Raw genomic sequence first — 144,179 nt, 5'->3', positions numbered from 1 at the left:
CACAGCTGGGTCACGCGAGTTGTGTATCGTGTTATTTTTTAAAAGTTGACCCAGTATTTGTAAAAATATTGCAAGACATATACATTTCCAGAAAGGAAATTTATTTCTGCGTTGAATAAGACCAAGATCGTGAAAATCGCTGCAAAATTGATGAAGTAATGGCTGTTTAAAACGATGCATCCCGTTTTCGGATGATTTCGAGTTGGATACCTTGTTGAATATATATTTAACTTATTTTTTTTTTAAAAAGTTGATTTTTCGTTATAATATGATTACTTATCATTCCAAAATATGTTTTCACTAACTAGTATTATAGCCACACGCTAACCACCTGTAGCTGGACACTTTTAAAAAACACTATACAAATTCAAGTACTTATGCACTTAATTGATTGTAAACAATGACGGTTGAAATCCGTGCGTGGGAATTTTTCTGGTAACCAAGAGCGACGTCAACGTTCATGACAAACCTGTTTATATGACATTTATTTATTGATTTTTTCCAACTTGATTGAAAATTATGTTTTATGATATTTTAATACATGTAGATGAAGTAGTTGTTTTCTCAACGAGGAGTACAATAGTTGTACAGTACTAGACACGAGTACTTGTAACTTTCAGGTTTCTCTGTATACCACAGACATTATATAGTCATAAAATGATAAATATGTGTTTATAGAAATTGTAATTATAGCATGGTTAACAGACTAGAGAAATCTGAGAGTTTCACGCACAGGTCTGTGGCAATGGGGGTTTGGGCTACTTTATAAATATGAGGTCGATATGCAATGCACATCGGTAGATTACGTCTACTGTAATTATTTGGACTAGGGAAGGGCCACAATTCCAACACATCAGCCCCGTTATGTTCTGAATAAAATACATGTATAATTTCTTGAGTGCCAATTGCATCTTACAAATATCAAAAACATTCACGGCAGTCAATTCATTGTGTAAACTTACTGGTCTTCATGGCAATAATGAACGTATTTAGTTTAATGGAGATTATATAACGAAGGGAACTAATTCAGCTTATTCAGTTTACTAGTCAAAATGATTCGGATGTTTTCGCTTTTTTTTCCGAAAAGTAATTTATTCAACATACGGAAAATAAACGCGCGCCACCTGATGTCATAGTTTAGTAACTTGCATTCTGCTTACTGCCTGTTGCTAACTGCCGTTGTTAATGACGCTTAGTGGCAAAACCGATTATGACTGGTTTCAGGAATAATGAACACACAAACATTGGATAGTCACCAAGCATGTTGAAACAATCATCAAGTATAACCGATAGAGAACAAGCATGTTGGAACTGTCATGAAGCATGTTAGAATAAACATCACGCATAATGTAAATATTATTCATGAATGATGTAATGTTGCAGCAATCATCAAGTATAAACGAATAGACAGCAAGCATGTTGGAATTGTCATAAAGCAAATTAGAATAAGCATCAGTCATAATGTAAATATTCACCACGAATGATGTAACTTTTACCTAAATATCCTTCCATAGACATGTGTTGTTACTAAAATAGACATAGAGATTTGAGCATTGGGAGTGACCTAATCATACTGTGCTTTAGCAGTATTACGGAATACCGTTAGTGCCATCGTGGTTACACATTAAAATCCAGAGGGCGAGAACGCGAGAACGCGATAGTACGATGGCGACAATGTGACAATACGATGATGACAGGGTGACAATACGATGGCGACAATGCGATAGTACGATGGCGACAATGCGAGAACGCGATAATACGATGAGGACAATCAGACAGTTTGATGACGACAGTGCGACAATACGATGGCGACAGTGAGATAGTACGATGGCGACAATACTACAGTTCGATAGTGCGATAATACGATGACGACAGTGCGAAAATACGATGACGACAGTGCGACAATACGATGGCGATAGCCGACAGTGCGATAGTACGATGGTGCCAATGCGATAACGCGAAAGTATGATGGCGACAGTGCGACAATACGATGGCGACAATGCGATAGAACGATGGCGACATTGCGATGATACCACGGCGACAGTACGATATAACTATCGCATTGTCGCCCCCGTACTATCGCACTGCCGCCATTGTATTGTCGCACTGTCGCATTGTCGGCATCGTACTAGCGCGTTTTCGCAATCGTACGAACGCATTGTCGCCATCGTATTGTCGCACTGTCGTCATCGTACTTTCGCGTTCTCGCATTATCGCCCTCTGGATTTTAATGAGTAACCACGGTGGCCCTAACGGTATTTTGTACAGTAAAGTGCGTAAAATCTGGTTTGGAATAACAATTTTTATGCCGAAAACAGATGTTGAAAACCCGACTTTGTTTTATAAGTAGTAGTCTAAATATATAATGAGTTTTCCGAGCATTAAATAAACATATTAAAATAAAATTCATGTTCGTATCAGTTGAAGTTCTTGTTAATAGTAGAAGCAAAGAACACAATAAAACGCTGATTGGGCTTACTAATTTGAGGCAAGAAAAAACACATCGCGCTATTATATATAACATATAACGCGCATCCGCAAAGTTCGAGCGCCCGTCTCGGTGCCGTCGTTTCCGGTGAAAGTTTCGCACAGGAGCGCACCAACTTCGGCCGCATATGACATAAGACCCATTTTCGCATGACGCGGGTCATCTGACCTTTATAATGTGTATATAGCTTTGAATGGAATTTGCACATGGTTTTTGGCATGAACTTATTGTTATGTTAATGTGTTGCACGCTTTCAAAAGCAGAGGGCATATATAAGATCAATTATACTACGGAGTTCATTTTCTGTTGCAAAATGAAATGCAATAAAGATTGTTACTCAGCGGTGTGTACAGTATGACAGCGTTGTCTGTCTGCGATGCATTTATACTGGTTCAAAGCTGGCATACTCACCAATTGGACTCAACCATCTGCTCGAACAAGAAATGATAAGTTCTACTAGCATAAACCTTTAATTGTAACTCATTTTAAAAATATTCATGTTATTTATATTATTCAATTTATTATTCAAAATTATAATTATTATTTCCTTTATTGTCTGTTTCGCATTAAGAAACTTATTCGGCTTACGAAACTGAAAAATCCCATTGGAAAAAAATCCCATGGGAGAAAAAATCCCATGGGATAAAAAATCCCATGGGATTTAAAAATCCCATGGGATTTTTTGTTTTTTTTAAACACGACTAAACGCATTAAAATATCGTAGTTGTTCATCATTTCATAAAATATGATGTTTCTGAAAGTTTCATGAATAAATCTCCCAAAATAAGAAAAAAATCCCATGGGATTTTTTTCTCCCATTTTAAAATGGGATTTTTTTATTACTAAATATTTTTATATATAATTGGCATAAAACCAATATACAGTCCTTAAATAACGTTAAAATACTTGCAAACGCAAATAAAACACGTTTTTTAAAATGTTCAAAATCCCATGGGATTTTTCTCCCATTTGCAAATTATGGGAGAAAAAAAATCCCATGGGAGAAAAAATCCCATGGGAAAATCGAAAATCCCATGGGAAAAGGCAAAAATCCCATGGGAACCCCAACTTTGCTTATAAATTTCATAGTGAAGAAAACGCGTTTTTTGAGTGAAAATTACCAATTATTAATCAACGATAAGACTTTTATCGCATACTATGTCTCAAAGTAGCAAATCTTTAAGAAAAAGGGTACTTAAGTTTGCGAAATTTCGGTTTCGCAAAGTTTTTCCGGTGGCCGTTTCTATTGCAGAAATGTTGCAACATTATTTATAAACTGAAAAACTTCACTAATATGCCTCTTCTCCACGACCGTACATCCCAGTGGTTTAAAGTCGCCTAACACATCCACTTGTTTATTTCCTAATTGTCCTTAATGCTGGACAAAGTATGACACATTTTAGCCGCGCTCTGTGAAAAGGGGGTTTAATTCATCAGGGACGACACTTTACGCCTAGACTGGATTTTTGCTAAGAAGAGACTTTTTTTTCGACGAAAAATATCATAAAAGTAGAATAAGTCTATGACACTTTACGCACATGCATTCATAACCCATTTTACAGAGCGCGGCCCATTATAAATCAAATGTCCCGGTACATGTAAAAGGGATCACTAGGCTGCAACTCAGGAGCTGAACATTTGTTTGCAAATAAACCTCGTTTGTCGTATTGTAATGGTATGAACTTTGTTGGTTTAATAGTCAACATCATCATCTGTATATTTTGCGTATTTCGTTTGCGTATTTCGTTCGCAGTTCAGATGTACGCCTGGGTCGTTGTGTTCATTCTATCTCTGAATTCCGGCATATATGTTTTTAAAATATCTCTGTTGTCCGAGTATAATTGTCTTATCTTTATTGATAATATAGTCATCTATCTCATCTTCATTGTTAGTATAGTCATCCGTATTTTGTTCCCGATGCATGTGTACACCCGGGTGGCCGTGTTCATTCTTCCCCTGAACTCCGCCGTGTATCCCGTCTTGTACACAATCTCAACGGCGCCCTTTCTACGTCATTTCGGGAAACGTGCCAACTACTTCCGAAAGTCTTTCAATTCTCCACTAAAGTTGATACTAAGCAGCGTTTCCTCGGTAATTTATGATTTTGTGAATTCATTCTAGATAGGTATCCAGGGATAGCTCTTAAAGCTTTGAATCTCACTTTTACGTAGTGCATCGGTTCTTTAAAATTGAGCGCATTTTGCGTTCTACGAAATTACAATTCTGAGTATTTACAACACAGTTTTTACTTATTAAAATATAAAAATACAAAATATATTTGATTAAAGTTTAGCTGAAACTATTTATGCAAATGTTCATGCTTTCGGTTTTACTTACTTCATTCTTTCAAGCAAATTTGATTTGATGCGCATGCGCAGTATGAACAATACGCCGTTGACGAGAGATTCGAGTCACAGCCGTTCCACTACTCGTTCACATTCGGATCACTTATGAATTCCCAGCACATGGCTTGTTATCGTAGAATGGGAACATTTTACATCGCATGTTACAAACATTGGGCTCAGCAGGCCCAGTTGGTAAACTTTTGGATGCCAATGAACTTCAGTTCGATCTCCAGAGCGGTCACATTAGATCTGTGAGAATTGACAAATTATATTATTTGTACGACCATATATTACTTACATTAATCATGTTGGCAAAGCAGCTGCAAGTTACTGCCAGTATGTGCATTAATACTTCTAGATAAGCGTCACGATCGGCTTAAAGCTTGGCTTGGAAAAGTACAAATACGTTAACTGACCGCCTTGTAAAGATTAAAATAATTTCAAATTGAAAAAAACATCCACACAAAATAACAAACACGTACTTGCAAGTGTTAATTGCGGACGTTGTTTTCTGTTTTAGATATCTTCAAACAGTTTTGGCGTTTCACTTTGTCTTTAAATGATTTCGGGATGTATTTTTGACTGACTAATATGTGTGTGTATGGTCGTCTGTATTGCTTTCAGTGTAGTATGATAATTAGGGATTAATGCATTTAAAACATTAATGTATGGACTAAGGAAACACTTGAAATACAGGTTTAGTTTCGTAGGGATTTCTTAAATGTGATGAGTAATTATGCCGACCGCGGAACAGAGCTCCGATTAAATGCTTACTAACACTAGACTGGCATATTTAGCAAAATGCAAATCAACCATGTTGTATGTATACGTTTGATACAAATGAGCATATTTTGTTATATAAGTTATATTGCTTTTTCTGGCTTCAATTTTTATCCATATGATTTTGTTGCATAGAATTTCATACAGGTTGCTTACTCAAATCATGTACACATCACATTGATTATAAGAATATATGTATTGTTCTTTTTCATTGAAGGACAAGATAACGAGTGTAATGCAGTTTGTCCCTTTTTGTATATTCGAAAATATGTTTGCTTGTTTTTTTTTGTTTTGTTTTTATATGGCCGGTGTATTAATTAAAATAAAGAAACTTTGCAATGATCAGTTAAGTAAATGTTGTTGCTTTGAAACTAAATATAAACCTTCCTTTTGAGTAATGTATTCAAAGCAAATATGACTGCAACTTATGCGAAAACAATGCAACGCACGAGTAACTTTATGGGGAAAACCTCTGTTGATGGAATATGTTGCTTACTTTTACTATGAATATATGTCATTACATTATTAACAGCGGTTTAATTTCCAATATATAAACATCATGAGTAAAAAGCACGCCTTATAAACTAATCCTTCTTAATAGTTTGACGACAATATGGCCCAAGCAGGTTGCAAGAAGGTCATCATTAAAATGTCACCACGACAATAATATAATTAATCGTTATTGTTAATTCGTACTCCGCAAAAAATTATCACGATAAAAACTCCTTTAACAATAGTTCATTTGGTTCATGTGATTCTGTCAGGTGTATGTTTAAACATATTTTCAATGAGCCATCAACAAATTTAACACGCTAATTGAATCTGATGTACTTATTTTAATTAATCACTGTAATGAAAATACCTATTCTTATCAAGCATGCAGTAAAAAGCCTTATTATGTTTGCATGAATTGCATGACTGGTGCATATTAATGAAGCTGAAGGATTCAGATGTTATACTACTCATAAAGCTCGTTTATCAAAAGACTGTAGTCATCAGACAAACCAGACACGCTTATTGGCAGAATGAAACCAATCTTCTATCCATTACAATCTATTAACGGCTTAATGGTGTTGCAAGATACAATTACTGACACTTCACGCATGTTTTATGGACCAAATTAGTTCAACTGTGTGATATTCGTCTTTCGAACTAGGACTTGTACCCAGAAATACTCAAAAATGACTTTACATCATTCATTTCTCGGAAAAAAACCTTTTAACCAAAATGTTGAATGTTCGTCTCTTTGTGCTTGTTTTCAAAAGCCATTTCAACGTTAAGACGAGGGTTGTAAATTGAAATAATTTGCATGAAATAAATATATAATCTTAAAAAAGGTTTTTGCCTGTTATATCCCCACGCGTTTTAAAGCGTGGGGATATTGTATTGATCTCCGATTTATGTCCGTCCGTCCTGGCCACTATCTCCTCTTACACGATTAGCACTAGAACGTTGAAACTTACACACATGGCAGCTTTGAGCATATGTGCGACGGTGCACTTTTTGGAATTTTGATCTGACCCCTGGGTCAAAAGTTATGGGAAAATCAATGGGTAAAATTGGTAAAAAAAACTCATTTTGGTAACAACATGCGACGCACATGGTAATAACTTTTGACTCAGGGGTCAGATCGAAATTCCGAATAGTGCCCCGTCGCACATATGCTCATAGCTACAATGTGTGTAAGTTCCAAAGTTTTAGTGCTTATAGTGTAGGAGAAGATAGTGGCCGATGGGGTGGGGCACGTGTCGACAATCCATGTCCACATTACCCACCCAAGGGCCGTTGATAAAGGTAAACCCAGCTTGGTTCCCGTACTCTTGAACATTTATCGAGAGGTCCAAGGTTATTACTTCCCCGTACCCCCAACTTTTTTTTCGTTCCCAAAATTGTTCGTACCAATTAATTTTTCGTACCCACTTTTTTACGTCTTCAAATTTGTTTCGTACCCAAATTTTGTTTGTACCCCAATTTTCCCGTTCCCCGAATTTTTTTTTCGTACCCCAAATTTTTTTATCGTAGCCAATTTTGTTCGTACCCAATTATTTTTTCCGTACCCACATTTTTTTTCCAAATTAATTTTCGTACCCAAATTGTGTTCGTACCCAAATTTGTTTGTAACCAATTTTTTTTCATGCCCATTTTTTTTGTACCCAATTTTTGTGTACCCAATTTTTTCGAACCCAAATTGTGTTCGTAGCCAACTTTTTTTTCGTACCCAATTTTATTTTCGTACCCAAATTTGTTTTGGCATATTTTGTTGTACCCAAAATTTCCGTACCCACATTTTTTTCATACCCAAATGTTCGTACCCACATAAACAATTGTGGTGATGTAATTAAACTTACATTTATGCTTTTATATCCATCCTATTCAAAAGCATCGTAACACCAGAACTGTCAGTACTTTCATACTTATTTGTCATTGAGTATGTGGTTATCTCCGTCCGCCGTCTGTCCGTCCGTCTGTCCGTACGTCTGTCCGTCCTGGCCACTATTTCCCCCTACACTATTAACACTAGAACCTTGAAACTTTAACACATGGTGGCTATGAGGATATGTGCGACAGTGCACTATTTGGAATTTTGATCTGACCCCTGGGTCAAAAGTTATGGGAGTTGGGGGAGAGATTTTCACTCATTGTTTTAGGTTATTTTACAATAACTTCTTCATTTCTACACCGATTCACTTTTAATTGATACTGAACTTCTCTTATGACAATACGGTCAATCTCGACTATACATAGCCCCATTGCCAACCCTAGGGCGCCCCGCCCACAAAGACCACGTTACCTAAAATTTTGTTTTAACATAACTTCTTCATTTATTCACCAATTGACTTTAAATTAATACTGAACATCTCTTATGACAACACGGTCCATCTCGACCATCCATGTCAACATTACCCAACCCGGGGCCCCACCAACATATGCCTTGCCACCCCACAATTGCCTTTTAATATAACATCTATGCGGCGTGGGGATTCGCGTCGGCCTCTGCCGCGCCATTTCTAGTTTATTATTAGGTTCTACAAAAAATTACGAGAAGAATCATACCGACTTATTGAATGATATATATTTATAAAGAATATATGCATTATTGTGATTACATTATTACTAATGTATGGGCCGGTCAATATTTTTATTTTTAAACACGCGTGCAACCTCCGCTCAGGGTTAGACTGGAACAAGCAAAGCTTAAATAAATTCATGCCTTCATAAGCTACCACGTGATGATAGCCGAGCCACGTGTTACAATAATGTTCAAGGTGTTATTTTTACTTATTTTAATATTGGTAATTTATCTTTTTATTATGGCCCTTGCATTATACACTTTTTTTCAAGATATACAAGAAAATGATAATACTTTTAGAATATAATAATTAAACAAACAAAACAAACTACCAAATCTGCATGGAGTTTGACACGCGTGATGAATATTGACGTTTGAACTCACCTTATTGGCCACACACAACTAATTCGCACTGATCGATAAAGCTTTGTTATATTTTTATGTTGCCACTGGTGATCGTTTTAAGCTGAATATAATAAATTTAAAATATAATTATTTATCGATAACTCAAACATTTAATGATTTATATGAATAAAACATTTGAATGTTTGAATGCTTTCTTGAATTAAACTTATTAAAGTTGTAATGGTTTGTAATTGATTTAACATTATTGAGTATACTAGTGTTTACACTCATAATGAACATTACCGATACAATCGAAGAAATATAAACTCCCACTTTGGACTTAATGACTGGAAAGCGTTTTTGGTGGGGATGGGGGTTGGTGGCGGGCTATGGATATGTATATACGCATATATTACCTGTATGTAGACTTGCAATAAATCATATCTGCCAGTATTCATCGACATTTTGAGTAGAGCAAACTCTTTAGAATTATTTACTATTCACACAGCAAATCACTGTTTCTGACACAGACGACTTTACTGGACATGTGTACAATTCTTGCTCGAGTTCACATTGCTTGAAAAACAGCCTCCGTTTCTCAATGAGTCTTAGTTACTTGATTAACATAAGGATTTTCTAAGTTTATGTTTTAACTAAACTGTTATTGGATATGATGCTATCACTCATCGTTTTCTCGAGCTTGAAATAACATGGGGAACGACGATGGTCTTCAGAAACGTCCGTAATAAGCTTAATATGCAACAACGATAGTTTCTTTAAATAAGTGTTCATACTTAACACGAATGCGGTTACGTTTAGGACTTTAATATAACATAAAATTATAGGAATAATTTACACCAGAGACAAAATCAACGAGAACATCGTATCACCACCTTTTGTCTGTTATTGGAGACCAATTATCTGCACAGAACAATACAACATAAAAAAATTACCATGATTCAGAAGGTTATCAATGCCTAGCTGCTGTTAGTAGACAAAAATATAGGAAATTCTATACATATCAAGAAAATTGCTTATAAATGGATTGTAGGTCTTTCACCAAGCCAGAAATGGGTACACTAAATCCTTAGTTATGCCATGACATACTGACTGATGTGTTTCCAAATATATATCACCATTGTTGGCAGTTGGACGTTAGGAAATGTGCAAACAGTTTTTCAAGCCATTCATCATCTCGGGTTTTATGGTAATTTTGATGTACTTTGGCTACATACGTTTACGTGTTAAATGATATACTAGTATTGGTTTAAGCAACTTCACTTGCAACAATGTCTTAACTTTGTAACTTTATGTTATATGATTATTATGCACTTGAGTTGTTAGTCCTTTTATCAGATTTAATTATAATATAGAATAAATAATTTCAGGGTACTCGTATACAAAAAGGTCACGAGTAATTATAATATATTCTAACACGGCACGTGCCAAATTTCATATAAACAAAGAAGAAAATCGTCCATGGGTTATTCTGCAACACATTATGGGCGGAGCTTATAAACTGAAAGCACGCGCTGTAGCTAAACAAAACATGCCGATACATTTTCCACCAGCGTGATAATCCGGTATTTTATGAATGAAAGCGGATCTGATAGACAGAACAGCCGCAAGTTATTTTTATGGGCGGAACTTCACATAAAATAGTACACAAGAAAAATAAGATGCATTGTATAAATCTTTAGTAAAAACCGTGTTAAAATCGAAATAATTCGTGTACGTTATAGTTTGTTGTCGAATAACCCACGGCCGGAAGTTTAGATGCGTGGTCTCAAATCACTCGTGCTTCGCACTCGTGATTTAATCCCTACGCATCTAAACTTCCGGCCGTGGGTTATTTCGTTCATTTTGTTTACGTTGTATCGTTCTTTAAATTGATAATACGACCAAGTCGGCACGTATAGTGGAACTCTATGTCTGTTATTGAAAACCCTATACACATTAAAGTACATATCTCAGTGGAATTTAAGACTCAAGGACTGTGTCTTTGATTGTTTTTGCACCGCAGCTGTAACCTTTGGTGAACAGAACGCAAGTACGATGATCAGATAAATATAAATAAATTGAAGAATGATCATTGCATTATTTAATGTAGTTGATATGAAAATCCAACGACATTATCAAAATGTAAAATGTGTAGTACCGTTAGCAACAATTGTAATTTTAGTAATTAAATAAAACATACTATTTAATTTATACTAATTATATAGCTAGCTATCAATAAATGCACCTTAGAACAAACTCATTTTTCATTTAATTGATGTGCACTATTGAAACCAGCAGTTTTATTTTTTTGTCAGATGTTGGAATTTAGATGAGGTTTGTGGATACACGGAGATAAATTTCTGAATCAAATCCATAAAAATGTATTATTATGTATGTTTCCACTCGCTTAACACATACAGTTAATTTGATTCGTTAATGATAACACAAATTGTATCTGTTTTTCCCACAATTCATAGACCTTGATTTGCAACCTCGCATTACATAATCTTAATTTCTTAATTGAACATTTATTGTAAATACTGGTAATTGTCAATATGACTTCGTTTGTTATGAAACGTTAATGACCTTAAACTATCAGATAAACATATACTTTCTTAAGATGCCATTTACATACAATAATCTAGTTTTTGCTTTTGTGATTGTATCATTCCCAATATATTTAACCACAGAGGAAATATCTAGCTATAAGCAACAAAAATAAATTATGACAATTAGCAATTATTTATCGTAATATTTTGATACAGCGGTCTACATGAAACAAAAGAATGTTAGAAGATATGTTAACAGTTGCAAAATGATTATTTAACTTCAAAGAATCGAATAGTTAAATTGAACTATGCAGACGCGCATCTAATCCTATTTCTCTTATGTTGAATCATATTTTTAATTACACCTTTTTAATTTATATGGCATTTCATATCTATACAATTCTTTTAAAAACGTCCCAATTGGGTCCTTTTACGAAAAAACAATCATCCTCTTAAAATATGAATATACATATTTAGTAAAGTTTCATTTAACCCGCCGCTATCGATTTTCAATTATGTTATTATTAATTTATCCATTATGTTAAACATGTAAACAATAATGATCTTGATAAACATATGTTTAATATATTTAAGATCTAGCCAAGAGCAGATCTTGTTTCCGCGTTTATGATATTTTTCGTTCATGAAAGTCTCTTGTTTGCTTAATTTCAGTTTAAACGGATGGCAAATGCTAATCTGGGACGACACTTTACGCACATGCATTAAACCGCCTTTTCACAGAGCACGGCCCTTGTAAGACTTTCGGAAATAGCAGAAAAGGATTTCTGAGATTAAAAGAAGGGATTGTAGTGTCATGAAAAGTGTATCATCATGTTATGTAAACTTGGTTCGTTTAAAATGTTTGTTTAAAGTGTATTTCAATATGTATACACGTGTAAATATGTGTTTATATGTGCTACACGTGTATGTTTGTTAGAACAGTTAGCTCTTGGAGTAATCAGCCACTGCGTTATGGTGATTTATACTACATTTAATAAATTATGAACCAATTTAATGGTATTAAACCATTAAAGACAAAAAACTTATAATGCTTACAACTGTGACATCAAAACAATGAACAAAAACATTTGCAATTACGTTTTCCAATATTCAAGGTGCATTTAGACGTTTAATTCCGGATTGTAAATTCACAAAAAATTACCTCCAAGCCTTAAATGCTGACAAACATATATATGACTGTTTTTAAAATAATTGTTGTTCGTTAATAAACATGGCCCCGGGACACATTTTATGGGGGCGTGGAAACAAAAAGTAGTGATCAAAGTGTTAAGAACGAAATCGTGTTGAAGTGTATGAAAATACTTTGGGCTTTGCATTGATAACCTGTATGTACTAAACACAAATTATAATGGAATCGCGTTGTTTGTGGGAGTTAGTTTAATCACAATTGGATCGTCGAATTGACTGAATATGTGTTTCTACTTATTAATTGTTCATTTCGATTTCATCAATCCAAAAACAATAATCACAAATTCAAAAGTGATATAATGTTCGAAGAACTCGTAAAGTGCATGCACTGTTTGATTTACCAGTGATTTAAATTCCTTACATAAATATAATTTCTATACATTGTTTTGTTGAGAGGACTCTCGTGCCATTCACGTACACTGACATGTTAGAGCAAAATTTGAATATACACGAGACCTATTGACAAATAAAATAAATTCAGGGACACAATCGAGAAAATGTGATTTGACTGAGTATATTTTTATAATTCTTTACTAATGGCTTGGTCGTCGTCTGTCTGAAAGGAACTTTTCTTGATTCCGGCAAAAACAATATACCATGTCGTGCTACTAAGAAATTTATATAACTTTATGTAAATCATAAAGCCGTAAACATGATAACGATACTCAAGTCATCTGCATTTGATTTGGATAATTCGGTAAACTCGCATTACACATGTTCTGCAAAAATGTTAATGCAATGGATCAGTATTTCGTTTGGATACAAGCAATGTTCTAACAATTAATTACAATAATATTACTCACATGGGTGTGTGCTTGCCAACAAGGAAATGGTCAATATTGTTATGGATTATATATCCACTATTAATAATATCATAGGAATACTTAAGCGAGTATTAAGCTCAAGAAGTCAACGTGATCCCATTTTATTTAAACAATATTAAATCAAATATACAAATACGTAATCAATATGGTATTATTATTATGGCAGCCTTTTACGTTCATTATTATAAAAGTATGCACAGGACACTTTTTAAAGCAGTTTAAACTCAAAGACGTTCAAAACAAACTATTCGAATGATCATATGATAGAGAATATTATGTGACTTTTGGATAAAGATCAAGTTTATCATGCGAGGCGTAGAACCATGTTAGCGAGAGGCTTGCCGAGCGCTACCATGGTTCGAGCCGAGCATGATAAACTTGATCTGTATCATAAACTCACATAATATTCTATTTATCCTATTATTTCCTCTCTTTTACCGTTAACTTTTATTAAATATCGCATTTTTTGACGTTTTTATCTTCCCATAGTTGACATAAACATATTCTTCAATTTTTGGAAAAACCCAAATCTGACCTAAAAATAGCGATAGTAAAAACTAAATTTTATAAGATCGTTGTTATACTATCGATTTTCATCTGGTAATAGAATAAAAGAAAATCTGTAGATAAACGGAAGTATTACGAGTCTCGGAGCAACCACGTGAGATTTGTAATACCGATGAATGTATAAAAACAAAAAACAAAACGATGTCGAATGACGATTTACGTAAAAGTATTTTTAATACATTTAAACCATCGTTTTCATCATTATGGTAGATTTGTGTATCAGTGATAGCATTACTATTCTCACTTGAGACTAGTACACCAAACGAATCGTCATGAGAAAGTGAATACACTACCACTACCAGCATCAAAGATTTAGGTAGCTCAATAGTATGACCTTATACCGGCAATTATAATTAATTGCAAGCGAGAACTATTTTATATCACCGGCATCAGTATTTACCTTAACATGTGACGACAGTAACGCCACAACTACCACAAGCATATGTATTAAAGTTAATATATTGACATTGCACTCCTAAAATGAGAATATATTATTACCAACATAATCAGAAAGAAGGAATACATCTCACACGGTCAATTAGAAACAGTTATCATCGGAGGTAAAAATGACATGGCATAGGTGTAGGCAAACAGATAACACTCGCCGTCAAGCTTTCGCAATAATGCTGCTTCTCTTAACAACCGACCACATGGCAAAATATAATTTTAAAATTGAAAAATAAAAGTCATGCGCTTGTTTTTAATACAACAGCTATTATTTATTTATTTTTTAAATCAACACTTTTAGGACAGGATACACAGTTTGATTAACACATGAATTATTTTAAAATAAAGTAAGAATCGCAACATTGTACACGATGATTTGCAGCTTTAGACATGCAGCACAACTTCGAACAGGATCCTGCGTTTGTTTAAATCATCAGTCAATAAAAACTAAGAAGTAATCACAGCATTTTCAAGACCATTTTTAGAAAACATTTTTGCTTTAACATCATATATGGCTAAAGACAGAGCTGACAGCTTGTATGAAGAGGTTTTGGCAATTCTTGAGAAAGTTCACATCTTGGGACTTGGTATAATGCATAAACACTTTAAATAAAGAAGAATTCACTATGCTAGTCATGAATGACATACTAAGACATAAATCAAAGGTTAAAAAGGTAAAAGCGATGCTCATATAGACTTGGAAAGTAATATTGACATGGTTATGAACTATGATATAATGATACGTGTCCTTGTCTTTATTAAGTACAACATATATTTGTACATCGTTTACCAAAATAGATTAAACAGCGTTATGATTTTCGAGATATTTTTTCGGCGCAATGAAGATGCAACATAACTGTTAATGTCGATCAAGTAAATTTATCGTATATTGTTTGCTTATGTTCTCTCTCCTGCAAATGGAATTTGTAATTAAATTGTTAACATCTGATATTAATAGCATCTGCTCCATTAATAAGGCATTACGTAAATAGTTCATGAACAATATCGGTTTTTATAAATTACTTTTTCGTTGCACATTACACATTTTCGTTGCAAAAAACTGTTTAATTTACAAACAGCTCACAACTTTTTTAAAGATTACACCTGATGGCAATTCATTTTATTTCTCGAATATTGTAGAATTGAAACCGTATGTATGTTTTGATACATTGAAAACGTTTATGTTTGCAACAAACGAACTTTCAAACAGTGATTTCAGTAAAACTTTTTTTCCTTTCTTCTTAAAAAGGAGTTGCATATTTTATTTAAATCCATTCAATCATAAAAAACGGATATGCGTTTATAAAGTGATAACAATTTCGAATAGTTTTCCGCCGTTGACTGTTTAATTATTATTCGATTCGAATTATGATAAATGGCGTCAATGTTTATTTCAAATATAAATTTCCCATACTCGGTCTGAACCAAAATGCATCACCATTTCTATAACTATGTATCATTTATGTCTGCTTGAGTTTTGTGTTTTTCCGAATCAAATTATTAGACAATCAGTTGTAAATATGATATGTTATCGAAAAATTATCGTACAGTTTGGACGAATACTTATAATGGCTAGCGTATAATAATTCCGTGACAGAAATGTCAGACCCACTAATTGACTGAAATATATATGCTTTCGGTAAATGTGTCTTATAATGCTAATGAGTACTATGTAATTAATAATTTCCCACGAAGGGTGCAAAACTAACTAATTGGCTGAGGCATTTATTCATTAACAATAGCAAGTTCAAATCTGGCACAATGACATGATAATGGCCAGTCCAAACGGTATCTAGAATGCAGCATTCGACTTCAGTCAATACACAACTTGGAATTGCATGGCATATTGAATGTGAATAGGTTTTTAAGCATGTAACAGTATCAATGCAAAATACTATATCGGCAAGTATGTGTGGTTGTCGCAATAAGGGGAATTGCAAATTCCTCATAACATCAACATATTAAAACCATACAACTATTACTCAAACATAATACTGTACTGGGCGCGTGTACCATGCTGGTGAAACTGCCTCTTTGATTTAATACCCCGTATCTCAATGCGTATTGCTTCGCGGCGGTATTGGTTAACATAAGACTGTGCGAATGGTATGTTTAAAGTAAACCGTTATAGATGTTGTGGATATTGGTTGTTGGCCTTCATGACGTCAGTTACGAGCATTTGTTGCTTTCGTTATTTCAGCGTAAGCCTAAACAAGAATGCAACTTAAAATGCAATATAACGGGGTTGCAAAATGAAATGAATTTATTCAATTCTAAGTCAACTGTGCTTTAAAATAATCAGAAATTGATATGAAAGCTATTGATTATTGTACATAGTTTGTGTACCAAATTTTAAGAATGAAACTACTTGACCGACTTTACAATTCTGTAGAATAGGATTTAATTTAATGAAACGAAAACGAGAATATCTATTTTCTGTCTATAAAATAAAATTTCCAATATCAATAAAAGGAAAAGTTCACTGAGCTGTTTACTTATAGATAAAATTAAATAGGGGCTATTGTACATATCCTTGCCAACGATCTAAATGATAATAATGTATAATCTATGTGTTCAATTTTAAAACAAATATTGCTTTTTTATAATAGCACATCGTAAAATCGACATTTTGAGTGTATATTTGTTGTTTTAATTTCACCTTACAAATTCTATGCACGTGTTTGATTTTTGTGGTACGAAAAAACACAAATGCTGACATTGACGTGTATATTATATATTCAAAGAGATGCTTGTAATTCAGTAATTTAATTGAGGAAATGTATATTTTAACAATCGCAAATATCAAACTGATGATATTAGTGCATATATAAGTAAAAGCGACAAATAAAATAACTTTGCAAAAATTATAAATCCACTTTCAAAGCAAATCAAACATTATGAATCTTTGTTGGAACACGCAAATGAGGTCGGAAATTTCTCACAGACGACGATGTCGGGTATGACGCGGTTCGTATTAAATGTTAAATGTTCACAATTAAAGCCAATCTAAAATTTAAAACATTCATAACGTGTTTTGAAAAGTAGTGTTGTTTAATCAGTGTATTAAACATATATATCGGAATCTAAGTATCCCAAATTAAAGTGTGCTTCATGTTTGCTTCATGATAGGAATAAAAAAACTTTTATATTCAAATATTAAACAAAATAACATGTATTTAAGTAATGAAACAACACATTTCTCTAGGACAGAAACATCGATCTTATTCTAACTGGTAAGTTGTATTAACGATCATTAAAAAAGTTACAAATTGCACACTTAATCACTGTTATGCTGTTAATAAAAACCTCGATATCTCTAGATCTGCAAACATCTTGTGCATTATAGTGCAACAACATTAAACCACGAATGGAATATATTAAATTGATTGTGCAAAAAGCCGGAGAAAATGTGTTCAAGCTAACGGCGGAATGAGGGGTTGAATGTCCCCAACATTAAATTGCTTGTAATAATGTTGACGGAAAAATATAATCACGTTATATAAATTGACTATTGGTTCTATTGAATAATGTAGGATAGAAACAATATGCTCGAAACATTGAACATAAATGATGTTTATTAATTTCGTAAATCTCAGTGTTGGACTTTATAAATCAATTTATATTTCGTCTTCGATATAGGAATGATTTACACCAGCGACATAGAAAAATCGTATTACCCCAATTTTTCATTTAAAGAGGCAAAGTATCTATACAGGACAAAAATATACAAAGCACAAGAATGATTCACACTTTGGTAACTTCCTAACTTATGCATACATACCAAGAAATATACACAGTAAATGTTTATACATATTAAGAGAAATGCGTTCCTATGTCTGGTAAAACTGTCGCACAGCAACTTGCGTTGAGTAATAAATGAACAATTTCATCTGTTATGGCATGACAAAACTTGACTGACGTGTTTCCAGACGTGTGTCAGTATTGTTGGCTATTGTGCATAGAAAAATATACAATACGACATGCAAGCCATTCCTGCGGAACTCATTTTTGGTTTGATAGTTATTTGATGTGTTTGGGCAAAATTCTGTTGGTTCGCTTGTTTCATGATTAATAGATTTTTAGCAAATACCCTTGCAACCATGATCAGCCAAATTTGTAACATCTGCGTAACATTGAAACCAGCTTTTTGTTATTGTTTGGTGTCATCTGTTGGAGTACGAACTAGGGGTTATACTACTACTAATAATAAGAAGAAGAAGAACAAAAAAATCTTTATTAAAAGAAGATAGAATTGTTAAGAAATACATCAGATGAAATTACATAATATGCAATTTATATAATGCATTTCTTATTTTCAACAAGGTCTTCTAACATAATACAATTTTCAACAAATACATAATATTTCATCTTGAGCAATAAGAACAAAACATAAATAATCATATATGCATGCACACTTATAATTATATATATCATAATTAAAAACAAATGACAGACATAAAACTACAATAACCATTTATGCAAGAACAGTTTTCAAACATTAAACAAGGATAATTACTAAAAAAAAACATGAAGCATGTTCAGTTTATTTCATAAAGTGTGGTAGAAAGATAATCTTTTATTTTTTTCTTAAATGTCATAAAATTATTTGTTTGACATAGAGATTGGGGTAACGATTCCAAATGTTTGTGCTAGAAAATTCAAACGATCGTTTGAAATAGTTTGTTTTGGGTATTTGCATAAGCTTTAAATCCCCCTTTTCGCAAGATCGCAAGTTATAGTGATTTTGAGAAGGTGTCAAAAGGTCACGTATGTATGTTGGGGTTTGATTGTGAACTGCTTCAAATAGAATAAATGACGTGAAATAGTGATGACGCTCACAGCCCACCATTTTAGATCTTTAAATAGGGTTTTTGAATTGGGGTTGTACTTTTTATTTAACATATGTGCACCACAACGCTTTTGTATTTTGACTATTCTATTAATTTCCGTTTTGGCCGCTGAAATCCATGTAACGCATGCGTAGTCGGCTATAGGTGAGATATTACCATTTTAGAAGAGCTTACGCATTTCAAGGGTTAAATATGGTTTTATTTTTTTGCAGAAGAAACATTGGAGACGACATTTTTGGACAAACTCTGTTAATGTATAGTTTCAAAGATAGAGTATTGTCAATATAAAGGCCAAGAAGTATTGACAATTAACTGTTTTGATCACCGTATCTGAAATGTTAAGTTTCAGATTTGTTAATTTTTAATCTTTCCTTTTCGACCCTAAAACCATACAAGTAGATTTTAGTGGTTTAATAATCATGTTATTAGTTTGGCACCATTCATTAACAATCGAAAGATATGTTTGTAACTTATTTTGAACTGTTTGAATATTTGTTTACAAAGTTTGCAATGTTGTATCATCAGCATACATTTCAGAAATACATGGGTAATTTAGCGAAAGATCATTAACGTAAATACCAAATAGAAATCGTCCCAAAATAAATCATTGGGGAACACCAGAAATGATGCTTTTACAAGTAGAGGTAGTGTTTTCTGATTTGATATACTGAAATCGATTGCGGAAATATGAAGAAAATAGGTCGCATGACATATCATTACAATGATTAAGTTTTAAATTGTATAAAAGAACCCTATGGTCCACAAGATCAAATGCTTTTTTAAAATCCAAGTATATTTTAATTAGCATATTTCCATTATCAATTTGTTTAAGCCATGCATCAACTTTATTAACCAGTGCTGTTTGACATGAATGATATTTGCGAAAATCCCGACTGCGTTTTGTTTAATAGACCTGTAGATTCTAGATAAATATGCAATTGTTAAGCTATATTCTTTTCAAATATTTTAGATATTGTAGGTAAAAGTTATATTGGTTCCATAATTATTTGGATCTTCTACCGACCCCCCCCCCCTTGTATACAGGTATAACGTTTGCAATTTATGCATATCTGGAAAGGTTCCATGTGACATACAGTTATTTATAAGAGCATGGAATGGTTGTATTATATATTCTTTGCAAAATTTAATAATGTAAGGCCCTATACCATCAGGCCCAGCAGATGTGTTTGAATGTAGTTGATAAGTACTAACTTCTAATGAAGTTATAAACTGAACAGATAAATTCTTAGAATCTAGCTTAGCATCTAGATATGTTTTCAGTGAGTTGAAATCGTGTTCAGTAAATTCAGTCGTTTTAATAAGTTTCGAGATGTCAACAAAGCGGTCATAAAGTGCATTAGCTACATTTGATTTACCTGATATTATCTGATCATCCTTCCTTATTACGTTTGGCAAAATACAGGATACTTCGTGTTCATTCGATGCTAATTTAATAGTTTTCCAGAGCGATTTCGCACTTGGTTTTGTACCGCATTCGAAAAATATTCTTTTTTAGCAATTTTGATTGCACTGTTACATTTATTACGCCACAACTTATATTGTGGCAAATTAGATTCACCTTTATAGTTATCCCTTAAAGACCTGGGAGCCGTTTCATCAACGATTTACGACTAGTTGTAAATTACGATTTACATAAATTACGATGTTTCAATGAAATCGCGTTTCATCAAGCAAATCGTAAATTAAAATTACATAAATTTCATACATAAATATACGACTGGGTAAGGGCACCCGTAAATTAACGTAATGGCGGTCGTTTTTGTCATCCACGATGGCAGGAGACGAACAATTACCAATGCCAAGGCTTTTAAGGGAGAGAATTGTTTTCGAAAACCTAAGAGATGAGAACATTGCTTCGATATATCGTCTAAGTAAGGGCGGAATAGAGCGATTGTTGGTTTTGATCGGGGAAGACATAGCACCAACTTGCCGGCGAGCTCATCCCTTTCATTCCGTCGCTTAGGTATGTAAATAAGGCGAAGAAATCATTGATTTAAACAAGTATAATTATAAAATTGTATTTATTTTCAAATAGCAAATAAGTAGCATTTAACCCAAAAACTTTAGAGTAGTTGCCCTTTGTTTACTTAGCATTTGACAACTCGGATTTTGCAAAATGGTGGAAGAATAAGTAATTGTTGTATCTTTTCTTAATAAAAGCATTCGATGATTACCGTTATTAGTTTAAGCATTTATTGTTGTGTTTCTTTACAAATGACTTTATGTTAAACTCATTCCATTTTGTGTCGACGTGTACTTATCGATGACTTTAAGTGCAGACTGATTTACCCCACCCGCTAATGTTGAACTTGTAGTTGTTCTACTTCCAAATGTTATGATTGAACAATACTTTACCTCGATATTGTTGATTATAACATCGTGATCATGAAAATGAATATGACATCATGATATTGTTTGTGTTTGCTATTTTTAAACAAGTTATTGTATTGGTGAGTTAAGTAGATGCTGAGTAATGGTACCTTATGTATTTAATAATTGTAGAAAAATCACCTTAATTGTTTCTATATTGTTCTCATTTGATTACAATGTTGTTCGATTGGTCATTGTCAGCTCGGATACTACTTACCTGTACCCCGGGTACTCTTTAAGTATACTTACATGTAGAGCTAACCCTGTTACAGTTAATATAGACCAGTTGAATGTTATTGTTTACATTCGGGATTTTCTGCGCATGCGCACTCACTGGTTGGCAAAAACACTGGTTACAGTAACGTAAAACATGTATAAAAAGCTCTTGTTTAGTCAATAAATTGGTAATAAGACCGAAATAAACATTAAAATATAGTGCAAATGTATCATATTTATTACCAAATAGATGTATATACACAAATCAAATTTCCTCGTCATAAAAATACGAAGTAGTTATAAGCATAGAGTAAACGTGATCGGAAGACTAAATACTGACAATTCCACAAAACAAAACAATAGATTACCCGTATTCTTTCTGATAGTAAGCATTAAATAACTTATATTTCAACAATATTACAAATGTATTAATACATTTATAAAAATGTATTAATACATTATAATTGTAAGTGGTGTGGATATTGTGTTATTTTTCATCAGCGATCTATAGTGTCAGAGGTGCATTTAATATAAAACAAAGCCCTAAAAAGCGTTATACATTACAATTTTAAAATATTGTGGTGATTTTCTTTTACATTAAATGACAATATTAATACAATTTAGCATGCAAACGGAAAAACCCTGCATATTATGCAAATTGAACTGCCTTTGCATGTATATTGAAATCTCTTTACTATATAGGTCTTTTGGTAATAGGGAGTGATAAAAATATAGCATTTTATGATAAATGCATATATTTAATTAATTTAACGCAATTATGTTTTACCTTATTGTGATTGCTTTTGTTCATGATGGTGTTTTTTACACTGCAGTAATGTGCAAGCTTTACACGTAGTAGTTGAGTATACTTTTTATACCCGTCATATACCTTACTTGCGTAGCAGTAAAATTGCACAATATTTTAAAGGTATAGTTGTTAAACAATGTATTATTATGATTAAAATGCCTAATATATATAGAGAGACAGCCTGTTAATCCATTTTCGACAAATGTCTTCATTTTTTTAAATGTTAAAATATTTTATTGAAGCAACTGTTCAGTATTTTAGCTTTAAAATTTGGCTTAAATGACTGCTCAATATGCCAAGAGATGACATGGAGGTATTGTAACTTGTGTTTAATGACCAGACACTCGTCAACCACATGTGGTTTATTCAGGGGACCCAAGTTTTACTGGGTTTTACTTTATGACACCATGTTTTCTTTGTAATTGTCTGGACAGTATCCGATCATAACGAGATAATCGGTTTGTGATGAACAGAGGTGCAATAAAACACCGGGATATAAAGCTGCAACTAAGGGCGTCAAAATTAGTGTGAACAATTAAATAAAACGATTACATTAATCAAGGGAATTATTTAATGCGTAACAAGGTAAGTTTTTTCAGACATAAAGATTCAAGTCAGTAACCCTATGTTGCGTACAGAAAAAAGACCTATTTGTTGTTTGTTTTCATCCTTATTTGTTTTCGTTCATTAAATTTCATTTATTCTGAAAGAATTTCATTTTCTGAGATTTTTTAAAACTCAAAATGGTCATGAAGAAGTGCCAAGTAGAGATTTTTGTGGTAACCACATATCGAGCTCTTAGATTGTGTTCAACTCCCAAGTTCGTTGTGAGTAAAAACGAATAATAACAACAATATAACCGTTCCAATGATGCATTCCCTTGCACGCTAATGTTTTATTTAGACATAATTAGTAAAATTGAATTCGATATGTGCATGATTATCATTAAAAACGGTGATTTTGTCAACCTTCTCTATATGCGCTTATATGAATTCCACCTCTTTTTTCCAACCAGTGGGCGGAGTCTAAACTTTGCAGGTGCGCGTGACGTCACTCGTCAACTGGTCTATACTTTAATATAGCCGGAAATTTAATGCTAAATGGGTTGTTGTAGGCTTAATTTGTTTAATTATGTTCACATTAATGTCATTTTTGTTTCTCAAATAGTCTTTATATCATCGAAATTTATACTCAAAAAGCATATTGATGCAGTTTTTTCAAAAGGTAAGTTTAATTTAGATAAACAATATGGCTTTACATTTATCTGTAGTGCACTGTACCACATCGAATTTTGGGCAGGAATACAACTCGGGTACAGTCTAATAAGGACCGGGTACGTTTAAGTATATTAACCTTACTCGAGGTACATGCAAGTATGCTTAATGATACCAGGGGTACATGTAAGTAGTACCCAAGCTGTGAATAACCAATCGAGCGTGAGTAAAGTAGAGTGTACCTTATGTCTTTAATAATTGCAGAACAATTACCTTAATTATTTCTATATTGTTTCCATTTGATTACAATTTATTTATTTGTCAAATTCAATTCTGCAGTGCTATAAATATGCACCCCCCCCCCATCCAAAAAATTTATTTCGTGCATATTGATGGGGCTTTTTTATTTATTTACTCCTTTTCTGCATTCCTCCCTTTTGTGTTGGTAATGTGAACATGAAATGATGAGCACTTTCATGTTAATGAATAACTTTTATTTTTTTATAGATTTTGGCATATTGCATATTGCCAAGGGAGATGTTTACTGAGGATTCCATGCCATTAATGTGCAGGCTGTTGCTGACGCCAGCATGAGGTAAATGTAAATACAGTATTATGAGTCATTACCTTATCATTACATTTGGTATAAAAGCAGATAAATACCATAAAAGGTTGAAATAAGCGTAATGCTTATCATCTTTGACATCTAATAATCATTAGTTACGTACATGCGCAAAAATCATTAACTACCACAATAAGCACCATTAGCACTGTGTGATCAAGTTTTTGTTCTTTTATGTGTTAGCCAATGCAGCTATCAGTATTTTCTTTAAATATTGTCTTAAGTTACATTATTTCATCTAGGTAACTAAAATATAGTGATTTGATAATACTTAAGCTAGTTTTGTGAAAATTATTGAGATGCTTTCCTACCTTAATCTAACAATATTAACTGTGGACTGCTGTTTTATCAAAGACAAAGCAACTGCCCAATAAAAGATTTCAATTTACAGCAATATCTGAGCACCAATGATGAGGGTCATCTGCTGGGAGATAGTGGGTATCCGTTAAGGACTAACCTGATGACCCCTTAACCTCATCCCTCCCATGCTGCGGAACAGGCCTACAATGACCATCTATGTAGAGGGTGGGTAGTAGAAAGGGCATTTGGAGTGTTGAAATCACGAGATTGGTAACATATTATATAGGTTGTGACATATAAGTCTTATTAGTGCGAGATCAACTTACCACACAGTATTTAAATGAAGTATTAGTGCCAATCTCTTTCTCACAGTGTATTAAATCAAACGTAACTTCTAAAGCTTGATAACGTACAACTTTAATAATCAAATTTTAGAATTTATATGTAAATTAACTTTTATAATAACTGAGGGTTGTTTGCATGTGTGAATATGATGTTTCATAAAAAAATGTCTGTTTAAATAAACTGATGATTTATTCATTTTATTTTAAATCTTAAAAATTCATTTTGCTTATCCTCAGACTCTATGTATGAAATATTGTTTACTAGTGCATTTAAATGATATTGTGCATTAATAGTGAATACAGGCACAAATAAAGTGTTTTGTAGGCTATATATTGTATATAATTTATATTGAAATTAAATTAATGTCAATGGTATCAGGACAATTTAGTCACTTAGACAAATGTCTATGTTTAAGAAATACTTTTGATATTTGTTTAGATATCTGCATGCCACTGGTGGATGTTGGCCTTTCAAGTCCAATAAGTGCTGTGAAATATCAACTGTGTACATGCCCCTGCATAACCTGTGTCTGGATTCAAACGTTCCACTGATAGAGGAATTGGTTGGAAATGTGATGGAACCGGAAGTTATGAACAACACACCAGTACATCGAGCAGCATGTGATAAGAGGCAGCAGCTGATCAAACTGTTTCATAAAATGTGTTAAAAACTTATAGTTATACATGTTATAAAGTGATAGATGTCTTGAGTCTTCTCTGAATAGGCAGAGCTACACTACTCAGCCAAATGGCGTAAAGTTGTGTCATAGCTGATTTGGAACGATTGGTATTCCTGGTCGTCTAGACACAATAGTTACAACAGCTGATGTTTGCATGTTTTATAATAGTGTATGCATAATTTGTCTAATATTTACTTCAAGGTTATAGGTTTGTGAAAGAAAAAAATGTCAATGTTCTGAGGACCAATAAAAAAAGTTATGTTAGGTATTACCAAGTGCTTGATTTAATATTTATTTTAAAGGGAACTTTTCCTAAATTTTGGCAGATATTCAAGTTTTTCATTAAACGCTTTTATATTGATACATGTAAACACTGGATCTAAAAAGCTCCAGTAAAAAAAGAATACAATTAAAGAAAGATAAAAAGTAACTCCTACAGGGCTCAAACCACTGACCCCTGAAGTAAAAGCCTCACACTAAGACCACTTGTCCGTCCATGTTGATACAATGAGTGATGTATTTTACACTTTATATAAGCAATCCTCATCGTGTCACAAAATATTACGACAACAACAGAACTCTACAAATTATTCAATCGTCGAGTGTTGCAGCAGATAGTTGCAACGCTTTAAAATTTTCAAGTTTTTATATAGTCAAAAGTTGCATATAATGGATATTTTAGAGCATGGTAAATGTTCAGTATTACTGTTTCCTCACAAATATCATAACTACAACAAAAGTTTGCGAATCTTAAACTTATTTTTTTTAATTTAGTCAATTTACCAAAACTGGAAAAGGTCCCTTGAATATTGAACAGTTATCTGAGCTCCAGAAAAGATCATATACTCAAGGTGCTTTTCCCCATTAACAATTATTCAAGTGATATTTTACCCACTGACTTTTGCTCTAAAAGGTGTTCTCTGTAATGAACATTCTCAAAGCCACATTAAAACAAGGGCTGTTAGTAAAACATGCATGCCCCCCATTTGGGCTGTCAGTTGTAGTGGCAGTCATTGTGTGAATACGTTTTTTGTCACTGTGAACTTGACCTTTGACTTAGTGACCTGAAAATCAATAGGAGTCATCTGCCAGACATGATCAATGTACCTATGAAGTTTCATAATCCTAGCTGTTGGCATTCTTGAGTTACCATCCGGAAACCATTTTACTATTTTGAGTCACCGTTACCTTGACATTTGACCTAGTGACCTGAAAATCAATAGGGGTCATCTGCAAGTCATGATCAATGTACCTATGAAGTTTCATGATCCTAGGCGTAAGCATTCTTAATTCATCATCTGGAAATCATTTTACTGTTTCAACTCACTGTGACCTTGACCTTTGACTTAGTGACCTGACAATCAATAGGGGTCATCTGCCAGTCATGATTAATCTACCTATGAAGTTTCATGATCCTAGGCCTAAGATTTCTTGAGTAATCTATCATCCGGAAACCATCTGGTGGACAGACCGACCAAGCAAAACAATATACCCCCTCTTCTTTGAAGGGGGGGCATAAAAAGTGGGCTTGTAAATGTAACGGTACTTTATAATAATAAGTGTGCTGTCTATAAATATGGATATTATTGTCATAAAAAAATAGAAGTTTTTCAGTATATTAGATTGTTTCCGAATGTATTTACTAAACTTTACCCCTTTATGATTCTCTGTTCAATTATTTAGTCATCTACCGTTAAAAAATGTTGTTTACCTGTGCATTTTTTTTGTATTTTTATTGAAATGTTTATGATAATAATGTTTATGGTATTTGATAACAGTTGCTATGACACTAGTTTTCAATGAATAAAACACAAAGAACATTCACAAATATTTATTATTAATCAGGAAGTACAATATATTAACTGGGCATGGTATTAAAATTCATATGACAATTTATATCTTACATGATAGTATGTGTAATAATAAGTTTCATAGACTCACTGAACACCATCACATGTAAAATCAATAACAAGTTCCAGAAACAATTGAGCAATTTAGAATTTCATTTTTTTTAAAGATGATTATTGCTTATGTCCCTCTGAATGGCATATCTTTCCCTTGACGCCATCAACATCTCCTCCCGAGTTTTATTACGCTGTTGCTTCATTCTTCACATGTTGCTGCAAGCAGATAAATTTCCTAGTTTATACATTTAACAGAACTAAATATTAAATACACAACATATGACACTATGGTCATAATAAGTTAGCATGCCTACATGACCTGGTTTTGTTTCGGAAAGTTGGTTTTTGTATTGCAAAATTAACCTAGCTTTCTGAACTTAAACTCAACATTTGTGTGTGACACTAATGCTCTACATTCCAATTTCTTTTTTAAGTACATGGATGTCGAAAGAATTAAATAAAAAATACCTTGACACACAAGTTCATACCCTAGTAAATAGGTAACCGGTAATAAAGTTAAATGAAAAAATGCAGCAATACTTTATCCCCATAAAACAGAGTACAATGAAAAACAAGAGCACCGCATAACAGGTGTGAACGCTCGGCTACGGGTGCATTTTTTAACGAATAAAAGCTTGTCAGAATTATTTTAAGGTCCTTCACCTTTGACCTAGTGGCCCAAATATGGGTGAGGCGTGTAGAACTCGTAAAGATGGAGCTGCGTATGAAGTTTCAAAGTTATAGGTGGAAGCAATTTGATTTTATGGCCAAAGTTCAATACATTGACAAAATGTTAAGGTTCGGGCATGACACGGACGACACGACACGCTGGCTATGACAATACCTTGGGTTTTCTCCGAAAACAGCCCAGCTTTAAATTGAAAACATAAATTGTTACATTTTCATTGTAGGAAATAATTAGCAGTCAGCTTTACTATAATCTATAGAAAAAATAAATAATTACTATTTGTTGCTTCTGCCTTCAGTTTTATGTTTTAATGTAGCTGAGTGACACAACTTCTGTTTGAGTTTTGTCAACCGTGTTCTCTGTCCATTCAATTTTGGTCCTTCAGCCAGTAATAACATTTTCTTTTCTGGAAAAACAAAGAAATGAAAACTGCATTTGTGATCTTTACATGTAACACAGTTTTGCAGAGAAAGCAATATAAATCAATGTTGATTATTTACATCTTGTGAATCAACACTATAATAAATTATTGTGGACAATGATATTTCATTAATGCTTTCCGGTGGTTTATAGAGAAATATCGGTGGATTAAAACGGATAATTTCACTATTTCAAACAATGAAAATTATCAGTGAGAATTATCGATAATTTTCATTGCTTAATGTGAAATGACGTCATTTATTTGACAAAATGACGACATAATCCCAACGACATTCTTAAGTAAAACTCTTTAACAATGTATATAAACTGCGAAAAAAGCATAAAATAAAAAGAAAATTTGTTGGATTCGGTGAAATATTGATTTTAATTCACTCGTGATCATAGAAAATATATATTTTCACTCGTGGCTGCGCCACTTGTGAAAATATCATTGTCTATGATCACTCGTGAATTAAAAACGATGATCCACCGAATCCAACAAATATCCCCTATATAATAGACAAACAAATAGCATTCTCAATGATATGACATTTGTGATTACTAAACATGTTGTGTCATGTGAATCTAATACCTTATTGAAATAAAATATTTGATAATTGAACACAAAAATGCTGACATGACAAACTTTCAATCCATGATGTCTTGTTATTGTCAGCCTGAATTCCGATTGGTCTCTATTAAATTATATTATTAAACTGTTAATTGATCTACACCACAGTCACATTTCTGCATAGAAATAACAAAACAATTAATCTTACCAATACATTTTTATTTATGGATAAAGAAAATAAGCAAAAAATAATCTTCATTCTTGTCAATATCAATTGCCGCCTTAGAGTCTTTTGGTGATTTTTGCTTTGGCAGACACTTGGCTGAAATAATTCGCGTTCAGATTTATCCTGAACGCGAATTATTTCAGCTGTCTTCATTCATGACCAACAAGTTCTCAACTCACATTTCAACCGTCTCCATCCAAAATAACTTCTTTTTGCGTTTAGTAACGGAAGGAGAGTGTCGGCCAAACAGCAATCGGTAAACTTCCACACCGGTCTACACGTCGTTTTCCAGTGTTTGGTTTTGTTTCGATTCACAACTAGCATTGTTTTTGTTAGTCCAAATAATTAGACGTAAATCGGCCTCATATTTATAGGAGTATGTTTTTTTGTGCGGTGTTTGCCTTAGCTGACAGAACGCGCGAAAATTACGTCATGCAATTTTTCAGACTGTGTCACTATTTTTTTCGGTTACAAAATACGTATATTTAAGTAGTCGTATTTTATGTATGTTGCATTTACGATTTCGTTGATGAAACGGAGTTTATGTAAAATCGTAAACGACTACATTAATCTCGATACATAATGTACGATCGTATAAAAATACGTAATTATTGATGAAACGTGTTCTTTGTACCAACCAGGTTGTTGTAATCTCATCACTTATTTATATTTGATAGGGGCATTCTTATTAAGAACTGAGTTTAATATGTTATAAAATACTTCAAATGCCTCATTAGTATCCTCAATTGTTTCAACTATATCAAAATTAGCATTTGCCAAGTCGTTTTGAAAATTGATTTCATTAAATTGGTTAAAACATATGTACTTAATAATTTTAAGATAATCTGTTTTAACAATTTTACCTTTGACGCTTAATGTAACAACTACTGGGTAATGGTCAATTATGCCTATTTTTGGTATTATAATATCAGAAATGTTGTCATATTTTGAATACAAATGGTTTAATATTGATGATGAAGGTTCCGAAACTCTTGTTGGAAAAGACACATGTTGTTTTAAATTAAAATCAGTGATACGTTTTCCCATTTCTTATTGTTAAAAATGTTTTAGCTTAATCATTGAAAATTAAAATCCCCGGTCGAATACAAATTACAATCTTCCTTGTCTGCCTTATTTATCTGTAAATCTAATGAGTCAATCCAAGATAGAGGGCTATTTGGTGGGGGATAAACAAAGTTAATTAGATATGGTTTGTACTTTAAATTGATTTGTAGCCTAATAGATTCAATATTGTCACTTTCTAAATCATGTCTACGTACAAAAGAGATGGTATCTTTAATATAAACTAGTATACCGCCTCCAGCAGAAATAGCCCTATCACGTCTTACAATGCTGTAACCAGAAATGGATATTGTAATAATCTTCGTTTTATCATTTATAAATGTTTCACAAAAGCCTACTATATCTTAAGAACTATTGTCGTGTAAGTAATCACGAATTTCATCCAATTTAGGAAATACATGTTGGATAGTCAAATGCATAATATGCAAACCTTTATATGTAAATGGAATATAACAATCATTATTTATATTACATTTTAAAGTAGATTGTATGTGAGATTCCATAAGAACGTTACTATCCAGAGATGATATATCAGTATCTAAGTTATTTATTGTGCTACATCTAACATTATTCATTCTTAAACAATGTGGCTTATGTTGATTTGTATCATCATTAGCAATAATTAAACTACACTTACATGTGTGCGAGTCACATTCGTTACATACCGACGAAAGAATGTCAAATTTATTTGTGTTATATAACGATGTAGTACGTCTGTCATCAGTAACCTATTGTCTTTTGGGTAGTTTGCAGTCACGTGTAACATGATTTTGACGTCCAAAGTTCGTGCAGTGTCGACTGTTTTCATGATCGACATATCGACGAACGTACCGGAAGTCACAATTTTCATTCTGAAAATCATGCTGCTCACTCCGGGTGTCCAGGTGTGCGTTCCTTAGATCATTTGTGGCGTGATGTTCGATATATGCTTGCCTTTATTGGTTTCTTCTTTAAAATGCCCTGTACTCTCTTGAATATCGAAGATAGCTTGTGGGCTGGGCTCAAATGTCACTTGTACGGTTTCTCGTATTGCGTCATTTTCTACGGGATTATCGGACATCCGTCAACGTGTTGCTTCTACACAGTCATTCGTATTACCTTTTTAAAGAACACTTGTTAGGGAGTTTGCTTTAAGTATATCTCCGAGCGATTGTATCTTTTTCTGTACATATATCTTTAATTGGTCGAGTGTTTGCTTCAGGCCTTGAACGTTTTCATACAAGCAATCGCATTTTTCGTTAGTACCTCGGGAATTCGTTGTACCAGTTACTTTTATACGATGGAGAATGTCTTATATCTCATTAAATTTGCGATTGGTGTTTAAGATGTGCTCACATACATCTTTGCGCACATCACTTACAGACTTTTGAATTGTTTGAATCAAACAAAAAAGTGCTTCAAAATCATATTAATTCCCGGTGCATCCGTTTGAGTACTTGCGTTAATTTTCACGTGTTTAACATCGATTCAAAGTTTTTAAGTTGCTTGGTATTTACCGTGAAATTGATATCATTTATTTCCGGTCTCAAGCAACATACATCTTTTACTGCAGTTTGTTTAATCGTTAACAACAGCATGCATTCCAGAAGAATTTCTTGAAATTTTGCATTAACTTTAAGTTTGATGATATTTTTATTTTTTTTGTAGTGAGTTGTATGATTTCTAATAAGTCATTTTCCGCAAACTTATTCGACATTGTCCCGTTAACCAGACATGAACATTTTGTGTGATATAAGTTTATGGTATACACACTATTTCTTCCGGAAGATAGCCTGTAATTAGTTTCCACTAATCTACCAATATTATCATACACTAGTGTTTTTGACATTTAAATTTCAAAGTTTCAAACAGGTAAAACGCATCAACACAGCTTTTGAAAAGTTCATACAAACCAGTACTAAATTAGATTTTCAGCCCACCACTAGTCACTTTGACAATCGCGTGGTCCCTTGTGGTCGCATAGAGTTTCTTTTTCATTGCCTTTTCACTATTTAACTCGTAGTATCTTGTTGCCACTGGTCCACTTGCCTTTTCACTATTTAACTCGTAGTATCTTGTTGCCATTGGTCCACTTGTTGTTTCCAGTCCTAAGTATTTTGTAGCGATCAACTTGCATTCTGTATCCGTTCACAGAGACAGACTATCATTGTTTATACGAGATGACTATTGGTATAAACTCATCTCTAAACCGAATCATCTTTAAATTTCACTTTAGTTATATCTTGTTATCAAACCAAGAATGCCGGTTTATAGGATACGTTAGTATTAACATTATTTGTATTTGGCTGTTCGTACTAGTTTTATTCCATATTATGTCTAAATGAGCATCTACTTTCAGATAAATTATTCTTTATCGAAGGGTTATAGCATATATTTACATGTTTTCAAAAACTATAGGCGAATAGCGTGTTGCATTCGCGTATATACCGAATTTATATATAGTTTTCCTCCATAATTTATTCCGTTGTTTGATCAAATGTATATTATCTATTGGAATATATAGAACAAAAATAACAGCCCCTATTTCCGTATGAAATGTTAAGTAACAGTATACGTTAGAATACCGGATTCATTGAATACTAATTAAATTCGTCTTAAATTGCATACCAACTATTCTCATTTACAAGTTTATGGTTTCAATGTGAATTTAAACACACAAAAATACAACAGTTCTGCAAATAAGTGTTTCGGAGAGTCAATTGTTTTATATCTTTTCCACCAAACTAACCAGCATTTTGATATTCCTAACACGAAAAATAAACCATCAGTTTCTTTCCAATTATTACTTAAATACATATATTGTAAATGTATAGCATACTGTATCAAATAATTTTTCCATATTATCGTTTTAGTATGTGATGTTTTTAACTGATGACCGAAGCAATTGATTATGGTTGATTACATAAAATGAACCAAAGCAGTATGCAAGAATTTTCAAATCATTTTTCACCCAGTTGTCTGACATATTACAATACAGCCACATTACCGTAACAATTTGTATTATAGTAAAATACATATACCTCATGCTTCCTCGCTTGATTTCCAATTAATAGCTTGTTCTGATACTCAATTCACCATTATACATACTTTGAAGCGATTATAATGTGGTTAGCAAGAAATAATTCTTGCATTTAAAGACGACTATAAGCTGCTATACACAGTTATCCTCTGACAAATGATTTTAATTACATTCATTAAATAGTTCCAAGACTTGCATCTCGGCTGTCGTTATCAGCTTTTAACACGTTCATGACGTATTACTTTCAGACGTGCGTATACAATTTAAGACGAATTTATTTAATATTCAATGAATTCGTTTTTATAACGTAATACTGTTACGTCACATTTCATAAGGAAATAGGGGCTGTTATTTTTTTCCATATATTCCAATACAAAATATACAATAGAATAAACAACGTAATTATTTGAGGAGGAAAAATATAACTAAATTGGGAATGAAATCGTATATATGCGATTGCAATACGCTATTCGCCTATAGTTGTCAATACATCTACATATGTTATAAAACCCAACGATATAGAATAATTTATCTGAAAGACAATGCTCATTTATATACATAATACGGAATAAACAAAGTACGAACAGCCAAATACAAATAATATTTATATTAACGTATCCTATCAACCGGCATTCTTGGTTTGATAACAAGATATTACTTAAGTGAAATTAAGAGATGATTCGGTTTAGAGATTAGTCTGTACCAATTGTCATTTCTTATAAACATTAAGAGTCTGTCTCTGTGAACCCCTAGTTCGTATTCCAAAAGATGACACGAATCAATAACAAAAAGCTGGTTTCAATGTTACGCAGATGTTACAAATTTGGCTGGTCATGGTTGCATGAGTATTTGCTAAAAATCTATTAATCATGAAACATGCAAACCAAACGACTTTTGCCAAAACACATCAAAATATAAACCCAAAATGAGTTCCGCAGGAATGGCTTGAATGCCTTATTGTATATTTTCATATGCACAACAGCCAACAATACTGACACCTATTAAGAAACACGTCAGTCAAGATTTGCCATGCCATAACGGATAACATTGTTTATATATTACTCAACGCAAGTTGCTGGGCGACAGTTTTACCAGACATAGGAACGCATTCCTCTAAATATGTATAAACATTTACTGTTTATGTTTCTTGGTATGTATGCATAAGTTAGGCTGTTACCAAAGTGTGAATCATGCTTTTGCTTTGTATATTTTGTTCTGTATAGATACTTGGCCTCAATAAATGAAAAAAATGGGGAAATACGATATTTTTACTGGTTATATCGCTGGTGTTCATTATTCCTATTTCGAAGACGAAATATAAAACAACGAGATTGCCGAAATTAATAAACATAATTTATTTCCAACTTTTCTAGCATATTGTTTCTTTCATGCATTATGCGTTAGCACTTTAACAATAGTCAATTTATATGAAATGATTACATTTTTCCGTCAACATTATTACAAGAAATCTAATGTATGGGACATTCAACTCCTCAAACCGCCGTAAGCTTAAACAAATTTTCTCCGGCTTTATACGCAATTAATTTGATATCTTCCATTCTTGGATTAATTTTGTTGCAGAATGATGCTAAAGATGTAGAGATATCTAGAGATATCAAGGCTTTTATTAACAATATTGCAGTGATTAAGTGTGCAATTTGTAACTTGATTAGAGATCGTCAATAAAACTTTCCAGTTAGAATAAGATCGATGTTTCTTTCCTTGAAAAAAGTGTAGAGTTTCATTACTTTAATACATGTTATTTTGTTAAATATTTCGATATAAAAGTTTTCAAATTCATATCATTAAGTAAACTTGAAACACGCTTTAATTTGGGATACTTCGATTCCGATATATATGTTTGTCTATCACACTGATTAATATATTGTTCAAAACAGATAAATGCGTTGTTTTTAAACATGCCATATCACCTGTACGTCTGTATGAAGTGAAACAGACAACATTGCTTTTAAAACACGTTATGAATGTTTAGAATTTTAGATCGGCTTTGATTGTGAACATTTAATCATATCCGACACCATTGTCTTTGTGGATATGCCGACATCATTTGCTTGTTCCAGAAAAAGATTAATTATTTTTGGTTTGCTTTGAAAGTGGAATTATAATTTTAGCACTGTTTGTCGCGTTTACTGGTATATGCACTTAGATTCATCAATTTAATATTTGCGATTGCTCAAAGATACATTTCCTCAATCAAATTACTGACTCACATGCATCTCTTTGATTATATAATATACACCTTATTGTCAGTATTTGTGTTTTCGCTAAGTACCAAAATATCCATAACGTGTATAGTTTTATGTTAGTTGTCCGTATTTGTAAGGTGAAATAAAAACAGTAATATCAGGATACTGTCAGTGTCATATTGTCTAATCGTCTGATTTAGGGTGGCATCAATGACCGTTCTGACGGGCAGGAAATCATATCAGGATAATGTTAGTGCCATAGGGTCTAATCGTCTGATGATGGTAGCATCAATGACCGTTCTTATGGGCCGGCAGTCATATCAGGATTCTGTCAGTGCTATAGTGTCTAATCGTCTTATGATGGTGGCATCAATGACCGTTCTGATGGGCCGCCAGTCATATCAGGATAATGTCAGTGCCATAGTGTCTGATCGTCTGATTAGGGTGGCATCAATAACCGTTCTGATTTGTCGGCGGTCATATCAGGATACTGTAAGTGCAATAGTGTCTAATCGTCTGCTGAGGGTGGCATTAATGGCCGTTCAGATGGGCCGACAGTCATATCAGGATATTGTCAGTACCATAGTGTCTAATCGTCTGATGATGGTGGCATCAATGACCGTTCTAATGGGCTGGCAGTCATATCAGGATACTGTCAGTGCCATAGGGTCTAATCGTGTGCTGAGGGTGGCATCAATGACCGTTCTGATGGGCCGGCAGTCATATCAGGATACTGTCAGTGCCATATTGTCTAATCTTGTGCTAAGGGTGGCATCAATTACCGTTCTAATGGGCCGGTAGTAATATCAGGATAATGTCAGTACCATAGTGTCTAATCGTCTGCTGAGGGTGGCATCAATGACCGTTCTGATGGGCCGGCAGTCATATCAGGATACTGTCAGTGCCATAGTGTCTAATCGTCTGATGAGGGTGGCATCACTGACCGTGCTGATGGGCCGGCATTCATATCAGGATACTGTCAGTGCCATAGTGTCTAATCGTCTGCTAAGGTTGGCATCAATGACCTTTCTGATGGGCCGGCAATCATATCAGGATACTGTCAGTGCCATAGTGTCAAAATCGTCTGATGATAGTGGCATCAATGACCGTTCTGACGGGCAGGCAGTCATATCAGGATAATGTCAGTGCCAAAAATGTCTTATCGTCTGATGAGGTTGGCATCAATGACCTTTTCTGATGGGCCGGCAGTCATATCAGAATAATGTCAGTGCCAATAGTAACATAACTTATCGTCTGATGAGGGTGGCATCAATTACCGTTCTGATGGGCCGGCAGTCATATCAGGATAATGGCAGTGCCAATAGCGTATGTACGTCTGATGAGGTTGGCATAAATGACCGTTCTGATGGGCCGGCAGTCATATTAGGATAATGTCAGTGCCAATATTGTCTAATCGCCTGATGAGGGTGGCATCAATGACCGTTCTAAAGGGCCGGCAGTCATATCAGGATTCTGTCAGTGCCAATAGTGTCTAATCGTCTGATGAGGGTGTCATCAATGACCGTTCAGTTGGGCCAACAGTCATATCAGGATAATGACAGTGCTTATTGTGTCTGATCGTCTTCTGAGGATGGCATCAATGACCGTGCAGATGGGCCAGCAGTCATATCAGGATAATGGAAGTGCCAAACGTGTCTTATCGGCTGCTGAGATAGGCATTACTGACCGCTCAGATGGGCCGGCATTCATATCAGGCTAATGGTAGTGCAAATAGCATCTGATCGGCTGCTGAGGTTTGCATCAATGACCGTTCAGATGGAATGACAGTCATATCAGGATAATGGCAGTGCCAATAGTGTCTTATCTTTTGATTAGGTAGCCATTAATGACCGTTCAGATGGGATTGCAGTCATATCAGGATAATGGCAGTGCCAACAGCGTCTAATCGTCTGATGAAGGTGGCATCAATGACCGTTCAAATAGGTTGGCAGTCATAGCAATTCTTGTTGAGATATTTTTTCTGCACTTTGAATTGCTTTTATAAAGATATTTTGTTTACGACGCGCGTCCTCATGCGGCGTTACGATTCCCTGTTGCTTGCATGTTGTTTAATTTGCTTCACAGATCATTTATTCACTGCTTCTCGTTATTCTGACATTATTTCAAAACTCACACTAAGTTGTATTCATCTTTTTGATAATTGTTTTTGTTCTCATTCATATAAACACAATGTATCGGTTTTGTTTGTGCGAATCAACAAATGACAATTCTTTATCATGAACCCATATTAATACATATATATTTCACATCTAATAATCATTGGGTGTATCACCACGCTAGAGCCACGCCTGCTTGTAAAAGCATATTTAACATAATAAACATTTGATTAAATAACTTAATAAACATCTTTTTTTCAAAATATAAACAAATGTGTTTATGGGATCTGATTGAAAGAGAGGTGAATTGCGACTGACACGTAGGTTTTGCTGAAGCACTATTTACATTCAATGTATACCGCCGGCAAAGTGATTTGCAAAACGAATAATAAAACAAGGGAATTGCTGAAATTCCTTTACGGGAAGTATTGCAAAAATTACATTCATCTCAAAGCCTCTAAGAATAATAACTTTACGTTCAATACAAGAACCTGTATTGCAACGAAACGGTACAAGTAACATTTTAAGAGACCTCTTAGCAAAATTATATTAAAATATGGTAGGTTTTTAACACAGCTTAAAAATCACTGTCATCATGATTACAATACCGTTTTAAAACAAAATATCCATCTATGGGTTAGCGTTTAAAGCTGCCTCTGTGTGCATTGCATCATTCACATATGCCTTATTAGTTTTAGACTAGTAGTCATAATTAAAAAAGTTTTATTTTCTAAAATAGTGTGAACGAAAAAATCCGACCACTTAAATTGTTGTATTGTAAACCATTTATTAAGTATCAATGTGATATTATTAACCGTGGATATATTATACAAAAAGATTAACAGTTTCTTGCTTGCCAAGCATTAATCCAGTTAAGTATCATTTGTGCAATTATTTGATGTAATTTTACATTCAAAGAAACAACAACAAAATAAAAACTGTTTCGAAACAGGTGATATGCAACTTTCCCGAACAACCCTCATATCATGAAGATGGTATCGTATTCATCTTATAGGATTTATGTAATGTCTTGAAAAGTGTTAAATGGATAAGTGATATTGAAAAAGTTTGTAGAAAGTATGCTATGAATGCATATTTGTAACAACAGTGCGAACCTCGTGAGGTCAACAACTGCATTATGGTGTTCTATAACTTGTTTAATTCCTTAAATACAGAGTATGTGCCCTAACCCATAAAATACTAGGAAACTTACCACGCTTACCATTTTAACAACGAAACAAAACACATTTTTTTTTATCTTACAAGTGCATACTCGACGATTTGGGAGTTTAAATTACAAATACTGTCTTTTACACCGTATGTATGAATATATAAACGTATTTATTAAATATATACTTATATTAATTAAATTAAAATTACCTGTTAAAACCGCTCTGTAAAGAAGTAGTTTTTATAATAATCAAAAGATGGAAAAGAGACACTTGTAATTTGCGCGGGAAAATGCGGAGTAGTAGTAAAATAGTTATGAACGAAATGTACAAGCAGCACGTGAAGTATAACACTGAGCATTCGCATAGTGACATTGATAACGTTAATTAAATGATTAAAAATTCTCATTTAAACGCGCGATTTTAGTCCAGACATTCACGTAAGTGACATCTCAGAGCAAAATTTGAATATACACGATAACTATTGATAAATCAAACAAATTCAGGGACACAGTCAAGAAAATGTATTTTGACTGAATATGTATATATTTCTTAACTAAAGGCTTTGTCATTTTCGGTCTTGAAAGAAGTTTCCTGATTCCGTCCGAAACAATATACCTTTTCTTACTAGCTAGGCATTGATATAACGATATACTTGCCATAAATCGTAACATGTACTCTACTCATCTGCGTGACATAAGGGATTTTCGAGAAAGTTGCATATCTTTTTTTATTAACAGTATAAATGTTGTTTTTTCCTTGCAACGTTCCATCAATAGCACGAATCATTCTCAACTGGATTTATGCTTGGCAACAATATAACTGTTATTCCTTTATTACATATCCAAGGTAAATAATATCACAGTGATATTTAAAAAACCATTTAAAATTAACAATTCAAGTGGTCTCATTTTGAGTTAACAATATTTTAGAAAGTGCATTTTCAATTCTTACAAGTTTAAAACAAATAGGGCATATGCAAATGATGCAATGTACTCAACGGCAGCTTGAAACGCTAACCCAAAGGTAATGTCGTCATGGACACTGTGATTTTTGAGCTTTGTTAAATACCTACCCTACTTTTATATAATTTGTCTTAGAGTTCTTAAATGAACCATTTCGTTATAAAAACATGTTTTTGTTTTGAACATGAAGTTATTATTCTTGAAGACTTATAGATTAAAAGTTAATTTTGCAATACTTCACATTAAGAACTTTCAGCAATTGCGTTGTTTTAAACAATCTCCGTTTTGCAAATCACTCTGCCGGCGGTATACATTGCATTTAATAGAGCTGCAGCAAAACCTGCATGCCAGTCGCAATTCATATTTCTTTCAATCAGATCCCATAAACACATTTTTTTATTTAGAAAAAAAAGAGGACTGTTCATTACTTTTTTTTAAATTAAATGTTACTTATTTTAAGCAATTTTTTTAAAATATAAAAAAATCAGGCGTGTCTCTTTTGCGTTGAAACACCTAATGAGTATTAGATGTGAAAAAAAGTATTGTTCTTTTTTTATGATAGGTAATTGTTATCAGTTGTTGATCAGCAAACACAAGACGAAAATTACTTGTTAATTATATCATTTGGCACTAAAGTAATTATCGACAAAGATGGAAATGTGTTATTGTGTGTTTTATCATGATGTCAGAATTACATGTTGAAAGAACATAAATGAATGTATACGAAGCAAAATTAAAAACATATATGAAGACAACAAGGCATTTGAATGCCGCATGAGGATGTGCGTCGTTGAGAAAGGATAATGGAATATATCCAAATATTGTTATTTTATGAAAGAAATTCAAAGTGCAGCCGATATCTGGAAGCACGACTATGACTGCCAGCCCATCAGAACGGTCATTAATGCCACCCTAATCATTATCCTGATATGACTGCTACCCCATCTGAACGGTCATTTATTCCACCCTTATCAGAAGTTAAGACACTATTTGCACTGCCATTTTCCTGATATGACTGCCGGACCATCTGAGAGGTCATTGATGCCACCCTCATCAGACGATCAGACACTATTGGCACTGCCATTATCCTGATATAACTGCCAGACAATCTGAGCAGTCATTGATGCCACCCTCATCAGACGATCACACACGATTGGCACTGACAGTATCATGAAATCATGTTCAACAGAGACAATGTCCTATTTTTTATTTGACGATTTATATACGTTTACAATATTAAGTCAATGTATAAGTTAAACACACAATTTCGGTCAATATATTGAATATTATTTTTACTCTAATTCACAACTCTCAAGTTTGCTCTATACACTATTATTACATCCCATTATTTTAACTGTCATAGTAACATTAATTGTATTCACCTTGTTTGCAAACGATTCTTTATATTATCTACAATAATTTTGAATGCTTTTCATACATAAAGTATGTACACATGAGCAGACATCAAACAATGACATGTAAACGACGTTGAATATCAACTCTGAAAAGAGACAAATGAATAAAAATCGAAAAAAAAATTGTCCGCGCATCAAACAAAATACATACATAAACTATGTAGATCTAGTTTTGTGATTAGTTTACAGAATTAATTCGGTCCATTTCCTTAACAAAGAATACTTGCGAAGATTGCTCGACATTTGTATTCTGCTTCCAGTGAGTGTACTGTTATGTAATGATTGCTTTTCCGTACTTGATTGCGAGTTATATTCCAATCAGGGAGACAGCTAAGGTGAAGGTTGTTGGTGTTGTATTTGCGATTCTTGATTGTATTATTAAGGCATGACCAAACTAGCAAACGATTTATTCGTGGACAGTGTCCATTATTTCAATTGCCAAAACTTTAAGCTACTCAAAATGTTAAAAGTTCCCGAATGTTGTAATCATATGTTTGTAATATCCAAGCTTTGTCGTGAACCAAAGAATCTGTAATTAACGACATTGGTTTAAACTAAATTAAAAATATGAATATTGATGTTAAAAACAATTTTTAACACGTATTTATCCAAACCAGTTATAAACAAATCACTCAATAAGCAGAATGTGTTTATTTCATTCTGTTTTATGTATGTGTATTTTTTAATATAAAGATATTTCCTTATCAATTCATGTGTCATGTTTTGTTCGCGAGAAATGTTCTGGCATTCATGCAAGTGGCATTTCAGCGAGTGATTTGAATATAAATTAGAAATATTGATAAACAATATTATTCAAAAACATAATTCTACGAAACGTTTTGTCTGATTACGTTTCTATTCTGAACTGATGGCTTTATCATTGCATGTCTGAAAATAATGTTTTTTATTCTGTCAGAAAACAAATCATTCGCACCATATAGACATTTTAATGAATTTATATGCACCAACAAATTCATAATGTTGATCTCATTACCAAACTGGTTTGCGCTTCATGGGGGTCCTTTGGGAGTCATTCGTAATGACAAAGGCAAATAAAAAAAGAAATAGTTCCTGCTTTGCACCAATTTCAATCCTTTTTTGTCGAAGTTGCGAATTTTTCATGGAAGGTTCCAACAATATTCTGTACCATTCATCTAGTGTTGCGATATATAACTATATATCATCACATTTGTTAATAATAGAACACAGTCTCGCAACCGTTACGTGTCCGTTTATTTGGTAATTAACCGACTTCTATGGATACGTTGTAAAATATCCATATATAATCGTGTACATATAACGTTATCATATTATTTCTACATATAACAAGTGTATGTGTGTAACTATAAACGTTCTCTGAAAAGATATAGCATGTACGCCCCTTTCGTACGCCCCAAAAATGTTTCTTTTGACTGTTTCACGTTTAGTGTTTCAACTGTGCCATAAAGTATCAACAATTGTGCAGTTTGTTAGTAACAACTGTATCGACTGTATCGATATTTTTGTTTAAAATGTGCTTCCAGCACTAAATCAGTTTCAAACATTTAGTAGAAATAAGGTACAATTTAACCTATGGTTTCTTAATACTCGTACGTCGTAAGTTATAATTATTTCAAATATTTCAATTGATATACATCATTTGACGATTTATAAAGACTCTATGGGCAAAATGTTTAAAACGCTCGCGTATTGTGTTAATATGAGTGAGAACACATGTATTGTTTTACGAATGCGTGCATTAAACATGTGTTAGAACATGTTTGTTTGACTTATAATGTCACTTACACGAACATGCTTTTAAATTAATATAAATTCATGTTTAAAATTAGCATATTTGTAACCGTAATGCATAATGATGCATTTCGTAGTATAAAAATCCGAATATTAATATTTGATGCTATGGTTTTATTCGGTATTCGGTATCGGCCACTACATTAGAACATCCATGTTCAACACTTGCGCCATCTTCCAATGTACGCTGCCATCACCCTCATAATCTTGGCTCAAAGGTTTTTTTGTAATTCAATGTCATGTGTAACCCTAAAACAGTGATTTGGCTATTTATGTATGTCGTTGAATGTTGAGAAAAGCAACGTTAAGAGAGCACGTTGGTTTTTGTCGTGAAAGGAATCGATTTAACGTATAATAATAATTATATAAAACATTCACGGTCCGTCCTAATGTGACTAAAATAGTGTTAAATGGTGGAAGATAGAACAGCAAAAACAACATTATCAACAACAACAACAACACATTAACTATTATTTAGTCGAAATGCTGATCTACGTAGATTATTAATAGCATTTCAATTACCTCAATCTGTTTCGAATAGGAAATATATTGTTTTAAGTGTATAGCATCGATTATGGAATCAGCGAATCTAAATAAATGACCCCAAAGTAATTCTACGAGTGTGTCCTAACTGATGGCACTATTTTTTTGTATTATTTATTAACAAGTATCAGTAAGTTATGTTAAAGTTGTTTTGTTACTTTTTTCCGTTAATAGTTACTTAACATTCGGAAGTATCGATGAGTACAGGCGGGTATAGTTGATCGATTCACGTGAGCATTGAACAATGCGCCGAAAGAGGCAGGCCTCTTTATTGCATGAATGGTATCAATCACCTATAACGGATGATGCCTGAGATACGATTTGCTGTACATATCTTTGTTTTATTTGACTGACAAGAAGTAATAAAGCGAAAAAACAAAGGCGGCGAAAATTATTATTATTTTATATCCTATGGGTTTATCCCCAAAAAAACAGTGTATTAATTTAGGTTTACTTATTTCCGCTGTAAGGGAATGGCAAATCATGTATGTAAATAAACTGACAACTTATTTCATGTGCACATTAAAGGTGCATTCTGATCGGATAATTCACGGTACCTGTTTTTCATTTTTTTGATGAACCCATCGCATATTCAAATTAATAAATTAATTATTTTATATTCACACCCGTACCACTCTTTCAGAAACATATGACGAAATGACGATATCCGTCTGCGCGAAACACAACATTGTTGATTTTCATTAGCAAAACTACGTCATATTGACGCCAATGTTAACCAAATCTTCACATGTATTGTTGATTTGATTTTGCCTTTTCAATCTTAATAATAGTGCTTATAATAGTGTTATAATTAGAAGTATTGGATGGTATTTTTCTTGCAAATTTATTCATAATCGCCGTCAGTGTGTATGGACACTAGTCACAGTTTCGAAACAGTTCATACAACGATGAAATGCAGCAAAATGCTTACGTCAATGTTCATTATAACAAGATCAATATACTCGGATGAAAATTTACACGAAGGCAAAGGAAACTTCTTGAAAGTTATATTACGAAGAAAACTGACTATTGTATTGTGAAATACTTTAAAATAAATATCCCACAAGTAAATTGGTCAACACGGAATAGTCTCATTCTAAACGAATTCTTTTTCAACAACCACACTCGAACATGTATAAGAATTTTAGAAGTATCGAATATTAAGACATCTATAAAAAGTATGTATTTAAATAAATATTTATTCATTCCTAATGTAATACATTTTATACCGCCTGTCATCGAGTTTCACATATCAGCTGTACTTGCGGGAAAATGAAACAAATGGAAAACAAACAAGATATGCAATAATACTTGTCACATTGCATTATCTTCTGACACTAAAAACATAAACTAAATGGAAGACAGACATGTTATGCTATCATAAATGCTAGGTTGCTTAAATTGTTCTTTAAACATAACACAGACTTACTCAATGCACAATTGTTATCCGTTTTCCCGAAAAAATCAGTCAAAAAGGCTGTCATTTCTTATCATAAAATACGTGTCCACATCGCGTGATAGATATTATTGCTTCCGATGTGTTTACTGTTATGTAATAATCGACAGTCCGTACTTGATTGCGCTTTATATTCGAATCAGGGATAAATTTGAGATGCGTGCGATGAATTTCATGTTCAATTTGCCAAAAGTGATTGCGTTATTTATGAAGGAAAGAATGTAACTACGTAGCGATAGATAAATTGGCATCATGCTTTGGCAAACCTTAACAGTTACCCGATGTCTTGTCAGTTTGATGCATACAACAGACATTGAATTTACTACACTTTACTGAATTATAAGACGCGTATTCATAATCTACAAACCAAGGAATCAAATCCCCGTCTTTAAAACAATTTGACCGTTTTGATCGATACACATTTCCTAAATAAATAAAACGTGTGAGTGTTATATTGCGAAATAAGCAATTGGTTAACAGACAGTTCATCTTTTAATATCATAAGTTATTAATGTATGTTGTTATCAGCAGATCCCTATCACTTACATTGTTCTGAATTATAACAGTATCATACTCACTTCTGAGTTCTAAACATATTAAATAATACATTATATCTGTTTAAATAAATACATCATTGAACGTAAATACACTTACTTTCACTCACATAGCCTTATATATTATATTTAAATGTTCTTGCATTATATGGTATCGTACAGCGTATGTAGATCGATCTCGAACAATAGTTTGGAGAGGCTTATTACTTTGTATAAACTAGACATGCCAATACCACACACATACAATTTCAACGAAATCAATCACTGGTAATTACTTTGAATTGGAAACATTTGAAAACCTAGTCCGAATGGAAAATGTGTGTATATCACGCCTATAGAAGGTTTAATATCGCCGCATTCGTAGTCCTTATTTCCCTATCGAAAATCGTTTCGAAAGTCATTGCTGGTAAACAGTGTTCTGTTTTTCTCTCTGATTGATTGATTCGGTTATAATGTCTCTGTATTATTTGACGTTTTAAACAACACGATTTCCTTAAATCATCGCTGACTTAAACACGTTCATGCCTTATTCCATTTATTGCAAATAAATCACATTATTCTAGTAATGCAATGTTGTAATAAGTGATATGATTTTTGCTAAATATACACGACTGGTGCTATAACGGTTCGATAATACCATGTTCCACGACAAACAGGCTAATACGTTAACATACTTAAAGTAGTGTCAGGAAAATAGTCTTCTTACATGTTTTTAACTACTCTTATACTGTACTGCAAGATTAAATGTTGGCATGAACGCACATTTGTAAGAAAGAAATAATTGGACTGAAAACCTAACAAAAACCTAACAACCAATTATTTCAACCTATAGTTTCATTATTCGTCTTGTTAAGTGCTTTTGATAAGTAGTTATCTACTTGAAGACGTGCATTGCAACTGACATTAACAGGCATGAACTTTAAACATGTGCCTCTAACAGAAATAATTGGTTTGCGCTGTAAAGGGAATAATTAATACAAATATTGATGGTTACAGTTTATAATCGTCTTAGCAGGTTCATTTGTACATATTAAGTTTATTAACCATTTCATTTCAATTAATTAGCTGTATAAATTGATAAATAACTTTACTAAAAAGAGTACTACTTGTTTGCGTACATGGGTAACTCACGATGATTTGGTAAATCGTAGGGGATCAAGCAAGCTGCTCTTGAAACACGCTATCCACAGTAGTTGTTCTAAAGCAAACTTATCAATCGCTCGTGGAAGAGTTGACTACCTGCACCGTAATGTATGTCATAAACTACGTCAAATCGTGTTGCCAGATGTATATAAGCTATATTACAAGGTGTTCTTCTTTCCACTTAAAACATATGCCAAGAAAGGTTTAATTCTGAAACCGGCAATTATAATTATTTGAAGCTGTAAAGATAGTGATTTCGTCATTGAGTCTAAGATAAAATTAGCTGAAATACATATTCACTGAAAGGCAAATGATTAGAAATGATTCAATTGCATTTCTTTAAGATCAGAGTGACATTATCCATATTTCAAAGTCAAAAGAATATAATCGACTTTAAATAAGCACTTTTAGACAGACAGTATTAAGTTATATCGTAGATATTAAAACATCCAAAGCAGTGTATCATACATATGTTATATTAAGACGTCTAATTCGTTAAAACCGCTTACAGAAAGTGTACATCAAATGTATTTTGTCTGAGAAGTTCGCGGTAGACGAAATGAGCTCCAAATATTAGTCACATCAAGCGTGTAGCTCCATGGAACGATAAAAACGTAATGGTCTGAGTTATTTACGACTTTTATTGACTTCAAAAATAAATTAACAATAACGTCTTTAATTATTACTGTACACTTATTTATACACCATTTGACATAAGACGCTATTTAACATATAAGTAGTTGACTAGAATAAACACGTTTTTCTGAAACGCCATAAAACACATGGTACAAGTAATGCCGGGAACTATAAAATTGTGGTGGATATTTAAAACAGGTGCAGCTGGCATTTTCCATTTTAACCTACCAATCTTGTCTAAATTTAGGTCTTCAAACATACTTTTTGCATTGCATATGGTGCGGCATAGGTAAATCAATTATATAAAACGTTTTTCACTCGTGCTTAAACAAGTAAGTAAGATAATTTAAGGGAATTAAAACAACACACATGCTATATATGCAGATGCTTAAAATACAAAGAAATCGATTCATAAGATTCACATGCAGATAAAAATATTTAAATTAATATTCATGCAAATACGCAATAGACAGAACTCAAAACGAAGAGCATACGTAAATTTCATCAATTTACTCTATCTGCATTTGGACTTTCTTACATCTACAAATGTACATAGCAATTCATCATTCATGTTTTATTTCACCAACGACTGTCTTGACATTCAAGACAAATGGCATATCTGAGCAGGATTTGAATATAAATGTGAAATATTGATACGCCTTTGCTATTCAGGGACTTTCATTAAACACAATGTGATTTTGTCAGTCTGAGCAAAAGCACGAACACATATATTCAATTATGGATTATTTGTTTTTCCAGTCAATGTATGTCTTACCTTATTCTGTCCGAAATAATAAATTATATAATACTAGCCAGACATCTATATATATCTTGATATTTGCTATGAATGCATACTGATGATTGCAAATACCAAAGGAAAAACATACCTTGAATTGTGATAGTGCCTATCACAACGTCTCTTAGTTCACATGCGGCTGGTATCTGATAGGTGTTTTTAGAGCTTTCCGCGTCGGCGCGTCTGCGACAACAGAAATATTTATGAAGATATTTGTCAAAGTTGCGATTTAAAATGTCAACGAAAAAAGGGTAGCAAGTTCGGAAGCTTCGCTTTATTTAAAAGATGTTAAATATTTACGCTTAAACCAAACTTTTTATTATTGCAATTATGGATATATTCATAATATAGGCATTTGAAGCGATGTATAACGTATTTTTTAGACGAACTTAATAACACAATTTTGAAAACAAACACATTCAACATCATAAAGGGACCGTTGCGAAGACCGATGCATTGCATTTAACTGATTCATCAAAGGCATTCAAATGCTAAAATTTGCTCATTTATTGCAATTATATGTAGAATTATTAACCAGATGTTTGCAAGATATATTTGGCTGAATATTGATATTTAATAAATTTATTTAAATAATACTTTAACACTTAAAACAAATTATACTTAAGTTCGTTTTGAAAAAATTGACTATTTTTATTTCCTTAATCAAAACAACGTATAAATAATCGTGTTCTAGCATTGTAATCTGATCTGTGCGAATGTCACATTTTCATACGGAACTATTTACAAATAGAAAAGTTTCTTGCCGACAGCAAGACAGAATTGTCTATGATTTGGTATATTTTACTCTGATCAAATTCTTTTTTAAATTTACATTAACATATTGGTCTAGTATAGTACAGAAGTGAATAGAGGATATTTGTTGGATTCGATGGAATATCGATTTTATTTCACGAGTGAAAATATGTATTTTTTATGATCACGATTGAATTAAAATCGATTTTCCATCAAATCCAACAACTTTTCTTTTTATTTTATGCTTTTTTCACCGCTTATTTACATTGTTGAAGAGTCGAAAAAAATGACGTCATTTCACAGTAAAACAGTGAAAAATATCGATATTTTTCACTGTTATTTCTCATTGTTTAAAACAGTGAAATACGACTTTTATTTCACTGGGCAGGATTTGAATATAAATGTGAAATATTGATACACCATCGCTATTCAGGGAATTTTATTAAACACAATGTGATTTTGTCTGTCTGAGCAAAAGCACGAACACATATATTCAATTATGGATTATTTGTTTTTCCAGTCAATGTATGTCTTACCTTATTCTGTCCGAAACAATAAATTATATAATACTAGCCAGACATCTATATATATCTTGATATTTGCTATGAATGCATACTGATGATTGCAAACACCAAATCATCTTTAACGCATTAGGGTGTTAGAAAAAAAACTAACAATAAAAAAAAATCCTTGATACTTTTTTTTTAAACATTATTTATCCGGTTCGTCAGAAAAGACTTCGTTCTGATACAGTTAAATCAGTAAATACCTGCTTATATAATATAAAATTCGCATGATATCACAGAGTTGCATTGTCACATGGAGGAAGTTCAAATCTACTCTGACAAACAACCTTGAACACTCAATACGGCGGAATCAATATGTTTGACTGGTAATACATCAAAACTGCGATCAGCGGTCAGCCAATGGAAATGGCCAAAGTGACCGTTATCGACAGGTGATCGTTTTGCTCGAATCACCACTTTTTAAATGGTTTGTCAGTTGGTAGCATTGCTGGGTCATTACCCCACCCTGTGGTTTGCACTAAGTGTAAAACAAAGGCCCATTGCCGATAACTAAGCATATTTACATAAATTACATTTTTTTAAATACAGAATAATATCTTATAAACTGATTTAATTTCATACATATTATTAATCTAAATATATGGCTTTATCAACAATAGTATTGTTGTTTACTCATGCATCTCGTTCAATCAGTAAATCCGATAGTCGTATTACATTAAACGGGAGATATTTTGAAATAAAGTTTTTCACATATTATTGACGTCACGTCCGGACAAATATCAAAAGCGGAATCGCTGTCATACACTGACAAAAGGGTAAAACTGTAGTGTTCTCAATCAAAGAAAAAGACGCCTCCATCTTTAATTTTTTTAATTAGTTTGTAATAAAAGTTGCAATTCAAGGTATGTTTTTCCTTTATAGACGATCACTTATCCTTTTATCGCTTTCTTAAAACAACACTCGCCAGCTAAGTGTTGTTTTATCACCTTATCAGCGATAAAGATCTATTGACTTTGTCACGCGCTCATGCATTGTCTATGACTGCAGCCGTTAATTGCCGACCGCTAGGTCAGTTTTCACTGTATATACTGAATCTGTACAATATTAAACCCGATTCGCAAATAAACGCATACCTATCGAAAGATAAACGTTAGCAGTGAGAATTCATCTAAACTATTTTAAGTTATCTTGTAACTGTCAGAAAGTTGGATTGGCAATTAGAGCCTCGCTCTGTGAAAAGGGGTAGTTTATTCGATTTAAGGACGACTCTTCTTGCCGAAAATCCAGTTTAGGCGGAGAGTGTCGTCCCTGCTTATCTTGGCTGACACTTTAAGCATATGCATTTAGCCCCGTTTTCACATAGTATGGATTATTGATAGTGCCAATCAAATTTGAAGTCACCTTGTAACTGTTAGAGAGTTTTATTGACTATTGATAGTGCCTATCACAACGTCTCTTAGTTCACATGCGGCTGGTATCTGATAGGTGTTTTTAGAGCTTTCCGCGTCGGCGTGTCTGCGACAACAGAAATATTTATGAAGATATTTGTCAAAGTTGCGATTTAAAATGTCAACGAAAAAAGGGTAGCAAGTTCGGAAGCTTCGCTTTATTTAAAAGATGTTAAATATTTACGCTTAAACCAAACTTTTTATTATTGCAATTATGGGTATATTCATAATATAGGCATTTTAAGCGATGTAAAACGTATTTTTTAGACGATCTAAATAACAAATTTTTGAAAACAAACACATTCAACATCATAAAGGGACCGTTGCGAATGATCGATGCATTGCATTTAACTGATTCATCAAAGGCATTCAAATGCTAAAATTTGCTCATTTATTGCAATTATATGTATAATTATTAACCAGATGTTTGCAAGATATATTTGGCTGAATATTGATATTTAATAAATTTATTTAAATAATACTTTAACACTTAAAACAAATTATACTTAAGTTCGTTTTGAAAAAATTGACTATTTTTATTTCCTTAATCAAAACAACGTATAAATAATTGTGTTCTAGCATTGTAATCTGATCTGTGCGAATGTCACATTTTCATATGGAACTATTTACAAATAGAAAAGTTTCTTGCCGACAGCAAGACAGAATTGTGTATGATTTGGTATATTTTACTCTGATTAAATTCTTTTTCAAATTTACATTAACATATTGGTCTAGTATAGTACAGAAGTGAATAGAGGATATTTGTTGGATTCGATGGAATATCGATTTTATTTCACGAGTGAAAATATGTATTTTTATGATCACGATTGAATTAAAATCGATTTTCCATCAAATCCAACAACTTTTCTTTTTATTTTATGCTTTTTTCACCGCTTATTTACATTGTTGAAGAGTCGAAAAAATGACGTCATTTCACAGTAAAACAGTGAAAAATATCGATATTTTTCACTGTTATTTCTCACTGTTTAACTGTGAAATACGACTTTTATTTCACTGATATTTGTCTATAAACCACCGGAAAGCATAAAATAAACAGGCTTATTTAAGTTAAGTAACCTTAAAACAGTAAATATATGTAACATCAATAAAAACGTGGAAACTAAAAAGGAAAACGTTTTCATCTTTATCTTTGTTTTAAATGTACTTCACACAACGCAATTTGTTATGACTGCAGCGTGGTGTTACACACTATTATGTTCATGTTTTACAGAACAAGCATCGTCTGTGCTTTATTAAAATAATTAGCCATAAATGGTGGATTATCAGACATAAAAACTTAAACAATGATTCATACACAAGTACCTGCATGTGTAAATGAGAGAGCGCGTTACATCAAAAGGCGCAAAACGTTACTTGTTCACAGATTGTTGGGTACTCTTTTTTTAACAAATATATTCAAAGGAGGATGAAGTCATAAATGCAAATACAAACTATCGTTATAGCATCACGATTCAAATTTAATCAAAAGAGAATACAAGTTCATATAATTATCATTTAACCACCAATGGTTGTATGCAGACCAGAGAGACGGAACCTTATTTTTCTGAGGTACGATAAAAATAACACTTCAACAGAACATTGTTCTTTTCACCGTAAAATAAGTTCTGTTTCTTTTATACCTTATGATAAAATATGACATTTCTGCAGTGAAATAAAAGCAGTGAAAATAAACTAATTGTTTTTTTCACCGGTGAAAATATCACATTTTCGGTACTACTTTTTCTAGTTTTGGTTATCATATCAAGATTTTTATGATAACGAGTGAATTAAAGCGGTATTCTATCGAATCAAACAAATTTTCTTTTTATTTTATGCTTTTTCACCGTTTACTTACATTGTAAACAAGTTTAACTGGAGAATTTTGCTGGAATAGTGACGTCATTTCGTCGAAAAAAATGACGTCATTTTATGTATTGAAATGCATTGAAGCACGCCACGGGAGAAAGGGTAACTTTTCAGCAAAAGGGAAACAGCTGTTAATTATTTTCTTAAAAAGGGGCAAAAAATAAACAGAAAATTTGTTATGTCAGTGTAAGATCGTTTGTTATTTCACTCGTGATCATAAAATAGAATATTTTCTATGATCACTCGTGAAATAACAAAGGATCTTACACTGACATGAACTATATCCTCTATTTATATTGTGTATGTTACTAAATGCTCAGAAAAGCTGATTACAAACCATCCATGTTATATACTTACACCGCTATTGGTTTATGTGGAATAATATCTTGAATTTCTGTACGCCTCTGTTTCGACGTACATATACATGTGTTTTCCTTTTTCACTAATACATTCACTCTAACAAAACGTAAAGTCTTATAGCCACGTTACATTAAGAGTTATTTAAACCCAATATATATGACAATAACAAGATAATTAACTCGATACTTTGTACAATACAAGTGAGTAGATTTTTTCCCTGTAATAGTGGGTAAATTTATTTAACTGTAATATCGTATTGCTGGCGAGGGAACTGAAGTGTTTTACTCGGTGTATATTAAATCCGTCTGCTTGGTCAAAAAAAAATTTAATAACGAGTTGTGCAGACATTTTATGCAAGGTTTTATATCAGGGTGAAGAATCAACGGAGTTTTCAGGGGTTATCACACGGGCTGGACAGAATGTAATCACACCTTTTATAACTTTATTTTTGCGCATATGTCACAAGTTATTGAAATACATTTGCAAACAATTTTAGTGCATAAAAGACAGTTTTTCTTGCAGTTTGTGCCAATGTCTTAAGGTATAAGAATAAATCATTGAATTCGTGTGAAATCGTTTACAAAATGTCACGTTTTGTGAAACATAACCGTTAAGTACAAATCAAATTTTGAACAAAAACACAGGCTTATTAAAAAAAGTACTTTTGACGTATTTCACACTGCTACTAGCAGCATAAAAACCTGTCGTTTATGCACTAGTTGAAATTCTTCAGAAAACAATGTTTAAACAAGTTTTTTTTTAATAAAGCACCACTAACCGTCGTGTTTAAATCCATTAAGGTTAAAAGGGTGAACCCCACAAAGTCACGTGATCCTGCACCCTGATTGGTTTGTACGAGCAGATCACTCAATTATCGGCGTAAAGACCGCTAAAATACCCGGCATAGGCGAGTGATGTTCATGTCCCATATGCAGTCAGCGTAGCATTCGCGGGGTCCGGTCTAAGCTACGCTGTCGGCTTACTAGACCCAGAGGCCTCGCGTAATTTTTTATATCAGGCCGGGTAGCCCCTGACCGAAGAGACCGAATGCGTAGGCTGGGTCGGAGCTACGTAGGTCGCATAATGCATAATACATGTTTTCGCATGATGCGGGACATATAAAAGGATGCTCTGTTTTGGGATTCTTATACATATATTTTGTTTGCTTCTCACCTCAATAACTCTATCAACATATCTTATAGGTACATACAACACCTTATAGCATGCAAATGATTGGCGCACATTATCTCAAGTCACCAACCTGGACATGTTAGCTTTTCCAACGGAGATATGAAACAAATGGAAAAAAAAAATAGTTTTTCTTTGCTAAACACCGAACAATTAGTCGTTATGCATTATGCAGGCGTTATATTCATCCTGAATGGATTATGTCCTGAGAAATTTATTGTCAAATCATTAAATTTCTGAATATGTAAATTAAATGTATTAAGTAAAGCAATATAAATGTCTTCTCTTCAAGTTATTCTGTTTCTGAATTTTAAATTAACATTGGTTTTGTTATGCAATATCAATGTTTTCTCCTCGAACTATTATATATCTGAATTTATAAATGATGTAAAGCACTATTAATTTCTTCTCTTTGAGGTATAATTTTTCTGATTGTTTATGTGAAAGGAATATCTTCTCTAGAGTATAAATAAGAAATAAACTTGATTTTCTGAAATTGTCATACTCGTGCGGTGTTACAATGTGTGCCATAAATTATCAGTAGAAAAGTGTTGTTATACGTAAGATAATCCTTGAAATAAACATCTTTAAAAAAAATAAAATAGCTAGGAATCAAACAGCTTTACACTTAAAAGTAAAGATAAACATTCTTATTAACGTCAATTCTCTGCAAAGTTTTTTTTTGTCATAGCCCCGTTATAACCGTCTTTATGAGTCTTCCGTTGGAACGAATATCTCGTCATGGCGTAATTGACTCCTTATTAAAGTGGTAGTAACTCTTCCGTTTCAAGGAACACTATTATATTTTTTTTTAATTTAAATACAATGCACATCTGTGCATGACAACACTTCGGGTTTTGTTAATTGATTGATTTGATGAGCTTATATTTTTACGTAACAGTTCTTATGAATATATTTTCATTTATACTAGTAATAAAGGCTTGCTTAAATAGTTTATTTTCTGCGACTACTCGGTGAAACTACAGATTATAAGGATATCGCAGCAATAAGCCTTTCAGGTCACTGTTTATTGTTTCTGGATGTGACTACTGATGATTTCTCTGTTGTTGTTAATCAGCTTGTAAAATACTCCCTGACGACATTGTTGTAAACATTTCAGTATAAAATAAAACAACTGTTGTATATTATAACAAGAAAGTTATCAAGCAACAATACTATTATCAAATTAAGATGCATTAACAGGATTTAAAGCAAAGTGTGTTTATGCCACCAGATCGAATTATCAGGGGGTATATTGTTGTTTGCCTGTCTGTCTGTCTGTCTGTCTGTCGGTCATTGAATGTGTGTCTGTCCCAAAACTTTAACCTTGCACATAAAATGAAAACTCTTGGGTCTATGTTCTTTAACCTTCACATTTGCATGTATCTCATTGAGATCTACAATCAAACATGGTTCGAGGTCAGTAGGTCAAAGGTCAAGGTCACGGTGACCTTTACATTCAAAATCTAACTTTGTTTTTAAAATAGCTAACGTGCGGCTTCAAAGCGCAGTAGGGGGCATTGTGTTTCTTAAGCACAGCTCTTGTGACTTTTTACATTCAAAATATAACCTTGTTTCTAAAATAGCTGCCGTGCGGCTTCAAAGCGCAGTAGGGGGCATTGTGTTTTACAAATACAGATCTTGTTAATTAATAAAATACCTTTATTAAACTAACAGTACGTAGTACAGTTCGACATGTTTGTCGACCGTAATTTCTTTGTTTGCCACTAGCTATCCCAGCTCTTGACATTCCAACTATATAACTAAATACACTTCGAGGAGATCAATGTATTGTTCTATTAAAGTTTTTTTTAAATATGTATACAGCGGTCTGTATACCGATCACTGATCCATTTATCATGATCGGTCGTTTAGACCATGTTGTATATGAGCCGGACTCTGATAAAAAGGGGTTTAATGCATGTGCGTAAACTGTCGTCCCAGATTAGCCTGTGCAGTCTTCACAAACGAATCTGGGACGACACTTTCTGCTCAAACCTTAACTAGAATAGTTTCGCGAAGAGACTGTCTTTAAACAAAAAATATCGTTAAAGCTGAAAGTGTCGTCCCTGATAAACCTGTGCGGACAACAAAGTTTAATATGTCACGACACTTAACGAATATGCAGTAAACCTCCTTTTCACAGAGAACATTCCATATGTTAATCTGCAATGTAAAATTACCATGTTTGAACATATTGTACTTTAACCATAATTGCTGCTATTTGGCACTTCATGTTATGTGTATAATTGCGCTTGAATGCAAAGCAGAGTGATCGTTGAAGTGCAAGCGTGTGCGTATGTGACATGTTAGTCCATTTTCAGAAACAAACTGCGTGTAAGGGAACAAATAGAACTGCCATTTTAAAATCGTTTGTCTTTAAGTATTCTTAAGATGTCAAAGACTGCATTGTATTATGACTGACACAAAACATTTGAACAGCAATAGGCACTGGAAACGTACACTTTAAAGTGTTTCCGATTTAAAATGTATAACATTAGATCACAAAACGTTACAAACGGTTTGATGTGGATGCAATAATCAATGTTTAAATAAATGTCAATACATTTTAATTAACACAGAAATTCATTTTACGTGAAAAGAAATACGCGAAACGCAGAAAACAAAACAACGCGTCGTTATTTTCAAGGACTAGTCAGAGGGTGAAATCCTATAACAACCTTGCTGCCAATCTAGGAGACACATCGATACTCAATTTTGATAAAACTTGTTCATAACTTTATTTGAAATATCTACGCTTAGTGCAACTCTGAGTAATGTACTTAAAACAAACTAGGTCAGCAAATCAAATATGAAAAATCCTTGTCACCTTCTAAAGTGCACATTTATGACTCAATCGTGATGAAACTTAATCAGAATGTTTATCTTGACGATATCCTGTTTATATCTGAATATTGGTCAAGTGGGGTCATAAACTATGTCAACAGTTCAATTCTTCGACACTGTGTGTACCTACCACGCACCCAGGAGATCGCTTTCCATCATGGCCTTCGTAATTGAAACCTTCCCTACAAGAGTCATATTAATCTAAATACGAGGAAATCTGGAGTCTAAAAATGTAAAGACCAGCTTGGTTTGTGAAAGATTATACTTCATAAAACACCTTTTGTTGATAAAAAAAATATAGGACACTGTTATTTGCTTCGAATGGACTTTTTGCTTTAATATACAAAACATGATATTTCAAACAGGACAATGAACTATGAATCCGAACTTTAACAAAACCTATCCGTTCTGTTTTAATGATGCATCAGTCAGCAAGTGCCGAGGGCAGCAGCATATCAACATATTGACGGAAAACAATCTTTTTGCATTTCGGTTCGAAAACCAATTTGCCGCTGGTTGTTTATAGAAAGTCCAAGTAATAAATGCAGACATTATTTAAAGAAATGTCAGCCTAAAATAGAATTAGAAATAGAAATATGAGCCATTTCTTTAAAAAAATAACTTGCCTGTCTGTGTATATGAAGACATTAATCAATATACCGATAGATAACATGTTCCTAGCGACCAACTGATGGATAAACCATGTATAATACTTGAGTTTGGTTGAAATCGGTGTTTATATTTGAATACACGGTATAATATGGTCATAAATGGGCAAAGGTGAAAACGTGGGCTTATATTTGGCGGCTAAAACTATCAAGTTTATAAGAACTTTCGTATTATGCACAATGACATCGATCATTGTAATTATCTCCATATTTTAATCTTTAGTAAATAAAGCAGTAAATATTGTATTGTGTTCTTTTAGTGTACAGAATTACAAGACACATTAGGTAACATGGATAACGACATAATCCGACAATTCATTACGTTATTAGATCCCAACTTCAGACTTGGCCAATGTTATCAGCGTCTCATTGTAATACCTCCCTCATTATTTAACATTAATACATTATAAACGATAAGTTTTCAACTAACCAGCCTTATGCATCAATGCAATTTAATTGGACTAAAAAACAGCGACACGTCGGTTGCTTTCAGATGAACACAGTTTTAATATAGACGCATAGTTGCAATAACGTAAACAATTTCAAATTAATAAATTTAAATGCAATTGAAGCTGCGTAATTAAAAGCTTCAACTAAGTGGGGCTATGCGTACTACCTGGGATGAACTAGCAAGATATTTTATTAGACAACTCGCATCTGTCAACGTATGCGATATTGTTTAATTTGGCCCCAATCAAACATGCATGACCAATTATTTCATTATGATCAAATCTCATAAGCCCTATAATATCACCACGTGATTTTGTTTTCAATAACTTACAACATTTTATGTAAAAACATTCCGAACGTCTGTATAACCTAATGAATGGTTATAAGTGTTTTATGTCTTACCATGAACAACAAGAGGACATCAGACAAACCATAAATAATCTGATCATTATTTTGTTGTGGCTACTGACGGATGGCTTTATTAAAGTTCACACTAATTTTAAGTGCGACCATAAGAGCTAATCTTATTTCTCTGATAATTGTCATATAAATGGATTGTTCACAAACAGATATTTGCTTCATTGTCAATTTGTCATATTGTCAAGGCTAGTCAAATGAGTAATAAAAATATTGTTTTCGTCTAATCACATATCATCATGTTCGTAAGGTGTTACACATTTATTCAATAATAATCATAACGTAACTGAAATTTAAAAAAGGAACTATTGCTACTAGGAGACATTTGCCATAATTGTGTGATCTAAATCTTGTTAATACATGATTGTGTCGTAATATCTTGCAAGTGATCGTTGGTAATTTCTCATTTTTATCAATTAACATATTCTTTTGAGAAAAGTCCTTGCTCAAACATGAATTCAATTTCGCTATTTCGTTTATTGTATTGACGGATTGAGTTTAGAAATGCACAACGCAATCGAAAAATAATTGTGTTTGATAAGTTAACAGTATCATATGCAAGAATTATATTAACCTCGTTCTGGGAAAAGTTGTACTGATAACATTCGTACTTTCCTTGATGATGCCACAAACGCAATTCGAAGATATTCGTGTTTTTTTAAATCTCCCTTATGTTGTTATAATTTAAGAAATGATCCGTTTATTATATCTGCACTCATTAATATTTATTCTGATCAAAATATTCTAGAGTCGTTTCTTTTGGATTATATATACGTTCTTAGTATACAATCAGCAGGCAGACAGAGAAATAATCATGTCGACACATTTGTATAATTCGATGTGACACACACAAACACACACACAAACATAACGCTTCAAATAGATTGTGAGTATTATATACCGGTAATAAAATAAATAATAAATTATTTGGATTCGAAACAAAATTATTTGAGGCAGAAAAATCATTATATAGTTTAATAAAATCATTCCAGATGATACTTAACACTTATAATATTTCTGAATTCGACCACACATAGTTTGTAAGAATTATTCTGATATATATTTTAAAAGATATTGATTTACTGTGTTACGATATGATTGATGCAGAATCATATACCACTATCAAAACGGATGCATTTGAAGCTGGAATCTTATCTTCAGTCTAACGTAGTAAAGAGTATAAAAACTAAAATATTTATATCATGTTTACGCAAAACTCTTCTATTCTGATTTGCTATTTTCACTTAATATTTGAAAACCATAAATTACACGTTAATGTTACAAAATGTTAAACGAGATAATAATAACGTTGTCAGAAGCATGTCTGAAAATGACAAATAATTGCCATAAGCGAATGGAATGAACAGCGCCTAATGGGATCGTGATTTATTGTGTGTGTTTACGATAGGGTTTTAACTAGCTTTGTACACCCGGATAATGGAAACGAAAATGAGAATAAATACACCATCTGCATTTTTTATCCGAATTGAACTATTTAAAAAAAGACGCATAGATTACATTTGTGTCAGATGCATGGCTAAAATAATTTAAATAAACTTTCACATGCGTTATAATTTTGTTCAGTTAGGCTACGCATATTCTGGATGAACCTTATCTTATTTCCATCATTAGTCATCCTTTGGGTATTGGCTATGTGTTCTTCTTATGATGGCAAACAACGTACTTCAGCTGCATCATTGATGGGTGACATGGTCTTTATCATTATCGTATAACTACGATTCGTATCAATACCATGTAATTGCAATTCAGTGTCTATTTATGTGTAAGTATAAAAAACTTGTTTTTACTAGACCAGATTTGCGGGTTTCGAATTACAATGTATGGTCATGTCGATGGCCTTTCTCAAAACATGTGTGGGTATCAATAATGAAATCATTGCACCGTTTCATCTCTTTCTCTTCTTCGCGTTCGCTCAATTGTTTCATCTCCTCCTATGTCAGGTTAATTACGGCATATATGAGTTGGCGTAAGGACGCGTTCTTAGTGCTGATAAACAAGAGTTATATGATATGCTTAAAAAAAACTGTTTATTGTAACCGGCCTTAGATCCAAACGCATGAATAAACATCACAATTGTGGTCTATTAAGTAAGATTTAATGGTTTCGATGTATTGGATCTCTGACATTACAAAGTAATGTTTATACATTAACAGGTATTATGTTCTGAAATGAAAGACGAATCTGGTGATTCTAACCGAAAAGGCATTCCTCATTCCATCAACTGATGAATATGTTTAAGGTCCATGAATAACATTCACTGAAGCAACTCTTTATTTACCTCCAGTGGCCAAATGAAGCGTGCTAATAACATATTCATTGATATTGGCAGATAAATCGGTGGTTGTATGTTTTCTCATAGGTATGTTAGAATACAAGAAAACCAAACGGTGTCAAATAAATGAGATCTTCCTCTGACGCGAATTAAAACTGTTAAAGGAGATATGGCCTTCAGTGTCCCGGTTTATAATTACAGGCATCAATTCTTAATATTTAATATTTGTTATTCAAATATAGGTAAATACTTTCAATTCAAATACTTAAACGTTTACTCGTAATTTGTACTCGTAATCACCCGAATGTTTTGAATTCATTGCTGGAAAGATCGTTTTAAATATTACGGCAGGTCTTTTTGTGTATGCACACACTATCCAATTAATAGTTTAGGTATTTACACACTCTCTGAATTGATTAATTTATTTAGTAAACATAGTTTACCCGTTTGTTTGTGTCTGAAATGTAAGGAAATAACATATCTTTTGTTGCATAATATTCAATATCAACGCTAGTTGAGGCAAAATATGTTAAACAATAGCAAACCCCTCGTTACCATTTCATTCATAATGATTTTAAAACCACGACTCAAAGATGAAAGCTTAAAGTGTGGGATTGATTCACTAAAATATTTTTTTTTCCATTTCCTCCAAAATTGCTTTTGAAAAATCAACATCTAAGACCTGTTCAAGCTAGCGGTAACTACGCAGATAAAGCAAGATAATAGAACACACAATTTATTTAGATTATTCAATCAGGCATTCATTGTTTTCATCAGTATCATCCCCCGGGAACCTCCGCTTGGCCCAATGGTAGCGCATCAACTTTGCATGACAAATTAAGCCTATAAAAAGGATCGTAATATTTGCAGAGAAAACTGAACTTGTCAGCGTCAATGTTTTGTTCTCATTTTGTTGACAGCTACTAAATGTCGGTTGAATATTTTACTCGATCATGTGCGTAGAAAATTTTAACAGACTTTTGTTTGTGAGAAGCCGTTTTGTATCGACATTCGTAAAATTAATTTTCGGAGATTGCTGCGATTGACGAATTATTAAACATGCATATAAAACGATGTGAAGAGTAAAATGAAGTATTTATTAACATGAATTTACTCTTCTTCGATGCTTCATCATATACGTCATATTTAGTGAGAAGCAACATAAACTATAACTTCTTAAATTCATAATGCACACGAAACTGTTTTAAATGAAGTATAATGCTTCCTAAATAAATGCATTCATATTTTAATTTGGTCTTCATGGCAATGGTAATGATAAGTCATTTGTTTTTCAGTTGCACGGGCTCTTTCCGAGGACCTGACACCTAGTTGCCATGGCGACGCTATGTTTCTGTGATCCAGTGAACCAATGGAATGCATACCAGTAGGCATGAAATGCAATGGGGTCAGTGAATGCAGCAACGGTGCAGACAAGAGCGTGCAAAACTGCGGTTAGTAATTGAACTAAAGTTAAACCCCAAACTTGTTGCGATAACGTTTCCAGACTGATAATTAAAGCATCGATCAGTTTTGTGTTCATTGTGGTGGTGTATGTTTTGTTCTGCATTCTATATCCAATTGGTAAATTGTCTTTAAACAATTGCGTTTGTTAACAAGAATTTATAACCTTAAAATCTTAATGGATTTTTTCCTGTTGTAATTTATTTGTGTATTGGTTTATTTTGAACTCTTATAACGTTGGTTTCAAATTGTTTATAATTACCCATACCTTTAATATGGAACAATGCTATTTATTACATAAAACGAATTCCTATATATACTTATTCATACCCGAATAGTTATTTTAAGAGTGAAAAGAGCTTAACATTTGGATATTCTGGTTTTGAAATTATTTTTAAATAGACAAATGGATCAATTGTTAGAAAGCTTTAATAGGTTATACAATATTTGAAATGTTGATGAATTTGTTAATGTTCATTGTTCCATTAGTTGGAAGAAATTTATAAAAGTTCAAGTCCAATTTATAACATATTGTCTTGTCCAATAATTTGTAACAGATTTTTAATACGTATCTGACGAAATGCCAATAATAATTGGAACTAAACTACCGTTGAAAGCAATATATTCATAAGACTTCAGCATTGCTTGACGTTGTATATGTTTCTTAAAAGGGTTTATGGTCAATTACCACAACAAATCAATCTGTCATTACAGCTAATTACATGCGTGAATGCATTCAGACCGTTCTAGAAGAGTTCCAGTTATTTTTGAAACACTTCGAATAGCTTCATTTTTTTGTTTCGCGTTTTCTTTAAACTTTCGACATATGATTCTTTTGCCTGATAATCTGTACATATTTGTAGGTGTGTGTTTCTTCGATTCAGAGTGTTTATATTTAAGGAAAAAAGTTGACATGTCAAATATAAAATTGACCTTTAGTATGATATAGATAATTTATCATTAAGTCGTTAATTATAAAAAAGATAACAACGATTCCACGTCATGCGTGTTTTTATTAATCATTTATATATTATTACTTTTAAATCCGTAAATTTATGTATTATTCTGATGTTCATGATACTTAATTTGCGTGTTTCATCAATCTGAACTATGATTATATGTAATAGAAAAATACACGACTTTTTTACTTTATCGGCGTTAATTTCTTAATGCGTAGAGTTCTTCAAATAATGCGTGTCTTTTTTTAAAGATTTGTACTTTGTAATATATGGCAGGTCCTTGTTACCTGCGTTGTTATGCAATAATATTTGTTTTTATTAATCATTTATATATTATTACTTTTAAATCCGTAAATGTATGTATTATTCTGATGTTCATGATACTTAATTTGCGTGTTTCATTAATCTGAACTGTGATTATATATAATAGAAAATACACGACTTTTTTAACTTTATCGGCGCTAATTTCTTAATGCGTCGAGTTCTTCAAATAATGCATGTCCATTTTTAAAGATTTGTACTTTGTAGTATATGGCAGGTCCTTGTTACCTGCGTACTTATGCAATAATATTTGTCGGCAGAAATTCGAACGTATAGAGTATTTATCTAAAAAGTACTACACTATTATATATCATATTTCAGGTTGTTTGCAAAATGAGTTTCAGTGCAATTCTACGTCGTCATCAAGCGTTGCGATAGAAACCCAGACTGGACTGTCAGAATTCGGAGGAGGAAATTGGCTGCGGTAAATCTTGCCCAGTGTTCACAAAACTAAATATGCCTCGCTATAAGAACAGCGGGATTCGTGCGTGAGTATAACCGAGATTAGCATGTGCGATTCGCACAGGCCTATCAGGGACGACACTTTCCGCTTTTACGATATTTCTCGTTTTAAGAATGTATCTTCATACCAAAATTCTAGTTAAGGCGGAAAGTGCCGTCCATGATTACGCTGTGCGTATTGCAAAGGCTAATCTAGGACGATACTCTACGCATATGCATTTAAAATCCCTTTTCACAGAGCACGGCTCATAGTATCTGGTCATGCATAAAACATATTAGTTTATCTTAATGCAATTCTTTATATATTAGTGTTGTATACATTTTGATCATATGCAATTAGTATTCATTCATTAATGTTTCCGAAATAATAAACTGATACAACATATGAAAGAATGGACCTTTTTAATGCAATCGTCCCATTAATTCCGTTTATTCGTGTTGTGTAAGGACTAAAGTGAATGTAACGAAACAAATGGAACGGTAGAAAATAAAAATGTATGCCCATAAAATGCAACTTCGAGTGTGTGTGCATTTTCGGATAAATAACTAAGCACCAATACTGTCGAAATCATTTACATATCAGCATATATATTTCCATAAGCGTACATCCGTAGAATATTGCGTCTCGTGAATAAGTTATTATATGAAGATATATTACGAATAATGAAATAAAAGAACACATGTCTGAAACTAAGGAGGTAAAATATTATTATTACGACATGGTACATTCGATGCGACAGCTGTGTACAATTAATGTGCATATTCTAAAAAATATTTCCTGCATCATATATATCATGAAAATTGAATCCTTATTGCGACAATTCTTATTTCAAACATGTCTTAAAGGAAGCACGTAAATCTTGATAGTATGACGTGTTGGTTCTGTGCGACGGCTCGGCGAATGTCAACACTGGAGGCGTGAAAGCTTGAGGACAATTGGTAATGCTTTTAACATAATATGTTTTCAATATCATAGCAGCGGATTATATCGTAATGGGATCAGCAAGCAATTTTCAAAGATGTAACTTAAGGAACTTATTAGTTAAACTTCTTTTCAACTTCGCATATCTGCATTTTCCCAGTAAATCTTAAATAAGCCATGGAATGTAAACCGCGTTTGTTTAATTCACACTGCAAATGAAACTATTGATTCATCCAACATATTTCAAGATTCAGTAAACATTAGAAATGCTTGCTAAATATTTTGTGATTTGAGAATTTAAATATTTTTGTTTTCTTTTGTTCTTACTTCATATCTTATTCAATGGTATTTGCATTTTTTGAAGATAAGTACCTGTAGAAATTGCGTTTGCATTTGTGATAAACTCTGTGAGATATATTTTGAAAAATGGTCCTTCATATTTGATCAAGATTGTGTAGCAATTCATGTCAAATTTAGCAATTGGGCTCTTGTCTTATGAACAAGATGATCTCCGGTCTGGGAAAACTTGATTTAATGTATTTGCGTAATGTGGACAGTAGAGGCTAAACAAAGGCGACATTTAACGCATGTGTGATAGGTCTATTTTTTTGCCAGAACGTGGTTTACATAAAGACCAGAGAGTATATATTGTGGAATCAGTATTTGCTTTTAAGTATACAGATTGTCTATGAGGTATTCGCCTGACATAATTGGACGCCCCTCCTATCTTTTTCGATCTAACATGCTATTTTCCTTTAGGTCGTATATGTTTATAAAACGAATTGCCAATTTCTCGAAACACTAGGCTAAACTGACTTGCTCATTTTATTTGCCCTACACTTGACCTTTGAATGGCATTGTTGTTCGTTCAAATGACGCACATGCTAGATGGGCTTTGATGGATATGGCCAATACGCGGTCGTACGTGAATGAGATAGCTGCTAACTCGATTGAAAACAACTCACACATGATTTTGCATTGATGCTATTTTAGCAGAGAATGAAGAACATTATGTGGACGTTTGTTATCTTGATTGGTCGAACATAATTTCAAGTGACTAATACAAAAATAACTTCCCATGTCATTTTCGTAACGTACCAATTTATAAAATTAATCCTACCTATCTATGTCACCATCATGTTTGTCAATGATGTCACTTTCATTGTTGTCTTTACCCTTTAATATATCAAAATATTGACAGAATACCTCCTTAGAAAAAAATGTTATAAAAATAGCATTATTTAACTTTTAATTACACGATTTTGCGAGTAAACTAACCAATATTTCCTTAGGACAATCGCTCTGTGAAAGTCGCTTCATGTAAATCCTCATAAAACCAGGCATACTAATAATGATGCGATAAGCCCATTAAGGTTCGTTAAAGTGTTTCTCGTCGTGTAGTCGTTTTAAATGGTTTCCATTTGAGGTTCTGTTCAGTTAAGTGACGATTTCAGACGTTGAGTGTCTAAAGTTTCCGCTCCAGAATCACTCTGGATCTGAAAATATGTTGAAGACTATGTTTCCTCAATGTCGAGTTAATGACCACTTCAGTCTCAAGAGTTGAAGGGATTTTAAGTGGTTCGATAACAACCATACCGTTGTTACGGTTCAGGTTCTGATAAAAAATATATTTTACCATTCACGCTTAACAGTAATTACGCCATTGAGTAATATTTATAGTATGTTTTTTGAAGCACTTACATGAACGCGCAATTAAATTATGGTGGTTATGAATTTGAATCACGCATTAGAAATAATGATAAAAAAAATAACACAAGACAATAATTTACCTAGTGTGCCAATAGCAGTTCGCAAAGGCTAATCAGGGACGACACTTTCTGCCTTAACTGGATTTTTCGCTATGAATATGCATTTTTTAAACGAAAAATATCTTAAAAGCGGAAAGTGTCGTCCCTAGTTCGCTTATGTTGACTGAACAGGCATTCTGGGACGACACTTTACGCATTCACACTTAAAATTACAGGTGTCACCACCGGGCACTTTGTGATCTTGTGTTCAGATACGACTATCAAGATCTAATGGGAGTGTTTAGGCTTGTTCGTGTTTGCGTTTAAACAAAACAGCTCTTTAAGTTGGAAATTATATTGTGGTGACCGGAGTCATTTTTAATATTGTGATCAAAAAGCACTTGATACGGGCAAAAGTCAAATTATCAATGCTCTTATCTTACATTACGAGTATGCATTTATTCTGGTTTTGAAAAAAAAGAATTATATTATTAATATGATCTTTCAATTTGCATGATGCAGCCAAAAATTAATGATTTGTTTATGCGACAATGATATATTTAAGACTTACTTAAGTAAAGTTATTTTATAGAAAAATTAAAGTAATAATAAAGTAATAGCTAAGTAGTATCAACTAGTTCAATAGTGTTTATTTGAACGTCCTTCTATATTGCAAAAGCGGCAGAAGTCATATCACAAGTATAAGAATAAACATATTTGTATTGTCCGTATGGTCCTTTGTCATTTGCACGATCATCCGTGCTTGCATACTTATTCCTTTGATTTATCGCCTTTCTAATGTAATTCGTGTTATTTCTCGTAATTGTAGTCTCATGCATATGATTGTTTGCGCATGTATTCTAATTCCTTTGCATCAGAACTCAGATTTGTTCAATCTTAATAACACAAATAAGAAATAATTTTTTATTTTATTATGTCGATTGTATTTTCTTATGCAGAGACCTACACCTGTCCACCCACTCACAGCAAGTGCGTGAACCATTACTGTATGCCTCTATGTATGTAACCATGACGACGACTGTGGTGACAACAGGGACGAAGGAAACGTGTGAGGTGAGTAATATCCGGCTAGCTGATGTAGTAGAAAGCTAACTACAAATCCGAGGTTCGCGGTTTCGATTCCCAGTCCGCCACGTTACATTTTCCATTATTCGGCGTCCATTGACGCCTGGAATGGCAGTTTTATTATACAAGCACTTAGTACTGAAAAAAATACATACGATGTTTCATAACAACCAAACCTTTGTCATTTTTCTTAAAGTAGATGTTATGAAAGCTGTATATGATATTTCACAAAAGCCATACAATAGGACAAGTCATTTCCACAAATCTTAATCATATTCCAATTGAGCTAAAATGGTATTCAATCGTTGGCGTTGTCCTGTATTACTGGACAATTCACAGAGTACCGCAAGTATTATTACATGTAGTTTTTCTTTGGTTACACGCTCTCAATTATTAAATATTTGACTATTTGTGATATTACAAGGAGTTTGACAATAGAAAGAAGATATATCCCATGTATTGCCGTACTTTCATAGAACAGCGATTGTTATTACACGGTGTTTGCCTGTAGTTACAAGATATGTATGGGTGATTACCGGATTATTTTCTAAATATCGGTAGATATTACCCCAGTTAACCTGTAGTTAAATTCGCTATTTGATTGTTTAGGTGTTATTTTTGACAGTATATTGAGTAAATAAACAAGGAATTCGCCTGTAGTAAAAAACGCTATTTGATTGCTTAAGTACTATTTTACAGTTCATTGAGCGAATAAACACCGAGTTTCGATGTAGTAACAAGTTCTTAATAACTTAATGCCGCACTAGATTAAGAGAACCAGAAGTATTCTTACACAAAGTGTGCTTTTGGTAACAAGGTCTTCATATATGATTACCGGATTACTATTTTCAGAGTACCGCGAGTGTTATTACACGGAGTTTGCCTGTAGTTACAAGCTCTGCATACCGGAAGGGAAGCTGTGCGATGGAGTGGCGAATTGTAAAGACGGCATTGACGAGGAAAACTGCGGTTAGTGAAAGTCTTGCAGTTTTCTATATTTTGGAATTGATACACCTCCTCACAGTAACCTTAGAGCGACGATGAAGGCATTTATAAATCAGGTTAAATATATATAAGATTGATCCATTAAAGTACTGCTATGTTGATATTTAACTATCGTCAAGCTCTGGCACGTATTGCACGAATACAATTGAAAGGAATTGTTAATATAGGACACTTTTCAAGTTATGCTTATAGATTTGATCCGTGTGAAATGTTTATTTTGAAGATAACTTGCCTGTTCCAGTTGTCCTTGTTAATCCTGTCCGATAATTGAATCGTAAAATGAGTTATTGCTTATATCTATGTACTTACACTTGACAGCCCAGGGAAAAATGACAAGAAACCTAAGCTTATTTCTGTCTAGATCGAATGAACATAGCCTTGAGTATGCCAATTTTAATCCTTAATTATCATAAGCGCACCGAGACCAGACATTTTCTAACGTCAGGAATGCTTTAATTGAATGTATCATGGATTCGTTTATTTAGTCAAATTTAGTTATAGGCTTATAAGTATTTTAGTCAAATGATCCTGGCGACCAAAGCCAGAAACACAGCCGTTAACAACGTGCGATTACGATACAGATGCATTCCGTTGCAAATTAATTCCATACAATAAACAATTGTGCAAATCAATGTTAAAATTATTTTGTTGCAGATGAGCATTTCCAATGTGAGAATGGGTTTTACATCACACGGAACAAAGTCTGAAACGGCTTTATCGACTGCCAAGAAACCCAGGCAGACGAGACTAACTGTAAGTAATTGATCAATACCAGGCACGTGATCATAAAACGGACCAATCAACCAATAAACCTTATTAATTGTTTATGTGAACGATATTAGTTTTAGCGAATTTGAACATAAGATATGAAGAAAGATATAATAAACAAGTTGTTTTTTTGTGAAACACTATGTCCTCCCATATATTTGACCTTGACCTTGAAGGGTGACCTTAACCTTGATTTTTCACCACTCAAACTGTGCAACTCCGTGAGATACATATGCATGCCAAATATCAAGTTGCTATCTTTAACATTGCAAAAGTCGTGGTCAATTTTAAAGTTTGACGCAAACAAACAAACCAATAAACAGACAGGGCAAAAGCAATATTTCCCCCAGTATAGACTGGGGGACATAAACATGTATATAGTCATTTAAAACGAAAAAATCGTGAAATTCTTGTAAAATCTGTTTTAATGTAAATGACAAACGACAAAGCAATGCGGTGTTTGTGTACTATCTTTCTGTTTGAAATTAATTTACAATTTGTTTTCTAGACTGTTTCAAATAGAAGTTGTGCTCAATTCAGTACATTCGCTGATATAATATTGAGCTGTACTGCTCACTAGTTACAGTGCACGCCCTGTTTAAGTTTACCAGTGTAATGAGGGTAACGAACATTACAAAATGAAGCATGTGTTTCTATTTTTCCTTGCAGATGCAAAGGGAATGCATTTTCTTTCCAGATGTTCAATTGTTAAACAAAATAACATGGTTTATGTGAAACCATTAAATATCAAAGATGTTCTAAATTGTTTGCAAAAAAGATTTACACCAGTCTACAAAACAATTGATTTACCTCAGGTGTTTAATGTTTGCTGTTGGTCTGCATTTAAAACAGAAAAAGCGCATTTTATTATGCATACACGTCTTTATTGGTTTTATGTTGATTTGACGTGTTGCATTACCTTTTGTATAAAAATTTGCAAACCATAAAAGCAGCCATTAAATTGCATTAGTTTTATTGCTCATCGGTAATTAAGTTTACCTACCGCTTTCTTAACAGTATTAAGGTGATGTTAATACAGGTTACCCATCAATAATTTAGCTGTTAGTTTAGTCATTATTACAATAGCAATTAATATGTATACTTATATATATTTATTCAGAGCGTTGGCTTGTATACGATGCTTGCGAGTCGAAATATAGTATATAAATTTCGAAAATAACATGAAATCATTACCCCAATATTTATGTTTATGTATGTCAAACCTAGTTCAATACATATATTAGTATCTTTCACATTTCCTTATTTTAGAAACTTTTCTCGATCTGTTCCTTTTATCAAATGTGTGGTAGTAATATATTTTAAGCAAACGTTATGCTTTTTGTAAGGTCTTCTCTAAGATATACTACACATTTTGGAAACTTCTAGGACAAATAACTTTGACATGCAATTTAAAAAGAAAACTTTAAATTTAATGGAGTGTAAAAAGACGTGTGGCAAATAGACGGATGGCTGCTTTATCGTTCGTTTTGTTTGTTGGGAAACCCTCATAAAGTATCGCCTTAAGACGTTTACAATTATATCAACATTATAACACAAGAATATCTATATAATAAATATATGCTATACATATTTAGTTTTTGCAATCTCCAATTTAGGCGGTAATTGCACGGAGGATCAGTACCGGTGTATGAATGGCCGCTGTATACGAAGGTCCAATGTCTGTTACGGGGAGTGTGACTGCTACAGCACCTGCGACGATGAGCGGAACTGTGGTAACGTTGGCAACCATACTATTTTAATTATGCGTCTCTTAAATGCAAGTAATACGTTCTTATGCTGATTTCCTTTTTTTATTTGTAACAGTGTTATCAACAAAACTATCAGAATTGGTTCTTGTTAAGGAGACATACTTTAAACAAGCTGTATGTGTCATTTGTTCGTTTGTTCCTCATATTACAGAGAAAATCATGGAACGTTATTACATGACTAGACACAAAAAGCAAATAAGGTGCTGCATGCGTTCGCATTTCTTTTATTCAGTTTGCTTTTAAGCCCGTAGAGATAAATTGAATATCAAATTTGCATCCTATTAACATAAATAATATCGTGAAACTTACACGGTCTATCCCATACCAGAAACAATACATACACAGTTCCTTACCTACTTAACAATGTCTGTTCCTTACAAGAAATAATACATTAACGCTCCTTACATATTCAAACATGTATGTTCCTTACCAGAAACAACAGCAAGTATACGCTGCGGTAATAATACATACACCGTTCCGAACACAATTACACTGACTGTTCCTTATCGGAAACAAAAGCATGTATACGCTGCAAAAGAACTTACACACTTATACGGTATGTCCCTTCGTAGGAAAATACATCTGGTATACACTGCCATGAATATGTATACACCGTTGCTGAGATACTTGCTCTGCCTGCTAATAACCAGATACAACGACCTATATTACTAGTAACTGAAATAATATTCTATACACCCTTTCTTCAATACTAATTTGCTTAAATACATACCTTCTAATCAGAAAAACGGCCTGTCCCCTTGGAGACAGTTTTATCTGCAAGAACAGTAACCGCTGCATCGACAAGAAAGACAAGAAATACCTCTGCGATGGGGCCAATGGCTGCGCCAATACCAGGATGGGGATGGACGAGTACTTCTGCAGTAGGTTTTGTAAATACTGATTTCTAGTGTAAGATCTATTTCTATACGTTCTGAAGTAAATCTTTAAAAAGGTAATTTTTAGTTGAACACCTTTTCAATGAACTTAGCGGTTATTCTTGTAAACGTTGAAGTTTGTTCAACACCATTTCAATAACTAAAGCAGTAAGTTTTGTAATGTTTAAAATCGACATAACGATACTTTTAATTATGTTTGCTGTAAGGTTTGCTGTTTTTCTGTATCCGATATTATATTAAACTATTTTAAGGGATTAGTGAAAAGGTCTTTGTAACTTTTGTTTTAAATTATGCAGTCTATATTATAAATGCGTCTATATTGTCTTAAGTTGAATATATATTATTAAATTGAACTAAGCATACACCTGTCTTCCGAATACAGCAACAATTTAATGATCTGTATATTGAAATATTATATATAAACAATGGCATCATGCTCATGTTCCCGATCAGTGAACACAAGAACAGAAGAAGGAAAAAAGAGTCATGACAATATCAGCAACTAATGTTTTACAGCGATTTACATCCAATAAAAGTAACAAACTTCAAAACACTATACTTTCTTGACTTGGTGTATTTTTGCCACACTTGGTATGACCAAACCGTGCACGTCGATGGCTCATAGATTATCGTCTTGCCATTACTCTGTCCATCAGAAATGTTTAAAAAAAGAAAGTCATCAATACTAACCCGTTATTTCTCTCATTTGTTCCTGCAGAAGCAAACCAGTCCGAGTGCGATCCTCGCACAAAGATTCGGTGCCAGGAGGGGAGATATCTGCCGGTCATGGGTCCAGAGAGGGTCACTTGTGATCACTATGCGGACTGTCTCAACGGAGAGGACGTAGAAGGCTGTGGTAGGTCTCCATATGTATTGGTCTTTCAGCCATGCGTTTACGTTTATGTTTTAATGTTTAAATTCAAACACTATGCAACTATATCTTCGACAACAGAACGTATTTCATTTTTACTAAGTGCACGGAGAGTCTTCTATATTATAAATTATAAATTAAAGTTTATTTTAAATATGAGCTTCATATGCGGTCGATGCGACATTCAACACGTTCAAATTCTACTAAATAACGGTTCCAAGGCGGTGACTAAAGCTCTAATAATGCTTGTATGTTTAATGTCGTGTAAGTTATATGATCCTTTTTCATACAGGTTGTATTGAACTAGCTGGCGTTTCTCTGCTGATAATGTCTCCGGAGCTTCATTATTCTTATTTATTGTTAGTAGGGTTACTGCGGTTAATGTGGGATACACGATATTTAAACCTACAAAAACGACCATGGATTTTTTAAAGGGCAACATGGCAGAGTAGATATTGTGTTCGCCTATCGAACGGGAGGTTACGGGCTCATTCCCCTTTGTGGAAGCGTACTTCAGATCTCTCCTAAAGAAGTACAGGTTTTAACCAGGAATCGAATTCGAGCGCGGTTCAATATGTCTTATGTTTTCGATACAATCGTTTAAGTTCTTGTAAAGAAACTGGTACACTGACATTGGGGTCCACGTCTCATGCAATACACTAGGCATAAGGTTATACACTAGGGATAAGGTTGTACACTAGGGATATGGTTATACACCAGGGATAAGGTTAGAGTTCAGCAGGGGATCAAACCAGCGATTACTGAGCACGGCAACCTTTGTGGAACTACTTACAGTCTTCAAAAGCAGCAGAGTAGATTACCCTGTTTATTAAGACAGATACTGTTTATTATTGGCAGATATTTCGTCGATAAAGCAATAAGAGTACTAAATATCACAAAACAAATAACACAATACATGCACACATATACAAAGGCCCGCTATTTAACGGTCAGTTCACCGTATTTCAGATTTCACTTTTTTACGGATGCGGAAAACACACAATTAGCCCAAATTGATATATACATATTAAAATGTAAATACCAATTTAACTCAAAGTATAAAATGTAAAATATAGAACGGTAGAATGTTTTTACACAGTTTATGTTAATTTGACTTTTCGGTATAGTTTCTTCAATTAAACATTTCTTGTTTGCTCAATCCAATCGTTTTATACGACTTCAATACTGATGCTCATTTGACAATATATGATTGAAGCCTCATATGTTAATGTTCATTTCGGTAACTTAATAACGCTATACCGAGTTACATTGAGTGAAATGGGCTATCCTACAATTGCGCTGATGAAGCTTCAGAAATTCCAAAATGAACACACGTTTTTATTATGGGCTTGTATGAAATAATAAAAATTATACCCTGTCCGCTGTTCAGTCATTCAATGTTGCTTCGTCTCATTATCAGAAATGGTATCACATGCTGGCATTGAGCTACGCTGGTCATATCGCAACAACACACATTTTTTAATGCGATACGTATTCTTTGAAAGCCGACATATTTAGCTATGTAATTAAAAGAGGTGTTCTTGAATTGCAAGTCACCCGCAATAAATTTGTCGGAATAAAACTAATACTGTTTTTGAGATGAAAACCAAATATGTCACATAAGTTAACCATTATGTCCTCTTATTTTCATACATTTCATGTTTCACTGAGCGCACTTCGGTAAAGTACTCGGTTTCTTAGTGATCTTATTATCGACAGTGTGATAAGCAATCTTTAATATAGAACTTGTCAAGCTTCAATTTCTTAAATTACCGCGGCGTTTCAGGGTCTGTAAATATCTCAAACATGCAAGAATGTTAGCACATCGTAAATAAATAAAATCTTTACCCAGCCCCACTGCATTTCGGTTTATTTTTTGCATAATAATTAACAAAAAACATTGTCCTTTCGGAAAAATATTGTAGACTTTGAAATAAAGCGTGTATTTAAGCGAATATTTACTATTTGATGTCTATATTTATTCTGAATCTACGACCAACACAGAAATATGAACGACTAATGTTTTGCAACATATGTCAACTAAATTTAAATGGTTTCATAAATACCTAAATGTTACTTTTATCGACAATTATAACGACTCAGCTTAAGCCGATACCGTTGTTCGTATTTTTTTAGACCATGAGTGTGCAAACAAATATGCACAGACAAGTGGGATTTCCTCATAAGATTTAATAAGATCGCCTGCATTCAATTTAAAACAAGCTTAAAAATATTTCAGTTTCTGTAGTAACAATAATCTCACCATCATATTCTTAATGTTCATTATCTTTACAATTGCATATTATTGAAACTGCTTTATAGATAATAATAGACAATTGTTCGTCTTTATACCGCAGACGACAATCATTGTAACATCAGACATAAATCAATGTAAAAGCAGACGACAATTGTTGCAACCTCAGACACGAATCAATGTAACAGCATACATGTACGACAATTGTTGCAACTTCAGACAAGAATCAATGTAACAACAGACGACGATTCTGTAACATCAGACAAGAATCATTGTAACAGCAGACGACAATCATTCTAAAATCAGACCACAATCATCAAAAAAGCATTACACATCAGACGACAATTTTAACATATCAGTTAAAATTGAATATTACTAAGATTTGAGCATGATACTATTGTGTTGTAAAACAGAACTGTTAACAAAATACAATAGGCATACAATATATTCTTGTATGGTGTGAACATTCATCAAAAAATGAGCACATTGTCTCTCTGTGCATGTGGGTTGTTTTCATTTCATTGAATACTTACTCTGTATTAAAACGAAAAGAAAATTAATGTATATATTTCATCAGGAAAGTAATGATAAGAAACCCTTTAATGCGTAATGTATGTTCTATTTGCGCATTTGTCGGAGCATTTATGAGCGCGTCGTCTAATTTTCCATCAGACTAAGTTAGAATGATACTGTTGGTAAGATGTTCAGTAACTTAATAACACTTTATGGCTGTGTGCAATGTAGAATTTGCAATCTTGATATTGTTTCGGTAAAGCTTCCTTTTCTTAAATGACCGCATTGAGCTTTGTCTTATGTTTTAGGTAACGTGTACCTAAAAACATAGTATAGCATTTGCGATATTGGGTCTTCACATATTAATTTATTGCTTTGCTAGACAAACAGTGCCTGTAGGGGACAGCATGTTGCTTCACTGTAATATACATTTACTGGTAACAAACACATCATAATAGGTAGAATACCAGAAAACTGATAATAGAAAAACATGTTGACACTTATAACATGTTTTCTTGCGTAATTTTGCTCATTGATTTAACATGGGCAATTCACTTTATCAATCTTAATTAGTAATTTATACCAATGGGCATTATATGATTCCTTTTTTCCAATAAATACAATTAAACAAACAAACGAGCTTTAACCACGCGGGACTTAATGAAATGACGTAATCATGTTAACGATATGTCATTATACGATGTCCGTGATATTTACAATTAATCCCTAAAAATGTCTAACACTCTGGAAAAAAAACCCGACTGTTTTACTGAGTAACTTGCCGCATCAAACAGCTAGTTGAAGACTTCTCAACCTAGGTTGAACGAAACGAAAAAAATCAAATGATATAATGAAACTTCAGAATCATTATCAGGCACGTTATTTTTTTTAATACCCACTAGTCGTTTATGTAAGGTAACAGACGAACAAGATGTGCCGACCTTCTCATTTTTACACACAGTTTCCGGATTTTTTTTCTCCGTAGAATAACATTAGTCAATGTTATTAACATAAAGTCGTTTTCATCTGTACCTTCTAGATTACCCACCGTGTGACTCCAGTCAGTTCGATTGTCACATCGGCCAGTGTACACCCTGGGAGCAACGATGTAACGGTGGACCGCCGGATTGCTTCGATCGCTCCGACGAAACAAATTGTGGTAGGTAATGTCTATGAACTACGGGAAACTAAAACTTTGCCCAGACTGATTTATAAAACCTGCTCATTTAAATTTATATTAAATAGTTTATAAAGTCAATATCAGTCTGTATTATTGTGGGCTCAAACAAGTACCTTTGTTACTACGAACTGTGTTTATGGTGGTTATAATGTTGTACCGGTTGGGAGCAATATTGCTTCAAACCCTGGGATCACATGAGATGCGCAGTACAGTGCTTCTATATTTACTCACAGGAACTATACACTAGCCATATATATATATATATATATATATATATAGTATGTTTATTTAATTGTGTATACTATAACTATTTAATAGCAGTATCAAGACTTGTGTTGAAACGTTTGACACAGAACTTAGTTAAATGTGGGTAGAAAGATTAATCTCGAATAGTTGATAAGATAAGTACTACAGGTTGATGGGCAATGGCATGTACAGATCCGACTGCATGTTTTATGAAACACTTCCGTGGTCGTCAGTGCGGTATATGTTGAGGCCGAACATATATTCCGAACCAAACCAGACATAAATTGTAGATAGACATGTGTTAACACGGATTCTTCATATATTTTTTAACTATCGAGAAGACATGGCATACATTTTCGGAAATTGGGGGAACATGCACAGCAACGAACAAGATATGAACCATTAATCTGAATTGGTTGCTAAGTACTCATTTTCGGTTTCAAGGACACTCAAATATTAATGAAAATATAAAATCTTCGTGGATTTCGGTCCCACGAATACTTTGTGTACCTTTATAATATGTTGAATCATTAAACAATCATTGACTGTTGGCTATAAACAAACTCACGTGGTACCGATTTCACAACAAAACACGTGCGCGTACGGCCTGGCCAGATGCAAGTCAGGTCAGTGCATCCCACAGGAGTTCTGGTGCGACTACATCCGGGATTGCCCCGACTTCTCAGATTAAACAGACCGTGGTATGGCATCGTTACATTGACGAAGGGTGATCCGAACGTGCATGGACAAAGACAATATTTCATTAATATACCAACGAATTTCAGGGGAATTTTGTTTCAACAATCGCCTATTTTTGCTTTCAACTCTATGTGTCTATATTTTAACCCGTTGCTATAGTTACCCAAGATACAGGTTTACGAGTCAAAATAAGATGAGTTTGGATTTCTCTCTTTGTATTTAATGTAGTCACTAAAGATTAAACATGTGTGTGTCAAAAAGGAGTCTGTGATTCTAAACTAGAATAGCAAGCGTGAATTCATTACAAATTTAAATAAGTTAAAATGTTTAGTTTAATTCCTGCGTTTGTCCATAATTGTTGGATAACCCCTCGTATATATTCGTTAGATCACTCAATTTTACTTGCTCTTAAGTTGCTAGCTAAATATTAACTTCGCTCTGCGAAAATGGGCCTTAATGCATGCGCGTAAAGTGTCGTCCCAGATTAGAATGCGCAGTGTACACATCAGATACGACATTTCCCGCGTGTATCGTATTTTTCGTTTAAAATAATTCTTTTCTTAGCATCCGTTTTAGGCGTAAAGTATCGTCCCATGTTAGACTGTGTGGAATGCACTGGCTACGCCAGGAAAGTAACACGATCTGTTTTCTCAGAGTGAGACTCATATGAAAAATAAATAATATGATTATAGGTGCTACCTAATTTACGGGCAAAAGCTTAATTATTTTAAAGCTATTTAAAAAATACAGTTTGATTGTAAAAACATTAAAAATTATACTCACAACTCATCTTGCAGGCTGCGCATGTTGTGTTTGAAAACTGGTTGTGAGCCCTGGTCTATGGTGAGGCTGAAATTGGAAACACACAACTTAGAACATTAAGAATAATACAAAAGTCTGGTTTAATAAAAAGTAATTAGTAAGACGTTTTCAAGTATTATAAAAGAACCAAAAAATAATACTCACAACTCATCTTGCAGGCTGCGCATGTTGTGTTTGAAAACTGCTTGTGAGCCCTGGTCTATGTTGAGGCTGAAATTGGAAACACACAACCTAGAACATTAAGGATAATACAAAAGTTTGGTTCAATAAAAAATAAATAGTAAGACGTTTTCAAGTATTATAAAAGAACAATAGTCAATCACTTGTTATTAAATTTTTTGATTTTTTTTTAAAAATAAGTTTTGTACCTACCTTTGATTGGTTCTGTTTAAGTCATCTGGTACTTTTTTACTGCTGAGAGCATCCTGTTTCCATGTTGGTCTTGGTGAGTATTTGTGTTTTATTTGTTTTGGTTAGTGACTGACATGTCACCCACCAGCATTAATTTCGCATGGGCATAATTTTGATACTTGATTAATACTTTTAATGTATTTTGGTTATCATTAAAAAAAAAGATAATGCATAGGAAAAGTATATATGTGTGTACAGTTAGAGTTTGTTGTTGGAGTATTATTTGATTGTTATGTTTAAATTGGATTCGGTTAGTGACTCACATGTCACTTACCAGAAATGTAAACTTAAATGTTAATGTGACATTTGATATTTCTTCTATGTAGACAGACAGACAGTATTGTTATGCAAATCAATAAATTATTGAAATATTATTAAATAATATTTTGTGTATCATACGAAACACACATCAATAGCAACACTAACCCAAAGATATCAAATAATGAAAAAGCAACAACACAAGAATATGCTGATAAAATTAAAAAGTATGTAAGTTTATACTGTTTGTGATATTAACAAGGGTATTGTATGATTCAGAAAAAGAAGGGGATTTAGGATATGTCAAACGTGCATCGTTTTACTGCATAGCATTTGGGTAAGTAAATGTTGTTTATGTGAAATAAACGAAATGCATTTCTAAGCCCAAAAATGTAGATCAATCCAATTATTATAAATATCATGATCTGGGATATAAATTGAAAGAAAAGACAATTACTGATCAAGTGAAGTAGTTGTAAACTGCATGTTATATATTCATTTCTAGACATAATAAGGCAAAAAATAATCAGCCCAATAAAAATTAGATTAAATGTCTAAGTTAAGCATTAACAAAGTTAGGTCTTTTTAAGAATGAGAAACAAAAATTACTGTCAATAAAACAGACTGGTTTAATTGTTATTATTAAGACACAAAGTTTTGTATTTAATGCTTTTTTGTTGTTTATTTTCCTCTACCGGTTTCACCAGTGGGGACTTATGGTTTGTTATCAAAATTTATAATCTTTCTATGTCAACAAATATTTTCTAATCTTCTTTCATTCTACTTCTTAATGTTCTTATTGAAATTTCATGCGCTTGAAATCCCAAGTATCATGCTCTTCAGAGCTATCTGACTCGTAAGCAGGTTTCAAGTCTTTTACAACTGATTCACACATGTATGTGTACCATTTAGTAGCTAAGCTAGACTGTGGATGTACACCATCGTAAAACAAACTGTATGAACATTTCTTTATGTTGTGCTTATTCTTGCCATTCTTGCCTCGTTTTTTAGTTTTGCAAACTAAAAGGTCTCTATTCCAACGTACTGAATGTTTTGAAAAGCGTTCATTTAGTGAGCTTATAAGTGAATTTATTTCATTGATGTCATTTTCCGAGTCAATTTGTTGTTGTGAATTTGATCATAAGTATACATTGATTTGGTCAGTGTTCTTTTGGATATATTAAACTGTGATGAGGAAATCAATGAAACAGGTGGAATATGGACTAATTTGCATGAAACTGTACTGCTGTTGTAGGTTTTATAAACAGAATTTATGACTTCAAGAATGTGTGATGTTTTAGCAAGATCAGAAATGTAGACGATTTCTGTATCATTCGCATGGTGAATTTTTCTAGTTAAATTGCATATGCCTGCAGCAACAATGACAAATACATGGTGAACTGATTTTGATGATGAGAATATTTCTCTTAATTTGTAGTCAAAAGCTTGTGTTAATGTTTCTACTTTTGCTCCCGGAATTATGATTGTATGTACAGTGTAAAGAGTAAGTGTTGTGTTGGACATTAACAACTGTTTTAACTTTGCCGCTCTAGAATCTGTGGCAAAAATAATGTGATCCATGTATTCTGAATCTAAAACAGCAAATAAAATATGTTTTAAATACATACAATATGGTCTTACAGAAAAAATGCCTTTGTGTTAACACAAACAGGACAAGTGCATCCAAATTAGAAAAAAGTTTCATTTTGAGTAATTATGAAATAAATTGTGTTTCACTTCACCAGCATGTTAAATTTATTTGCAGGAAATCAATAATGCCAACAAAGAATTAAATGGAAACCAAACAGCATTTGTGGTGTATAAAAGAATGATGGAGAGTTCGTCCCCAATGTGTTTGTTATAATTTGAAGACACATTATTTTACCTTCCTGGTTAATGTCATCAAATTAACCTGAAATTATATTAGCAGCAATTGTCAGTGTTTATATCAGGTAAGAAATTAGATAAATGTCATACCTTTATTGAATTATAGAATTTATATTGTGGCTTAGTTTTTACATGAACACTAGCAAGCATTAAATCAACTTATCAGTAAATTGGTTAGTAGCTGACATGCCACCCACCAAACTTACTTGAAAGTATTCAATACATTCATTCTTCTGTACCTTGTATTTCTTGGAAGTTGGTGTTGAAAGAAGTTGATAGTAGTTTTTGGAAAACATCATCATTAATCAAATTCAATTGAGCAAATTTACTTCCTGTTTGGATGGCAAGTTTTGACGAGCGCTTAATTTCATTTGACCTTGCCTTAGTTCGAGGTGTATCAACAATGTGACATAACCTGTCTTCATTAACCAATACATTTGGATGCCAAACAAAGTCTGAAATTTCATTTGGACCCCCAGCTGTTTTTCGCCCTTGAAAGTGCTACAAAGAGAGCTCCGGGATTCTTTGACTCAAAAGACTTTGTACCTGGATCAATAACTATGTAGCGATTTGTTTCACCATGTCCGATTGTCATGCCTTGACATCGGTGAATTGTTGTACCCCAGGCAAGCCTTACAGGTAATTGTTTTCGTTTGCAACCATGACAATAACATTCCACTTTTCTTTCTGCAGGTACAAGAAGGACAATGCATGGGTTGTCTTTCATAAAAGGTGGTCCTGTGTACCTTAGGAAATGCACCATAACAACATCTGGTTGACAAAGAGGTGGTTTGTTACCATTACAGTATATAATGTCAACTATGGTCCCAATGGAGCCATTGAAAAAACCATAGGAAACATTAAGATTGCAGGTTAGCATGACTTTTGCACCTCTGCATAAAAAGAGCACTCTTATTAAACCATGGACTTTGTCTTCAGTGGCACTCAAAGCATGTGGGCCATGATCAATACAGGGTATCTTAACAACAGGAAATTCAGAATTGATTGTCTTAAGCTGATTCATATTATGTTTGTATTCAGACGCATGAGTAGGGAAAACAAAAAGAGCATTTTGTTCAATGTTTTTCATCACATTGTTAGTATAACGACGTTTGATGTCATTCCATTGAAACTGTTGAAGCCGTGTGGCATTTTCTTAAGTAAGTTTGTAGTCTCTAAGTGATATTAAAATGTCTTTAAAGTGTTTCTATTCCTCATTTTGACGAACAATGGTTTCTAAATGAACAACTTCTGAAAACTGTTGCCATACCAAAGCACCATGCATGGCTGCTGGTATTTTGCCATTGAAATGATAAACAGGTGAATCAAGAACAGGTGGTAATTGTACATCATCTCCAAAAAATACAACAACAGGAAGCCCACCCCAGTCAGCTGTCATATTTTTTATACCAAGCTTGCAATGAAACTCCGTCCATCCCAATGTTGTACATCGAATAAGGGACCTCTCATCAACAAGTAATGCTTTAACGTTCTTTAGATTACTTTGTAATGTTTCCCCACGTGATCCATCAGGAGTTGACATATCCTTACAGGAAACTTTTCCTGTAGGTATTTTTAAAAAAACTGTGTATTGTTTGTCCACCAATAAGATTTGCACTGTTACCTGTGGGACAAAGGACTTGGACAGAATCATGAGAATAGAACAAGTGTCTTATTGCCTGTACAAGACATTTAATGAGGAACGACTTGCCAGAGCCAGCAGTTCCACTGACCACTAGTCGAAGAGGTGTAAATGGTAACTTGTTTTTACAGTTTTGAAGTGTTGTCATAATAATACTAAATGCAAATTTCTGTTTTGAGTTCATTTTAGATAAATCTACATTTTCATATTCAATGTGGTTGTTAGGCTGGTCTTTATTTTTTAAAGACTCCAAAAAGTGTTTGCCTAAACCATCTGGATAGTTTTATGAAAATTGTCCCCAATCATGGTTTGGACTATCATCATCAAAAGTATATTCATCATCATTTGACATAAATTCATTATTTGGTCTGAAAGTCTCCACCCATTCTGGCTGTTCTACTATGATTTCTTCTGGCTCACATTGTTGTTCATGAACAAAGTCATCAGATTGATTTCGTTTGGCTCTTTCAATAGCAGCTTTGATAAAGTTTGGACATGCTTCAGACTCTACAAAGGTGTTCATGACTTCAGTCCAAGTGTTTGTTCCTCTTATACTATCTAATTTCCCCCACTCTGGCCAATGCAAAAGAAGTATGGTCCTTGAGTATTCTTCACTGAATGGCCATACTGCTTTTGTACTGTTACCAGCTATAACATGAACTTTGCCTTTGTTGCATATGAATTTATACCACGAGCATTTTTCTTTCTCAGGCCGTGACAAATATTTATCCAGAGGTGTAACTTTTGTGCAAGTGTTGCCAGTTTTTTCAAGTACCCTGGACCCAGACATGCTTACTGACTGAAACTGGTGACTGCTGTGAAACAAAGGTAAACCTGTCAGTTCATATGCTGCTTCCATACTTGAAATGTCTCTTTTTATTGTGTTCATTAGCAACTTGGTGCAGAGGGATTTGCCATCAGTGCTAGAAGTTTCATCAGTGGCATTAACCATTGCATTAAAAAGATCATCCACTTCTCCAGTTGGCTGATTTCCTTTGCATGCATAACCAGAAACATACTTCTCAGTTGCAATTATATCACTTATTGATGGATTATCTGGTGAACTTTTTGAAAGGATTAAGAATATATCACCATTTGCCCGCCATGCTTGAGTACAGGGAATGCTGAACCAGAAATGGGTGGTCTCTCTTCATTTCAAGTCTAAGAGAGCCATTTTATCCTTTACAATTGCGGGACTATCACGAATAGCTTTACCTTGCATGTTTTCTGACCAAAACTCCATTCTACAGACTTTGTGTTGCATCCTCTTTTTTGAAACGAGGCAGTACGATGAACAACGGTGCAAGTTAATTTTATTTGTAAGAAGTAAATGGTCTTCTAGTATAGAATATTCACTCTGACTTATGTGCATGAACAATTTAAAAAAGGGATTTTAGATTTTTAGATTCAGGTGGTGCGGGTGCATTTCCCTCGGGAGGAGGCCACAGATCCTTGTTTGGATTACCAGAGGCATCAGAACCGGCAGGATGCATTGCAGTCATGGCAAAATTTTGCTGTGCCCACTCAGAGAGCTTACTGGCACAGACATCTTCATCCAGACCGTTTTTCAAAGCCTCATGAAGAAGATTGTGCGGTTCTCTGTCAGATCTCCAACATAGTCCATGAAAGTGAATCATGCCTCTGGATTTGGCAAACTCATACCTGTACCAGAAAGTATCAACCTTAAATGCAGTTTTCATTACAGTTTCAAAGTATTCTTGTGTCCGAAGATTAAAGTAATGTGAGACAATGTGACTGTTATTTTGAAGAATAGAAAATAGAATGTTTTTGTCGTTAAGATCAACAATTTTACCAGTTTTTTGTAGATTGTATTGAGTTGAAAGTCTCCTTAGTGGTGCAAAGTGAAATTCAGCACAGATAGCAGTGCTGAAAAATGAAGTGAGGCCTTTTCCAGCATTAATTTGGTACTGAATAAGTGCTCTTAACTCTTGTTCTCTTCTGGACCAGTATTGTGAAGTTCCTTGAAGAGAAGCACCAAAGTACAAGATTTTGTGTGCAATAGAACTATCACCATTTTGAATTCTTTGCTTAAGGTCAGTGATGGACATGTGCTCATCACCGATATGTTGTTTCATGATGTATGTGTTATGAACTATGACCTTAAAGTACTTGTGTTGTGCAAAACGACCGTCTGTGTACCATATCAAATGTTCTGCCCATTCACTCATTGAAAAGCAAGTTCTTGGCTGATTTATGTGAAGGTCACCAACACAATTGGGAAACAAACATGGAAATGCAAGAGTAAAAAAATATTGAGTTGTAAACTCTGAAACTGGACTATTGTCTCTTATTGGCCATGGAATAGTTACTGTTTTTTCCTCGAACATTTTTCTTTACTTTTAGGATCTGTAATTTCTTGTAAAATGGATTCAATGTTATTTCTAATATTAACTGATTCGTCTGGTAGTTGAACAGCTGAAACAGTATCGCCATTTATTTCATCATGTGATACTTGTTCTTTAGCTGGCCCTTGGTCTTTATCAGTTCTGCTTTCAAAATTACTTTTGATTGTTTCAAGATTTATTTCCCCATTTTCAGGAAGAATATTAAGTCTATCTTGACTAATAGTTATATCTGAGTAGGTCACATTGTTGGATTTAAGCCAATTCAGTGCTGATTGAACTGCAAAACGCCTTACTTTAAAGTCTTTGTTTATTGCATTATTTCCAGTTTTCCGGACACAAGATATTTGAATATCTGTTGGAAGTTTCGGTAAAATTTGACATGGTTCATTTATATTTTGTGGAAATGTAACACAATGACCATTTGCAGCAAATACACCATGCTTAAGCATATGAATATACATGAGTGGTAATATTCTGCTTATTAGTTGCTGTTCGACTAAAGATAAATGGGAAAGTTCTGCAGGGACATTTCCAGGGTCCATATTGTTTTGTTTAGAGAACATTTTAATGTCTGATTTGTCAATGTGACAACGATGACAAACTGTATTATTGTACAATTTCATTTCAATTCTACCTTCGTTACATATGTTACAGTACTTTAATATGTAAGACATTTGTTTTAACTCAAATGATTGTATGCTATCCATTGCAATGTTATGCTGGACACTTTGAGACATTGGTGGTGGAGGTGGTATTTGATTAAAATTTAATGCTAGGTTTTTGACTGCTACAGACAAGGCATAGGCATTTTTTACAATCCGTCTTTTTCTTTCTAGTTTATCTTCATTTTGATGAGGATGAACAAATGTTATACCCAATTTTCTACAACTCTGAAATGTGTCCAATTTATTACGAGTAAGAGCAGCTGTGCTAATGTGTTCATGAGTTTGTTTAAAAAGTTGTGTAGCTTTTGTGTTTTTCTTAAGGCTGTTTACGTAAGTAATGTTCAGCTTTGCTTTTTTAACAGCTTTTGATGGTATAGCACTTTTCATGGACTTTTTTTATATTCTTGCTTTGTTGTGTTTTTTTGTGTGTGCAATATTGGAACTGTTGACAGAGGATTTGTTAGTGTTTTTATGTGTGTGGGATTATTTTGTGATAAATGTGTATGTTTCATCAATGCTCTGTTGTTGCCTGTGTTTGAAGTGTTCTTCCTCTCTGAAAGTAGTGTAAAGTGACTGTTCCATAGATGAAAAGTCACATTAAGATCAGAGTTATGTGGTGATAAGTGTGAATGTTTTGTGTAAACAATTGAGGTTAGTCCTGTTTCAGAATTGCATATGCTGCCTTTTAACCATGTGTCTATGTTTATTGGTAAGATATCACATGCCGCTTTAATTTCACATATTGTTGCCCAACCGCATCTTGTAATCATTTGTAAGTGATATTCTTCCACTGAATCATTTACTAATTCATGTCCGCAAATGGCAGACTGAATTCCAGTTTGTAGTGACATGTGTACAAATCATGTTTCTATAATAAGTGCTCATTGATATAGTACCATGTAATGCTAAACTGAGGCAGCTAAAGAAACAATTTCCATCACCCGGCACATTAAAGTTGTTAAAAACGTTTCCTTATATTACCATTGAATTTGCATGCATTTTTAAGAAATCTAAATTGTACAGTTGCATAGTGGAATGTGTTGTCTGTATTTTTTTGCTTGAATTATTACGTGTGACACTTTTACCTGTGTTGTTTGGCCTTCTTCTTTTTTTTGGAGAGTATTATTGGAAGATATTTGTTCATTTGCTTGTGTTGATTTTTTTATTTCCATATGCTTGGTTGTGCATCTTTGTGTCAAATGCTTGTTTTCGTCAGTTACGTGTGTTACAAGAGGTTGCTTACTTGTATTAGTTACACAGCAGTTAACAATCCCTGGTTTACTAGCATTTGACTGGTGAAGTGAAACGCAGTTGTCCGTTTCGGTAGTTTTTACTTTGGAATGACATGTAATCCCTCGAATTACTTCAGCGTACGTACGTTATTTGTGATTTTTTGTATTTAAACAGGTTGCTTTTGAACTCAAGCTATTTTCAATGTGTGGTTGCATGCAATAATTATGTTCAGCATTTGTGACATTTAAATGATCTGTATTACCACAAATAGTGGTGAAGAAAACAGGTTTTTGAACAGAGTGACTAAAATAAGAATGGTCATGTGAAACACAAATATTATTTTCTGTACGTTTGACCTTTGGGTTATTTAAATTACTTTTTGTAACTTCGGCGTAAGTACGCTTTCTAGAATTTGCTTTTGTTGCTTTCGTTGAACTTGAGTTATTTTCAATATGCTAAGGGATGCAGTAAGTATGTTCAGTGCGACTTGTAGAAGACATTTTTATAATGGGAAATGTATTACTTTAGTGATCCAAAATAACGCTTAAATAAAAAAAATGAAATATCAAATTAAATGCTACTTTTCCTATGGAATCAGACAATTGAATAAGTCAATGCGTATTTCTCAATGGTATAATAATTGGAATAAGTCTTTAATAAGTAGTGAAAAAATGCCAGTAAAAATAATATATACAACTGAATTACATGAATATGAAATTAAATGTTGAAATTTCTATACCATAAATACATGAATACGTGAAGTTTCTTGACTACCAGTACTTTGAATAACACAACTGTGGATTCGAATAAAGAAATTATGGAAATTTGTTAATTATGTGGATAATTATACCAATTTATATTTAAGTTGGTTGTTGTTATTTAGTTCTCAATTATAATTCATAAATAAACCTTTTTTTAATAAAATATACCAAGACCAGGAGCTCTCAACAGGACAGTTCTTCCCTCAATATCTGCTGCAGACGAATACTAAAAATGCACCGCTCGCGACCGGAATTAGGGAATACACACCGGATGCTGGATTTCGTTATTGTTATTTTCGCAGTGGTGACCTCCCTTTAAATTTAAGACCTATAAACAACGCTGGGGTTAATGATTTTAACAAAAAAGGCTTTTTAAATATATATTTTTTTATTAATTTATGAGGATAATAATAAAAATAAGGTGCAGAATTGAACGAATAAAATAAATTCGAGACTAATCTTATTCGATTAAATGCGTCGGGATTTAGGCAATACATTTTAGACGGGTTATATTTCTGAACATTATGTTTGGAAAAAGTGAACGCGAAATTTAGTATAGCAGTCTGTGGAATATGACTTGTTGCCCGTTACGGCTTAAGGCCGGGAAACAGGCAAACCGGAAGAAAAACAAAAAATTGCATTTTGGCGGTCAAAAACATATAATACAATAACATAGAGTACGATTCGCTACTTAATAATTACTGCCATGTCGTATTATTTCATGAGGAATGCATCTACGTGTCATATAGCGTTTGTCGAATTGTCTATGTGCTCCAGCGCTCTATGATTTTCCATCGCGAAAATAGGTGACGGCAGGAATTTTTTGACTTGATAGCCTATAAGGTAATGTCTCTTTGTATTTCAGAAAAGTGATACAAATTAACGGTCAACGCCCGCTTTGCGGGCTTTTGCCCGTAATATATTTAAGTGAATAAAATGGTGAGTGATTTTTGTATAAATTTAAATTGGTCTATCCTTGTAAGATAATCGAAGCACCAGGAGTTGATGGACTCTGGTTGTCACTGGAAATTAAAATAAAACATAAACAAGTATATTCATGACCTTTCAACTCATAGCGTGTATAGCATTCCACTAATTCCATGAAACAATGCTCTATCACTCAGTCTTCCTTTCTTTGCCGTTCATGGTGAATTCGTTAATATACGCACGATTTCTTTTATTTGACCAATGGGAGTCACAGTTTTAATAAATCCCTGGAATGGATGCGTTGGGATGTTTGCAGCTGGTAATTGATTGTGATTTATTGGCAATAAGCAGAGGCTGGACGCATGTATTGAATATGCGGGTCGCAAACGGAATACAGTATTTATCATTTTTATTCAGAACTTCTTTTGCTTCAAATTGCTGTTCCGTTTGGGGTGTCATTCCTATTTCCAAGTAACTATAAATAACAACCTTTATTTTACAGGCAACCACAGCTGTCTGTCCGGCCAGTTCAAATGCACGTCCTCCTACTGCATTGACACGGAGGACATGTACGATAACAACATCGACTGCAAGATGACATACGTTGACGAAAAGGACTGCGGTATGTCACATAATATGTTGCATGTTGTGTGTCACTGCCAGTGCGTGCTCCGGTATGGTAATGGCGAGGGTACCGGTGTTCATATTACTATTGCCCACACCCTCACAAATTAAACCTGGACGATATGGCCTTCAAGCAACAAGGACCAGAAGCATGTGTGTTGTAACTGGAATACACGCTATATTAGATTAAACTGGGAGCATACCATTCACAGTTAAATTCCCAGTATCTCATTATATTAATTACATCTATATCTACTTTTATAGGATTCTCGTGTCATTTTAACACAGTTGTTTCAATCCATGCTCTTTATACGCGTTATGTAAATAGACTACATCGCAGACAATATATAATTATATGTTTTACTTGAACGCACGTTGTAATTTATGTCTTTATATTCCCAACAAGTGTTATCGACAGGTTTATACTGTTTAAATAGAATATAATATTGTTTTCCATATGTTCACCTTCACATCTCCACCGAGTGTATTCGACTGTTTTCTAATGTTAAAACTAACTAAAATATATGTACATAATGGACTGGTGTTACGTGCTCCTGTCCATTGGCGGTAGCTAAATGAGATGTAATGTTTTCTATAATATGTGTGTTTTAATTTACAGACTTCAAAAAGGTTTCACGTGATCCGTTTACGAATGAATTTCGATGTTGCAACTAACAAATGTTCACCCATTTACGTAATCTTCTCATGGTCCAGTTCAAATGATGTACATGTGTATGTATGTTAAAGTTTTCAGTAGTTTAACGGGCCACAGACAAGAAAGAGTTAGCTAGTGAATTCTAATGTTGTAACTAAATTATATCTGCAATTGAATTCTGATGTTAACACAAATGCACCTGCCTTTTACGTCAGGCTTCACCTGTCCCAGTCGCGAGAATGTATGTGACTGCATTGACATCGAGATGCACTGTGAGAACCGCGGCCTCGACCACCTGCCTTACGATTTGTCCAACGAAGACATCACAAAGTTTAAAGAGCTGCCGCCTCGCAAGTATCCTTGTTACGTTTGTTTAAATATGTTCGGGCCGCGCTTTGTGAAAAGGGGGTTCAATGCATGTGCCTGCAGTGTCTTTCCAGATTAGCCTGTGCAGTTTGGTTATCGGGGACCACATTTTTCTCTATTTGTTCGTTTAAGGAAGAGTGTTCATGACGAAAATCTAGTAAAGGCAGAAAGTGTCGTCCCTGATAAGCATGTTCAGACTTCACAGGTTAATCTGGGACGACACTTTCCGCAATTTAACCCTCCTCCTTACAGAGTGAGGCGCATTAATATTATCAAACTTATATTTCTAGCTGAGGTATTTAAACCTGCAATGAAATTAGATATCATAGCATTGCTATACATGCACTACAAAGTACAATAAATCTCTCTGCACTAAATCGAATCAGAAATAAGACGTGGTCGACTCCTTAAGTTGATATGATTATAATTCGTCCTCAGTTTATTTTATGTCATGTACCAAACAAAACTAGTACAGTAGTATGCGTCACCATATGAACACAAGACATACCGTCAATCACAATGGACTCAATTTGTTTGTACATTCATGCATTCAGCCGATTTTGATTAAATTGTAATTTTGTACAAACGCCCCTGCTCTATGATTTCCGTTTAATCGAAAGTACTATAAATATATAGTCGTTAAAGCAATATTCATGTATGGTTTCAACAAATCAGAAGATTTACGAGTTTTATCTAGCAGAAGAAAGAACCTTTATAACATATTATTCTAACGAAACGCTGCAGCATCGGTTATAATAAGAACGATCTTACAATGTGATAATCGATTAATATTTACAAGTGAACATGGAATAATAAGGACGACAGTCGAATCAATACCAAGTTCCTCAATCTCCACGAAGAGTTGGCGTTTCATAGTTGTCGTAATATACAATCTCTGCCATCACAAGAAAAACCTACCAGATTTATTCCCTCGTAAATATCGCAAATATCGAAAATCATAGTGCATTTGAAAGGTAAAAGGCATTTATTTTAGTTGAATTATTGACCAGTGTTAGCATGTTGATATAATAGAGTAAAATAAAAAACACACTGAAAATGTGTATGTAATCTCGTTCTCGACGCGTACTTGTTTAGCAAAATAAATTCAATTTTTTTCTCTAGTACTTGATTATTTTCACGGCTACTGTTTACCTATTTCAGTCACATGTCTAACAATGCCATCAACCTGACCAGTTACTGTTAAATTTCAGTCACATGTCTCACAATGCCATCAACCTGACCAGCGACACGTTTGACAAGCTCAGCAAGATCGTATACCTGTAAGTACGGACCGCAGTAGTCAAGACTAGAGATGTAAAGGAATGTTTCATACATTCTGAAAAAGATAATATCCTATTTTGGTTTCAAATAATTAAAAAAAAACACTGTTATCTGTTGAAAAAACACAAATGACGTAGACATATGCTAAAAATACAGTTCCTTTTATAAGTCATTATCATTGCAAATTTGCAAAGTTTTCAACCGATGCAAACGGAATTTGCAGCATAGCTCGGATGTTCCGTAAAATTGATTAATACATTGAAATTCACAACACAATAACAAAATGCCAAAGTCTGTTAACAAGTCCTTAAATCAAGTTATTTTCAACCGGCCCGCATCCCCCTACCCCCCATACACGCATGTATCTTTCTTATGGAAACTGAACTGAGCGGGTATGCCAATGCACTTAATTCCTCGCGAATGTTCAAATAAGAGTAAAAAAAAGTTTGTCACTTTAATAAGTTAACATTAAGGGATTGAAACTTCATGTGTTGTATCATATGTCAACAGCGCATTTAACATTGAATGATTAGGAAGCGTGTGTTCCTATACCAAAGATCGAAACCGAGACCTAAGTAAGTATCAAATGGATGACAAGTTTGGATTATCATTAGTTATTTTCAAAAGGGCGAACTATTGCAATCCCCTCAAACACCCATAAACACAACTATTTATAAAAAATATACTCACTGTTTTGACACAAAACTGTTAAACCGGTTACATAAATTGTATGATTTATAAAATGGCAGACGATACATAAACAAGATTTCGATGATGTGAATATTGTAAATCAGTCATATTCCAGTCATGTGCTGAAAACAGTTAATAAAACACGTGTAAACATATATATGTTTTAACATTTTAATCATGTCGTTCATTTCAGCGATTTAAGCTCGAACGGGATTGTTCACATACCGGACGGGGTGTTCAAGAACTTATGGCGACTAATAACACTGTAAATAAATGTTATACACGCACCTAAAATATTAACTATTCTGAAATAACAATGTAAAGTTTAAAAGAGCCTTAAAAACACGAGACCGATTGGCGAGTGCTGCTCGATAATCTAAGCATGCGAGAGATTTTCCTAACATGTTCCTTTTTAATATTTTTTTCACCGGTATTGAACGCCATTATACCTACAGGATAGTGTCTTTTTTAATGAGGCGTTGCCCTTTGTAAAAGTCTCTTTTAGCTTACTCTGCATCTGACAGACGACTAAAATGCCTCACACACTATTCGCATCGTGTTAACCCATGTATGCCTAGTGGACTATCCCATCCTTCTAAATTGGATCAATTTATTTCCAAAATTAGGGATGTCTTATATATATATTTCTATATTTAGAATATTCCTTACAGAAATTCCTTAAAGCAAACAGCGCAGACCCTGATGAGACGCCGCATTATGCGGCGTCTCATCTGGGTCTACGCTGTTTGCCAAGGCCTTTTTTCTAGACGCTATGCATAAATGGGTTAAGTCAAGTTATATTATTAGTATTGAAGAGCATTTAAGTCCTTAAACAACTTTAATGTCAGTGTTATTCAATTAAACCAGCCCTAAAATGATCTTTCGTTTCACTGTTTTTAGTACATCAGTTTCCAAATAAACTTTTTCACAACGTACATGTTCGTGTTTCTATAAATTGAAATAGCAGTACTGTTTGTTGGAATACCAACTTCGCGTACAAGTCCAATATATTGGTTTGACAATGCCCGGAGATTTTCTCTAGCAGCCTGTCTAGTTGGAATTATATTGTTTCGACGTAGCGTGTCGTAATTGTTAACTATGATGCCCAAGAAATTCCCTATTGCTTGAGCAGTTGTATCGTGGGTGTCACAATAACAGTTATGACTAGACGGTGAAGCTGTGACGAGAAAGTACACCTATTTCAAGTATCTTTGTCATGAAACAGATTCGCAAGGCAATTTATATTTAGAGAGCTCGATACCTCATGCTGTTAAATTTAGTACACATATATCTTCGTTATTGCTTTATCAGCCAATTAATTATCATGTTTAATGCGAAACTAATGTTGACTTGTAAAGACAAAGAGATATGTATTGCCTCACAATTTCGATGAATGATTTTAAAATATTTTTGCAATGTAATTGAAAACGTTGTACTTTTCGCTTCGGTCAGAGTCGCGGGTTCTCTCTGGTCGTTTTACTAGTATATTCTCAATTTTTATTTTGTTCGCTCAAATACACTTCTTAATCGATTTTGGTGAATTATAATAGCAAATTTCGTACTCATGAATAATCAAACGATCTTTTCCTTTTTCATTCAATGAGTATTTAAGAGAGTTGTTTCATTTCATCGGTCATTAGTATTCCCATCAATATTAATGAATATTCAATTTTGTCAGCCAGTTATAGTACGGTTTATTATGTTGTAACAACATTATATATACCGTTGGTTCCGACGATGTCTTTCTTCTAATTCAGATAATAGCCGTTCATTTTCTCTCGTTTCTTTATTTATCTAAATGATATTTTCATTGTTAAGAAACATCATCCATCGCATTGATTCAACGTCAACACTTTTGGCGCCATGCATATATTAAACTGAAATCGACGACATAAAATTAAACAAGTACTTATTAAAGTAAAAGTACAGGCTAAGTGTTAGATTGTTTTACTTTAACATTCTCCATTCAGAGTAATTCTTTTAATTTAAATTACAGTATATAACCCCATTGATTTTGGTCATGTTTTTCGAACCCAATTTCTTACCTGGACAATAACAAGTGTCGAATCACAACAATAAATTCGAAAAAAAACATTTGATACGGCCACAAATGGATAAACGGTTAATTAAGACAAGCTTTTCCCCTCTGATAACGACACATGATAGTAATTGAAGGAAAAAGTATCACTCTTACATATATACGTTCCCAGACAATCCCTGGTTTTAATTCAAGATAACGTTGTGATACAGGGCAATATATTCGCTCATTCCGTTAAGAGCTAATTAATTGTACAAGTCACAAAGTTTCATGAGAAATATAAAACTATACAATATACAATATTAAACTAAACTTTATGTTTCAAATATTCGAACTCCATCTTACTGAGTTAACAAAGGTTCGAAAACGTGTTCAACGGAAAAGGCGATAGCAGGAAATATGACAATCAAAAATGACTACAATATGGTCGCATTCAGAAATAATTGCACTGACATCGACTGTAATACTATTTTGTTTGAAAAGAAAACACAAGAAGGAACTACGGTCTATAAGGTCCCTATTTGGCTATGTTTGTTTTAATTATACAATTGTTTTGGATTATGTTTGTTTAGAGTAAATTAGTATATATTCAATTGACTTGTACAGACGTGCGTAATTGAAGCAAATGCATTTCATTTTTAAAATATGTAAATTAAACACCATTGTTGTGTTATATTACCACATTTCGCATGTTAATCCGATGCACAATAATTTGAGCCGTGCTCTGTGGAAAGGGGGTTCAATGCATTCGCGTAATGTGTCGTCTCAGATAAGCCTGTGCGGTCTTATCAGTGACGACACTTTCCGCTTTAATGATATTTTACGTTTCAAGAAAGACTCTTCTCAACAACTATCCAGGTAGGGCGGGAAGTGTTATCCCTGATTAGCTTGTGCGGATTGCGACCGTTTACGCACATGCATTACAACCCTTTTTCACAGAGCAAGACTCGTTTAATACTTTCAGGAAGCTTAAAAAACAATGCTATAGAAGTGATAACCAATGGGACCTTCCACGGGCTGACCTTCTTACGAACTATCTAAGTCACGTGTTCGAATGAAGAGTCGTCACACAGCAAACGTAATAATGTTTCCTTTACCTACGTTTTTGAAGGACTTTATTAATGTATGATATTCGGTTACAAGTGTTGTATACCGTGTTTTACATAGTTAAGTAACAAGCTATAAATATTGCGTTTTATTTTTACTAATTTATTAGTCTATAGCTTAAACGGACAAGTGCTGCTACATTACACCGTATTACGTTTAGCATATAAAGCATAATCCACATCTTTATATAATCACCAATATGCTGTACTATGTTATGTAGTAAAGTTTCAACCACTTGCACTTTACAGTGGTTGTTACATTTTCAGAAACCTAAACGGCAACAAGATACATGAGATAACTCCGTATGGATTCATGGGGCTGTCACATTTACATGCTATCCCTTGTCTTAAATTCGATTGCCGCCAATAAGGTGTTTTATATCAATAAGAGTGTAATATTGTAGTATGGTTTAAGGTTAAAAAGGACGCAATGTGAACACATTGTTTGTCTTTTTATAAAAAACAAAATAACAAGTTGATTTTAAATATTAAAAGTATCTGTATTGAACTCATAACATGTAAGTCTTAACGATTTTTTAAATAAGTTTTAGCTTTAAACTTGTGAAAGTAAATATTAAAATTGTGTCATGTTTAGGAATCTCAGTTATCAATCTATCCAGCGTCTACATCAGAACACGTTCTCCGGACTCAGGAATGTTCGTACCATGTACGTAATTTTAATGTATTGCATTTATATGAATCAACTATGTTTGTATCCTTTGAATCTGATTTAAATATATCCAAACGTTCAAACAAACTAAAGTAAAACTGCCTTTGTCATTACATGTTAACACCATTTGTCTTGTGTGTTTTCCTGCAGGACTCTGCCCCACAACGCTATCACGTTTATCGAAGAAGGCGCGTTCAATGGCCTCGCATACTTACTTTCTCTGTGAGTATACCTACGTATCACGAAGTGCGGGTAAATGAGTTTCGCTCTGTGAAAACCGGACGAAATGCATGTGCGTAAAGTGTCATCCCAGATAAGCCTGTGATGTCCGCACAGCCTACTCAGGGTCGACACTTTCTGTTTTTTATGGAGTTTTAAGTTTAAAGATAGTCTCTTCTAAACGAATATCCAGTTAAATCGGAAATTTTCGTCTCTGATTAGGTTGTGCGGACTTCATTCATTCAATGGCTACGAAATGTTACGCACATGCAACAAGGCCAATCTTGCAGGAACGAGTTCGTATGAGTCGCCTTCTGGGAAAACTGGGCATAATGCATGTGCGAAAAGTGTCGTCCCAGATTAGCCTGTGCAGTCTCCGCTTTTAGGACAGTTTTCGTTTTAATGAAGACTCTTCTTAGCAAAAATCCATTAAGGCGGAAAGCGTCGTCCCTGATTAGCCTGTGCGGACTGCCTGGGATTTCCTGAACTCACTGTAGGTTTATATGGAACTATTTAGTCCGCTTGCCGGGAGGAACCAGTAGTTTGTATCTTGAGCAATAGTTGTATTTGAGTTGTAATTCATGAAAAAGTAAGTTTTAAATGACAAAACAATTCACATGGCAATAATCACCCAAGCAAACAGGTATGTTGTAGAAGTAGCACAAAGTATCACCGCATTCGGATGGTGTTTTGCCGAATTATTCAATGAGTAACGATGTTTTTCCCGGCATTTATATCATATTCCGCTCATATTAACATCGGAACCGGAACATGATATATTTAGAAAGAATTGATATTTAACCTCGATAAATGTTAAATTAATTATCATTTCACAGAGACATTTCAAAGAACGACATTGACATCATTGAAGAAAACATTTTTTTCTGGACTGAAGTCTCTGGACTACCTAAAGATTTTTATGGTATTATTCTTTTCAAGGAAGTCTCTATAAATGAAAATCAAGTTTCGGCGAAATGTTTCCTCCCAGGTTAGTCAGACTTTCTCAATGAGGCTACATTATTCGCTCCTTCTGTTCAATAGCTTGTGTTGAAGGCTTACAAAATATACTAGATCTTTTATTTTCAAACGTTTCCAAATGTTCAAACATTGATTAAGATGTGTAACGTGCTTGAATTAGGATGTATTTCCTCCTAAAAACTTTTCCACAAAAGTCAATTACCAATATATGTCCGTGATAGCGTCGGCAATGCATCTCATTCACATTTGTATAAGCATGCACATTAATCGGAAACGTATCTGATCATTACCATCATTAATGTTAATAATTATTATTGAAAGATATCTACTAAGACAAGGCCCGGTGTTAACGTTTTATGTGTCAAACCCCGATCGTCATGCAGATTGACTGACGAGTTCCGATTTTGCTGCGCTGCGCGGGTGGTCGGTCGCTGCCTACCGGAACCGGATGAGTTCTCCTCGTGCACGGACCTTATGTCCAATTACGTTCTGCGCGCCAGTATCTGGATCCTCGGCTTGGTCGCCTTCTGGGGAAACATCGTTGTGGTTGTGTGGCGGACCATGGACCTTAGGAACGGCAAGGTGCTGCATATATTAGTTTTTACCTATTTATTAAGCTAGATTTCATCGGAAGTCTAAGACTTATTAAAATGCTATCAAGTCCGTTTCCTTGGCAGAACCATTACCTGGTGTCTTTGCGAAAGATCTTAATTACACTTCCAAAGTGGTACCCACAAATTCCCGGTCGCTAGGCTGAAACCATATCCAGTTCGTTACGGTGTCCTATAAGATGCCGACTCCGTCCGGTTATACTTTTAGTTTTATGTGGGATTTGCTTCTGGGCAACACTTTTGCGTTTGTCGCAATTATCATCTCCGCACCGTCCATGTGATACCTTCCACTTGCCCTGGTGTGCTTTCGTTTTTTTGGAAACATAATTGTAGGTGGTTAACACAATTGAATTACGGAAAGGCACAATAAACTGTAACGTCCATTTTACGTTTGTTTTGTTTATTGTGTGTTTAACGTCGTTTATTTCCGGGCTTCACATTTGATTTACTTATTCGACTTGCTTGAGTGAGGTCCTCCAATTTCTTTGTTTTTAATATTGCAAGCCATCATGTCACAAAACTCGCTGTAATAATGTAGCGTCATAGATTTTAAGCGGTTTACACAGTCAGTTCACAAATTATCAGGTTGTCCTCGTGTTTAAGCCACATAAACCATTACCCGCCACATGCTTACTCCCTTGCAGGTCCACTCCTTCCTGATCACAAACCTTGCCGTGGGTGATTTCCTGATGGGAGGATACCTGATGATTATCGCCGTCGTAGATGCTTACTATCGCGGAAACTACATCCTGTACGACCGGTTTTGGCGGGAAAGCGTCCTCTGAAAAGTGGCGGGATTTCTCTCCACGTTCTCCAACGAGCTCAGCGTATTGACATTGACCGTGATTACGCTGGAAAGGCTGCTATGCATAATATTTCCGCTACACTTCCGGCGTGTGAAGCTGAAGGGCGCTTTTTGCGTGATGTCATTCTTCTGGGTGACGGTGTCTGTGGTGTCCGCTATACCGTTGATAGGTATCGACTATTTTGGTAACGTATATGGCCGCTCCGGCGTGTGTTTAGCATTCCACATAACAAACTCGAAGCCCGAGGGCTGGGAATATTCCGTTGCCGTCGTTCTTTTTCTTTCTTTCATGTCGTTTCTAGTGATCTTTTTCTCGTATATTCGGATGTTCTTCCTTGCTAAGCAGACACGAAGTGCCGTACGAAAAATTCAAGACAAAATTGACAGGTGCGTATACGTGGGAGGAAAAACAGAATTATAAGAAATTTTTTTTTGACAACCATACGTGGATATAATTTCTAAATACATATCATTAAAAATCTGTAATATTAAACAGTACAAAACCGATGTTTTTCTTTAACCAAAATAATTTTAATGAAAAGTTTACATGTAAATTTAATTAATAAATACAATCAAACAATCTTAGAATTTTACCAAGTGCCCTTAACCAATAAAATTCTTGTGTATTTTGCCGATCCAGAAATATTCTTTATAAAGTAAGTTGTGTTCTTATATGTGATATCATATAACAAGTTCATATAACCAAAGTATTAACTGCTCAAAGACATTTATGACATTTAACGTTTCAATCTTCTTTGCCAGCATCAGGCATATTAAAACGTATCACGCCTTAAAGCCGTTGTTTTCCTAGTAATATTAATTAAACCTGCTACAAATTTTGAACCATGTATTTGCATGGCTGTGTAGAAGTCCGCGTACTACTGTCTATTAACCCATTTATGCCTAGTGGACTCTCCCATCCTTCTAAATTGGATCAATTTATTTCCAAAATTAGGGATGTCTAGTATATTTATTTCTATATTTAGAATATTTCTTACAAAATTCCTTTAATCAACAGCGCAGAACCTGATGAGACGCCGCATCATGCGGCGTCTAATCTGGGTCTACGCTTTTTGCCAAGGCCTTTTTGCTAGACGCTAGGCATACATGGGTTAATAACAAGACAGGTGTTAAAATTTTGTTTTGATACTTGCAAGTTATACACAACGTAAAACAATAACATACAAGTATATTCTGATCATACTTCTTGTACTGACGTTCGACATAGCGCCTTTATCATACTTACAGACACAATCATTTGAATATATCTTTAAATAGTTAAACACAATATATAAAGTTATAATGTTATGTTATTAAAAGTCAAATAACGTATACAATTGCGTCAACATAAGTAAAAGAAAGCAAGAATGAAATGACTTTGTTCTTAAATATTTCTCGTGACTATTTAACGTCTTTTTTGTGCCAAATGTATCATTTACACGAAAACAAAGACTTTGGTGCGATAAAAACATAATATATTAGTATTATTATTTAGCTGAATTGTGAAGCATTAAGTAAATGAAATTAACACATTTAATAATTTCAACCTATATCTTAAATTTCCAATTATAAGTTAATATTGCTAAATACTTGCTATTTAATGTATCATATTATCATATTCATATTATAAATTAGATAAATTACATTTAGTATTGCTGCTTCTATTAATTTATGTTCAAGAATAATATAAAATGTCTTTTACACAGAGTTTTATCTCAATACTTTTTTCGCTGCAGCTATTTCGTTCTTGATACTAAGTAGCATAAGTACTCAAAACAAACGAATATTTCGCAAAGTATTTAAAAAAATAAGTTAGCACATAAAAAATAAGTGTTCCTAAAAGCAAAAACCGAAATTTCAACGCTATATGTGGTATGGTAACATAGATTTAATGAGATACAAAATGCTCATTTTTTGTAGCACACTGTATTTCATTTTAATTTCCAGCAACGATATCTCTTTGTCACATTATGGTTAGAAATTGTAGGTAGAATATGTGGGTTTACCTCATGTAAGAAATATTGAAAATTTTATCAAAAGGGCCAGTAAACATGACGGTCACAAAGTGCACATATGTTCAATAAGCTTATCGATGAGGGAGAGATTAAAGAATAGTATAGTTGACACAAGGCCGGGTATGTTTGTATTGGTCAGGCAAAAGTGTTTATTCAGTTAAATCTCTCATCAAAAGGTTGGATAAAGCTTGTTAATATTTGGGGGGTTTGTTTATCCCGTTCCCAGGGCTTCATTGATTCAGTATCTTAAGTAATCCATCCAACCAGAAACAAGCACGTATAGAACACTGACCAATGGGATTCATAACTGAGTTTCACGGGTCAGGTGTTAGAGGGAAACAAGACAGTTAGCGTTTAGACTTGGAGACGCACGGATCGAGAAAGACACAATCATGTAGCAATCACAACGTATTTGTATAACTGAAAATATTAAGTATGTTAGACATTAAATTGGACTAGAAACTGATACATGGTGTTGTTGAATATTTTATCCTGTATTATGCAGAGAAATTAACATAAATAGATAGAATAGACTTGTCCCATGCGCGGCACGAGAAAATGGGAGTTAATGCAAAACTCGTCATCTTGGCAATTCGCGCATGACGAGATATCGAATGGTAGGCTACATACCGGTAATTTAAGAGTAATGAACATTGTTAGTAACTATGGGTCGTCCATGAACTATGAACGATTACGGGACATCTTCATACGACACACGAACATTAACATGGTACATGAGAATGTGTTAGATAAATTTCCCACAAAAAACAGAGCATTTTGTATATTGTTAAATCTATGTTACCAGACCATATGCAACGTTGGAATTTTGTCTATTGCTATGAGGAACATTCTTTGTTTTTAACCAGATTTTCCGAAGGAAAAAACTGGTTATTAGATTGGCGAATGCGGGCGGGCTGGCTGGCTGGCTGGCGGGCTGGCGGGCTGGCGGGCTGGCTGGCGGGCTGGCGGGCGGGCGGGCGGAACAAGCTTGTCCGGGCCATAACTTTGTCGTTCATTGTGAGATTTTAAAATCATTTGGCACATTTGTTAACCATCATTAGACGGTGTGTCGCGCGAAAAAATTACGTCAATATCTCCAAGGTCAAGGTCACACTTTGAGTTCAAAGGTAAAAAATAGCCATAAATGAGCTTGTCTGGGCTATAACTATGTCATTCATTATGAGATTTTAAAATCATTTGGCACATTTGTTCACCATCATGGGACGGTGTGTCGCACAAAAGAATCACGTCAATATCTCCAATGTCAAGGTCGCCACGACTACAAATAGATTTATTTTAAAACAAACTTACAAAGGGGGTTAATTTTGTTTGTTCATTTTAAAATTTCAGTTTGAGTTGTCTCCCTTTATCAGATTTTTTTTCACAATGAAAACCTGGTTTTGTGACAATTTTGTCCCTTGTTGTTTAATTTTTTATTTTTTTTAAATACTGTACGAACTTTTCGTTAATTTTGAGTATTTATGGGCTTTTAAGGCCAGTTAGCTACTGAGCCTGGAATTCGTTAATCCATTCCAAGTCCTTAATTAGTGAATACTAGCAGGAACTGTCACGTATACAATGGTAACAAGAAAGTAATAAAACAGAAAGTACATTACTTGCGAACCGTAAAGTTGTTTACTTAAGAATCGGGAACACTTCATGAACTGTTGCCCTCGGTCTTAGATGTAGGTTCAATAGTGCACAATTGTGTCTCTACAACTCAGAAAAACCACTTGACTTGTTCCCATAACCCCAAAAAAGTTGTGAATATGATTAATTGATGAGTTGAGAGCATATACATTGCGTAGAATCATAACCCTTTATTGCAAGAAAACAACATTCAGACGTGTTTTTTTTTAACAAATTGTACTTCGAAGAACGATGAAGACAAATTCATATAAAAGAGCAGTTTGTGTATTGTGTTAAATCATAACTCTTTATTTTAAAATAAACACAAGTGCTTGAATATTTTGTTCAGAGTGTTCAACATTAAAACTCAGAACATCGAAAGTATATACAATTATGTAATATTTCAGCGCCATGGCCCGTAGGATGACCCTGATCGTTGCTTCCGACTTCTTCTGCTGAGTCCCCATAATTCTGCTGGGCTTCGCCTCGCTAGGTGGAGCCACGATTCCCACAGAGGTCCGTATATTGTTTCGATTCAGCATAAACTAGTTTTTGAAATCTAAGAATAGATATGGAGTTGTTATAGTCTTAGGTGTTATCATTTATCTTATCATTTTTTGAGGATTTGCTTCGATGGGTGGTGCCACATTTCCCGAAGAGGTCCGTTTGGTTCCTTTACTGATTCTATTTAAAATTCAAAGTTTGCTTGTAAAATAATAATAGATGTTGAGTTGACTTTTGTATCATGCACAATTTAATCATTATTTTGGGACTCGCTTCCATTTGTGCCTCCACAAATCCTAAAAATGTCCGTTTGGATCATTTTTTATTATTTTTTTAGAAAGAACTTTAAAAACAAATCTTGTACCAAAAACTTTTTACGAAAAAAAACAAAAAAAACGTTGCATGTTTAAAACCGTTTTTATTATTTTATCTTCTGTTGGAATTTAAAACCCGATTCAAAAGATTTTTATTAAATGGAATGTAATTCTACTCTCACTTATACACACTGTTAACAATTGCAAAGGTTTCAGTAATCTATCATTTATTCACATCTCTTAAGGAGTTCGAACAAACTTAAAAAAATTCAAACGTACAAGTGGTAAATATTTTTTTTCTCATCCCTTTCGAATATGTGAATAAAGAAATGCTAGAGAGAAGTCACTCGGCTCTCGTGCACCTGCTGATTGCTATGCGTTGATGGGTATTATCCGTCTTGATATATGGATGTAAATATAATCTTATGCGTCTTCTCCATGACTATACAATCCAGTGTTTTAAAGTCGCCTAACACTTTCACTTGTGTATTTCTTAATTGTCCTTAATGCTGGACAAAGGATGACATTTATACATTTGAGCCGCGCTCTGTGAAAAGGGGGTTTAATGCGTCAGGGACGGCACTTTGCGCCTAGACTGGATTTTTGCTAAGACGTATCAAGGGGTAGTTCCAAAAGCGTTGAATCTCACTTCTACGTAGTGCATCGGTTCTTTAAAATTGAGCACAATTTGCGTTCTACGAAATAACAATTCTGAGTTTTAACAACACAGTTTTTTCTTATTAAAATATAAAAATACATAATATATTTTATTAATGTTTAGTTGAAAATATGTATGCAAGTGTTTATGATTTGGTTTTTACAAACTTGATTCTTTCAAGCAAATGCCATTGTAGTTTGTTCTTAAAAATAACAATTTAATTTATATACTGTAAGCATTTCACGCTTTGTTTCAGAAGAAAGATCATCTCACGTCTTGGACCGGAAGCCTATATACCACAATCTTGAATTGATGCGCATGCGCAGTATGAACACTACGCCGTTGACGAGAGATTCGACTCACAGCCGTTCCACTACTCGTTCACATTCGGATATTTATGATTTCCCAGCACATGGCTCGTTATCGTAGAATGGGAGCATTTTACATCGCACGTTAAAAAAATTGGGCTCAGCAGGCCCAGTTAATAGACTGTTGGCTTCCAATGAACTTCAGTTCGATCCCCAGCGCGGTCACAAAACATCTGTGAGAATTGACAAATTACATTATCTGTACGACCATATATTACTAATATTATTAATGTTTGGAAAGCAAAAGTAAGTTACTGCCAGTATGTGCACTAAATACTAGATAAGCGTCACGATCGGCTTAGAGCTTGGCCTGGGCAAGTGCAAATACGTTAACTGGCCGCCTTGTAAAGATTACAGTACTTTTAAACTGAAAAAGCATCCACACAAATTAACGACCATCTACTTGCAAGTGTTTATTGCGGACGTTGTTTATTGTTTTTGATATCTTCAAACAGTTTAGGCGTGTCATTTTGTCTGTATATGATTTCGGGGTGTATTTTTGACTGACCAATATGTGTGCGTACGACCGTCTGTATTGCTTTCAGTGTAGTATGATAATTATGGATGAATGCATTTGAAACTTCAATATATGGACTAAGGAAACACTTGGAATACAGGTTGAGTTTCGTAGGGATGTATCAAATGTGATGAGCAATTATGCCAACCGCGGAACAGAGTACCGTTGAAATGCTTACTAACACTAGACTGGCATGTTTAGCAAAATGGAAATCAACCATGTTGTATGTGTACGTTTGATACAAATGAACATGTTTTGTTATATAAGTTATAATGCTTTTTCTGGCTTCAATTTTTTTCCATAGGAATTTGTTGCATAGAATTTCATACAGGTCTGAAACACCATGCTTACTAAAATCATAAACACATCACATACATTTATTAAAAGAATATGTGTATTGTTCTTTTACATTGACGGACAAGATAACGAGTGTTATGCAGTTTGTCCTTTTTTGCAAATTTGAAAATACTTGCTTGTATGTTTTTTTGTTTTGTTTTTTATATGGTCGGTGTTTTAACTCAAATAAAGAAACTTGGTGATTATAAGTTAGGTAAATGTTGTTGGTTTAAAACAATAAATATGCCTGCCTTTTGAATAATGTATTCAGAGCAAATATGACTGCAACATATGCGAAAACAATGCAACGCACGAGTACCTTAAATTGGAAAACATATGTTGATTGAATATGTTGCTTTACTTTTCTTTGAATATATGTTATTTTATTATTAACAACGGTTTAATTTCCAATAAAAACATCTGGAGTAAAAAACACGCTTTATTAGACAATCCTTTTTAATGTGTATACAGACTGATGACTAGTTTGACGACAATATTGCCCAAGCAGGTAGCAAGAAGGTCGCCGTGGCGAAACGGATATGGTATCCGCGATCAAGAGGTCATTGGTTCGATCGCCACTTGGGAGCGGACTGCACAGGCTTATCTGGGACGACTCTTTACGCACATGCATTCAACCCACTTTTCACAGAGCGAGGCTCTCAATCACGGTTAAGCGCATGTGTTTAACTTATTGCTCAATTTGCAAAAACTTATTGCTTTCTAACATTTAAATAACATTATTTTTGTCGTGTACCCAATGATGACTTAAAAACCAACAACAAAAGTTCGTGCGATTCTCAAGTTTCAGTACTTCTCATTACAAAAGAAGTCTCAAATTCCAATATTATCCCGGTTAGAATAGTACACTCAGTATATATTTGGACATTCTGTAGTTTGCCTTTGAATTTAACACATTTACATAAAATACTTCTCATTGAATAGAAATAAGGGGTCTAATTTTCTACATGATTCAAAATGTTGACATTTCAAACATATTACGCAAATTGGTAAATTATTCTCAACGCTTGTATCATCATTGAAATGTCTCCACGACAATACTATAATTAATCGTTTTTGTTAATTCGTGCTCCAGAAAAAAATATCAGGAAAAAGTTCCCCTCTATTAATAGTTCAGTTGGTTTATGTGATTCTGTCAGCTGTATGTTTCTATCACATAGTCGATAGAATGACAACCCAGTTCATGGTTAAAACATTCTTTAGTTTTGTGTTCGTATAGTTCGCATTGTAAAATATCTATGAGCCGAGCACCTCCGTCCAGTCGTGACGGCTAACCAAACTCGACTCTCTCTAATACAAAATCTTGAAGTATTTATGCAAAGCATTTGTCACTATTAACTTTCATGAATTGAGTTGATAAAGAACTACTTATTCACTATTAAGGAAATCAGTCTTTATCAATACCCCATTAATTTCTGAATATTGGTCTTTTTCAACATGTAGGAAATGTACACTTTAAACAATCAAACGTATTTCAATAGGGTGTACTATGTTATATACCTCCCCTAACAAGATAATTAATTTAAATATGTTATTTCAATTAATTAATATAATTGCTTACTAACAGTATTTCTTGTAAATCAACTAATTTACAAAAACATCAACAGTTTCACTTTAAAAAACAGAACAGAACAGAACATATGTTTTATTTTGACTTGCACAATGTACATCGTCAGTATAACAAAAAACAAATCATGATTTAGATTCATGTCACGTTACTCATATAATACATAGTTTGAGTACACACGGTATACAATAAAGTACATTACTTCATATAATATATTATTTCAGCACATACGGTGTGTAGCAAAGTACATACGGTATACCTGGTCTTTACTATAAAAATATAACATTTGAATATTTTAATCAAATAAATTGTGTAAGTTCAGAAATTTTAAGTTTCATTATTTAAGAGGATGAACTTACATTTAACAATGTGTTTCTTTTATTCAATGCGTATTTAATAAAAATAGAAATTTTACTTAATTTGGTCTTGTTATCAATGCCCAACATTTCCAAAAATTTAAACATCGATGGGCGTTGGTAATAGTACTTTGGTACATATTTTTTGCGAATCTCATCTAAGAATGGACATATAAGCATGAAATGATATTCATCTTCAATATCTTGTGAATTACAAAATAAACAGTAACGCTGATCCCTATCAATTCTATTTCTACCATATCTACCCGTTTGTATTCTTAGGGGGTGGACCGACAGTCTTAGTCTACAAAAGAACATTCTAAGGCTGCTTGGTAGTAAATCTAGGTATGATTCGTAGTTGAATTTTTTTTTAAAGAGGACATAATTAGTAAGAACATGGTTTGTCTGCATGTTCTGGGACCATTCCTGAATGAAATTGTCTATGACACGTTGTTTGAAAATGATGATAAAAGATTTAAAATCGACATTGTCAGCATCTTCGAAGATATAAGAGAAACCATAATTATTCAGCAATAACTTTACATTAGAAACCCAATTTGTAAAACCATTGTTACAATCTTCCTTGGCTTGCTCATAAACCTTTTTAATAATAATATTATCCGTATGTATAATTTTACTCCAGTATTTAATAATTTTTAGATACCTAGAAATGAACAGAGGGTACCGACCTAATTCCCCATATACGCCCGCATTAGATGTATTAGTTTTAAGTTTTAAAATACGTTTGCAAAATTTAAGGTGAATTCTCTCTAGTTCTTTTGATTGTTTAAATCCCCATACCTCTGCTGAATAGTTAAGAATAGAACCAACAAATGAATCGAAGAGTTGGCACAATATCTTTGGCTTCAGTTCGTACTTTTTACAATGTTGCAGTAGTATATTCAATGCCTTAATAGCTTTACCTGCTAGATATTCTTGATTCAGCTTAAAATTCCCAGTGTAGTTGAAAACAGTACCAAGATAATTAAAATCGTCTACAACCATCAATTCTTTCCCATCGAAGCTCCATTTTTCATTTGCTAACAGTCTGCCCCTCTTTATGAAAACCATAATTTTTGTTTTGTCTGTGTTTACAATAAGTCCCCATGTTTTACAATATGAGTGCAAAAGATTTATATTGGTTTGTAATTCCTCAGGCGATTTCGCAAAAATTGCCATATCATCTGCAAAAAGTAAAAGCATTAACACAATATCGTCTATTAATAAAACAGAATTAGGTTCATTTTGTAAATAAAGTTCAAGGTCATTAACAAAGAATGAAAACAAAATCGGCGAGAGTACCTCACCTTGCCTCAGGCCAACTGCATATTCAAAAAAATCGGAATAGGTGCTACATGATTTTACACAAGATTTTACTTTCTGATACATATCTCGTATGATTCTTAACAATTTACCTTGAATTCCGGATTTGTACATTTTTAACCAAACGGCATTCCGGTAGATTGAGTCAAAGCATTTAAACATATCGACAAAAATAACATAAAGACGTTTATTTTGGTTAAGATATTTTTGAATGGCCGACAAGAGTATAAAAACGGCATCAACTGTTGATCTTCCCTTCCGAAATCCGAACTGAGCGTCCGAAATACTATTATTTTCGTTACAAAAGGATTCAACGCGCTTGTTTATTACAGTTGTAAATAATTTAGCCAAACAGCTTACAAGTGTTACACCTCGGTAGTTACTAGCATTTTCCGTATCCCCCTTTTTATGTATAGGTACAATTACCCCCTCGGTCCACTTATCGGAAAATACCCAGAGTTTAAAATAGCATTAAATATATCACACAAATGTGATCCTATGATATCAACGCTTTCCATGAAATACTCGTTAAGCAGATTATCATATCCACATGCTTTGCGCGATTTCAAAAACATAACGGCATTTACAATTTCGTCAGTGGTGATTGGTTTATCAAGTTCCGGAAACGGGACATCACAGTTATTAAAATCATTTGTGCGGCAAAATTGCTCAGCCTCGTCATTTGAGCATTGCGAAATATCATTACTTAGTGTAGAGAAATATTTAAAGAAATCATCATTAGAAATGTTGTTACTCTTTCTACTCTTATTGTTTTTAAAATGCTTCCAAAACTCTCGAGGTTTAGCGTGCTTTAATTTCTCTAACTCGCAGAGCTTATTATTTTCAAACAACCGTTTCTTTTTATTTATTAAAGATTTATAATTTGCTTTTTGTGCGCAAAGTAAATGCCTACTCTCTGTTGTTTTGCAGAAATTAAAATTTCGCAGCGCTTGTAATTAAATATTTTTAGCTTGAACACATTCATTATCGAACCAGTCAGCATGCTTAACATGTGCTGCATCATTATAAGAAACATTCTTATGCGAGGAATGGTTTAAAAACAACGGATCGGCTACTTCACGCATAATTGTTGTAAAAGAGTTAAGCAGGGTATTTATAGACTCCCTGTTTTGTAGATTACTATTATGACTACATGTCAAGTTATTAAGTTCGGTTAGTCGACTAATAATAGCACTTCTGAATTTATCCCGTTTAGAAACATCCCATTGTATTTTCACATAATTTTCACTTATCCCTTCCGGATAATCACTATTGGCATGTATCGAAAAACTAATTGGTGTATGGTCGCTATATACGTTAAGATCTTCAATCGTAAAACTATTGATTCGTGAAAAATTGCTTTCTTTTGTGAGCAGATAATCAATTAGCGACGCGCCTTGTTGCGCTATAAATGTAAACTTGTCAGTGTCGGGCAATCTACCGTTAAGAATGCGTAAACTGGTTGATTGACAAAGGTCAATAAGTTTAACACCATGACTGTTAACAATATTATCGGGTGAGGCCCGGTACAGTGGTTCATCTGGAATATAATCATAATCATCAATGCAATCAGTCATTCTATCATGCATAATATAATCACATTTAGAGCCTACACGACTATTAAAATCTCCAACTATATAAACATATCCCAATGTGTCGTATAAATTAATATCTGATTCTAAAACGTCAAATATATCAACATTAAAAATATTGTACGCTGGAGAATCTTCACCCCATACGTAAACACCACATACATAAGCATCTTTGTCCATATGAAAAACATTTTTATCCAGTTTAATCCATATAACAGTGTCCAGATAGTTACGAATAATTTCAACATTAGAAATAGAATCTTTTACATAGATAACAATTCCACCACTCGCGCGCTTCGCGTTTCGATGCTGGAATTTTCTGTAGAAATTAAAAGATTTATAGCCGGGTATATCAACGACACTAGAGTCGGAAGTCCACGTTTCGTATAGACAAATTATGTCATGTTTAGCAACAATATTAATAAAATCAACGCTGTCTCGTTTCAAAGCAGTAAGTCCATGTACGTTCCATGATAGTACGCGCAGCTCATCCCCGACGCACTCCTAGTCCCGAACTGGCTTCCCGTCGACAAACAGTGTGTCGTACGCAATCCATGCCTTTTTACCTTGGCTGCGGGCTTCCTTCATTCGTGGCACCAACTTTCGACGTTTGTCGGACACTTCCTTTGGGAACTGCTCGTTCACGTAGAACTGGGTACCCTTTAGCTCGCTCCCCTGGTGTCGTACAAGCTCTCTCTCCTTAAACAGAGTAAACTTTGCCACAATACTCCTGGGTCTACTTTCACCTTCACACTTAGGCCCCATTCTGTGTTCTCTCTCAAAGCTTATTTTGTCGACAATGTCCTTTGCGATCCTCATTTTTTCATGGATAAAGCCTCTCACCTTGGTTTCTGCGTCTTCTTGCCCTTTGTTTGTACTTTCCGCAATACCACTAAACACCAGATTGTTCCGCATGGAGTGTGACTGTAGATACATCACTTCCTATTGAAGTCTGACATTGGTTTTCTCTAGCTCAACCACTTTACTATTCGCCATACCTAGGCAAAAGTTCGCGGACTCAACTTTCTCTTTCACCTTTGAAATCCTTTCCTCTAGTTTCCGGTTCCTGTCCTCAAATGCAGTCCTCAGCTTTTTGAGCTCCATATCAAAATTGTCAACCTTTTTCTCTAATCCCATTAGGGTATCAAATCTCTTTTCAACATTAACTAGTCGGCCATCAATTCGTTTGAGGAACTCCAGTATTTCGATACTATTATTACTGGTATTACTAGTATTAGACATTTCCGGTCGCCCTTGTGCCTCCATATTTTGATCTAAAGGTCTTACGTCAGTCTCACTACTCTCAATACTGCCTACAAAAACATCGCTGTCTAGCAATTGGAATCTGTTATCACCAAATAAAATAGAGTTTGTTTCGCAGAGAAGTTCACTCACCGCGATATTGGTATCCCCGGACGGGCCTCTTGTTTTTACATTCTTGTTTTTATTCAATTTTTCACTTTCACTGCCATTACTGTCCCGATCTCGCTTCTTTTTATTTCCCATAACACATATCACTTATAGCACTGATAGTATTGTATAAACTTTTATTTTATAGAGAGTAAACTATCTACCTAATTTGCGATTAAAATCCAATTTTTCTTCCCACTTGAAAACACTGCAAACATAATAAACAAACACACTGCAAACTTATATATGTACCAAATAGTTAAAAACAAAACACATCATAAGATTTTACAAAAAAAACAACACATCATTGATACTTTGGTTTCAAAACAGAACCAAATACATTGTAATAAAGTCAATATAAGAAAATGTAAAACATGTATTTTTAAATGTCACAAGTGAACACGGATGACCCCAAACATCTCGTCACCATAACAGTTCATCGATGTCATATTGGAACTTGAGTGTCCACCATCGTGTGTCGTCTGTTATCCACCCCGGTGTAATCCGACGAATCGTTAACGGTTATATCCATCAATGTAACGTTTGGAAGCCTGGTGCAATGTTACATGTATATTGTTTTACATGTATACACATTAATGTAACATCTGGAAGTAAATGAACTTCTTTATTGATAAAACATCTTCACCAACTATTATTTTGAGAATAGATAGCTGGACTTAATTTTTTAAATCTATTTGTACATCTTCACCAACTGCTACTTTGAGAATAGACAGATGGACTTTTGTACAATGCAATAAAACAAACAACAATAATCTTCACCTATCTAACATCTTTAGGATGATAAACAGGACTTCAAATATCAATAGTCAATTTACAATATCTAAATACTTGTATACAAACATATACAATTGTTCTTCATTTCCTAAACCATGATACTTTGGGCGTTGAAGGAGAACGACCTTCTTCAATGACAACATTGTCATCCGCCTCTTGGGGCGACATCACATCATTATGGTTTCGAACATTTGAAGTTGTTCTTGGCCGTATTTCATTTCTTGTCAACGGAATTGATTCATTACAAGTCAATATGTTAGGAAGCTCTATTGTTATTTCCCTACCTCCATGCTCATTTGTAGTTCTGTCTGACATAATGTATGCGCACAATTTCTTTAACAACAGAGAAAGTATCACCATAAATCCGATAATCCGACCAGACATTAAAACAATCTCTGTAAATCGGCTTGAATGTTGTGTACCAGATATGTTCGAATTTGACCTTAATTTATGGATCTGGTGTATGAAATAGCTCATTGGTATTTCTTTTCAGGACGTTAAATTACATGGTAATCCCCTGGACGTTATGTTTGGAATTCATTATGAAACTCATCCCAAATGTGGAATTTGGACACATTAGTTAACTTAAGTAAACCAGAATATATTTCTCTATTTTTGTATGAAGTGGTCTTTTCATAAAAATCAGGTAAATCAAAGTATTTTGAGCTTGCTCTACAAGAATTATTCAAGCGCACAATTCCGACTGGTGGTACTATCTCAATTTCATTCTGAGACTCTCTTTCTCTACACACAATAACTAATTTTAATCTCTCATCTGTCACTATGACCCATACTGAAATGTACTGAACTACCGGTAACCCTTGATTTTGAGAAACAACTTTCGTACAACTTTCTTTCATTCTATCTTGCTAATTAACAAACATAGCCACGACGCAATGTTTATTCCAAATTGTTTTGTACCGGGCGCTTGTTATTAAACACTGTTTAATTTCCTGATTAGCACACAATTTATATTCATGTTCTGATAACAACGAATATTGTGTCCTATCTTGGCTTATCATAATTGCTTCTGACACTAATCGAAAATTAGCAGTAAACTGTGAACCTTTAGTTTTGCTTTCCAATATGGGAATTAAAGGAAGAGGAAAAGAATATACTCTGAAAATGTCAAAACTTTCCTTTGTATTTAAAAGAGGTATATCTAACACTATCTCTATTCTATTATTTTGAAAATAAGTAATACAATCCAAAGATCGATATAAGTACCATATATTCCACTGGGATCTCCAGGGTAACTGAAAATTATTACTTAAATTTGACTTCACATCCATTAACATAGCACGTAAGTTTTGTGAAGAAATAGTATTCATGGACAGATGATGCTTTGACAAACAATTAAGTTCGATTTTTAAGTTTTCAAAACAAATTGAAGCACCAGTACACATCTTCTTAATTTCATCAACAATTAACTGAAATTGTAAAAATGAAAGTAAAAACTGTTCTAATCGATAAAATCGTTGTTCGAATTGCTGTGACAATTCACCTATTTTCTTATCTAGCTCCATTATACTTCTCCTATTTTGTGCAACTTCAGTTCTAGTTAGATTTGAAATGGACATCCAATTTCTAAATTATGCATCATTTTCTGCTGATTACTAGCTATTATTTTAACATTACGATTGATATTTTCTATGTCACCTTCAGATACGGTTCCAAAAAGAAAACTCATAGCTTGCCCTATGATAGGAATTAAGGAACGCCTATTATTGCTGCAAATTTTTTAAGCTGTATAACATCTAACTGGCCACAACTCATAAACAGAGGGTTTAATATACAAAAATGTTCGTCAGGGTCTGTAAATTTCAGAACAAGATGTCGTTTTTCTGGAAAGTGCTGGAGGGCTTAGAAATCCAAAATGGCGTCCAAGATGGCCGCCGTTTTATGATTCAATTACTAATAAAGATGAATTGAATACGTCTATTGAACACCTACATGTACTGACTTTAATATCTGATAGAAGTAATCCATTGATATAGGGCTTCTACCAAACAGATCACCAAGGTCACCAAAGGTCAAGGTCAAGGTCATATCATGGTCAAAATGGAAAAATAAACGAAAATTTGAGTATTGACATATCATTTTCTTTTTTAATTCAAATGCTTTACATTTGCTGTGATAACTAACCTCTTTATTATATAGTCATATTTACAAGCTTCATTTTAAACAAAAGTAAATGCCTAAAATTGTGTTGGTAACCATGGTAATCAAGACTACATACGCTATGTGGCCATTTTCCTGGTTCGTGGAAAGTCATTTGGCATTATAACCATCAAGTTTAATAAGTTTGCTTTTAATCTTTAATAAATACTTTAAGACTTATCAAGGCAAATGTATAGAACAGCTATGCAGTGTTACATGTATCATATTTATTCAACAATCAAATCTAACCAGGTATTAGTGCTTGATACAGACTCATAAACGTTATTTACAAATGTTGTAAATTATGAGGTTTTACATTGTATTTACTAATACAAATGATGCAAATAACAAATTATGTTTTCAAGTTACAAACACTGAAAAACAACTCCTGTAAACCAAGTAGTGACTGACTGTCAAACATCCTACTTGTTGCTTTCGGAAGTCGTGGAATCCTCGTTGACTCGAATGGCGCACTGCTGACCAGCATCCTTTTACCATCAACTGTTCGCTCATTAAGATTCCAGTTATCAGCAACTGCCACTACAAGCTTCCCCCTTTGGTCTCTATGAGTATATAGTCTGGTACAATACCACTAGAGTCTGTTATTTTGAGTGATGCAATGTTCTGTTGGGCTGCTGATGTTAAGAATAACCGAATATCTGGATATGAGATGGAATAACCAAGAGAGTACATATCTTCAATCAGATGGCGGCTGCCAAACTCGTTGTTGAGGTGTATCCCTATGCCCAGGTGTTTAGGGGATGGGTTTTACGTGACAAGTGTAGTTAGGTCACAAGCAACAGCTAGACATCTTGTAATGGTCCTCTCAGAAGCTTCGTTGTAGCATTTTTGTCATGTAACTAACACACTGCCTTGTCAAGTACAGGCTCCACAAACTGCTTCTGATCTGACAATTTGATTTCTTCTGGAGCGTAAAGGAAGTCATCAAATTAAGTATTATTCCTTATAATTCGTCTTCTCAAAATACCCATCGCCTTATGAACTACAGCTTCATCTGTGTCGTCCTCTGACTCTGGTAGTTCATCGTATGAACACTCATTGTCATCTTGAATGACCTGTTCCATCTTCTTTGACTTTCTGACAGCATCATTAATAGTCAAACTAGACGAACAAACTAGGTCAGGCTTTTCATGCTAATGAATAAAGGATACCTCTGGCCATAATTTTTAAAACAAACTTTTCAAATTGGAACTGTATAAGAGTTTGCATCATTTGAACATTCTTCTGATTCAGCAATTTCAACAAAACGTTTTTTAATGTAGGAAAGAAGAACACCTTTTTATCAACAACAATATAATACTCAAATTTATTTTTAATTATCTCATCAATTATTGTGTATGAAATTGTTTGGTTTTCAGAAGTGGCCTTATTGGGTGTCAGCCCGGAAAATGCATAAGTATTACACTGGTAGTATTTAGTCAAACAACATTTTTTCTATGATATCGAGCCTCAATGGCTACAAGATCAGCATTTGAAACACTTGCCAATCTGTCAATAATGGCTACATCATGTATTGCAGTAGCAATATCTTACACTTTGCGATATATAAAGTTAGAGTCTGAAGATATAGAAGTTTCAACTAGGCCAAACAAAAAAATGTGTGTTTCGGGTAACCCGAAGCTACCTTCGATTTTGGTTCCGACCCTACTTTTTTTCGTCTTGTAAAAAAAAAGATCTCTGAAAAAAATAGTGCCCGAAAATAGCCGCGCATTTGCCACTTCCGCTATCGTTATCAATCATCCGATTTTACGCCCGGCAATTATCGATTGCACACTATTATCGAGAGTAGAATTTCATAAATTTCCAAGGATACGCATAGTATTGACGATTTTGACAGACACGCTCCATTATCCGCAAAGAGTCGCTTTCGCACATTTTAATCCCTTTTGTTGAAACATCGCTGTCTACACAATAGGTCAGTAGAATCGCTTAGCGTGTTTTTAATGGACCGGAACTTATTTCAGACTCGACCTCGAAATCATTAGAACTAATGTTCTGAGCAAGTTTAATGATCATTCGACAAAATGATATGTGTTTTTAAGTGTTTACATGGTTTCCCAGACGCAAAAGAAGAAAAACCAGACCGATATTATTTACATACTCAGCCGAGATATCACTAAAAAATGTTCTGATTGAAATTAATGATGATTGTCTTCTAGCGCGTCCACAATATATAGCCTCGAACAACTGCCTCACCTCCTTATTTCACTATAGCCACATAAGAAAACTGCCCTACCCAACGGCGGCCATGTTTTTAAAAGGACAAGGGCCATTTTCAAACTATGCTGATATATCATTTGAAAAAAGGTTCTATGCAAGTCTCATAATGATTGTGCAAAACATCGGACTTCTAGAGTGTCACAAGGTTTGACTATACCCATGTTATAACAGCTGCTACCCCCCTCCCGCAGACAGCCATGTTTTTAATGAACAAAAATCGTTTCCAAACACTCTGCTGATATATCATAAAAACACATCTTCTGGGTACGCTTCATGAAGATTGTGTAACACATGTTTTTTCTAGAGTTTTCACAAGCCCTTTTTTTTAAATCTGACCAAGTGACGTTGTCCGAAATATCATTGCGACAAATGTGCTGAAAAAGTTTAGTGAAAATTGAGCAATCCATGTGTGCTCTGAAGTGTTAATATGGTACATGATAACGAACAGACGACGCACACAATATTGTCACAAAAGGTCTTCGTGAGCAATGTGTACTCAGATAAGATAAAATCATTGTGCACACATCAGCAGTAAAAACAAACAGCTTGGCAAAAACATCAGAACATGCTTTCAGTAGAAATCACTTGATGGGGATAATTGTCTTTACATTTGTGCAGAGTTACGATTTCCCACACTTAGTGATACTATCCTTGTTTTTGGAGAGCTTTTCAAACAAACTTCTCACAGGCCGCCAAATTGTTTTACCGCCGAGGATAAGTTTTATGACTTTTATCACATTTTGTTGTTTTCAAGCAAGGATGTATTTGGACACAACTTAAAATATAAGTCGGGTGAAATGACAGCAACATTTGCCGAACAGCGCCAACGAGCAGAAGCACACTTTGGATCTACCTTTTATCCAATTCCAAACACACTTGGAAAAAAAAAGATTTAGATGAACACGTTACTGAAAAAAAACGCATTGTAATCGGTAGAATAACGAACAATTTGCTATAATTAATTGCATCGATAGAATTATACAAGCGATTGCGCTAGAAGTCTTAAGAATTAATCGATTAAGTACACACGCAAAAACAAGTAAACATATATATCGCACCAAGCGCTTTTGAACAAACACATTTTTTTTCTTCAAACAAAATTCGTTTCAATGAATTAAAAGACACTTCGTTTTATAAGTACTAATTATAGTTTAGCAAGACTCTTTTTTCAAACGTACTACGCATATTTAAGCATGCATTCTGTACTGTGACACGCGTATCATCGAAGTTGCAAACTGTGACCTATTTCGGCTTGAATCAGCAAGCTACGACTTATTTTAGCTTGGGTTATCAAGTAGTAGAGGGCTATAAGTAAACTATCTTCACACTCGAATATAAACGAGTTCACTCGCATTAAGCTTTACTATTCGAGTATACAGTATTATTATGGGGAAAGAAACACACACGACAGAATTGCAGATAACTATGTTCATGTATATATGGCTTTTTCAGATTGAAGTCGAAGATCTGGGCAAAATTTTGCAACAATTTAATTTGTCAACCAAGTTTTACAAGCAATGCAGTTAACCGCCCTATAATAATTTTTAAACTGAGCACTTTTAGATTACAAGATAAACGCGTCGGTTTCTGTCCACTCGAACAAATGTAGCTGATAATTTGCTCCGATTAGTGCAGATTAACTGAGGACTCTCCATATCACGAATGATAAATAGCTTCTCATCTTTGTTTACTTGTCAGGATTACGGTATCCACCGACGGTTTTGATCTTAAAGTGAGTAAGAATTATCTGTAAGTATCGACTGTTTGGGAACAATATCTTGTTGAGAACATGGATGTGTAGAATCTTGCAGAAATGAACCACTTTGTAGCATCTATTGACATCAATATCAAGCATGTTTATATCTCCCAATATTAGAATTGTGCCTTATTCATGATTAAATTACATGTGCTGATATATATGTATGCAGTGTCTCATTTAAAACAAATATGCACAGTTTTTGCAAGCATAATATAATAAGTACACAGGTTATCAGATAATTTGCAAGTAGAATTTTACAAGGTTTATTTGAAAACACGTTCAGGTTAAAAGTGGCAATATGCATTATTTCATTTATGTTAAATTAAAGTCAATATATCTGCCCATTAAACTCTTAACAATTGTTCCATGATTTGGAATTGGTTTAAAACTAAATAAGTTTAAACTTCATGACCGTTATACGTGATGCCTTTTACGTACATGAATCGAATTACCTGTCAATGTTTTTCAAACAGTTTGAATAACAGTTATGAAGGGGGTGTATTCCGCCTGTCTGAAAACTGGAAGGGGTTTTTTTCCGCTATGGAAGGGTGTTTCTTCCGTTTATGCAAAATGTGAAAGGGGGTTTATTCCGCTATGCTGTTTTTAGGGAAGGGTGTTTCTTCCGAAGGGGGTTTATTCCGGGATTCGTTTTGACAACACCCAAAATTTACCACGGAACATTAAACGGAAATTTAATGCACGCACGCTTCCATGCGTTTGACGTGACGTTGTTCATGTAGGGAATAATTTGCGCGCGCTTTTCTCAAGAGAAAAGATTAAAGCACACTGTACATTTACAGTTTGTTTGAAGAATGTGATAACGTCGAGTAAAAATTAAATAGGGAATTATGCGCATTTGAGAATTCAACAAGAAACGGAATATGATCCAATTTCTAGGACGCGCATACTTCGGTACGATGTTTTTTTCCCGGATATTCCCATTGCAAAAGCATGTGAGCCATCGCAAAGACCAGAAAAAAATACCTAACTTACCTAAAAAAATGTTCAGCCGTTTCCCGAAACACACATTTTTTTTGGCCCTAGGGACCAACTTCTGCTAAAACCTCTTGATGTATTGTCTCTATGACGGCTGCACTTTTCGCCACAAATGAAGCACTATGATTTCCAGTCAAAGTTCTCAAAAGTGGACCTCGTCTTGAAAAGATGGTCTTGTGTTTTCCTTGTCATCTATTGTTGAGTCATCATAGGACCATCTGGGCCTGAAAAACAGAAATACATATGAAATCCTTTGTAGAAAAATAGAGAATTTGAAATGACATTAATGTTCTACTCTCAATGATCATGTTTGAAAGAAATCAAACTATGATATTTATGAATATCATTATCATTGTCATACCAGACCAGGATCACCACATGGTTGTCATATAGGTCTTCAGTACACTCCTCTGCTTCATTTTTTTGAATCAAACAAAAATCATCCTTGATTTAATAATAATTATAACTTGCCTGTGTTCCCATTGTAAATACATTTATATCTAACTATTAAGTATACACAAACCTCTTTAATAAATGACTGTAATAATGGATCAACAGAATTACAATTAACAATACATACTTTCTTACTTTGCAGTCATAGTAAATCTTTAAGCTCTCTCCAGATGTAGCCATGTTTTCTTCCCGAAGACTGTGGCATTCCCTTGGCTGATGAAGTTCTTTTGTCGAACTTATTAATATATTCCAAACAATACTTTAGAATAGGCAGAAAGTAACATATATATTTGGCAAATTGGCATACACAATAATTCATCAACAGAAAAAAAATATAAAAATTCAAATAAGTTAATTAACAAGATAATACAATGAGTGAAAACAATGTCCGCTTACTAGTAATCATCCGAGTACTACTCAAGTTTTGGAAAAACAAATATTAGCACCTCTTATTAACTACACAAATGACAGTGTAGGTTTCATGGTAGGGTTTCAAATTTTCACGCACACTACTTTTGCATGTATTCAAACGGTTTTTGTAAATATATGTGGTGAATAACATCAATGACATTGCAGACAAATTTCCTTGTGATGATGTTTGAGAAAATGTTTTATCAATTAAAATCTATAAACATAGCATTTAGTTATGAAACGAACAATGAATAAACATGTTAAATACTTACCATATTAGATGTACATGGAAATGAAAACTGTGAAAATGACAAAATAAGTTTGACATTGGTATCTGCTAACTTTTATGTATATGGCAACTGTATATCAAAGGGGAGTAACTCAACAAATGTTTAGTATCTAAAATCAAATAATTCTTTATATTATTATAGTTGTCATAGCTTTCAGAGTTTAAAATTGACTCAGTTCATAAAAATGGTATATAATTTCATTTAAATGTATAACATCATTACTGGTATAAATCATATTTTAAGTTTTAAGCTATGAATTAACACAATGTATCAAATGAAAGTACAGTTACAAATCACTTCATCAATTAAAATATTATTTAATGATATCTTGATCGTATTCTTGACCATAAAGTTTTCTTTTTCATTTGTTTTAAAGGATATTAATACACTTATTAATATTACCTGATTTTAAGTACATTATAATCAAATACTTAATAGTTATACATAAAGATATTAGACTTTGCACCCAAAATTGGAGAATTGTTTGCTGATTTTCAGTAAAATATGCACAAAAATGCATTCCATTACATGGTAATAGGTAAATAAGCATTTAAGATACACACCCCTTTCATTTAATGTTGATTTAGAAGGAGGATAGCAATTTTCCCCACATAAAATAAAAGTTATAATGTATACAAGAGTAGGACACTTTTGGCGGCCATCTTGGACGCAATCTTGGATCTTGAAGCCCTCCAGCAATTTTCGAACAAATGAAATCTCATACCATAATCTACACACCCAGACGAACATTTCTGTATATAAAACTATTTGTTTATGATCAGTGGCCAGTTACTCCCCTAAATAAGCGACTTATGTGTGCCTGTTTGCAGCACTATATGTCTAGATTCTCTCAATATTTTAACCGAACGATAATCGATTAAGTTATCATGTTTGCTCTTGAATGTGTCATTGACCATGTTGCATTCTATTTGTAAGCTTTTCATTGTTTCCCAATATCCTGTTAAATTAGACCGTTGATAAAATGAAAGTTCACTTTGCATTATACCGTTTATGAAAGTAATATCCTGTTTCACTTTATCAATAAATGATAGATAAAGCTTTAAGCCATGCACAAAAACAACTAGCCAGCGCCCATTATTTACATAAACTTCATTAGTCTTATCATACACAATATTTTCTCTTATCAAAAATCCATTAGAACTACTAATGAACATGAGGAAAAAAACTAAACACAACGCTTCCACACAATTCGCCATATTGATTTATACTCTTTCTCTGCAAGTTTTTCTGTTCTCTGTAAAATCCCCGTTTTACTGGAACAAAATAATGATCAGCATAAGACTACGTTCAAAACAACAGCATATAAATACATACAATAAACAATGAGGTCTATTTACAATTTATCAGAAATTAATTTTAATAATTTCTTGACATTATTTGATTTTCGTGACGTTTCTGTACTTCTCCTTTTAACCCTTTTGATCGGAGATACTTTTGGAACAGAAATTTCATCAACTGACATATAGCCATCAGTACTACTGTTTACTTCTTTTGAGGAAATTGAAACATCAGAATTGTCATTAGTACTATATGTTTGATTCATTTCTCCTAATCTTAATCGTTTATGCATTTCCATTAAAGGGATATTATCCTCATTATCTTACAATTAAAACTGATCAAAAACCCTTTAAATATCTCCTTGAATCTCCAATGCAAAATAAGAAAATTCAGAGATTTGCTTTAAGTAAATAGAATATATCCCAGGTACAGTTAATACCTGTGCTGATTTACTCTCACGACACCCTGATATCACTTAACTGTATTTCCTCATATGCATGGTTTCCACCGAAAACTGAATTCACATTATTTATGTTTTCCTCATCAATTCTGTTCAACCTTGCAACCAGACAATGTCTTTTAAGTTTGTATGTTTTTTTTGTTTTTTTTATTCAATATCATACATACATGTAAACATGTATATGATCATACAAGTTAGTGATTGTACAAAGCAATAAAGTTCAGACATGTTATACAAGATATGCTAATATATATATATATATATAAATATATATATATAATTTTTTTTTTGAGAGAAAAGAAAAGAACAATAGAGAAATAGTTATGAAAAATGATGAGTTGTATAAAGTCGGAAGAAAGCATACTGGACTTGTGTGTTTTGTTGTATATTCACAATGATCTTGTCAGATTGAAAAATAAAAATAAAAAAAATAAACAAAACTATTTTAGAAAGATAAACTAACATTAGAGTGAAATGTATATAAGTGGACAAAACATTATGAGAATTTTATCCGATTCCATTTTTGTTCAAAGATATGTAATGTATCATTACTGAGGGCTATTTCTTTCTCAATCTGGATTTTTAGTTTAAGACTATGGACAAAACAATTAAAATTTGGTACTTGTTTTTTATACTTTATGTTTAAGATAACATATTTCATCAATATAACCATAAAATTCACAATATTATTACAGTCTATTGATTTCAATGAGTTAATTCCGAAACTTACATTTAAGAAAGATAGTTTGACGTTTAGTTGCTGTTGTTCAAGAAAAGATATAAATTGATTCCAAATAGGCTGGATGTGTTTGCACTCCCCAAAAAGATGTTCTATAGTTTCAATGTTTTCACTGCAGAAGTCACATAGATTTGAGTTAGATAATTTGCATTTAAAGAGATATTTATTTGTAGCTATAATTCTATGGATGTATTTATATTGAAAATTTCTTAGTGTGCTTTCAATAGTTGCTTTATATGGCATGGTAAATATGTGTTTCCAATTAAGTTCATTTTCTCAAAAAAGGACTTGCCATTTATTTTGGATTTTGGAGTTTTCTGTAGGGTTTTTAATTTGTAGTGTGTAAAATATTTTATTTGTTTTGTTTTTTCTTCCAAGTATGTTTTCTACAAATGTTGTTTGAGTACATGGTGTATTATTTGTATTGATGTCAGATTTAATATGTATGGGTATGCTTTTGATTAGTGTGTAGTACTTCAGAAAATTATTTGAAGGTATTCCGTATATGTAGCATATATTATCAAAAGAGTAGAAATCCTTAATTCTGTAGTCATATAATTGGTCGACATATTTAATGCTTCGTTCAAACCAATCTTTATAGAAAAACGTCTTATTGTTTGAAGTTATGTCTTAATTGTTCCATACAATTGTTTTACTGCTGGTTTGGGTTTCTAAGTTATGAGTGACATCACTCCACGCTGATAGAACATCAGACAGAAATATGTTTTCGTTTGCAATTTCATGTAAGATAGTATTGCTGATGTTACATTCAAAGAGTAAGAAGTCATCATATTTTTTTAGGATTTTCTGGTAGAAGAATTTCCATCTACTCGTATTGGTATTATCTAGGTATCTTTTAACCCAGCTGCATTTGATTGCATTCAAGAAAGAGTCAATGTTCGTTAATTGGATACCTCCATTTTCTACAGATTGAATTAACTGAGTTCTTTTTATTTTATCATGCTTACCGTCCCATATGAAATTAAATATTACTGATTTTATATCGTTAATAACATCATTTGGTGGATTTGGCAGAACTGTTAATACATATATTAATTTAGGAAGTGCAAACGTTTTTAATACTGTGTTTTTTCCGATTAGTGTAAGTTTACGATGATGCTATGATTTTAAGCAGTTTTTAAAATTCTGTAATTTAGGATGTATGTTTTTAAGAACTGTATCCTTTTCATTATTTGTGAAAGTAATTCCTAACGTTGTGGCTTCATCGGATGTCCAATTAAATTGAATTTCTTTTTTATATTGAACATTACTTTGTTTTAATTTACCTACTCGTAGCACAGTACATTTACTTTTGTTTAGTTTAAGACCCGATGTCATTCCGTAAAGGGTTAGCGACTCTATCAGGTTATGGAAAGAATCGTAATTGTCGTTTAAAAAATAAGTTGCATCGTCAGCAAATAGGGATTGTTTGATTTCTTCGTCAGGTTCTAGTGATATGCCTTTTATGTGTTTATTTGATTGTTTTCGTTTTACTCGATGCAAATAATAAATAGCGATGATGAGAGTGGACATCCTTGTCGAACCCCTCGTTCGCTGTTAAAACTGTTTGAAAAGAAGCCATTGTTAATGATTATACTATTAATATCGGTATATAATAGTTTGACCCATTGAATGAGACTTTCACCAAAGTTCATATTTTCTAAGCAAGAGAGCATAAATGAATGATCAAGCAAATCGAATGCCTTTTCAAAGTCTGCAAACAATATTAGACCAGGATTATTTGAATTGTTGAAATAGTTTATGCATTCTTGGATAAAACGAACGTTTTCACCAATAAAACGTCCTTTTATGAAACCAGATTGAGATTTTGAAATGATTGATGGTAATATTTTTTTATTCTGTTCGCTATACTTTTTGTTGCAATGTTATAATCATTGTTCAGTAAACTAATCGGGCGCCAGTTTGATAAGGATTCTAAGTTTTTTCCAGGTTTTGGAATAAGTGATATGATACCTTGTTTTTGTAGCGTAGTTAAGATTTCGTTGTTAAATGAATAGTTAAGTAAATTAATTAGATGTGTTTTTATATCATTCCAGAATATTTTATAAAATTCGATTGTGATGCCATCAGATCCTGGGCTTTTGTTATTTTGCATTTCTTTTAGGGCTAATCCACATTCATATTCATTAAGCAATCCGTCGCACAGTTGTTTTTCCTCCTGGTTTAAAGCGTGATGTCTATTTTTAAAAAGGGTGTTATTTATAACATTTTTTCGTTCATAGAGGGTTTCGAAAAATAAACGTTGTTCTTCTAGTATTTGAGTTCTGTTTGATATATCTTTGCCATTGACTTCTCATTTGTGTACAGTTTTTTGTTAACTTCTACGTTTTTCAATGTTTGCGAAATATTTTGTATTTTTGTCATTGTGTTCAACATGTTGTGCACGCGCTCTTAGTATTATTCCATTGAGATGTGTATGATAGATTCCATCTAATATTTGTTTTTTTTAATGTTATTTCATTTTCAATGTCGGTGGTATCATTCGTGTTTGTTTGATGCAATTGTTTTTCAAGTGTTTCAATGGTTTTGATGGTTTCAGTTTCAAGTGTGTGTGTTTCTTTTTGTTTAAATGATGTGTATCTAATGGTCGTGTTACGTATATTTCCTTTAATTACTTCCCATAAGGTGTTTGGATTTGCATCTTTATTATTTTGAACTGTATTTAATATTTCCTATTTTATTTTTGTTTGATATTGTGTATCTAATAAGATGCAATTGTTAATTTTAAAGTATCCTGGGCCTCTTTCAGGTTGTATATTGTGCAGTTTAAGTACAACTAGAGTGGTCAGTCATAAATCCTGGTTTTATGTTACATGTGTCAATAATGTTGCAAAGAGATTCAGATATTAAAAAATAGTCTAATCTACACAATATTGTTGGTTTTGTGTTTGAGTGCCAGGTGAATTTGCTTTCGTTTGGGTATACTGTACGCCAGATATCTATCATATTGTAATTTTCAATTATGTTATTTAAAATGTTTCTATTTTTAGTGTGAGTATAAAGGTTTCCATTCTTTTTATCCAATATGGGTTCAGGACAGTATTGAAATCACCACCGATTATAATATTTTTATCTTGGTTATTAATTATAAAGGATTGTAATGTTTCGTAAAATGTGGAATCGTCTATGTTAGGGCCGTAGACGTTGATTAATGTTATTTGTGTTTCGTGTATTTTGATATCTATACTTGCTTGTCTGCCAATTAGTATTTCCTTAAAGTTATCGACTGTGACCCCTATATTATTTTTTATCAGAAAGGCAATGCCTTGTTTATTATTATGTTGTACACTGAGATATATGTCTCCGTCCCATTCAGCTTTCAAGGTTTGTGCTAAAGTGTCTAGTGACTTTCTTGTAATAGGCATATACTATATTTTTTCTCGTCTAACCACTTGAAGATTTTTATGCGTTTGTCTTTATTGTTAAGCCTTTTACATTCAAAGTCATAATTTAATCATTTAATGAGGTGTAGGGTGATGCAAATTTGTGTGTGCTTGTCCAGTTAGTTTCTTTTTTAAAACATGTCCAGTGGGTTTCTATTATAAGACACAAGATGTCCTTACAAATAAACAAAAATAGAAAACAAAAATTAGGGATACAAAAATATGAATATTCCATAGCAATGAAGAAGTAAAAAGAAATAATCACAAGAATGAGGAAAAAAACGACTGGTCTCCAATAGAGACATACAAAAAAGCATAAGCATAATCTATATATAGTGGAAGGAAACAAAATAACACAATGAATTAAGAAGAAAATAAAAGTAAAAAAGACAAAATGTGTAACGGTAGCTTGGCTAAACATTACAAAGATAAATAGACATATGCAATCAGTAAATAGTTAATTTCAGAATTATTTTTCGAAAAGTTATGTTTAATTAAGTATTTTTTGTACTATTTGTTAGAACAGATATCAATCAATATAAAGTTATTAAAATTTATTACGTTGATTAAGTTTTTAACTAACAACATGTATTAGATTTTTGTCGTCTCATTAGCCCTTTTTTTAAATGCAGATATAAGCTTCTACAATGTTATTATCATTTTATTTATTTTTATTTATTCATATAAAAAATCTTATAAGCTGATAAGCTTATACAATGTTATTAAGAAAAGAATAACGGTGTTTAATTTATATAAAACAAAAACACTAAATGTACTACTGTTAGAATTCTTATGGAAGATGATTGTTTATTTTAAATTATATAAAACAAAAACGCTAAATGTACTACTATTAGAATTCTTATGGAAGATAATTGTTATTTTCATGTGATCATAAGTGCATAACACTTACGTATAATTGACATAAACTATTTACAGAATTCTACATGTAATAGTAGCATTTACTAAAACATCTATAATGCGCTTGTTACATCCGTAAGACGGTGTATCATAGTAGAATGCTAACACTATCGTATATGAAGAATATACATTTTGGATTATATGCACACAGAAATTCATGCAATACATATTATATTGGTACTACATATCTTAATTTAAATATATTATCAGATAAACACGAACGAAAACAAACACAAGTTTGATACGCATTTCATTTGAAATACCATATATAATTCATAGTTTCATTGATTTCAATCCTTACACATAAAAGCCACATTATATTTTAGATTGGTATCAGTAATGGTTCACATGCCATTTTATAAGAGACTTGTTCAGCAGTATTGTTATGTGGCATAGAAATGTCAGGTATATATAACAAAGACATAAGTTTGCTTTCTAAGTCAGTCGCTATGATCAAAAATTAATATAAATAGTTTTATTTTTATATGATCTACAACCATAATGCATACATTACAACGTGGATTTTTAGTTGCGTAAGTGTAATAAGAGCACACGTACCTGCTATTTATTAAAGAGTAACATGTGTGTAATTTTTAAACTTTATTAAGCAGGAGCATAAGATGTAGATACATGCTTTGTTTTGATTAGATAGTATGAGCAGATATTAGTCCTACTTTGTAGGATCTGTGTAGTTATAAAAATTTACTAGAGAAAGTACACATTTTACAACCCTGTTATTTTTGCAGGAGTACTCTTGAATTAACACTTACATTTGTTTTGATTTTCAGGTATCGGTATCATTATTACTCCTACAGAAAAAAAGGGGTTGACAAGCGTGATATTTTGTTCTTACCAAATGACACTAATCTATATAGGAAAAACAAGGTAGAAATCGGAAGGACAATGATACTGAATAGGACAGTGTAATTGTATTTGACATCCACATTTCACTCAACACTGTATAAAAGGCTTCATAGGAAAGCGAAAATGAATCAAGAGTTTGAAAGAAGTAAGAGGAAAAAGCTTACTAAAAGTATTGAATGAAAATAGGTAGATGATATTAGGTTTTCCACTTCTTATACCTTCAAAAAATGAATAGTTTCACATGAACAAATATAATGAACAATCTTTGCATTGTAGTTATCTAAGTGCATAAATTTAACATCTTTACACTGAAGATATCAACGTGCATAAATTATAGTACTATGATTGAGCTTTCTCCTATGTATTGTGTGGTTTTGACGTGGACTCATGATGCATGCATAAAAGCATGTCAAAAAATAATTTTTACTGCTATCATGCATAAAGGATTAAATACAACTTGGATTTATTTACACACAAAAAGTGCATTTGGATATTTAACTCACAAAATTACAATAACAGTAATTGAGGACAAAGCAAAATTATGCTAGAGCGATAACAATATTTTTACACGCATTGTAATAGCTATCAGTACATGTGCAAATGCTTACTGCTAAACATCAAACAATATTAATTAGTTGCATAGCATGTGCATGTACACAGAAATAGCATACAAAGGTTATTACAAATTGTTTTATAAGTTTTATAAGTATTATGGGAACCATGAATCTGAACTTCAGACTACTTACACTACACCTGTATCGTTAGGCTTATGTGCTTATTCACATACATTCTAGATAGTAACCCTTTCGTTTACAAGGGACGTAACTGAGTTGAATGAAAATTACAAATGCATGTGCGTAGCCGGAAAATTTAAGAAATTTGAAATTAAGAGGGAGTGTTTTATTTTTCAATAGCGCGTAATCGTAATTTATTTTGTTTCTCAATGTATATTGATATAGCTAAAGTAGATGGTAATTACAAGAGATAAGGGCTGAACCATGACACCATGGGAGCCAACACTATACATTGATCTTTTATATACATAGCATAGATAATGCTTAGGGCAATTTAGAGTAATAAATTATCTATACACAGTTTTAACAAGCTAGATTCTATTAATTATTTATTCGAGGTAACTCTCGATTTTGCTCGAGCGGGAATTTCGACGCTTTCGGAATATGACTTTTTCGGCCACGGCTTGTCTAACCAGTCTTTAAATTCTGAGTAGTTTATTTGCTTGGCATGCTCATTTACTTTTAACAGCGCGAAGAGTTTTCCCTCGAATGACCATGCCCTTTGGACGGTGCTAGTTTGCTTGAGACGGACGGACGCCAGTACTTCTGCGTTTAGTTTTGTGAGATCTTCGTTCACAAAGATGCCAGACCCTTTGAATTGTTTTGCATTACGGAGAATGTCTATCTTGGTTTGTCGTCTGACAAATCTTACGATAACAGGCCGATTCGTATTGGGTTTATATTTTCCAAGCCTGTGGGCTATGTCTATATCACTGGGGTGAATGGAGATACCCAGGTGTGCATTTACGAGTGAGATAACTTTATTTGTCACCGCCACCGATGATTGACGGTCTTGATCTTCTGGAACACCGGCAATTCTAACGTTATTTCGGCGACTATATTGCTCGGTGTTATTCGCAAACTCTTTGTGATTTATTGAGTCACCGGCTTTCTTGTTTTCTAGGTTTGAATTTTGTTGTTTGAGATCTTCAATTTGTTTGGTTTTTGTTGCGTTTTCCTGTTTAAGTAATTCAATTTCCCGCTTTTGTTCAAAAACGTCGCTTTCAAGAATTTCAATGCGACGAATGACGTTTCCAAGAAGCTTTTCTTTTAATTGTTCAACTGTTTCCTTAATCATGTCTTTTATGAAGGTTGAGTCGTCTTTTGTGAGAACGCGGGATAATTTGTCGCTTATTTCATCAAGGCGTTTTTCAATAGTTTTTTCACTTGAATTGCTAGTTTCATGTTGCGTATTAGTTACAAATGTGGTCATTTTTTCTGCTTTTTCGATCCTGGTTTTGATTTGCTTTTTGAATTTTTAGCATGGCTGTTATTTTTGCTTGCAGTTTCACTTTTCTCAAACATTGACGTTTCAAGCAAGCTTGCGTTTGTAGACGTTTCGCTTGCAGTAGACGAAATCGTCCGTTTTCCTGCGTTCATTTTCAATTACTTGAACGTCTTTAAATGAGAGCAAAGTAGGCTTATGTTTATGATTAACGGTAAATGTCGCTGCTTATACAAGTTTGATTGCAGGGTAAATTTCACAAATATTGCCTCCTCATGCGTGACGATTAATCAGTCAGATAGAGCGTGACGGATGAACGGTACTGTCTAACCCGCTCGAACCGCTCAAACCGGCCCAGAATATTTAGGCACAAAAAATACCCCACCCGGTGTTTTTAGCGTAAAAAAACATCAGTCAGTTTATCAAAATACTTATTTTGTTTCACGTAATTTTATACGTACATTTGTTTTACATTAGTCCGTTACATTTACACTTATTTCACACTTTTCGCACTTCAAATCCAACTGATTGCACATGTTATTTTAAAAATTGAACTCTACATTTTATTGTTTGCTGTTTACACCGGAACCGGAAGCTCAAACCTTCAAACAAAAGTTGTATGTTTTGTTGGAATTATTAACAACTCAAATTGGCAGACATCTATCTTTAGCCAAATAAGTAACTGAGTTAACAATTTGAAGACCTGGTTGATCTGTTATAAAACCTATGATGATTTCCGAAACAGAATAGCTGTAACCAGTTGGTATATTTGGATTCTCTCTAATTTTACCATAACATATCTTCGCTGTTTGTGGTTTTAAAATGCATGTATTTTTCAATCTGATTGTTGATGCAATATGAATATCTTCTTCTAAGCTGACATAATGTTTTCCATTTATTCTCATACATTTCAAATCAAAATAAAGTCTAACGTGAGTATTCTTTAACCAATCTAAACCCAAAATTAAATTTCTATTTACATTTCTGACAACATAAAAAGTTTCAATCATTTCTGATTTCCCAACGCAGATTTTAATACTGACGAGCCCATCAATCATCAACGGACTACCGTTTGCTGATTGCACACTTACCACCTTCTTTTGTAATTTTGGCTTTTCAATCAACTATCATAGACTCGTCTATGCATCAAAGAAATCTCAGCACCTGTATCTATCAAACTTCAAAATGTTTGCTTACCAATATGTAATAAAGTAGAATTCGGGTTTCCAGAAATATTAACTTGAAATGGTTGATTAATTTCTGACTTATTGTTATATTTCTCAACATCGACCTCAACATATTGAGAATGTTTTAGTTTTTTCTATGGCCTGTATTATTATCTCTCAACCCCTGTTTTGAATAAGAGCAATCACGCAACACGTGCCCTTCCATTCAACAACCCCAACACAAAATTATCTTGGACTCTCTTTCACCCGAGGCAACGTTAACCTTTCTGCATTCGGAAGACTTGTGTCCGATCCGTTTGCATTTGTAACAACGGAGATCTCGATTATGATTAATTTCCATAGGAGTTTCCTCTCTCTCTTCTCTCACACTGCTAGTACCACCAGATAATCTAACTCGTGCCAACAAATTATGTTCAAGTATATCTCTGTTAATTGCAATTTGTAAGGTTGCGGGCCTTTCCCTTAATATTTTTAATTTCAGAGAATTATCATTTAAACCATCTGTGAAATTGTCTATCAATTGTCTCTCAGTATCAGCGTTTCCCACGCCAAATGCCTCTTTTCCCAAAGACATAATTCTCTCTGCGTATGACTGAATATCCTCATGTCTACCTTGCCTTATTTTCCTAAGAAGCGACAGTGCGAAATGCGAATCTGTCACGTCTGAGAACCTTATTGCTAAATCTTGTTTGAACTGACCCCAAGTATTATCAGGATTATCCTGAATATATCTTTCAATGAAACCAGACACTGCACCCGATGCTATTTGATATGCAATAAAACAATTTCTATCATCAGTTATATTCATCAACGTAGCAAATTTCTCAATAGATTTTATCCATTACCTATACTGTTGACGGTTTCCATCAAATTTAGGAACTGTATGTGAAATGCCCTGAGTTGTTAAAGCATTGGAAACATTAATTAATTTTCACCTTAAATTATCAAACACTGTTAAAGGGTCTGTACCTTCCGCCATGGTCTATATTTTCTCTGCTACTCTATTTTATTCATGTTTAATTAATTAAATTTTTTTTTCGAGCATGGATCCAAGAAATAACCAAATAGAACTTACCAAATTTTTAATATCCTGCAAACGGCACCAAATTAATTTCTATCACATAGTCGATAGAATGACAACCCAGTTCATGGTAAAAACATTCTTTATTTTAGTGATCGTATAGTTCGCATTGTAAAATATCTATGAGCCGAGCACCTCCGTCCAGTCGTGACGGCTAACCAAACTCGACTGTCTCTAATACAAAATCTTGAAGTATTTATACAAAGCATTTGTCACCATCAACATTCATTAATTGAGTTGATAAAGAACTAATTATACACTATTAAGGAAATCAGCCTTTATCAATACCCCATACATTTCAGAATATTGGTCTTTTTCAACATGTAGGAAATGTACATTTTAAACAAGCAAACGTATTTCAATAGGGTGTGCTATGTTATATTAAAACATATTTCCAATGAGCCATCAACAAATTTAACACGCTTATTGAATCTGATGTACTTATTTTAATTAATCACATTAATGAAAATACCTATTCTTATCAAGCATGCAGTAATTACTCCTATTATGTTTGCATGAACTGCATGACTGGTGCATTTTAATGAAGCTGCAGGAGTCTGATGTTCTACTTCTCATAAAGCTCGTTAATCAAAATACTGTAGTCATCAGACAAACCAGACCCGCTTATTGGCAGAATGAAACCAATCTTCTATCCATAAAAATCTCTTAACGGCTTACTGGTGTTGCAAGATGCAATAAATGACACTTCAAGCATGTTTAATGGACCAAATTATTTCAACTGTGTGATATTCGTCTTTCGAACTAAGACGTGTTGCCCAAAATACAATAATACCTTTGACTTTACATAAACAATTTCTCGGAAAAAAACATTTTAACCGAAATGTTGAATGTTCGTCTTTTTGTGCTTGTTATAAAAAAACATTTCAACGTAAAGACGAGGGCTGTAATTGAAATAATTGGCATGAAATAAATATATTATCTTAAAAAACGTTGTTTCCCTGTTATTGTTATTAGTTTGTGTTCAAATAAAGTACATGTAACAATACATGCTTTACTTAAAAACTAAACGTTTACAATTTAAATGCAACTTGAAAGCATTATCATGAGTTAATGATATAGAATCGTTTGAAGTCTTCACTTTTAGACTGGAAAGCATGATGTCCACCTTCATTTTTTTAATTAAAATATCCTTGATATTCTACTCAGTTAATATTACCCATAAACATTTTAAGTTTTTACTAATTTGCTTCAAAACGAATGTTAAGTTAATGAAAACTACTGACAAATAAATGAGCATGGACGAATTAAAAACGGTATACATGTTCTTTGTCATTGGCTTATTTCGCTTCATATGTTTCCATGCACAGGTGGACTGTAAGTCAGTTTGTGTTATACATTATTTATTGGAATAAAAGGCACGCACATACCTTACCAACAAAAAGTGCTGACTTTTTTGCGTTGGTGACAGCACAAGCAATGCAGGTTATTTAAGCAAATATCTTACAAAGTGCGTTAAAGACACAAAATATCACATTTGGCCATCACCCATGCTTCTGTTAAGGTAATTGTTTTAGAACGCTCTGTGTATGGCCATAAATACCAATAGGAATGGAAAACACAATAATGAGCTAAAAATAATAACTTGTATTTAGGTCTTGATTGGGTGTGTTTTTTATTTATTAACGCGTAAACGATATATGTAACTTTCTCGTATTTTAGTATGATGTAAAGTGTGTAGCTAACACGTGATACACAAACATCAATAAGGCGTTAAATATTCGTTAAAAATAAAATGTAAGTATCACATCTAGTTATGGTTATGTAAATCATTTAACTAATTCAGCAATAATCATTACAAATAATGCAAGCCCCTTTATTCATAATATACAAGTTTACCAATTTTGTATTACAAATCGATTAATAATTTAATATTTATAATAATTATGAAGGAAAAATTGATAAAAAGGCGGATCTATATACAAGTATATGATTTTCGCAATTTTTCCCCTATTTTCCATCCATTAAAAATGCTAGTAAACTAGTAATTTATGTTTTCGGATCAGTTTTATCGATGCACAAAATCAAACAGAACTGCTGACTGGATCGTCAGCATTACCAATTGAAAAAACATGTTGCACATAAGAAAATACTTATGTGTTAAGGTTTCCCTGCATAATTTGTACCAAATTTAACAATATGTACCGATATCAAATATAACACTTATAATATATTACCCAATCAACTATGTTCGCAGACACTCATCCTTCTTCATTTTTTAAATGTAGTGATTTAGAAATAAAACATAAAGCTCGTTATTACTTATCTTATGTATTAATCTTTTTTTGTAGTATAATCCCATACAGCTGACTTTCGGGTATGTTATTTCAAGTTTTTAAATGCAATCCGAGAGCAATGGGGAGAGCATTTCTTGACGTCGTCAAACTTGAATTACTGTATTTAACACTATCTGCTTAAAAGATATCTTGCAATTAAAGCAGTATTTGCTATACAGATGTCTTGTTATTCGTGTTATAAAATTAGGATGTCTTCAGTCTGTAATACGATGAGCTTTCTGAATAAATTCAACCATGTATGATACTGTTCAACAGATATAACATTTTGAAATTTTACTCACTAAAATACTTTTTTCGGACAAATATTTGTGTCAATATTTGTATCCGAATTGTTAATAACATGATTGTGTTCTGTGTACTATTACATCTGGTTTTAGGTGTAGCAGAACAATGTATCTTTGGATCATTAGAGATCTGAAGTAAAGGCGCTGTGTATATTTACTGTTGGTTTCAGGTGAAGCAGAACCATGTATCTTTGGATCAATAAAGACCTTAATAAAAACTGCTTTGCATTTTTTACTTTTGGTTCACGTGAAGCCGAACAATGTATCTTTGGATCACTACACACCTTAATTAAAACATCTGTGTATATTTACTGCTGTTTTCATGTGAAACAGAACAATGTATCTTTAGATCAGTACAAATCTTAAGTAAACCGCTGTGTATATTTACTGTTGGTTTCAGGTATAGCAGAACAATGTATCTTTGGATCATTGGAAACCTTAAAAAAAACATCTGTGTTTATTTACTGTTGGTTTCAGGTGAAGCAGAACAATGTATCTTTGGATCAGTACAGACCTTTAGTAAAGCATCTGTGTATATTTACTGTTGGTTTTAGGTGAAGCAGAACAATGTATCTTTGGATCATTAGAGATCTGAAGTAAAACCGCTGTGTACTTTTACTGTTGGTTTTAAGTAAAGCAAAACCATGTATATTTGGATCATTACAGACCTTAATGAAAACTGCTGTGCATATTTACTGTTGGTTCAGGTGAAGCCAAACAATGTATCTTTTGATCATTACACACCTTAATTAAAACATCTGTGTATATTTACTCCTGGTTTCATGAGAAACAGAACAATGTATCTTTAGATCAGTACAGACCTTTAGTAAAACGTCTGTGTATATTTACTGTTAGTTTGTGGTGAAGCAGAACAATTTATATTTGGATCATTAGATACCTTAAGTAAAACCGCTGTGTATATTTACTGTTACTTGTAGGTGAAGCAGAACCATGTATCTTTTGATCATTACAAACCTTAATAAAAACTGCTGTGCATATATAATATTGGTTCAGGTGAAGCCGAACAATGTATCTTTGGATCATTACACACCTTTAGTAAAACATCTGTGTATATTTACTGTTGGTTTTAGGTGAAGCAGAACAACGTATCTTTGTTTCATTAGAGACCTTAAGTAAAACCGCTGTGTATATTTACTGTTGGTTTTAGGTGAAGCAGAACCATGTATCTTTGGATCATTGAAAACTGCTGTGCATATTTACTGTTGGTTCAGGTGAAGCCGAACAGTGTATCTTTGGATCATTACACACCTTTAGTAAATCATCTGTGTATATTTACTTCTGGTTTAATGTGAAACAGAACAATGTATCTTTAGATCAATACAGACCTTAAGTAAACCGCTGCGCAAATAAACTGTTGGTTTCAGATTAAGCAGAACCATGTATCTTTGGATCAGTACAGCCATACAGTAAAACAGCTGTGTATATTTACTGTTGGTTTCAGGTGAAGCAGAACAATGTATCTTTGGATCAGTATAGCCCATTAGTATAACAGCTATGTATATTAACCGTTGGTTTCAGGTAAACCAGAACCATGTAATATGGATCATTACAGCCCTTCAGTAAAACAGCTGTGTATATTTACTACCTAATGGTTCAATGCATGTGCGTAAAGTGTCGTCCCAGATAATCCTCTGCAGTCCGCACAGACTTATAAAGGACGAAAATTTCCGCATAAACTTGATGTTTGGTAAGAAGAGACTGTCTTGGGACAAAAAATATATAACAAGCGGAAAGCGTTGTCTCTTGGTAGCCTTTGCGGACTGCTCAGGCTTATCTGGGACGACACTTTACGCAAATGCATTAAACCTTCTTTTCACAGAGCACGGCCCATTTTATTTTTGAGATAATATTCAACTGCATATAGTAATCTTCACGCGGATATGTAAAGCTTTTATGAAGACGAATAGGTTTTCCAAAATATTTCCACGACAACACCATAATTGAAGGAATGTATTATGGATAAGCATATCTTCTAATACGAGTTTATTGAAACTTAGCGTGTCATCTAGGCGGAACTTTGTTATGTTGAATACAAAGCAGTTAACACAAATTATAAAAAAAAACGGTTAATATACCAACATGTATAGTTGCAATGTCTTACAAATGTACGGTTACAAATGTCCTCAAACATGCAATAACATTTTAGCCTTATACATCTATTACTGGTTAGATAAACATAAAAGCAAAGACATGATTTATTTACCTTATTCAAACTAATAAGGTATTAATTGTTTTCCTGTGTGTAATCTCTTGAACAAACAAAAAGACAAATGAAGCCTGAAAATCCGATTACGGGATGTTAAATGCTTAAAAAGATAAAAGCACCAATCCACTCGTTACAGTATTGAATAAAACGTTATAAGGTATAATGACATACGCCATGACGTTTTTGTTTTATTAAAACCGAGCGTCCAAACTTAATTATGTGTATGTTAACCTTCTTATTATCTTATTTTCTATATGATCATACATGCCATTTTGCGTTATAATCAATCGTGCATTTCATATTTTCCCATTTAAATACGCACCAACATGATGTGTGGTAGCTTAAAGATGAACGGATGTTTGAAATCGAATTAGCCTTACCACAAAATGACAGTAGAATGTCTTTAGACTTCTTTAATTCACGCTAGGCATCTGTCTTAAAGGGGCCTGTGTATGGAAGTGTGTATGCTTTATATTGACAAATGTAAATATTGGATCTAAAAAGCTCCAGTAAAAAAAGAATAAAATTCTAGAAAATAAGTAACCCTAAACTGGGCTCGAACCACTGACTTCTGGAGTAAAAGACTATCGCTTTGACCACTCGGCCATCCTAGCTCATAAAATGAGTGATGTATTTTATACTTTATATAAGCAATTCTCGTAGTATCACAAAATATAACGGCAAAACAGAACTTTCCAAATTATTCAATCGATTGGTATTGCAATGATTTATTATTTTAAGGTTTTTAAAGCGTCAACAAATGCATAAAATGGATATTTTAGAGCATGGTAAATCTTCAGTATTTCTGTTTCCTCACAAGTATCATAACTGCAACGATAATGTGCGAATCTGAAACATTTTTTTTAATTTGTCAATTTACCAAAACGTGAAAGGCCCCCATAAGCAATCAGTCGGTTCTTGTAGCTTTTTCTGATTACCTCGCATCTAGTAACATGCCGATCCGATTTTTCTGCGCTCCAGTTGGCCGCTTAAATGTATACCAGTCGGCTCGGAATGTCGCGGGGTCAGTCAATGCAGCTACGGGGCAGACCAGAGCATGCAAACACTTCTTATCTGCATGTGTAAGCATTTGCGTCTTGGAATCGGTAATGAACTTATTCTGGTAAATGCGTACCTTAGATATGTTGCAATTATATATTTTAAATAGTATGATTTTGATTTTCACCTATGTATGCCCCTATAAAATAGTTCAGACGTAAGAATAATAGAAGTTAACATTAAACAAAAATCTACCTTTCTTGTGGATAATTTTAAATGAGCATTTTTATCGGACCGTTCTTTTGACTGACAATAAATGGATGAACTTTTGAACTTTTTCAATCGATTCTCCGGTAAAATTACTTCAGACAAGTTCACTCCCAAAGTACATTTTTTATTGTCCATTACTTATCCGATCGCTTCACGGAGTATCTGAGGTGGAACATGATATGCCAACGATAATTGGAATTAAACTACCGTTGAAAGAAATATGGTTCCTGAGATGTCAGAATGCCTTTACGTTTTACATGTTTCTCAAAGGGTTTATGGTTTAATTTTCCTTTCACTCAATATGTCTTGACTGATAATGGCATGCGTTGGTACATTCGAGTATTCTTTGACCGTTCAATTTATTTAAGACACACTTCGAAATGCGGCTTTTCTGTTGCTTTTCGTTCATCTTTGTAAATACTGATATATTTTACCCGTTATTTGTACATTACTTTATTATTTTATATAATATCTCTAAAGTTGTGTACACTCATCACTATCTCTAAAGATGTGTACACTCATCACTATCACTAAAGATGTTTGCAGGTTAAATATAAGTACACTCATCATTATCTCTAAAGATGTGTACACCCATCACTATCTCTAAAGATGTGTACACTCATCACTATCTCTAAAGATGTGTGCATGTTCTGCCGCCGAAGGAGCTCTATTTAATTTGAACGTCGTGCATTGAAATCATCAGAGTGCCAGAACTCGAAAGACAAACTGGTTGAGTAAAAAACTGACCCAGTCTTCATTAAACTAATAATATTCGTATTATCGTTGATATTGTAAACAAAATCATTCCATTTTCCATCGTAAAAATGATACTAAGAAAAGAATACATATTTTACCTGGCCGTTAAATCATTCGTGTTATGGGTCTATTTTAATGTAATTCTTCAGGGATGCTTGTAATTTTAATATTGTTTGTTTAGCATTTACATATATTACTGATGAAATTTAAAGCATTAACACATACAAATAACTCGCACTTAACTTAAGTTGAATGAATCGTTAACTTAAAGTATCCGTCAAAAGACGTGTATTGTAGTGGGGAGTAACCGAATGTGACCTAATGAAACATAACATATTTAACGGTAGAAAACGATTAAGAATAATATGCAAATGCAGTGTTATGTATTTTCCGTTAAATCAGCGAAATACCAATAATGAGGAATACATTTGCAAATTTCATTATATACATATACATTTCATATATATTCTCTAGCATATATCACATCGTATTCTGTCTCCGTATTACACGTGTCGGAGTCTATATTTAAGACGTGGACACTTTGACACAGCTATACAGGATTGTAAGAACGAAAGTTATATATTATTTTTTGAGTTGTTATTTCCAAATAGCAACGAATACTTGCATAATGAGGATGGACAGCATATTTCAGAGATATAATTACAATTATTTTAGCACTACATCATATATTTGCACATTGGTTCTGTAGATTAAACTGTAATAAACGATATATGACATTCTCGTTTGTTAAATTTGCTTCGTAAATATGAAAAATTATTTACAATACGTATTTCAAGAATAAAGTTTAAATTGTTATTATTAATATAATTAATTTCTGTGATTGTTTTCTCGTAATGACTTTTTTGCTTATAAATTATTTTATTGAATGTATTGTGAAGAATCTATCTCTCTCTCTCTCTCTCTCTCTATACCGCGAGCGCGCGCGGATCGCTCGAGAGGCGCTGCGCTCGCGCGAGAGCGCGCCTCGGAGAGCTCCTTCTGCGCGCGCGCGGCCTGTAGATAGATATGATATATATATACTATATATATATATATATATATATATATATATATATATATATACTTAATAGTCACCAACTAATTTGGCCCTCCTCGACTTAAACATACTTATTGGGGACTACTACGTAATAAGCTTTTATAGCTTCGGTTCGGGGGGGATGCAGATCCTGTATACCTATATAGATCAGGAAATCTCGATAGAGAATTATTTTTTTAGGTGCACCTCTCTCTTGGGTCAGGGCCCAGTTATTAATTGGGCTTTAGACCCAACGTCTGCATATATAATATATATGCAGTAGGTTATTGGGTCAAATTTGTTTGTTGATACATGTACATGCTTATCGTTGAGGATTTGCTTGTCATTTGAAAGTTTTTCAAAACACAATAGCATAACATCGGTAGAGTTTTAAGACAACTTGCACAAGTGTTGGCAAAGGCGGATTTGGAATCTTTTTTTGCTTAGGGGACGTTTGTTTGTTTGTTACATTATAGACCATTTTAATTCTGTGTAGGTCATATCGAGGCGGTCAGTTCGCCTGTGATTTCCAGAATTAAGTGCACTTACTCAAGGCATTAACTGACAACTGTCTTACAGGGACACTATCCATGTATCCGTAAAAAAAGCTTTGAAATGTATGTTTTCAGCCCATCAACAAGCGCTTTTTTTACTTTTTTTAAAGAAAACAACAAGATCTTAAATGATTATAGCAAATATTTTCTCCAGCATTTGAACGTCTGTAGACTTCCGACAAAATCGTTTGTACCCGAGTGCGAAACATTTTACCGGGCTTAATTGGCGCGTGACTTAGCTTGTTATTACCCGTTTCTTATCATTAAAGCATTGTTATCGCCAGGTTTCTGCATCCCTTCGGCGAGCATTCCATAGAGTTTGTGCAATAATGTATATTCAATATTTTTAGGCACTCGTAGCAGTCATCATCAATATGGAACTGATCCCAAAACATATCATCGGAGAATATTTGAATTAACACCTTCTTAGCAAGGGAACATCATGGTTTAGACGATTTTTCTTAAGAAACTGGTTTCAGTTAATACTGATGTTTATCCACATAACTGACAGCCAGCGTATAAAACCCCAAAACGGACCCCAAAACAACGCACAGTCCTCCAGTCACTTCTCTGATTCAAGGGTCCAGTTTGTCAAGCATGTGGTGGAGCAGCTAACGTCCAAACACATGGCTAAACGTGGACACAGATGACACCACATAACTGGCTTCAGTAATCTATATTATACAGATTTATATATTTTGATATGTTAATCCTATGGGATATACAAAACGTAGGTAAATGAATATAAGATGAAACGCGTTAATCTCTTGGTTTTTATTGTGTAAACGATCTATAGATAACAAGAGATTGCCAAGCAATATGGTCCCCTACCGGTGAAACTCCACCATTGTCAAATTTATAAATATACATTTGTTGCCTTAGCAATCACAATTATTGACGTAGGAACAAAATGAAATGACGTGCATATTCTCGATATTGCCATCTATCCATGTTTTAAGTTTCATGAAAAAATATGAAGAACTTTTAAAGTTATCGCAGGATCCAGAAAAGTGTGACGGACAGACTGTCAGACAGACGGACAGAGTAAAAACCATCATTCCCTCCGGTTTCATCGGTAGGAGACAATTAAATCATATCAGGGGGCAGCTCTGTCTGTAGTGACCGACGCGAGAGCAGACGGGGATGTACGTGACAAACCTGTAGCACCTGTGGTCGTGGCTTAAACCCACGATGCCATCGCCGACATTCTTGCTACGAGGAATAAAATGTTGTTGTTTTTTCTCTAATTTCACAGAAAAGCATGTAATGTGTTATGGCAGTTCTTTATTTTCACAAAACGATTGATAAAAAGTGAACATACACAAACTGATGTCAGTTTTGTTATATTTAAATGGTGTTCATGGGTTCAACTCGCTAACTAATTATTTACAACAGTAGGTATCTTATTAATAAGAATTTACTTTGATCAGTAATATCGTCACTTTAGACCTATAACATGTAACGAGGTACATAATAATTTATTTCACGTTTAATTTACATTAACAATCAAGCTTATATTTACATAAAGTAGAGTAAGCGATTGTGTTCCGCAATTATGAGATTAATAGCGATTGCCTATTAAATCGAAAAAATAAACTCCAATATTGAAGGAATCATCACAACTGATCAAATAAAATTCTTTTTATTATCGTATGCAGCCGATCAGGTTCTGTTTTCAACGTCACCGTATCAGTACAGCTAATCTTAAATGATATTGAAAACTACTGTAATAAATACAAAATAAAAATCAATACTAAACAAGATGTGTTTGTGAAACACTATGTCCCCCATATATTTGAACTTTGACCTTGAAGTATGATCTTGACCTTTCGCCACTCACAAAGTGAAGCTCCATGAGATACATATGCATGCCAAATATCAAGTTGCTATCTTCAATATTGCAAAAGTTATGGCGTATGTTAAAGTTTGAAGCAAACAAACAAACCAACAAACTAACAAACCTACAAACAGATAGTGATGCTTTGCGTTTCTCCAGTTTTAAACGATCAACCAACACACTTCATATCAATTCAGTTTAACCCGAATGTATCAAGAGACGGACGTTTTTGTTTCTAGCATTTCAAAATAAAACATCGGTAAGAGTTTATTAGCGGTTATTAGACGTTGTAACGTAATTACACATTGTTCGTGGAGAACACACAGTAACAAACAAAGATCATTTCTCTTTTTTTTTTCCGTTGAATATTTTCTAATAAAACGCTTTCTTATGTTCGTTAAATACAATTTTACAGCACTGCGGCCAATATGGCCGCCACAACAAGAAAACGTGACTGCTCTACTCGACTGTCAA

General features: G+C 33.6%; 2 protein-coding genes, 3 long non-coding RNA genes and 1 pseudogene across 8 annotated transcripts; 2 read left to right on the top strand and 4 right to left on the bottom strand.

Moving 5' to 3' along the window:
- The first annotated feature begins 21,321 nt into the window (after positions 1-21,321).
- Positions 21,322-26,055, top strand: LOC127858865 (uncharacterized). Of its 4 annotated transcripts, none has more exons than XR_008039139.1 (4): positions 21,322-21,458; positions 24,611-24,698; positions 25,117-25,250; positions 25,809-26,055. It is a non-coding gene; the product is annotated as an uncharacterized LOC127858865 (long non-coding RNA). The 4 variants fall into 4 exon arrangements; XR_008039138.1 differs by lacking the exon at positions 21,322-21,458 and adding an exon at positions 21,567-21,614; XR_008039140.1 differs by lacking the exon at positions 21,322-21,458 and adding an exon at positions 21,582-21,626.
- A 1,810-nt stretch (positions 26,056-27,865) lies between these two features.
- On the bottom strand, positions 27,866-30,117 carry LOC127858866 (uncharacterized). Its single transcript, XR_008039141.1, has 3 exons — positions 30,038-30,117; positions 28,918-29,047; positions 27,866-28,169 (listed from the first exon to the last, which is right to left on the bottom strand). It is a non-coding gene; the product is annotated as an uncharacterized LOC127858866 (long non-coding RNA).
- Positions 30,118-62,938: 32,821 nt separating this feature from the next.
- On the top strand, positions 62,939-105,293 carry LOC127857431 (G-protein coupled receptor GRL101-like; annotated as a pseudogene).
- Positions 105,294-111,445: 6,152 nt separating this feature from the next.
- On the bottom strand, positions 111,446-111,877 carry LOC127857430 (uncharacterized). The gene has a single exon (XM_052393826.1). It carries the CDS (start codon positions 111,875-111,877, stop codon positions 111,446-111,448), a length of 432 nt encoding a protein of 143 aa, XP_052249786.1.
- A 6,605-nt stretch (positions 111,878-118,482) lies between these two features.
- On the bottom strand, positions 118,483-121,541 carry LOC127858840 (uncharacterized). Its single transcript, XR_008039123.1, has 3 exons — positions 121,439-121,541; positions 120,883-120,990; positions 118,483-120,526 (listed from the first exon to the last, which is right to left on the bottom strand). It is a non-coding gene; the product is annotated as an uncharacterized LOC127858840 (long non-coding RNA).
- An 8,666-nt stretch (positions 121,542-130,207) lies between these two features.
- On the bottom strand, positions 130,208-131,092 carry LOC127859072 (uncharacterized). Its single transcript, XM_052396482.1, has one exon. It carries the CDS (start codon positions 131,010-131,012, stop codon positions 130,260-130,262), a length of 753 nt encoding a protein of 250 aa, XP_052252442.1. The 5' UTR covers positions 131,013-131,092; the 3' UTR covers positions 130,208-130,259.
- Positions 131,093-144,179: the final 13,087 nt, after the last annotated feature.

Source organism: Dreissena polymorpha, chromosome 14 (genome assembly GCF_020536995.1).
Source record: "Dreissena polymorpha isolate Duluth1 chromosome 14, UMN_Dpol_1.0, whole genome shotgun sequence".
Lineage (NCBI taxonomy): Eukaryota > Metazoa > Mollusca > Bivalvia > Myida > Dreissenidae > Dreissena > Dreissena polymorpha.
The sequence above is the reverse complement of the archived record's forward strand: the minus strand, read 5'-3'. Positions and strand labels throughout refer to the sequence as shown.

Excerpts from the sequence above, each read along its gene's own strand:
- LOC127857430 (XM_052393826.1), bottom strand. The coding sequence starts at position 111,877 with ATGTATCTACAGTCACACTCCATGCGGAACAATCTGGTGTTTAGTGGT.
- LOC127859072 (XM_052396482.1), bottom strand. The coding sequence starts at position 131,012 with ATGATTAAGGAAACAGTTGAACAATTAAAAGAAAAGCTTCTTGGAAAC.